The sequence below is a fragment of the Oryzias latipes genome, chromosome 10, assembly GCF_053564925.1.
Source record: "Oryzias latipes strain Hd-rR chromosome 10, Olatipes_Hd-rR_3.1".
Classification (NCBI taxonomy): Eukaryota; Metazoa; Chordata; class Actinopteri; order Beloniformes; family Adrianichthyidae; genus Oryzias; species Oryzias latipes.
Window position 1 is genome coordinate 13,134,267 of NC_136246.1, and position 119,950 is coordinate 13,254,216.

The following is a 119,950-nucleotide window of genomic DNA, read 5'->3' on the forward strand; positions in this document are numbered from 1 at the left end:
AATAAAAATATTATTTTGTAAAGTAGAAAAACCCATGTTCATGAGTAGTGCTTTTCCTCTGGAAGTCTGCCTGTTCATTGTTTGATGCCACGGGCAGTCACTGCAGAGACCTGACTTTGGATTCCAGCTGTGACCAGCAAATTAGAAAAAGACAGACGGCAGAACAAAGGAAGATTTTTTTTTTTATTTCAGTATAAATCTAGTCTACAGCAAGCCAATATGGACAAACATGAGTTTAACAAGTGTATTTCTGGAGCAGTGTGAGACATAGGCCTGTCTTTGTTCCCGTGTTTGTCACGGTCCAAACGGCTGCTTCATGGGATAGTCTTCATAATCCAGCAGAAAGCAGCTGATGTGTGTGCAACACTAACCGTCCTGAGCAGAATCAAGAATCCATTTGGAAAGGGTTAAATACCAGCAAATATGAACACCATGTAGTGTGAAGCAAGTGTGGGCCATGTTTCACCTGTGACAGTAAATCAAACTGTAATCAGATTTAATCTTTTCCCCCAAAGAAGATTCTTCATTTGTTAGAAATTATTATTACCCTTTTCTGATATTGTCGGCTTGCTTTAGAAAGGATTTCTTTAGTTTAAAAAAAGATTTGACTGTTTTATTTACTTTGATGAGGGACATTTAAAAGAAAATCCTCCAAAATTAAATTAAATGAATGACTTTGTTCATTGTTGTTTAATGAAATTGTGTGACACCCTCTGTCAGAATCAGCACTTTGGGATGCACCTTATTTTGATTTAAATGGAATTTTTGCAAAAAAAAAACTAAACCTCATCTGTGATACATACTGGGGACCAGAACACTGCAGCTATAGATGTCAGAATACCCTCTCTACTCCCCAACTACTGAAAAACTATATAGTGTGGTGGGATTATCTATTGCAGTGCTTTTCAACCAGTGTGCCGTGGCACACTAGTGTGCCGTGGGAGATGGTCAAGTGCGCCGTGGGAAATTGCCCTCATTAACTGATCTAAAAACATTTTCCATCTCCAGGAAATCAGCTCTTTGTTCATCCAAACAGGCCCTGATAAAACACTGAGTAGTTAGGAATATAAAAGATCTTAAAATAACTTTTTCTTTGTGTTTATTTAATTCTATAAAATACATTTTGATAAGGTTGACGGTACCGCGATTTAGCTGCAGCTATAATTGTGTAAGGAAAAGTCGCACCCCTTTAACTGTCTCCACCAATCAATCTTGAAGGCTTAATCACATGTCATCAGTCTGACCAATCAGAAGTGGTTGAAGTCTTCACTTCCTTGTTCTTAATTCTGCTGATAAAGTCGCTCAGTTCTCAGTGGTTCATCTCTTAGAAAAAAAACAGCCGCAACTTCCTGCTTTTTCTGCCACAATTATCACAAAAATCCACGTGAGATTGCGGGGGGGGGGGTCGATCAAAACAGACCATGAATTTCTGCTTTTTTTGGGGGGATGCTGGTGTGCCGCGGGATTTTTGACAGGGTTAAAGTGTGCCGTGGCTCAAAAAAGTTTGAAAAACACTGATCTATTGCCCCAAATTTCAAAAGCAATTTGGAAACCATGCTCACTATTTTTTTTTTTTGGTTAATAAAAAATAAATTAAAATACATTTTTTAACATGAAAAATCTTTCAAATGCAATGCATTGTGGTTTTTATTTGCCACTTTTTATGCAGAGACTTCTGAAAAAGTTCTAGAGCACTGGATTTTGGAATTGTAAATTCGGACAGCGCTACAAAACGCTCTATTTAGTACACTAAGCAGTGAGAAGTGTAGGAATTCGGACACAACCCAAGACTCCAATGACAAAAGTTTTAAGCTGCCCATGTTTTAATCTCTTAAACAGGCAATTGATTCATTGTATATAATGTAGAAATACTCTTTAAAGCAGATTTTAGCTTACGTTGAAGAAGTGGAAAAGAAAAACAAGCAAAAAAGGAATTTGGTTAACAATAAGGTTTCACTCATTTACGAAGTGCAGCTTAGTGCATGGCATAATGATGGTCCAAGAGTGAGTCTGTGATCTAACACTTCCTTTCTCACCACACTGCACCAAAGTAATGAAGTACAGCTGTGATGACAAATTGAATGAAATGCTGGTTCTTGCAAATAAAAACAATTATCTTTAGTTTCAAGGGCCAACGGCAGCTGGATGTTGTAAATGAAAGCAGAAGATCTGTTCTGTACTATCCAACTTTTAAGGGATCCCACATTCTTCTGTCCATAATTTATTTCTGTACTTTTATTGTTTTGACGTGGCGTCGTGGTTCCCAAGACAGGAGCTTGTACTCTAGGGAGTCGCGATGGATAAGAGCAGTGCGGATGTGTTTGACTCTGAAGCAGGATTGCAGCGTTTCTTTCAAGCAGACACACATTAAAAAAGTGGGAGATCAGGGAGGCAGATGAGAGGAAGATGTTTATGCTTCAGCTGACAGGAGCGCACAGCTGCTTCACTCATCACAGCGTCTTCAAAATCCCCACGGACACCGTTTCTGTAGATGAAATGACTTCCAGCTGTACAGTAACTTTGAAGGAAACGGACAATCGAGTGATGCTGCCGTACTGCAGTTTTAGCCTAAACTTGACAATCATTCTTGCAAGGACTGCAGATCAAGATCTATTTGCATTTTGGTAAAATACAACTTTTTTTTTAATTGTTTCTTAATATCTGCACTAAAAGCTTCACAAATAAATTAGACAGAAAGAAAGACAGATGCAGTCTTTGAAGATTCTTCTTCTTGAAGACGTTTTCATGCTCATCCAAGTAGCTTTTTTAACTGGTGGTTGGAAGTTCGGGTGCTAAGGGATGCACAGTGGTGTAGTGGTTAGCACTCCTGCCTCACAACAAGAAGGCAAATCCTGGTTGAGACCTTCCTGTGTGGACTTTGCGTGTCCTCCTTGTGCATGTGTGAGTTTGGCTTCCTCCCACAGTCCAAAAGCATGCTTCTCAGGTTTATGGAAGATTCTAAATTGTCTCTAGGTGTGATTGTGTGGCCCTGCGACAGACTGGCGTTCTGATGAGGGTGTACCCCACCTTCGCCCAACATGAGCTAAGATACCTCCACCAACCCCATGACTCTGAAATTTAACAAGTTTGGAAGATAGATGGATGGATGAATGGATATGGACTGACTAGTTCAGAGATGAATAGGTGCATAGATGTTATGTGAGCAAATGCAAGTCAATGATCCAGTGATTATCAGTATGGTCTGCTGACATTCTGTTACGTGGTGGGGATCTTGGTGTGGCTCAGAGGGAGTGGTGTGACAGTGGTAAACTGTTTGTGTGTGGCGGGTGTGAATGGGAGCCTAGTGTCCTGGGCAAAGAATCAAAACAGGATTGATTGTAATAGACAGGAAATGTCTCCAATCCCCATCTCTGTTAAAACAGGGTTTCTCCAGTTCTAACATACATGACTTCCTTGACTCCTCTTTCAAACCGATTGTTAATGTTTGCATCTGCTCACACAACACTCAGTTATCAAAGTTTTTTACCACAAGTCAGAAATGGTAAACAGATAATTTACATGGGTTCCCCATAAGCAGTTTCAACTGAATAAGAGATTAACCTTCAAAGACCTGGTAAAACAGAATCTGTTTTTTAATGTCTTATTGTACACAAACATAAAGGAAGATCATTTTCTTGACTTGGCTCTTTGAAGATTTTTTTTTTACTGAGAATTTTAATAAATCATCCAGAATGTACCACTGTAATGCTATGCTATGACTATGCTGTAAAAAGTCCTCAAAAAGTGTAAAGATAGCTAAAACTTTAATAAATTTTTATTGAATAGGTGGATCTTTTAAACTTTACTGGTATGTCTTTAATGGAAAAACACAAGTTGGTTTTGGTACACTCCTTCTTGAAACATTTTCATTAAAAAAAACCCAGGTGAATAAATCACTCGTCCATTTTCAGCTGTATTCGTTGCAAAATGATGCGAATTTCATGACAAAATTTCAATTAAATATACCATTTCACAAAAGTCAGTAAAGAACGAACACCTAAGAAAACAATGTATTTTCATATTTGCTCTCTTATCCGTCTACACCCTCTTAGCACGAGAGCTATTGCTTTTCTCTCCCACATGGTCTGGAGACAGCTTTATCATCTTTCATTCTATATCTGAAACTCCTTAAAGGTGTTTTTGTGGGAAAATCAATCAATAGGAGAGTTTTTGCTTTTATGAGGGAAAAGGAGCTAAATGAATTTTGATATGGTTGGATGTCTGCCACTTGGAAACTAGAAGCTTGCAGTTTGCCAAGTGAGTCTTGAGACTGTGGACAGGACTTTTACATAGTTACTCAAAGATCTGACACAATTTTAATTACATATCTAAAGGGAAACTGCACGTACACCTAATCAGTTTTCCTGACCAATTGAGTTAACCAGTCTGTCTGTTGTTGGTCAGCCTCTGTCAGTGACAAAAGCATCCTACTTACTTCACATGCATGGCCAACTCCATCACAACAAATCTCAGAGCCTGTCTTACACCGTTTCTGAGTGTGTGTGTGAGTGGGAGACAGAAATGGGGCAAGTCAGACAAGGAAGTGATGGTGACACTTGACCTCCAAAACAACCAAGGATTAATTGCCTCCATAGGAAAGCTTCTCCAGAGGGCTGTGGAAAGGTGATTATGATTTCTACCAACCGCAATGCAGCCATCTATTTGATTTTCCGGATCCACACTTTAATGCAGCTGGAGCTTCCAGATGTGGAGCCACCTGTGGAAAAGGGTGCACAGATTAAGTCAAAGAAGATCCTTCCAGAAAATTAGTTTTGACTCCAAATTCCCTCATGGTTTGTGTGTAGGAAACATCATGCTCTGACCAGGGACAACTTTGGTGGTCCAAGTTGGCGATGACTCTGAGGTGAGAGTGGCTTACGATGGCAGACAGTTTAGATCAGGAGTGTCAAACATACGGCCTGCCAAATGGTTCGACCCGGCCCAGTCATGAAGAGTAAAAATTCCAAGGATGTTTAAAAAAAAAGTGCGTTTCTAGTCCATTCCTGTGGCGAGTTATGATTATTTTTAAAGAAATAACCGAAAAGTGCAATTCCACCACTAGCAGGAGCAAAGGAAAAGCAAAACAAGTGAAACAGCATATCTTTGCATGTGCCAAAAGCAAAACCTAACAGTTCTGCGTTTGGGTTAGATGTAATTTGGTTCCCCGTGAGTCTCACCGCTGTTACATTGCTGTAAGAATGATCAGTAGTGACACCCTCAGGACCAAAATGTTGTCAAAAAGAAAAAAAAGGTTGAAGTGAAGTGCCGAGCTTTCCAGGAAAAATTGACAAAGTTTTGTTTGTTCACGGAGCTGAATGCAAAACCTGCAAGCTTGGTATGTCATCAACAGGTCTCAGTGCTCAACAAATATAACATTCAGCACCACTGTGAGACTCACCATAAAGAAAAGTTTGACCATTTGGAATTCAGAAAAGAGAAGATTTACCAACTATTAGCTGGACTGACGAAATAACCGTCTGCATTTACTGCAGCCATGACGTCAGTGATGGAGCAGTGACACCTAGCTACCTTACTGCAAAAAAGTTGGAGCAAACAGCCAAACCATTTTCGGATAGTGAACTTATTGAAAAATGCTGAAGGCTGCAGAAGGGTTGTAACACAAAAAGTAGTCGACCTTTGCCAACATGAGTCGGTCAAGGATTACGATTATAGATACAATATCTCTGAGGAGACGTGGACGCCAAATGAAGGAATTAAGTCATTTATTGCATTTTCGTCCCTATTGATGAAAGCAACGACATCGCAGATAGATATACAGCTATGGACATGTATTAGAGGTTTTAAAGAGACCGTCACAGCGGAGTTTCTTGAGTTGATGGACACATCAACAGCTGATGACATAGTCAGCTCTCTAGTTACTGTGGCAGACTATGTTGGAATGAACTGGTCATGTGATGTCAGTCTAGTGACTGATGGCGCCCCATTAAAGGTCAGGAATTAAGAGAGCAGGTGTTACCACAAAATTCAGGCAACAAACCAGGAGAAGATTCTTGGACATTTCATTGTGTTTTGCTCACTTGAATGACAGTAAATGTGTTTCTGCACAGGATTTAAATCCTGATATTGATGGATGGGTGAGTTTCAGGAGAGAAAGGAGATTAACTTCAAATTCTTATGTTCACAAATGTATGCAAGTTCAATTTAGATTAATTTTTCACTTAGTTGCACATTTACATTTTAGGAGGGGTGTTTCATTTTTTAACGTAGCCCCTCTTGAGTTTATTATCCGGATTGCTTCAGTGTCAGATGTAAAATATTCAGTCTGTGTAAAATTAAATAAACCCTTTTTTTTCAAGTGAAATGCATTTTATTTGAGATCCATTGGCCTTCTGTTAATCAATCTGTAATAATAAGTGATTAGGCTACCATTTTGGTTGAGGCATTTTTTCCAACTGAGTAAAAAAAAACATAGCTGATTTTAGCTTTTATGTTACTGGTCCACTTGGGATCAGACAGGTTGAATGTGGCCCCTGAACCAAAACGAGTTTGACACCCCTGGTTTAGATGAATGTATCTTCAGTACTTTTGAGATTGAGGTAAATTGGCATTGAATATTTTTTTAACATTTGAGTGTATGACCACCATCTTTATAAATGGCAGCCATTTTTGATATTTCTCAGGAAAAGGGCATTTCTAAAAGTTTAAATCCCACTATCTGTCACACAGGTGTGCGAAATTTGTTCTCCACATTTGAACCATCCCCTGGAGGAGCGGTGAGTTGCAGACACAGCTTGGGAACCATTTGGTGGCTTAACCCCCCAATCCAACCCCTTAATGCTGAGTGTCAAGCAGGGAGGCATTGGGTCCCATTTTTAAAGTCTTTGGTATGACTTGGCCTGGGTTTGAACCCACGACCTTCCAGTTACACTCTAACCACAAGGCCACTGAGCTGGTTAAAAGAGGGGATCCTAGGGTACATGCCAAATTTGTCTGAAATATCAACTTAATCGGCTCGAGTACAGCTGTGACTAAAGCTTTAGGCGTCTGCAGCATTTAGGTGTGGTTGGATTTACATCTAATACTATTTTTTTTAATACTATTAAAAAATAATTTGTTCATTTTTATAACTCCAGATTTAACCCTTTCTTGAAATTCTACAATCACAGCTTTTTTCAAAATTAGTCAAAGAGAGGTTCTGTGGTGTGGTTTTCATCAAATGTAATAAAAAAAGGCGTCTTTTCATTACATTTGCAAACAGAACGTCAGCAAACTCAACATTTAGTTAACTACGCTGAAACCTTGGTGGATTTATTATGTGTAAAAAAGGCTTTTGATGCACCAACAAGGTAAATCCAGCTCTGACCAGAAGACATTTGAAATGCGTCTCTTTTTTAATACTTGTACGTCTCACTATTGTTATTGTAACACAAAAAACACAAAATCCGATCAATGGATGTGTCGTTCTTTGTGAAGTTCTTTGAGGTGAATTCCCAACATTTGGTGTTCAGCTGCTCAGTTTTGAGCAGCTTGACCATTAGCTGACATTTCATTAACCGATGTTGGTGTAGTGAGGCTTAATTCATTTCAAAGTGGAATTGCTGTCAAACATTGTGTACCCATGGTAATCTTTCTCTAATCTAAAGAATTTCAGCATTTCCTATTTAATCCTTAATCTTTAAACCAATTGATCCCTCTTAACTAGTTAATTGTCTAATTGTTTAAATCCAGCCAGAGTAAAGAGACCTCCATCTTCCTCCTCCGGCCCTTGAACAGCTCACATGGGGGTCGGTCATTAGTCCTATTGTCCCAACAACCAAAACAAAATCTGCCGGGCGGACCTGCCTGCACCATCACGACAGCCTCTAGCGTGCAGAGTCATTGTAAAATGGAAGCTTATGTTTGGCTAATGAGGCTCAGCTGTCCAGCCAGTTTCACTCATGTGCATCTCCTAATCTGGTGATGGGTCTTTGAGGATAAGGGGGATTTCAGAGCTGTACACACAGACAGATAGCAAAGTGCATAGCAGAGGACTGGCCCAGGATGTCAGTGTTCAGGGTGGGTGACAGTGTTATTCTCTGCCATCTGTTTCCCAGGCAGCGATCCAGCAGTGCTATGCTGAATGCACAGGCGCGAGGTGGCAGGGAATAGTTCACCATGCATTATGATTGGCATTCTTGCATTGCATATTTAGATTGCATTGCGCCGGTCTCTCATGTTCGCTTCCAGAAAGCGGGTTGGTTCAAGCTACTCACAGATAAAAGAAAGAAAGAAAAACCTCTCCTTCTCTCACACTCCCCATCTATCAATCGTCTGTGTGTTTCATGTTCTGTGGCAGTTTTTTAAAGTTGAAGCAGGGTTGGTCTACTCGCATTTTCTTAAACAACGAAACTCACAAAATGTAAACAGGCAATGCAGAATATTTTTGTCATGCAATAAGTGCTCTGTCCTTCAGCTTAAAGCTGTCAGCATCTTTGCATTTCCAAAGAAACACCACCTGAGTGCTCTCTAAAACAAGCAGGATGGTGATGACACTGCAAATGGCACGGGTGGCATATCATTTTTCTGTTTGGGTATGTTACCCAAACAGCAAAGGAATGTTATGAGAACAGCAGAGGGTCTCATTGCTCAGCCTTTTATGAGAATATGTCACAAAGGCTTGAATCTGTCATTCCTTCTGTCTCTGCTGTCACCCTCAGGAAAAGTGACCATGCTGTATATCACCTTGGCAGCTCTGTGTTTTGAAGCGACACACCACCTGTAGCCAAAGTTTGTTTTTTGTTTCTCTGTTGTACTCCATTTTGCAGAAAAAAGTGCCCTGAAATCACATATGTGGAAGTTTACTTAAAGTGGTAAAACCCAAGTGAGGATGATTAGAAATACAAAAACAAATAGATGACCCAAAGTTCAGAGGGGAACCTCAGTCCAACCTTTGTCCAGGATCTGAACCGAAAGGAATTCTTTTAGTATGGAGAGTGGAAGCTTTATTGCATTCTTTGAGGATGTGAACCTGAACATATGAGCTAACATGCATTAACATGGGCTTTATGTACAAAGAATTGCTTTGTGTGGAGGCTCATGGGGAGGTTTGAGGGGACAACTCGACTGGGTTAGATCTTCCCTGTAGAATCTGACCATTTTTCGAGTGTCAAAGTAATTCTGAAAAAACGTAAGTCATTTGGCATAAAACAGGTTTCTTTTTTAATTTCATTCCCAAACATTCAGTCACACAGGCAACATGCCATAAGTTCATGCATGTTAGCATGCATACATTTACACAAATCTCCAAACAGACTGCTCATAGGCCCCAGAGGGAGAGAACTGGATTATTTCTCCCTGATGCCCTTTGTTTGAAGAAAAAGGTGTTGACTGACAGCTGAGCTCCAAGACCCTACTCAGCCAGGGTTCAGTGCGGATGCTTGGCTAATGAGGTCGACTACAGGGATTATAATCAGGCAGGGAATATTACTGCTCTCATGTGTCAGTCAAGAGGTGGAAACCTCCCAGAGCTGCAGAGCCCAAGTGAGGTTTTTTAGCTTCCGCTTTGTTCATATTTACCATACATCGATGCAGAGCCATGCCACAGCGTCTCCAGGGTGGCTTTAAGAAGTCTCAAGCCAGTGACAGTTAATGGGGGTTGGATTTATGGTGGGAATTCTCGCCATCGCTTCAAATTTAAGCCTTCAGTCGACACAGAGGGAACAGCAAAATGTACAAATTATCTCCTGCTGGCATTTATGGCAGTAAAATGCGGCTGTTTTAACCTTTCAGTCTTTAACCTCGAAATAATCATTCAGCTTGGACTGAATGGCCACTTTTTCAAGAAAAGGTTTTAACACAAGTCAAGTTTGACCCTCTTCAACCTCAGCGGTGCTCACCTCTCCCTCCCATCTCAGGACTTTTTAAAGACCAAAACAGAGAAGGAGATGAGAGATGGAATGAAAACAAAACCAAAAAAAAAAAATCACAAGAGCAATGTGACATATGGAAGCCATCACAAGCATGAACTCCCATCTGTGTCGGCAGTCGTGGCCCGCTGGCATTCTCTAGTCGCAGCACAGTACAAGAATAATCCTAGAGAGAGGATCCGTGGAATTGTCCGGAGAGAAGTCGCATTCCCTTGGGAATGAGATTTGAGTGCTGGGGTAAGGGACGTCCACAAGTGGAAGTGCAAAGACGTGTTTGCATTTGTAGAAAACAGGTGTCCTGAGCGTTCTGTGGGGCTCAGCTGGCTTTCTCACATTTCTGCCTGCAAAAAAAAAAAAAAGAACCCTGAATGTGACTAAAACCACAACACTGAAAAAACAAGCAGCACATATACATAAACAGACTGTTGTCTATTATAGCTCTTTTTCTTCTTTAGCAGTGAAGAAATGACAAATCTCTGGACGAGACACAGGTGGGTTTTAACAAGTTTAACAAAGGAAAATGTTTTTTTTTAAGTTAAGTTCTCACCGGGCATGTGATGCCTAAACATCCTAAACGTGGGTTCTTGAACGCGCATATAGTCCATGGTGTTCGTAATGGAAAAGTAGGGAGGGGCTTCTTCTTTTTCTTTTCCTACTGTTTACTAGTGCATGGCCACCACCTACAGTTGAAAGAGACTTGGTGCAACAGGCTGAAGCGGTGCAAATCTTGTGAATCCTTCTTCAGGCTTTTTGGTTCATAGCTCTATTCCGTGATATGTAGGGACTGGATCCCAATTGGATCCCCTTGACCATCATAAACGTCATGCATGTCTGGGGAGATTAAGGCAGCTCGGTAGTATGTGATTACGCAAAAACAACAGTGAAGAACTTTTGTTTGTGATTTCAAAAATCTTGACCACATGGCTGTCTTTTTAAGCTCTCAAACTCTTGCAGAGGCCAAATTTTGGTGGTAAAAAATTTATTGTGGGGCAATGAATTTTTTATAACTCCATTTCAGAAGACCCCCTGACGGCAGGCTGGAGACCTCTATCAGTACAAGAACAAATGCCCTTTAGCATTTTCATGGCCTTGCATCTCAGCATGCACCAGCAACTGAGTCTTCACACTTTAAAAGATTTAAAGAACTAGAGACATCAGCGCATCTGCTCCTGAATTTTCAAACCTTATATCTTCAGTTTCAAGCTGCAGAGTAAATGCAGCATCTGATGTTGTGTGGTAGTGTGATCAGGTCACTCTGGTTTTCAACCCTGCACAACTCTGTGCTGCCCCGAGGCCACAGAGGGCAGGACCCCTCAGATTTAGCACCTCACAAACACGAACACATGGGGTTTATTAGAGAGTGAGCCCATGGGTTTTGAATTCCGACAAAAGGTCTCAGCCTTTGTCTTGGACAAAATAAGAGAAGTTGTAACACCCAGCCTGTTCCAGCTTGTTTTTCTTTACCTGTATTTCGTCTGCTCCTCCTGCAGCTCGTCCATCTTCTGAGGTCTTGTGGGGAACAGGGAAGTCTATTCAAGCTTGACTAATATAGTTCAGATAGCGTGCAGGATGATGATGGGGGAGCACCTTGATCTGGGCCATACCTAACTTGTTGTGGTGGCATCAATTCACCCGATTCAACTCTCCATTTTTCATTCCTCACTGCTGCTCTACTTCTGAGGTTCTGTCAAATGAAAAAAACAGCTGCATGACCTGCTTTCAACTTGTTTGCAAAGATCTGCAGCTTCAAGCATCCCAAGAAAGAAGTCTCCAACCAGATGTTGGACTCCTATCACAACGGTCAAAGCTGCTTACAACCGGACACTTGCTATAATTAAGCTTTTCTCTTATCGTGAGGAAGTTTTGCCTGTTTGTTGTTTGCAGGTATATGTATTTCCTTCTGTGCAAACAATGAAACTACATCCTTCCACGTGGAAGAGAGTGTGCCGCCGCTTTGTACTGCTGGAGGTGACACAGCATGCTGAGGTACAGTAATGGAGCCATCCATCAAGAAGGTCTATTAAAACTTCCTGACAAGCCAGCTGGGGTCTCTGTAGTGACTATGGTGACAGTTTAGAGGACCATGTTTATTCTTAAATTGCATCAAAGGAAGAAACAAGATAAAAGAAAACAGCTAACTAATTTGCAGGTATGCAAACACATTAGTCATAAGATGTTTTCTTTTTGTTATTTTACACCATTTTATTAGAATCCTTTAATGTGCTATCCTAGGCACTTTACCATTGGAAGTTGGGTCATCTAGACCCACTAGAAAGTGCGCTGAACCTTTTTTCTTCAATGATTTGTGATCTTCACTGGTGTCCATGGATTACATGAAATCTTCCCACCTTTATCCACCTTTGTCATGGTAGGGAGAACACGTCAATGGAAGGGTGGGGTCATCTAAGATACCACAAGGGTTAATCATAATATTAGCTTAATCATTAAGCAAATCTTGACCTTTTTTTTGGAATGTTTGACATCAGAAAGTATATCAATTCATTTTGCTTCCATAAAAAGCTGCATATGAAGTACTTTGGAAATCAGAACTGCAAACTTTGAGTCTTAGGCAATTACTGTCCAAACTAGTGAGTTTAATAATTCATTTACTGAGTAACTTTATAATTTATTTAGCTTAAGAGTGAAAACTCTCAAGTACTGTTGAATATAACAATAGTGGGTAATTCTGACATGTGTCATTTTTGCACTAACACGCATCTGTTACAGTCTTTTCGGTCATTTTTAAGGCTCCCAAACCTTTTAATCATGAAGTGAGAGTCTTCACAGAAATAAGAACAAGACATATTATTATTTATGAACTTTATATTTAAATAAACCCTCAGACTGATATGATACCCACATGACAGGAAGGAGAAACATCCCCCAGTTCTGTATCTCCATCACCAACAATTCTTTAACTCATCCTGCTGAAAGTTAGCACCATGGTTCCTTTAGGTAATCTTTTTGGTTTTGCTTTTCTGTACTTCCTCCCCTGGGATGACATCTCTGTTTATAATAGAGCTTACCAACAAGCTAGTCCCGCCAACGGGACCACTGTCCATCCCTCTGTTGGGTTTGACAAAACATGCACGTGTTCAGAATCTATAAAGAAACATGCAATGGAGCATCTTAATTGTCATCAGACACACATTGGCTTTCATCAGCTTGTGGCTAATGAGAACCAGTCTGTATCAGGATCAGAATCTTTTGCAGCTCTGCATCTCAATAAAGCCCTAATCCAGTCCTGGCTTTGATAATAACCAGGATAAACAAAATGTTTTCCATTGTGGCGCACACTCATCCATCCTGGGTATACATTTCATGCTCCGCTCATTTTAGCCATGATCTGACCCACTTTTCTGACATATAGCCACAATATGGTCCAGCCTGTTTCATTCTTAGCTTACTTCAGCCAGCCTTTCCTGAACACTGAGCTGGGTATGGGAATTATTCAGATCACACCGGTTCCTGCTCTGCATTCTGGATCTCAGACCTTCACTGTGACCCGCTTCTGCTTTTAGCGTCCTGCTCTCCAGTCTCACAACCATTGTAGAGATCTGCAGTTCTGTGGAGACCCATAGTTTAAAGATGCTTGATTTTTTTCTTTATGGCTCTGTGATTAAAAGAAATCACAAAGAAACACAGGATAGAAAAATAGTTGCACAAATGTTGTAGCAAATGTCACAGTAAGGTAGCAAAAAATAAAGTCAAAACAACTTCAAAGGCTAGGAGAGAAAGCGGCAGGGATTCTAGCCTCCATGCCCCGTCTCACTTTTACATGTGCCTAGCTGGACTGGAGGACTGGACAGGGACATTGCACAGGGACAATCCCTAAGTATAAAATCAATCCCAGAAGGAGTCTTTACCAGAAAGGATCTAAGGTGTGCCGGCTGTAAAACAACACAAACAGTGAAATGTGAAGTGCTATAAGAGTGTCATGGTTGAGAGGATGACTTTGTCTGCCAAAACCTCTGTGTAGGATTCAGCTGAACCATCCCAAGATCAAGTATTAAAAGTGTTGTTAAATGAACCCAACAAGAACTGTGTGATTTTCATACATGCTAGCATGTTTTTGATTCTAATGGTAGGAATCGCAGAAAAAAAGCATGGAAAACTTTTAAAAAAAAATCACGAGTTGATGGAGGAGCTGGAAAAGATTTGGCGGGTAAATGTAAAGTTGGTCATTTTGGTAAATGGAGATCTTGTGACTGTAACCCCCTTACTACTTTTCATTTTCCAAATTTCCTCGATCACAACTGACCCTTGTCTAAAGCTGTATGACACTGACACACATTTGTTTGACTGACAAAAAAGCATTAACACACAATGACCTTAGGAACTCCTATAAAAAATGATCAAATATCCTAAGACTGTAACACAGGAGATTTAGCAGGCAAGACCTAAGTAACATACACTGTTAGGCATATTATAAAACTTCAACTGTTGACGCCATCAACATGAATCAGCTGATTCTGACGTGGAAAAAAACAGCTTTTTTTCAGTTCAGCTTTGCGCTGTTATAACAGCACAAAGCAAATCTGTTTCCGTTTATTATTTGATTTAAAACGATCATGTAAACACTTGTTTTCTGTAAAGTGTCTTATATCAGCACAAGGTTGCTTTACTCTGCTTCAGAATCTATTGGCATTATATTAATTGCGTAAACTGTTGAAGAGTTACGGTAGTCAAAAGAATAAAAACACTGGAGCTTAAGCTGGGGTGTAAAAGGCTTGATCATCATTAGTTGTATAACCGTTATGGTTAAGTTCTATTAAATGCAAATTCTTAGACAACAAATAGCATCCATTAAAACACTTTACAATGGCTTAATTATTTTTTTAAAAACCTATTTTTGCATTGAATTATGGAATTGATCATATTTTGTTTAAACTGGATGTGTGACAATTCAGTTCCCAGATGTAGAATTTCTAAACTAAAATTTTCATACCAACAGCAAGATTTGTATAGCTCACCCACTGACCCCTTGACCACTTTGCTTCTACCATCTCTTGGTGTTCTATGTCATAGAAAGGAACATAAAGAACATTATGTTTGACTCCCCAGAGAAAATATTACGTAGCTGTAATGTTTTACCTAAAAGGCAAACTCTTGTCATTTACGGTGCCCTTAAATACACTATTGTGCATCCTAAACAGTAAACTTGAACAGGGAGTTGTTTAGGAAGTATTTTATTAATGTACATAATCAGTATGTGTTGGTCCATTGCAGATAGAAAAAGGGGAAAAACTGTAATGTTTAGACAAAACATAAGCTATTCTCTTTTTTTTTAAATACACTTGACGATGAGGCTTTTTTCCATTTATTTTACTGTCACTTTCAAACTGCACTCTTTGTTGCTGCTGATAGTGCTTCACTTGGTTCTACTCAACAGTTTAGAGAAATACATTTCACCAAAGAATGATTAATATCGCTGCTCGTAAATTGCAAGCAAACAAAATCATTCAATCTGACTTTAATTGTATTAAAGTTACAGATGTGACAGTGAACACTCCAATTTTTGAAGCAAAGGAATAGTATTCGAACAAAGATGGAAAAATATATTCTTGTGTTGTTGTTTTTTTCTCTTTGGAAGAACAAACTTGTATTATGCTGTGAAAAACTTCTGTGTTATGCCCTCACTGCTTTTTAAAAGCTTGGTTCGTTTGTTCCCCGCACTCTAAGCCCTCTAAGGATTCACTCGCGCTGTGACAGAGCAATTATGTGCAATTTCAGCTCTCAAGCCCATCCTCAGAAATCACCATGGCGATATTTAACATGTGGTTAGAGTCAGACAACGGTGGAGCAGTAGGTGGTACTTCCCTATAAACTGCTTCTAGTGTTCATGAATTTATAAAAATCCTTTCTAAAATCAATTAAATTTGATTAAATTAATTTATTTAGTATGTTTTCTCCAACAGCTGAGTAAAATTTCTCAAGCAGATTGCTTTTTTTCTGTTTTTTCTTTTTGGAGGAAGCATTGAATCCCAAAAGCCCTCAGGTGAGGTGTTACCTTTGTAACTTAAAGTTTTGTTATTATTAAGGCCACCTGAAAAAGTCCCACTTACTCCCCAGAGTATAGACTACCTGCAACCACTGATCAGCATCCTATTCAGGGAATCATATCTTTTCCATCTGCGGCATGTCGACAGGCATCCTCCTGCATTCCAGTCCTTTTGTTTACAGCAGAAGGGGAAAGACATTAATGACTCCTCCATTGACTTAACATCCTTGGAAAGTCCGCCTTGGTCTCACACCTGCTGCCTATACCCTGGAATCTCTGCCCTGATGATGCTGAGGATGTGCAGCCGGTAAAAAATGTATGCAGCTCGACAAAGGTAGCTCAGCATGGATTGGGGAAGTCGTGAGGAATGTCAGTCTAGGCATCACGTCCAGGAGGACAGCCAAGAATGCAGCCATTGTTTCATGGAAATGGGCTCTTCATCACTGATATTGAGCACCTGTGGACTCAATATACTTTCATGCCCCATTGTGTTGTTGTTGTCTTTGTTTTAAATGGGATGTGCAGGCAAAGGTCAGACGGTTCTTGTATGATGACAGTTAAATGATTAGTGAATTATTATTGTATGCTTAAACAATGCACAATTTTGTCTTTAAAAACCCAGCCAAAATAAACACACTGTGTCTATGACACCATATGCTCCAAAGAAATACAGCCAGCTTTTCTGGGAGAAATGAAAAGTCTAAACGAGACAAGATTTATGGCTCCCCATTTCGCTTTCATTCCTTATATAAAGATGCTACAATGTGCGATGAAAGCAACTGGTAATTTTCAGCTTTTGATGGTCTTTTCTGAGCTAAACACTCCAGATGGTGTTTAATCTGAGCAGCAAAATCTGCAACTTAAAGAACTACTCCAATGAAAATCGTGTTTTTGGTGTTTTTACCATGTTCTTGTAGCATTCTTATCATGATGGAGGACATATGGAAAGAAAATTAAGAGTACAAATGCTTCTCTAAGTTTTTCTTTATTCAAACCGTTGGGAATAAGGAGCAGATGAAAACATTTTAAAAAGCTTGTGGTAGTTATGTAAAATCGTCACGCCCAAGCTCCCTGCTCCACTGCATCCACTCGCAGATGACTAGATCCATTAATGTATTTCTTTTCCTTGTTCAAGCTGGCATCTGGCTCAAAACTTTACAGCTGGTTAGCTCAACTATTGCTCGCCATGTTTGTTGCACACGTAATTTTAGGTTGGCATTGTGGGAGACTGTAAGCTAGCGGCAGAGCATGTAAACAAAGGGATTATGGAAAGTGCCAACAGTCTCTCTCACAACTCAGAGGTGAATCCCTAATGAACTTCTGCCACTCTGCAGAAACCATGTCCTAGAAAACAACACAGTTTTTTTTTTTTTTATTTAGGCTAAGGACAGAACAATTCAAAGACCACTGTAGACACTTTAAAAATAGATCAAAAAATGATCGCAGTGGCACTTTAAAAAACGTGAAACATCAACTCTGGAGTTGTTAGCACTTTGAATCTGTCTTTAGTTGTTTAGGATGGAGAAATGTCAAAAATATGTTTGTAAGACTCCCATAAAGTTTAAACAGCAGATCCACTACACAAACATCTGGTTCAGTGATGTGTGGCTGCTTCGACCTGTGTCATATACTTTCCCCGTGAAGACTGACAGTTTGACAAAGTTGAAGAAAAAAAGAATAGCTAAAAAGAATGCCCTTCGCTGATCCCACTTGCTTTCAAAATAATTGTCTTTTTGAAGCTTTGGATAATCAACATCTTTGACTGCATGGAGTGTTTTCCTTCTCTTTGAACTGCCAGTCGTTAACATTCTGTCTCTGAGCAAAAAGCCTGTTTCGCGCTGCAGGATGTCACCAAAATTGCTCAAAGGTTACACATACAATCAGGAAGTTATTCATGATGAGTTGCAGCAACTCAGCAGGGAATCTGTTGCCCTGACTATAATGTGTGTCAGGCCTTCCCTTCCTGCCATGGCCTCTGAACCCCAAAAGTGCCACATTGCGCTGCAGCGCAATGATGACCTCAGAGGGGTGTCTGGTAGATTTTGTGGCATTATGTGTTTGTTTACTCAACAAGTCCTGCTTATTTTTACTATGCCGATTGGAACTAGATCAACAAACAGCTCTAAATTCACTGGAGTAACTTATTTGAAAAAAAAAGGAGAAATTACCACAAGACTGACAATGGTTCTCCAAACATCCAATCAAATTTTTTATTTTATCTAGTTATCAGATTTTTTTAAGTAACATACAGACTGGTTTTTATTCAATAGTGTCAGTTTTCTAATAAAGAGGATGAAGATTTTTATCTCCTTGTGAAGTGAAACTTTGATATCTGTGTTATTTTTCAGGTTTGCAGCAGACATGAATATGTGTATCTTTAAAATGTTAAAAATGTTCAAAAGAAAATCATTATATTTTGAGAAACTAAAAAGAATTTGCTTCAAATTCCTGATTGATTTGATATGATTTGATTGATGGATGGATGGATGGATGGACGGACAGACGGGCGGGCGGTTGGATTGATGGACTGACTGACTGACTGACTGACTGACTGACTGACTGACTGACTGACTGACTGACTTGTTGGTTGGCTGTTTGGCTTGTTGGTTGGATGGTTGGTTGGTTGGTTGGTTGGTTGGTTGGTTGGTTGGTTGGTTGGTTGGTTGGTTGGTTGGTTGGTGCTTACAGAACTAACCATGAAAAGCAAATTAAGAAACATAGGTATAAAAAAGTGCCTGACAAAGATCTGACATTATTTGACTGAAACCTTAATGACGTTACCTTGTTGTGATTATAAGAGAAAAAACAAAACGTTAATAGCATATTAAACCTCTGCATCCTTCTTTGACATAAAATTGCTAACCCTCTAACCCAGGGGTGGCAAACACACGGCTCTCGACCAATAAGCATGCGGCTCTTTGCGTTTCATCATATTTTCTATATGCTGTGCCTCATTTCATAGTTTTTCCCTCTTAAATCACACTCAAATCCATCAGAGGGTATTAAAAATAAATAATAAATAACAATAAAAGTAATTTCGCAGAGTTTGTGTTTTGATGCTGCTCCCGACACATAAGTGACAGCCAATCACGCCCAATGCCGGAAAAAATAAATAAACATTTATGTGCGTGCAGACTGTTACCCTCCTGGTCAAAATGGCTTAATTCAGAGCATAAAGATAAACACAGGACCTTTCTGGAAAAATGGGAAGATTCTTACTTTTTTGCTAAACAGAATGGCAAGTCACTATGTTTATCATTATGAGCTTTTGGAAGCAGTAAAATTGTTTATGGCAGAAAAGAACAAAAAGTATCCTGGAGAAAATTAAAAACTCTTCCTGATCTGTTACAAATTGTCTCCTGTATTAACAAGTTGAAGCTTTTCAAAGTGTGCCTTCAAAACGGCAATCATCCCACTTTCCTTTTTTGCAGAGCTCACAGCAGAAGGCTGGAATCAAAATTAATAAAGGGCAGTATGTGACACTGCTTGCTGGATGGAAACTTTACTTAGCGGTTTGAGGACCTGCAGCAGAAACGACCACAGATCACTTTTCTCATCGACCCTTTAATGCAGAGACTGACTGCCTGAGATCCCCGCTTGTCACTGATGAGCAGCGAGCGAACAGCAGATGATTGAGCTGAAATCTCGTTTAAAAGAAGGCCCTGTTACGTTTTGGAGAACGGAAAAATACCCGTGTGTAAAAGAGCTGCTCTCAAGCTGCTGTCGATGTTCTCCTCAATATATGTCTGCGAGTCCCTGTTTATTACCTCGAAACACGTGAAATCAAGACATCGGTCCGTTCTGACTGACACTCACGTAAAGGAACTGCTCAGAAGGGCTACAACTGAAAATAAACCTGATCTGCAGATGATTACTAGAAACAAGAGATGCCAGAAATCCCACTGAGATCATCATCCCATCACTCCAGCAAGGTAAGAAATTCTGAGATGTAGTTTGAAAAACACACCGGACTGAGCATGCTTGTGTGAATAGTGTGGCGACCTGGGGGTTAGCCCCGCCTTCAGCCCCTAAGACTCATGGGAAGTGGGGAATCTTGGATCTAAAAGCATGAGTCAGGGGGCTGTGAGCAGAAGTGAGGTGCTGTTTGGCTGTTTGTGACTGTGTTCAATGAAATGGGCTCTGAAACTGGAAAGGAGGGGAACGGACAGCTCTCCAACGCGTCCAATGAATAGGCAGCTCAGCGCTTGTATCCCCGCTACGGTGATGTACGAGCTGAGTCATTACAATATTTTAAATGCCAGCAATTATCAGCTTTTCATGCAAAGGATCAATCATTAAATTTAAAAAAAAAGTCATAAAAGCAACATTTTTTATAAAGGTTAAAATTAAATTTATGCTACACACATTTGAAATATAATGTATTTTATGTGTTTATTGTGAATATGACTTATTCAGACACCAGAAGGATGCTCTGTCCAGATGTTTGTGTATTTGTTGGTGTAAGGGTCATTAAAAGAGGAATGTTGAGATACAAAGAATTACCAGTTAAATTCTGTTGGATGAATGGTGAAATATTCAGTTCTTTCATTGTAAATCTGACCTGAGAGGAGTTAGTGCCTCACCAGCCATCAACCTCACTGCATGTCACTGAATAGTTGTGTGTGTCAGAGAGAGGCAAAGAAAAGAGTTAGATAATGTGTGTGTGTGTGTGTGTGGAGGGGGGGGGGGTGTGCGTGTGGGTGTGTGTGTGTGGGTGTGTGTGTGTGTGTGTGTGTGTGTGTGTGTGTGTGTGTGTGTGTGTGTGTGTGTGTGTGTGTGTGTGTGTGTGTGTGTGTGTGTGTGTGTGTGTGTGTGTGTGTGTGTGTGTGTGTGTGTGTGTGCATGAGATGAGAGAGGTGCCTCTGTGTATGGGGGGTATCTGACCTCCAGGGTAGTCGCTGTGTTAACTCTGGCTAAGCTGCATTTGATGTGTGTATCGAAGGTGGACACTTTCCTTAAAACAAACACAAGTACAATACTTGCTGTTGTATTGTAGGGAGAGGAGTGTGTTATGGAACATAATATGGCTCTAATTGCGTGTTTGTGGGTCAGTGTGTGGTGTCTCTTTGACTCTCACATTGAAAAAATTCGGCTATTGATGTCAAACTTGTTCGCCACCCCTGCTCTAACCCATGAGATATTAAGACTGAGTTAAATGACTTTTTCAAAGTCTGAAATTAAATTTGTTCACAATAACACAGCCTAGAAATTAAGGTTGCTTGAATCCTTTTGTTGTTTTTTCAATGTAACGTCAAAGGCAAAGTTCAGCCATGAAGCAGCTATTATTAGCGATTCCTATTGGAGGTGTGAGCAGAAGGTGTCTGGGCAAACTGGCAGACTGGATGAAATGTGACCTGAGGTCAGCACGTGTGTGCAGACATCATTTTTCCACTGGTTGTTGCTGACACCCATTAATGACAAGGGTGCAGCCGCAGGGTTTCTTCACACAAGCATGTATTTTTTCCCTCCAAGAGAGCCAATCAGCCGTACACAAACTTCACATCTTTTTTTTTGTTTGTTGCCACAGGCTGAAAGTGTTCAGTTTGAATTTTATTCGTAATACTGTGTAATGGATGTCATTGCATATTAGGTTTTTATAGAATGATTTGGAGCATTGTGCCAAAAAAATCAAAGACATACATTTTTTGTGGTTTTCTGTTTCCATTATATATACTAATAAAGAATAAAATGTTCCAAGAGTAAAGATTTTACGCTGAGGCTTCTTGGCATCCTTTCCAAGTTTGCACATTGTATATTTTATATAGAAGCTTTAAGAAGAATTGTGAGAGCTTAGACTCTCTAGAAAGCTTTAAATCAAAGGCTTTGATTATTTTTTTTTTTTTTTTTTTGCTTTCTTACATAAAAAATGTCTTTCATTTGTATGTAAAACTAAGTCACTTCATGGGTCAAAGCTCCTCTTTACACCAGTTTTGTTTTTCTCATGATTTTCCACCGCTCAGCTCAGCCCCCAAACAATCTTTATTATGGGCTAACTTGACCTTTCTGCTGTATGTGTTGTCCTCCTTTCAATCTGAGTTTAGCATAGTAGTTTGCTGTATCAGAGGAAAAGAAGAACTTGTGTGAACAGGGCAAAATATCTGTAACAGACAGATTTACATATCTTCTTACCTGCTGTGAAATTCTTTGTATCGCAAAGGTTTTTTTTCTGAGGAGACAAGGGGTCAAAGCGATGAGATTTTGGACACAATTGCACCCTACCTGAAGTTATGACAGCTGCTCTAATTCACTGTGGTTCAGCAGGAAGCAGTTTTCACCATAACGATGCTAAAGAGCTGCAGGAGAAGGTTTCAAATACATCACAAACCAAACCTGCTTCTGTTTCTTCATTCCATTTCTTGCATCAGCACATTTGGTAGTGCCAGTGAGGCCAAGGCCTTCTGATTGCCTTGACTTGATTAATGAGACTAAAACTGGACTTCTCACTTGATGCTGGCTGTAACCTACTTTAACAGGCTCCCAGGAGCTAGCTTCTGAATTGACAAAAACCTGTACAGGAAATTTAAGAGAAATGTAAAAAAAAAAATGTTTTTGGGTTGTCCAGGCCCATTGAGGATGGTAGAGAGTAGCATACGTATCTTAAAGGGAGAACAGGTGTGCCTTGCAGATCCCTTGGGGCTTGTACGGCCAAGGATAATATAAGTTATATGCGCTTATGACTTATGATGTCATAATATGGTGCCCCTGCATCACACTCTTGTCATTGGTGACATGTGCATGGTGGTTTCTTACAAACCAAGCGCAAATGCTGCATGCATGGAGTTTGCAGGTGGTACAAAGTGCCCCTACAATGGATGTCTAGCAAAACTGCACTCTGATTGTCTAATTTTCTAACAGTCAGGCTGCAAGCAGAGAGTGTGCCATAGCCGCACACTTGTCACTTGAACGGCACCAACCCTAACCCTTGAACGGGTTTTTTGTTTTTTTTTTTTGGGGGGGGGGGGGGGGGGGGGAATAAAAAAAATCATCCAACATGCCTACATCTCATGTGCTTCACCCTCACTTACCCTTACGTGTTGTTTAAGTGCTGGTTATGACCTGTCGCCCCCAGCATACCTGTGAAATGAGTGTCGATGACCATTTTCAAATTCAAATTAATTTTATTTATATAGCACCTTTCATGACGAGAGTGGTGTTCTTTACACCAGAAAGGAGGGCATTACAGTAATCTATCCTTGATGTAATAAAAGCATGGATTAAGATTTCAGCACTGGCTCTAGAGAGAAAGGGTCTCACTCGGGCGATGTTCCTTAGATGGTAAAATGCAGATTTAATTAGTTGATTCACATGTTGGTCAAAGCTAAGATCTGCATCTAAAATCACACCGAGGTTCCTTACTGTGTCACGTGTAGTCATAGAATTGGTTGACAGATAAGATTGGACCCTATCTCTCTCAGCCTCAGAACCGATTACCAAGACTTCAGTTTTGTCCTGATTGAGCTGCAAAAAGTTCTCTCCCATCCACATTTTAATATCTAAAATACAATTTAAAATTAAAATTTCGCTCTACGGCTCACCAAATTGTTTACTATCTTAAAATTTCATGTGGGTCATGTGTGTCACCCGCACAGGTTCGCCCATTTTTCACCTGCAGACAGCCCATATTCACCTGGAAGGGTAGATTTGACCAACACATTAGGAATATCATGTATTGAAAGATGTGTGACTCCAGGACAGCAGAATCCCAAGTTCCGTGGCTTGGCCACCTAGAGCAATATAGGTTCACAATATTACGTGCAGCCTCTGTTTTTGCATTTTTTGTGTGTGTGTGTGTCTTGGTCTCCTTAATTCGTAGTCAGAAGAAGTTTCTGGTTTGGGAGGAAATACTGTCAAAGAAAAACCAAGGCAGTCCTACAATGAGCCAGAAAACAAAACGCTTTGCAACAATGAACAGCTTCATAGTGTCATCCAAACTGCGAAGTTGAAGGATCTTTCTGTGAATTGATCGGTCTGAGCGATGCTTTCGTGCATTGCATTGCAATTTGACCCACTGTTATTTTAAAAGCATTGATTTGAGCTGACTTGTAACCCATTAGCTTGGACACCAAATGCTTGCAATGATTTCCCATTAGACTCTTCTTCATTTTGTCCTCAACCAGCTGTCTCTAATTTTCTTTAAACTTATTCAAGATAAAATGTCGTTGGGACATATCCAACTTTAATTCCTGAATTAAAGCCAAGCCTGTTTGGACTCCATCAGCAACATCCTATTTAATTAGAAAGGGGTAAATTCCTTAGTGCCATTTATAATATAAGTTCAGATGTTGTCAAACAACCATATTGACACAATAACACACTCACACTTACAGGCAAACCCACACACAGGATGTCCAAAAGTAAGGACACAATGTGTCAATAGGAAATAGCACAGCATGAGCTGGAGTGTGTCCTCCGTCCCTGAAGCACAGTGCGCTTTAGCCAGGTGCTTTCCTCTGTTTATTTTCCTGTTTACTGATTCGACTGCCTGTTTGTTTGGGTGCTTTCTTTAAGTCCATGAAGTCAATATCTTCCTGTCAGCCATACAGCTCCAACCGACTTCCCTGGACTTTTCTGGCCCCCGGATATCATTAAAACTGCCAAGAATATCAGCCAAGGGAAGTCTGATTGAATCGTGTGTGCGGAGCATTGTTTAGAAATAACGCTCGTTTGAGGTTTAGCTATTTCTGGAGCCGTGTCCTGCCCATCAACTGCAACAAATTGCTTATTTTCTTTTGTATTTATGGCCACATTAAACAACAATTTTCCAAGAGTTTTTTTTTACAAGAAATTATTTATTCTTTAGTTTTAAAAGTGTTGCAATTTAAAAAATGTAAAGAAATATAACCTGTACTTCCAGTTTTGCTTAGGCTTTTGTATGAACACTTGAAGTGTTAAAAAGTTAAAATAGAAGTCGAAAAACAACAATTTTGAGGTCTATCAGGGTGTGCCAAAGATCGCAAAACAGTTCTCACTTTCTCCTGTTTAGGGTCACTGAGGTTGCTGGAGCTTATCCTAGCTTTTTCAGAGCAAAGTTGGGCTTTTTTTTACCACAGTTTGCCCACTCATGCATTATCCAGCAGTCCAAACTGTCCAGTTCAATGACTAATGCGTCATCAAACTGCAAGGTTCGCCAGTCCATCCCTGGGCCCCACACATAGACAGACACACTCACATTCATTCCTAAGGGACAATTTCACCCATCAACCTACGAAGCATGTTTTTGGACTGTGTGAGGAAGCCAGAGGCCAGAGGACATGCAAACGCCAACAAAAGGACCCAGATGAACAAACTGACAGATGGGGTTAGACAGGAATCTCTGTGGACAATGATGTTTGCAGACGATGTTGTGATCTGTAGTGAGAGGTGGAGGAACATCTAGAGAGGTGGAAGTTTCATCTAGAAAGGAGAGAAATGGAGGTCAGCTGCAGTAAGAGAGAATATCTGTGTGTGAATAAGAGAAACTCAAATGGAATGGTGAGGTTACATGAAGCAGAGGTGAAGAAGGTGGAGGACTTTAAGTAGTTGGGGTCAATGTCCAGAGCAAAGGAGAGTGAGGGAAAAAGGTAAAGAGGTGTGTGCATGGTGGTTGGAGCAGGTGGAAAATGCTTTAAGGTGTAACAAAAGAGTGTCAGAGAGAATGAAAGAAAAGGTGTAGAAGACTGCTGTGAAAGCAGCCATGGTGTTGGTTTGGAGACTCTGAGAAAGAGACAGGAAGCAGAACTGGGAAAAAAACTGGAAAACAAAACAAAACTGGACAGTTTGTTTGTATCAAACCATTGTTTGATTATGGATAATTCTTTTGTTATGTCTGCAAGAAGCTTGTCCAGATTATCTCCTGATAAATACAAAGTAGTGTCATCAGCATATAAAACACAAATTAACAAATCAGAAACTTTACAAAGGTCATTTACGTATAAAATAAATAATATTCAAGATTCAAGATTCAAGATCAACTTTATTAATCCCCGAAGGGAAATTTAGTAAATAGGACCCAGTAGGGACCCCTGAGGTACTCCACATGTTACAGGACACATTTCGGATCTTTAGTTATTGAAATAAACATACTGACATCTCTTAATAAGATAACTTTCTATCCAGGAATATGCTATTCCTCTGACACCATATTTCTGTAACCTACTAAGTAACATAGTGTGATTTAATGTATCTAAGGCTTTTTAAAGATAAACAAAAACGCCTACAGTAAATTTCTTCTTCTCAATCGAGGAAGAAATGTCATGATTCGAACGTGAGTTCAAAAATGACCCAGATGCTGGAACCCGGAAAGAGGCTTGACACAACGGTAAGATTTCAGTGGTTTAATCAGAACCAGAACTTGACAGGACTTCCTTCCAGGAAGAGAGAGCGTGGCCTGGCTGGAGGAACCTTGAACTGGGATCTCCTTGAGGGGGGACGGCTGGTTGGAGGTTTCTTGATGCGGCGTGACTGCAGCGTTGGAGGACTGCTACCAGGTGAGGATCCAGAAGGTTTACGTCCTGAGGCAGAGCGAGAAATATCATGAGCTTAAGACAACGAGACTTGAGACAAAAACGTGAGCTGACCAGACTATGCACCATAGGAGGAACAACGAACTGGCACCGGCTGATGATCCTGGAGGAGTTATGAAGGCAGGTGTAGATGAGGTAAGTGGATCCAGCTGGTCGCGTCAAACACAGGAAGGAGGGGGGAGGAGGGAGTAGCTGACAGGTCATGACAGTACCCCCCCCTCAACGACCGCCACCAGGCGGTCCATGGCGACAATCAGGATGGGCAGCATAGAAGTCGTCGATGAGGGTATGGTCCAGGATGAGCGAACGCGAGATCCACGAGCGTTCCTCAGGACCATACCCCTCCCAATCCACCAAGAATTGGACCCCACGACCCCGACGCCGGACATCCAAGATTGCAGAGACCGCGAAGGCGGGAGCCCCATCGATGGTACGGGCGGATGGTGGGGAAGTGGCCGGCGGGCAAAAAGGGCTCTCAGATACTGGTTTGATCTGCGACACGTGAAACGTAGGGTGGATCTGTAGAGCAGCCGGGAGACGAAGTCGGACACATGATGGGTTAATGACCCGATCGATGGTGTAAGGCCCAATAAACCTAGGGGATAGTTTACGGGACGAAGCCTGGATGGGGATGTTGCGGGAGGACAACCACACCTTTTGGCCAGGTTGGTATTCTGGACTCACCCCCCTGTGGCGGTTGGCTATCTGGCGGTTACCCTCGGCGGTACGGAGAAGAGCGGCCCTGGTCTGTAGCCAGATGTCCCGACAACGTTGAAGGTGGAGCTGGACCGAGGGCACCGCCAGATCCAATTCCTGGGAAGGAAACAGAGGGGGTGAATAACCCAGAGAGGCCTCAAAAGGGGACACGCCCGTGGCGGTGGAGGAGTGGTTGTTGTGGGCATATTCTGCCCAAACCAGATACTTAGACCAGTCAGATTGATTCTGGGATGCCAGGCAACTGAGAGCGGCCTCCAGCTCTTGATTGGCCCGCTCCGCTTGGCCGTTAGCCTGAGGGTGGTAACCGGAGGTCAAACTGACCGTGGCCCCCAGGGCAGAGCAAAAAGCCTTCCAGACCTGGGACGTGAACTGGGGACCACGATCAGAGACAATGTCACTTGGTATACCATGATGCCTGAAAACGTTATTGACGAGGACGTCGGCTGTCTCGGAAGCGGAGGGCAACTGAGGGAGAGGGATGAACTGGGCGGCCTTGGAGAAGCGATCAATGACTGTGAGTATGACTGAGTGACCTTGAGAAGGTGGTAGCCCTGTAACAAAGTCCACCGCTATGTGGGACCAGGGGCGGCTTGGAACTGGCAGGGGTTGCAGAAGACCAGAGGGAGGTCTGTTGGAGGTCTTGGAGCGGGCACATGTGGTGCAGGCCGCAATGTATTCTTTTACGTCGCGTTCTAAGGAGGGCCAGAAGAAGCGACGCTTGATGAGCCGAATAGTGCGATAAACCCCACCGTGGCAGGCGATACGGGAGGTATGACCCCAGGCGAGGACATCGGACCTGAGGGAGTCTGGAACGTAGAGAGTGCCCGGAGGGCAGGCAACCCCGGCGGGGATCTCATTCTGGGCCTGGTGCACTTTGGTCTCGATCTCCCAAGTGAGATTTCCAACAAAACATGACGTAGGTAATATGGTCGAGTCTGTGCGGTTTTCTGTGATGGAGTGAATCCGGGATAAGGCATCCGGCTTGACGTTACGGCTGCCTGGTCGGTAGGAGATGACGAAGTTGAAGCGGTCAAAAAATAGACACCATCTGGCCTGGCGTGAGTTGAGCCGTCTAGCTCTGCGTAGGTAAGCCAAGTTTTTGTGGTCGGTCCAGATGATAAATTGTTGTTCCGCCCCCTTCAGCCAGTGGCGCCATTCTTCCAACGCGAGTTTGATAGCCAACAATTCACGATTGCCCACATCGTAATTTTGTTCAGTTGGGCTCAACTTGCGCGAAAAGTAGGCGCATGGTTTGAGCTTCCCGGAACCGTCCCCGCGCTGGGATAACACTGCTCCCACTCCAGAGTCCGAGGCGTCAACTTCCACGATAAATTGTTTGGTCACATCGGGTTGAATGAGGATGGGAGCAGATACAAAAAGGGTTTTGAGCCGTTTGAAAGCGGCATCAGCGGCAGAGTCCCAGACGAAGGGGCGGTTGGTGGAAGTAAGCCGTGTGAGGGGAGCAGCAATGGTACTATAGTCCCGAATGAAACGACGGTAGAAATTGGAGAACCCTAGGAACTGTTGAAGCTTTTTACGGGATTGTGGTGTCTCCCACTGTACGACGGCCTCGATTTTGGCTGGGTCGGGGCGAATATTACCCGCCTCAATGATATAACCCAAGAAGGGGACGGAGGAAACATGAAAAGCACACTTTGACGAATAACTGATTGGCGAGAAGACGTTCTAGGACAAGACGGACGTGATGTTCGTGTTGAGTCTCGTCGGCGGAAAAGACCAGAATATCGTCGAGATACACGAATACAAATCGGTTCAGAAAATCCCTGAGAACGTCATTCACCAAACGCTGGAACACCGCAGGAGCGTTGGTGAGGCCAAACGGCATAACGAGATATTCAAAGTGGCCCAACGGGGTGTTGAACGCCGTTTTCCACTCATCACCTTCGCGCATGCGTACCAGGTGATAAGCGTTCCTGAGATCAAGCTTTGTGAAGAACTTAGCTTGCTGAACAGAATTGAAAACCGACTCTAGTAACGGTAGAGAATACTTATCTTTGACGGTGATCTGGTTCAATTCTCTAAAGTCAATACATGGACGCAACGTCTTATCCTTCTTCTCCACAAAAAAGAAACCAGCAGCGACCGGTGAAGAAGAAGGACGTATGTGACCAAGGGATAATGCCTCCTGAATATAAGCCTCCATGGAGCTCTTCTCCGGACCAGAAAGATTGTACAATTTGCTCTTAGGGAGAGGAGCTCCATTAAGCAATTCGATGGCGCAGTCGTAAGGACGATGTGGAGGTAAGGCACTAGCCCTGGATTTGCAGAAAACGGAACGAAGGTCATGGTAACAGGTAGGTATGTTCGAAAGATCGATTTCTTTACTAGACCCAGGGTCAGGTAACTTGGTGTGGGGTACGGCAGACTGCAGGCAATTAGCCATACAGAAGGTGCTCCAGTTGGTAACGCGGGATGACCCCCAATCTAGACAGGGGTTGTGCTTTTGGAGCCAAGAAAACCCGAGAATTAAGGGTGTCTGCGGACATTGTGTGATGAAAAAGTGATGGTACTCCTGATGGTTACCGGAGGTGAAAACGAGAACCGGACCGGTGCGTTTGGTGATGCGTGACAGTTGTTTACCCCCCAGCCCTGCTGCATTAACAGCGTTATCGAGGACTTCGACAGGGAGAGAGAGTTCATGAACGAGACTTTGATCCATTAAACTATGTTCGGCCCCTGAGTCTATAAGTGCTTTAGTTTCCAAAATTTTGCTTTGATTGCAGATTTTGACAGGAACATACAGAAACTTGGGAACATGAGAAGTTTCAGAATTAACCCCCCGTGGCCTGTCACTTAACGGGGGGTTCGGGGGTTTAAACGAACAGCGCACTGTGAGACCTGATGACCCGCCTGCCCGCAGTAAAAACATAATCCCTCATCCCGACGTTTCTTTCTCTCCTCTAAGGAGAGCTTGGAGTGACCAATTTGCATGGGTTCTTCTAGTTTAACCGAAGGCGAAGCAGGGTTAGCAGGAGCAACCAGAGGTAAGTGGCGAACGGGATTGACAAGTGACGACGGAGGCTTACTTTTCTGCTCAATTTGGCGTTCCCGAAGGCGGAGGTCCGACCTTAGGGCGGCCGTGACGAGATCTTCAAATGTGTCCGCTTCTGGCTGGGTGCACAGATGATCTTTAATGCAATCATTCAAAGACTGGTAAAAAATCCCTTTGAGCGCGGGATCCGGCCATCCGGCCTCGACAGCAAAAATTCGAAAGTCTATGAGGTGTTCGCTTACCGGGCGGTTGCCTTGTTTGAGACTTAGCAACCGCCAGGTGGCTTCTTCCTGCTTTCGGGGTTGGTCGAAGACGAGGCGGAATTCTCCCAGGAAGCGTTCGAATGGGAGATGCGTGATGGGATGGGAGGCTAGGAAGGCTTGAGCCCATTGCAGCGCCTTACTGCGGAGAGAATTTACTATTAGTGAAATGCGAGCGTGATCGGCTTGATAATACCTGGGGGCTTGTTGGAAAATCAGGTCACATTGTAGTAGGAACCCTCCACAGGCAGAAACATCACCGAAAAAAGGTTCCGGCTGTAGTCGAACATTTTCCAGGATGAGGGTGGAAGCGGAAGTGGCATTGTTGCCGGAAATAGTAGTGGGAACTGGAGCGGAATGATCCTGGAGTTCCGTTAGCTTGGCGATAGTCTGAGTCGTATTCTTTATCCGGGAAATCAAATCCTCTTGAACTGTCGTTATTCGAGAGATGGCACTGTAGAGGAGTTCCAGAAAAATCCCTTGCTGGGAAACAGTCTGCCGAAGGTCTTCCGGGTCAGCTGGGTCAGGTGTTTGGCCAGTTCGTTCTGTCATGATTCGAACGTGAGTTCAAAAATGACCCAGATGCTGGAACCCGGAAAGAGGCTTGACACAACGGTAAGATTTCAGTGGTTTAATCAGAACCAGAACTTGACAGGACTTCCTTCCAGGAAGAGAGAGCGTGGCCTGGCTGGAGGAACCTTGAACTGGGATCTCCTTGAGGGGGAACAGCGGCGGGGGCGAGGCTTGAACCAAGACGAGGCTAGGCGGCTGGCTGGAGGCTACTAGAGACGGCGTAGGCGAAGCTTGAACCAAGGCGAGGAGAGACGGCTGGCTGGAGGTTTCTTGATGCGGCGTGACTGCAGCGTTGGAGGACTGCGACCAGGTGAGGATCCAGAAGGTTTACGTCCTGAGGCAGAGCAAGAAATATCATGAGCTTAAGACAACGAGACTTGAGACAAAAACGTGAGCTGACCAGACTATGCACCATAGGAGGAACAACAAACTGGCACCGGCTGATGATCCTGGAGGAGTTATGAAGGCAGGTGTAGATGAGGTAAGTGGATCCAGCTGGTCGCGTCAAACACAGGAAGGAGGGGGGAGGAGGGAGTAGCTGACAGGTCATGACAAGAAATATAATCAAATAACTGCATTATCGCCATTGAAGTAGATCTGCCAGCCCTAAAACCATACGCAATAAATTAAACTTATCAATGAAATTATATTATAACCCTCCCACCATCCAAAAACATGCATAACATAGGTCAATTGGCAATTGTAAATTATGCATAGGTGTGAGTGTGATTGTGATACGGTGTGTGATTGTGAACCTGCGACAGACTGGCAACCTGTTCAGGGTGTCCCCTGCCTTCGCCCATTATCGACTGGGATAGGCTCCGGCAGCCCCGTGATCCCAAAAGGGAACAAACCGAAGATGCATAAACAAAAGGTTTTTCCAATATCTTGGAGAATTGAGATAACACTGAAATTGGTCTGTAATTTGTAAATATATGGCGATCTCCATTTTTAAAAATTTTAATAATTTGTGCTATTTCCATGTTATTTGGAAAAATGCCCTCCCTAAAAGACATGTTAAATATACGAGTTGGTGGTTCAAAAATGAAATCAATTGTGTTTTTAATTAATGACATATCAATGTCATTCCAATCTTTGGATCTTCTATTTTGAAATGTTCTTACAATTGCTAGGATTTCATTTGTACTAACCTCAGACACAAAAATTGAAAACTTGTTTGGGTGGATTTTAAGTTCTTTCAACTTCTTTATTGGCTCTTTTATTTCCATTGCAAGTTTATTTCGAACATTAGCAAAACATTCAGTTAATTCATACGCAATAAGCATTGGGTTTCTAATATGAATGTCAACTTTTTTTAAATAAATTGGATACTCTTGTTTATTATTGGTTCTTTTGGTTAATTTGTTTATTATTTTCCAAGTCTCTTGCATGTGTCTAGTCAATATCTTTTTTGAATCTTCTATTTCTACTGTAATACATTCCAGAATATTATCAATAGTGTAAGATAATTCTTCAACAATTATGCTATTTATTGTTTGTTTAATGTATAAAGCCACTCCTCCACCTTTTTTTCTATTTCTATTGGTAGTATAAAGCTTGTACCCCTCAAGGTTGACTTCCACCCTCTTGTTATCATCAAGCCAAGTTTCTGATACAGCAATCACATTAAATATTTTTAAAGATTTAAGAAACAGTTCTATTGAAGAAAAATTCTTACATAAACTTCTGCTGTTGAAGTGAAGAACTGATCAGCCTTCTTGAGTGTCCACATTGTTGTTAAATTGTTCCACAGTATAATAACTAATTTCAAGATCATTGTAGTAGTTTGAGTCCGGGTCAATGTCATTTTCAAAGTCATGCTTCATGTTTTCAGATTGATCATGGATATATGAAACAGACTGAGTTTCTGTACACTGCATTAAGTGATCATTTGTAGCTGTGTTAACTTTGCAGCTTGTTTTATTTTTCGTTGTATTGTCTGTCACGATAATCAGGCATCCAGTCCAGTTTCCAAATTAATGTGGGAATACTTCCTAGGTGTTGTTTGAACAGTCCCAAACCTGTTCCCAGCATACCTGCTTATTTCAGTCATTTGAGGTGGTCCAGTTCTTTCATGTTTCTTATAATTATTGAGCGTGTAGATTCCACTCCGTTGGGTCTGATGTAAACTTTCTCATTCCTTGTCCAAGTTGCTTGAATAAATGGCATCACTAAAGAATCAATGAGAACCAAAGAAACTGTTTTGTTTTAAAGGGTGTGAGAAGTCCGCCCTATGAATAAACACAAAATGGTAAAATACCCCATGCACTTGAAAAGGAACAAGAATTTTCAGTCTTTTCTTTTTTTTCCTGTCAGCTGCCATTCAGCATTCGACCCACAGATAAAGCTGTCAAAGACCCGGTTGAAATGTCGCACATTTAAACTTCAACAGCAACTCAAGAATGCATCTCAAACACAAAAAGAAAAGACATAGAATAACACAAAAAAGGAGGCCAGCCATCATCTGTGACCAAATCTAGTGTGGTAACACTCCAATAAATAAAGTAAAGTCAGCTGGAGCACACTAGTCGCACTTCACATGCTCCCTCTGTGCAAAAGTGTTCTTTAAATCCTTCAGAGTTGACTGGCAGTTTCTTGCCCTTTCTTTGTTTCTTTTACAACTCTCATCTGACTCCTACTTTTGATGTATTTTATTCAACCCCATTGTTCATGAGTTTCTGTTTTGCTGCCTGTTGTGAAAAGTTGCCATGCCTTTTTTAAACACGTCCATAACCATCATAACCCAGGAGATGAAGATTCAGTTTTAAACATTAAGTCATTCAAAAAAACTCCATTAGAGCATTACTCACAATTATAACATATATATAAATTCATGTGTTGGAAATTAATCTTGTAAAAAATATAGAATTTAGAGAGCTTTGTTAAAAAAATTAGGGCAATCCAGTTCTTGTTAAAAATTGTGGTAAAATTGACATGAAATAGTTCACTTAATGTCAACCAATTACAGAACAGCAGTTGTGGGGTCTTTGAAAACATGTTTGATGTTGTTCAAGTGATCAAATGTTCCTGCTGGAATAAACTTCTGCCTTATATTACATCATTTCTGGTATTTCCAATTAGTCAATCAACTGGAGGGATTTCAAAATTTAGCTGAATCATCTGAGTCTGCGCTGTTTAAAATATTGCACACAACAAAACCTTTTCTGTTATCATCAGCTATAGCCAAAAGACTGCCGGATAATGGATTCATGGGTTTTTATTCAATAGTGCCTTTAAGAATGTTCAGAAGGTCATCACAGAGCTTCACAGAAAGTTTTGAGCTAGCACACCAAATCTTGTATGCAAGATTGATAAAAGACATTTGAGTGCAATTTTGATCTAGAACAATAAGTCAGAAGTTAAGGAGCAAAGTCACCTCAAGCACAGCTGTTATTGAAATTCAATTTTAACCAGAACATGTTTAAAACATGCCAATCCGACTGTTGATGAAGGTTCTCATTAACAAGTGACGTTGTCTTGAAGTTGAGTCATAGCATCTGGAAATAAAATCTTTTTTAGTCCAGATGCAGTGACCTAACTTCTAGAAATGTTAATTTAAAAGGTTGTTCCTGTTGCCAAGTTGGGCTGTTTTGCATTAAAGGCTAACAGGCTGTTATAGGATGGGGGTGGCCAGTACATTTTCAAGGATGTTCTTGCCCCAAACCTTCGTACCACCAGAAAAATCTTCTTTAGGGGCTTATAATCGATACAAACAGGGTGATAATTATGCCAGTCTTGTTTTAAAGATCTTTTGTGATAAAATATTTCAATATCACAATTTTAAATAATAAATATTTCTTTGGAACCTCATCCATCACCTGACATCACACATTCCTAGTGCATGACAGATCGCAGTTGAAATCTATCCAACGCCTTTCCTGATGTGTCCACACCCTGCTATCAAATGTAGGATTAAGCTGAATCCCTAAGGACTTTTCTCCTCCTGATTGCTGTTGGCTTTCTTGACCTTAGTTGCTGCAGTCTACAGGATTGGGTCTCTTGATCTAACAATGTCTGGATCACTCATGTGTCCATTACAGAGCTATCTTAGCTATAATATGTTGTGAGATATAATTTAGAGCCTAGACAGTCACATGACCTCACATGAACGCATCTGTCCTGTATCCTGAGGTCTGCTGCTTTTGTGCCAAATCAAGAAAAACACTAAGATAATGAAGGACTAGTCAGCCCTTCGAGGAACCGCTCTGCTGACACTCACCGTATCATGTACTCACCCTGAGCTTTATCAGGCCTTTATCATTTGAAACCTGCTACTCCAGTACTCATCTACTGTACTCTCTGATTATGTGCTTTCTCTCTAGCCTGCACCATGTCAGGTTATGCCCTCAGCAGTTTGGAATTTGACACTGGGAGAGACAAATTGAAGTGTAACAAGTTCCCCTGGTGAGCGTCCAGAGGCTTGCAGCACTGGAACAAGACTCTGGCAGCTCCAGTTGGTCTCACAGTTTTATCACGCTGCTCTCTGAACATGCCACCTCCTCCGTGCTCTAGCTCTCAGATCTGTGCTCTTAATTTTAGCCTCTGAGGATAACATTAGCCTGAGCATTTGACAGACACACTACAGCCACCTTGGCAGCAACCCGTTTTCCCAAAAAAGAATTCTACTGGGACAGAAGTGACCAAAGGTTTCTTTATTTCATCCTTTTCAGGGTCATTGTTTACTGACTTCATTCAGTCAAGGTAATTTCCCAAAAATTGAGTTTGAATTTAGATACAAGTATTGTCAAAAAGACCTCAACTATTGTGTTGTTAGCATAATCCATCCCCAGAGTGAACATGGGCCAAGGCTGGAGGTACACGGTTCTTGTGGTTTGATGTCTTTGACGCTTCATTGTTGGCTCCAAGCTGGGTTTCCCCTTCCTTTCTTTGAGTTCTTCCCCTCTCCTCTCATCTTCACCAAGCAGCACACGTCAAACAAAAGTTGTTTATGATAGATTCGGAACAAAACTCCAGTTTTGCCACAATGTTTCCTCTCCCCCCAAAGTATTTTTAACAGAAAGTGCTCCCTGGGTTTAAGGTGAAGCAAAAACAAACATGTTGCATGCAAAAGACTTGTAAAAGAACCCCCAGAGCTCCACAAACTGTTTTCATCATGCTATCTCCTAAACTAAAAGCTGATTTCATTATTGAAGACAGTCTTGACAAATTACAGACTCTTGCCATTTGTTCCTTAGAGGCACACATGGTGCTGAACTGTAAAATGTGATACCTCTTCATTAATCCTGCTGATTGGAGTACAGCCCAGTAGGATGTATGTAGTTTGGGTGCTGGCAACACACTTCAACAGTGTGTGAGGGCATGCAGACAAGCAAACACATCTGTTTTGTTGCAAGCACATGTGTGCTTGTGTATTTACATGCAAACCCATATGGGTAGTGAAACATTGGTGCCTCTGCTCTCACAGCCCTCCACCTTAGCATGTGTGGAATGGGGTTATTTGAGCATCAGAGCAGAAATCTTGCATCCATCTCATCTGACAGCTCTCGACCTTCCAGTAATCCCAGTATTTCTCACTATCTCACTCCCTGTTACCTCACACATACATACACAGACAGCCAGTACAGCATCAAAGCCACTCGGCTCATTGATCTGCTGCTCCCACTCCTGACTCCAACAGCAGCTACTGGCCAGATTTGCTGTCATTCAATCTGCATTCTTGCTTTAAAGTTTCAGGTCTTGGGATATCATGTCATCAGGCCTGATTAGGAGGAGGAGTATCATTTATCTCAGGTCACTAGAAAAAAGGAGGACTCCACTGTGATTGCCTTTCATCTGATGTAAAAATATTTGTAATGACCAAAACAGAGCCGCTTCAACAACAGCCATGTTTTAGTTCATCTTTCTCTCTTTTCAGTCCATCAGATCGTTAGTACAGTTTTGATGCAAATATGTCATAATAGATTACCCTTTTATTGTATTTTTTTATTCAAATTGTGCAATAATGATAACCAGTGGCAAGAATATGACAACAGTAATAATGAATAAATGCATTAATTAATAAATAAACTTTAAAATAACACAATTTTACATAAGAGTCACAGGAAAATTAAAGTCTAATATTAGAAGCAAAAAAAACTTCAACAATCATTTGATCGGATGGTAAGTCAATTCAACTGAATTAAGCAAGTGCTCTAATCATATTGTTTTGTTTTTTTTTGTCACACTATAAAGCATTTTTGTTGAAGTGTGCTATTCAGAAAACAAATCTACCTTTCTTAGTATCCATTGTGATTTACAGCATCAGACTACTCCACCAGCAGAGACCTCCACTATGTTTGAGGAGATTCCAGTTTGGAACCTGGTTCCCTAAATAAAGGAAATTACTAAATATGAAACTTTGTCCCTCCTGGTTTTACCTGGACTGAAACATGTGAAAACATTCACAATAATAAATTATTAAATATCTTGTATTTGATTTTTCTTTTTTTCTTTTTATTCAAACAAGCTCAGTTGTAAAATTGTTTCCAAGTTGTTCAAAAATAAAAACATGTCCACAGACAGTTGAGGGAAAGCGTGGGTGGGGTTGCTCTGCGCCAACAGACCTGGCCACAACTCAGAGGTGAATTTCTAATGAACTCCTGCCGCTGAAAGCGGCATAATCATATTAAAAAGACCACTGGGAACGCTTTTAAAATAGATGAAAAGATGATCGGCGTGCGAATTTTAGAAAAACTGTTGTTTCTTTAGTTGCAAAGTTCACAACTTTGTTAAGATAAGATAAGATAAAGATACTTTATTGATCCCAGCTTGGTTAATTGGGTTGTTGCCGCGTCCGCTTTAGGCTCAAAGATACAAACACACAAACAATGTTTGACAATAGAAAACAGAACAATCAATCAGGAAAAGAACCATCAGTGAAAAACAATTGGTTTGCATGACAGCTCTGGAGAAAAACAGACAGACCTCAAATGAGTTTATCTATTGCAAATGGATGACGAGTTTTAGAGTCCAATGGAGGGAGATAGGAAGGATCTCCTGTAGCGGTTGGTGTGACAACAAAGCTGCCTGAGCCTCTTGGAGAAGGTGGTCCGCTGACCGTCCAGAACAGGATGGAGAGGATGCTCCGGATTATCCATGATGGATACAAGATTATTTAAAGTCCTCCTCTCCATTGCACCTGTTGTAATAAAACTGTAGAGAAAGATCAAATAATTTGTCTCCTTTATGCATAGATGCAATTAAATGAATTCAGGCATATGGCTCAAGTAATTTCCAAAGAATATGTAATTGTTGTCAATTACATATTCATAAAATATTACAAAATTCCACTGACCTCCTTGCAACTTGTCCAGATTTGCAAATGTATGATTTCAAAGAAGGACCAGCAGAAATGTTATTATAAAACAGAGACAGAAATATGTTGCTCCAGTTTAATACACTGTCTGATTTACTGCCTGCTTTCTTCTGCTTTCTCCATCACTCTAAAAAATCTGGTTTTACTTGGGCTCCCAGCTCTATTTAGGAGTGCTTTGTCAACACAATGAGTGGAGGAGGTTTTGCCAAATCAAAATTATGTATTGTGCTGTAAAGAAAAAAGAATGGGAAAACCTATCGTATATGACTGGTGCTGAAATTTCCAAATTTCTTCAAGATGTGGGGACATTTGTGGAGTAGATGAAAAAAGTAGTTAATTTTTCCCAAATGTTGCGAATACTGCATGTTTGTGATTAGAGCTCATCTCATATGAAATAATGTCAAACATGTTAACAGTTAACCTCCCTGAGGAGAGTGACCCAAACCAGAATCATTAGGGTATAAATTGATTTATCTCTCCTTTTGTTTCTGTTTGTTGTTTGATGAACTCATAAATCCCAACTCCAATGACAATGGTATTTTGGGTGTTTTTAAAATCATCTTGGTGCATTTGTTGATTATGGAGGACAAATATAAGGAGAATTAACATTAAAATGCATTTTTGAATATTTATTTATTCAAATTGTTGGGAATCAGGAGCAGTTGAAAAATTGCTGTTTGAAAAGGAGCGTATTTGTTACATAGAAAATAGGCTGGGCGGGGCCAGAGGCTTCCTGCTCTGCTCCATTCTGATGCATCCACTTGTAGGTGGCTATATCCATGTACATCTTTATGTTTCTCATCTGAGCCGGAATCTGTGTCAAAACTGTACAGCTTGATATTTTCAATCTTTGTCCTAGAAAACATATTTTCTTAAATGTTGGCTAAAACAGCATGATCATAATTGAAAGACCGCTGGGAACACTTTTAAAATAAATATACCCAGCCTGCAAGGCCAATTGGGCCTCGTATGGTTTAAAAGTGGGCAGAAAATGTGGACCCCGAATGGGTTTGTCCGCAGTTTCCGTGGTGGCCCCACCTGTGTTTGTCCACATTGGTTAAAGTGGGCACTCCATTGACTGCCTCACTACTCTAACAAGTTGCATGGTGGACAGCATAACTTGCTTTGCCGGACTCTGGGCCCAGACTTGTCCATCAGATTGCCAGATGGAAATCTGTGATTCATCACTACAGAGAGCACATCTCCACTCCTCCAGAGTCCAGTGACGGTGTGCTTTACACCACTGCATCCGACGCTTTGCATTGCGCTTGGTAATGTGTGGCATGGATGCAGCTGCTCGGCCATAGAAACCCATTCCATGAAGCTCTCTGCGTAATCTACTTGAGCTAATCTGAGGGTCACATGAAGTCTGGAGCTCTGCAGCAATTGTCTGTGCAGTAAGTCGGCGACGTCTTTGCACTCTTTACCTCAGCATCTGCTGACCTCTCTCCATCAGTTTACTTGGGCTACCACTTTGTGGGTGAGTTGCTGTTGTTCCCAAACTATTCCATTATGTTATGATAGAGCTGACAGTTGACTGTGGAATATTTAGGAGTGAGGACATTTCACCACTGGATTTGTTGCACAGGTGGCATCCTATGACAGTTCTACACTGGAATTCATTGAGCTCCTGAAAGCAGCCCATTCTTTAATGAATGTTTATTAAAACAGTCTGCAACACCTGAGTGCTTATTTCTTTACACCTGTGGCCAGGCCAGGTCATTAGGACACCTGATTCTGATCACTTGGATGGGTGAGCTAATACTTTTGGTGTATGTTTAACTTGTGGACATGAATTTGTTAAATTCACTCCTCTAAATGCTTCTGATAGTTATATGTGGTGAAAATCATTCACTTTGCCTATCTGTAAACTTGTTTATTTTTTACAGTTTATTTAATCCTATTAAGCAGTTTTTTATCTGTTTCTTCTCATCAAAATTGACTCATCATCCCAAAGTATTTTTCCAAGACGTTTTATTTTATTTTTTCATTTTATTGAAGCAAAATTGTACCTGTTTATAAGTCATAGTCTCCCAATCAAATTAAAATTCAAATTAATTTTATTTATGCAGCACCTTTCATGTAAAAAAACAGCTCAAGGTGCTGTACTTAAAAACAAACAGGAATGCAGAAAACACCAATCCCTATTCATTCAATAAAATAGTTAAATAAGCCCAGCACAATAAGATACACAAAAACAAACACAAGTAAAAGAGAAATGACTAAAGAAAAAAGCTAAAGAAGAGAGAAGTCAGAAGGCGGCGTCTGCCCTGTCCTCCTATTGGCCGGGATGTCAGCATAGACACAAACATCCCGGCCAAGGGTGAGAAAACACTCGTAAACAGTCTAATTTGACTAAAAGATGTGAAACAAATAAATATGTGTTAAAATATCATACAAAATATAAGAGTAAAAATTCTAGATTAAACAAATATGTATGTGATAAAATATCATAAAATATAAAATTCTATATTAAACAAATAAAATGATAAAATTATGTGTTAAAGCATCATAAAACATAAAAAGAATGAAGAACAAAAAGAAGATATGACATGAATTCTAATTAAGAGCTGCTTTAAAAAGGTGTGTCTTTAATTTTTTTTTGAAAAATTCGACAGTGGATGAGGCCCTCACATCCTCAGGTAGGATGTTCCACAGACGAGGCCCGTAGTATCTAAACGAGGCCTCGGCGTGGTTTTTTGTCCTGACCCTGGGGACCTTTAGCAGGCCTGCATCTGAGGACCTATGGGCTCTGGGAGGTTCATAAGTTAAAAGCAAGTCGGAAATAAAAGAAGGACTAAGACCATGGACACTCTTAAAAACTATTAAAAGAATTTTAAAATCAATCCTGAAGCTGACAGGGAGCCAGTGCAGAGATTTCAAGATTAGTGTAATGTGCTCCCTCTTCCTAGTTCTCGTTCAAAGGCGTGCAGCAGAGTACTAGACTAGCTGCACGCGATTGAGTGTGGTTTTCTTTACACCAGAAAGGAGGGCATTACAATAATCTATCCTTGATGTAATAAAAGCATGGATTAAGATTTCAGCACTTGCTCTAGAGAGAAAGGGTCTCGCTCGGGCGATATTCCTTAGATGGTAAAATGCAGATTTAGTTAGTTGATTCATATGTTGGTCAAAGCTCTGCATCCAGAATCACACCGAGGTTCCTTACTGTGTCACATGTAGTCATAGAATTGGTTGACATATAAAATTGGACCCTATCCCTCTCAGCTTCCGAACTGACTACCAAGACTTCAGCTTTGTCTTGGTTGAGCTGCAAAAAGTTCTCTCCCATCCACATTTTAATATCTAAAATACAATTTAAAAGGTTATCCATGGGTGAAAATAAACCTTTTAAATTTAATGATCACATTCTGCTGTCCACTGATCCTTGGACAACAGAAGATGACAACACAGAGATTACGGAGATTACAACACAAATAAAAAGAAAAGCATAATTTATATTTGTATTTAGTCTATAAACAGATGAAAGCATATTTAATCTGCTGCTTTAATGAAAAAACATGAAACTCTTATGAATGTGTGATCTGTAGGAAGTGGCGTGATTTGTAATCTGCTTCCCCGGCCTCAGCAGTGGTTGAGCAAACAAAAGCAGCTCAAAGATTGGAAGTGAGTGACCCCAAATCCACAGATATTATTTACTCTCACAGGGGCCAAAGGCTTGCATACAGTATAACTCTGCATAGACGAGACTGAGGTCAGAAACCCTTTGACGTTGAACTATACACTTGCTCCCCAAAGTTTCTTCATTGTAGCTTTACCATTTATTGACCTGAAATCGCATCTTTTGCCCCGTTGGCTGAACCCCACTGTCTACAGTTGAACTGATTTATGTCCAGATCATAAACCTGTAGTTACCCACAATCGTTGTGGTTGTTTTTAAAATAACGTCTTTTTTTTAGAATTTTGGTAGAATGCTCATCAAAACCACATCGCAAAAAAATTCAAAGTAAAAAGGAGAACACACATGTTGCATTTCCTCCATTATTTATGTTTCTGAATAACTCAAGCTCCTCATTTTGTTCAAACAATTCAAACTATGCTGCATTCTTTTAAAAGCATTTTTGCTCTGGTTTACAGAGGCTTATAGACAACAGAGGTTGTAACCCCTCTGAGCTAAAACCCCTCGAAGTATTCCAATGCTGTAAGACTGGAAGAGTACTCCACATGAAAAAGTCGTGTAGATTGTGGTGTAATTACTGTCAACTACTGTTGACTCTTGCTCAGCAGAAATGTGGCCACATCTTTAAAGCCATTCCTGAAGTTGGATTTCATTGAGCATCCATGTTTGGCCACAGTTCCCTGCTTTCCCCTCTGCCTCAGCTCCTCTGACTCACACTGAACACTGTTGCCAGGGCTACCATTTATTAAAATTGGTCCACAACTTTGAGCCTCATCTCCAGACTGCAGCGTGGCTGACAGCGGACATTGACCATAAGAGCCCCTGACATAACCAGATCCGTGCACAAACACACACGTGGAAGTGACTTTGTGTCTGACAGATGTAAATTGTGAATGAGAGCATCTATGCAAAAACTAGCTTTTGGAGGAGAGGGGTTGACAGAGGAGGGACTTGGTGGGGCAATTCTTTAAACATTGGTGCCCTCTTGAGGTCACAATTTGTCATTATCAGGTTTCCCTTTTCACCATTTTGTGAGACAAAATAAAGAATCAGGTGGAATAAACCATTTGCTCACTTGTCTTTTAGAAATCATTCACAAAAATCTCCTTGAAAATGGCAGTTATTATTCAAAAAATTAAACGTTGGTGTTCTTCAGCATCTAAATGTAAGCAATGTTACAAGTTGAGCTTTATCACAAAGGTGGTGCGAGTGTTTTTATTTTACTTACTTGTTTGTCTTCCTGAGTCAGCTGCTGTGGACGCATGCAGATCCGGTATATGCAAGTTATGCAGATTATAGATAAAAGATTTTTTTTTTACAGTAGAAAGCATTTGAGAAGATGAGAGTTGTGGTTTTGTATAAAGTGGCTAAAAAGTATTCTGAAGTTGTGCAGGACATGGATGAGAAGTTTAGAACAATAGTGAGGTCTGCTGTAGGTTTGACAGAGAAGTTCAAGAAGGTTTTTTTATTTTTTTTTATTGAAATGCAATCATTACAAAACTCTCGCAGACACAACCACACAATGATGCAAGGCACAGCTCTTCAAAAAAACAAATGAAAAGAAAAAAAAACCAACAAGAACATATACAAACTTTCTGAGAACTTCAAAACGGTGGTGCATCTAAGCTAGAGTCTGAGCTTATTGGTTTTGCTGTCCTGAAAAAAAAATGTAATATATGACGTTTGACAGAATCAGCTTAAAATAGATTTCACTTATCTGTTGTAAGCGTTTACAGCAGCTGGAGGAACAACTAAAGAGGTTTGCCCTGGAAAGGAGAAACATGAAGGTTACCTGCTGCAAGACAGAAGAAATGCCACAAGTCATGAAAAGGTGAGGTAACAGATACTCATCCGGAGAAAGAAGGACGATTTTAAGTTTTTAGGAAAACAGTCCAAAGCATGGAACTTTGGGGAAAAGAAGTAAAAATGTGTGTTCAGTTAGGTTGGAATGTGACAAAAGTCTCTGCAAAAAAACAGGAAAGAGAGCTGCAGCTGGCTGAGATGTGGAAGTTTAGTTGTGTATCTGAATGAAACAAGACAGGAATAAAAAAACAAATGTTGTGTTTTGGGGGCTCATCCGCAGTACAGTGATGAACCCTTTTTAGCCTGTTTTTGACTGTAAAGGAAGAAAATAAAGACTTTGAGCCTGTGGTTTTCTCTTCTTTTTCATGCAAGTCCTTCTCACTCATAACATTTTGTATTTACTAGAAACTAAACCAGGTAAACATGCAGTCTCATAAGGTTGATGCTCCTTATTCATCTCCATGGGAGATGTTTCATCTCTGCATTTCACTCTGAAGTACATGTCTGCCTCCAAGTGGCCATTTAGATTTACTACCATCTGTTAATGAACTACTTGTTCTTATGTGTTTTTCCTATGTAATATTTGTCTATTTATCTTTATAGGTGATGGACTATAATAAAATGGGAAAGATCTTGGGATTGCTGTAACAGTTTTGGTATTTTTCTATTTGTTTTGGTAGTTTTACCAGCTTAGTCACCAAGTGGAAAGGGTCTTCCCTGAGGAGGTCATGGGTTCAGAATATTGGTCAGTTCATACCAAAGACTCTAAAAATGGGGCTGAATATCTCACTGCTTGACATTCAACAATGAGGGGTCAGATTGGTGGGTTTAAGCCAAGAGTGAACCGAGGTCATGACTGTAACTCACTGCTTCCCCAGGGGGTACGGTGAACAAATCTAACCATTCCCCAGTGTTACAAGACTGATGGGATTTTAAATTTTAACCTGTTGCCTTAAAATGATTTTTTTTTCAGTTTGTAGAAGCAATTGTTTAAACTTCAGACCTTTAGAAAAAAAGGTCAAAATAAATCTCCACTAATGCTGCTAGTTGATGATAGACTTGGCCAGCTCAGTTGGCTGGGGGTAGGACTGGCACAGGAATTCAGGGTTTGCTTCCCAGGGGTGCAATGAGCCAAAAAAAATCCAGTGTGGGTCCTTATGCAAAATCTTTCACACTGCTGTCGATCTGGGTTGCGCTGTGCCTTAAATACAGGGTTGTGTCAGGAAGGGCATCTGACATAAAAAATAAAAAAAATCTTTACCAAATCACCTGTGCAAATCAGTGACAGCTGTTTCGCTGTGGCGACCCCCTGATGGGATGTGGTGAAAGATGAACAATAACCAGACTTGATATCAAAACTATTTATGAAATGATACAGAGGTGCAGAAGTGAATGGATTCTATTGTCATCCTATAAAAATGCTCAGTGAAACTTTGTTGTCTTCTCAGGGATGTTGGTTCACAATAATAATCAGTTTAATTTGTTTGCCGTCTTTGTTAGAACCGAAAGTCGCAGACAGTTAAAACAAATGGAAAAACGGCAGTAAAATATACACTGAAACACACTCTTACAATCAGCCAAAGCAGTCAAGTTATGGGGGAGTATGTGAGGCGGAAAAAGTATGTTATTAGCTTCTTGGTGAATTGTGGGAGAGTTTCAGAGGGCAGGGGGAAGGGATGATAATATGCTGATTATAATACCAACATCAAAATAAAATATATGAATAAAAACAATTAACAGCAGTATTGAAGATTGCGTGTGCAACATACCTAAATAAACATTAAAGGTGGACTACAGAAAACGAGAAAGAGGAGGATGAAAGCAGTATTAGCTACAGTTTATGGCCTTGTTTATCTGAGGTGGAAGTGGAGGACAGCTGTTTCTGAGGCTTTTTCTTCAAGCTTTATCAGTCCTACCTAGAGGTACACATGTTTTACTGCAGGGTTTCTTGTCCATGAGGATAGCGCATGTTTTCTCTTAGAGTTCAGATCTGGAATCTCCATCAGAATAAAATGCTTGACTACCTTCACCCACATTGAGTGCTTCGGCTGCTGTGCAGGTTACAAACCAAACTGCCATGCTGTTTGTTACAATGAACACAATAGTGCTTTGGAGATGCAACAGTATTGGAGGTGCCCCAGTTTGTCAAAACATTGGCTCAGTACTCCTTTAACCCTTGTGCTATTCTAGGCACTTTAACGTTGGGAGTTGGGTCATCTAGACCCACTAGACAGTGCTCTGAACATTTTTTTCTTCAATGATTTGTGATCTTCACTGGTGTCCATGGATTACATGAAATCTTTCCACCTTTATCAACCTTTGTCATGGTAGGGAGAACATGACAAGGTAAGGGTGGGGTCATCTAAGATAGCACAAGGGTTAACTGACCCCCCTTGCATCCAATGATTGCTCTATTTGTTTAGTCTTTTTTTTCTTTCTCAAAAGGTCTTGCCTTTTGCCAGGCCACAGTTGAAAGTAAGATTTTCCTTTCTTAATCTTTTCTTAGTTAAGGTTAGATAAACACATCTTGCTTATTATGGTGGCCCTGAAGTTCAAATCGCATCAACAAATAAAATCACTCAATGCAAAATCATTTTAAACATCACAACAACAATTAAAAAAGGAAAACAAGTATTTAAAAAACAACATTACATTTTGTAAAAGAAAACAAAATTTCAGAAGCCAAATCCCTCCACTGCCAATCCTTCACTGCAAAAATTCAATGAGTGCAAAAACACACTTTATAAGCTTCTTCATGAAATATAAAATTCCTCTATTGTGCTTTTAAGCCAGCATAGTACTTATTCATCAAAATTTTACCTTGGAAATGCTGAGAAAACACAAGTTGCTGTGTATTGCACTGTCCCTGTGGCCGGCTTAGCTTATCACGCGAAATTAACTGACATCAGAGGTTCAGGGCATCCTCTAGAAGAAGTCTAGACAAGAAAACAAGGTCATTTTAGAAATATTAGGGGTGAGCAACGGTTGGAAAGCCATCATTCTAGCATCCACTATCACTTCCTATGTCATAGCATCAAGTCAAGAGGGACTCCTCATTACACTAAAAGCTTTTTGAATTCTTTCCAGCGAAAAACACCATTGAAAGTTTGGATGCTGCAGCTCACTTTGTGGAATTAACAAATGTCTGTACCATAAATTAGGCTTTCGGGATTTTATTACAGCACTGCAGCTGAACAATGTAACAAACTGACTAGAGAACTGAAAAATGTCATGAAGAGAAAGATAAGGGCATGTCTTTTCTTCAGTCTTTTGTTTTATTTCAAAATTACTGTTTCACATCTGTAACTGTGTTCAGTAAAATGTATCTCCACTCTGTTGCATGGAGCCTAGCCCACATATTTGTCAAATGACCACAGATGGACACAAGTATGAAAAAACAGAGTTTGTGCAGCTCTCACAGGACTCCAGGATTGTTTGTGGACGCCCAAGTGAGCCTTTATCTTATCACACTGTTGTGTTCAGGCATGCAGAGGCCCATCCTCAGCTGTTCATCCCAACCCCTAAATACCCACCCACAATTTGCTGTGGGATTAACACATTTCTTTCTTGCAACATAAATTGAAGTGATTTGTGAGGGGGTGATGTGTCTAACATGTAACCTCTACAACATTCTTGCTGTAGATAAATGACCCACTGTTGACTCGTCATGCAAATCCTGAACGCAGCATGCTTTCCAGATTTTGTTTTCTTGTTAGGATGAAGCATGCAGGGCTTTGGGATTCTCAACTCACAGTGGAGTTCTTTCTTACTCAATAAAAAAATTCTAATTTGTTGTTTTTGGTTAATCATAGTTATCTTAATTTATGGGCTTACACTAAATCAGATAACAAAACTCTACATATGTGTCACAGAACCCCTAATCACAGTATTTGCAAAAACAAAATAGTTCTAAATTCCTGGTAAACACAAAAGGTTTTTTTCAGATTTAGATGCTTAAGAAATTGGCAACAAAGCCTTATGTTCAAATAAATGTGCTTCTAGAGCAAAGCAATCATTGGATTAAAAAGAAAATCTCTTTCTTTGAAGCCTAAGCCAACTTGATAGTGAACCTTTTATTTTTGCAGTCAGAATTTACAAGGACAATGAGGGAGCACAATTCTTGACTGAAGTGCAGGCAGCTGTGACCTGTTAACCAGGATCCTCTGGTGAAAGGGTGGAGCCACGGCCAGCTTCCACAGAAACCCTGGACAGAAGAAAAACAAATTATTATAACATTTAAACAAGCAAACATGAAACCAGGACCCAATAGCTGGGCAGAATCTGGACTAATGGGGTTCATACTCAAAGGTTCTGAAAATCAAGTACTTGATTGATTCCTGCATGAACCCCAATCCAAAAACAAGAGTCAACAGCAACACTAGATGTTTGGCACTAGAAGAGATAATTGGCAAATTTCCAATGAAAAAAACGGACCAATTTGTTGTTGTTTTTTCCTTTGTTCCCAGGTATTGAGACACACCTTTGACATGGTTCTGTGATCGCTGTTTATTATTTTCCTTGTTTTTTGGCACGGGCTGTGTCCAATCCCAGCATGCTGTGGTATGAAGGTCTGCCAGGCTTTGAAGTCATCTTCAAAGCTATCTGATCTCAATGCATCAGAGTATTTGCCTGATGGTAATATATGTGCATCAGATCCATTAAGGCTGTATGTTCATGTAGTTGGAGCTCAGTAATGTAGCAGCAGTCACAAGGATTTGTGGTAAGCTTTGTTATTTGCATCAGTGATCTTTAAATGTTCTGTTCATTTGTCTTTACATTGGTGAAACCATTTTCACATATAAAGAAATATGAAAAAAACCTCATATATACACACATCATTAATAAAAGTCTGCAGACTTGGATCAAATAGTTTTAGCACAGCTTGAAAGCATTGAACAACTAAAACATCTCAGAAAGATGCATTTAGTGTTTGTACATTTACTGTAAAACCAGTTGCAAAGGCACAAATTGCAACATGTGAATTTTGCAGTTGTTGAAGAATGATTGGCCTTTGAGCTGTCGAGCACAATGATATGTGATGTGGTAATTTGATAGTTTGTTACCTTCTAAAAGAGTCTGACATTTCCTTTACTTCACTTTTTCAGACTGAGTTAAATCAAGCATTTGCTGGCTGTTACTTGGTTTTTGCTAAACAAATTTAAAAGGCAACTTAAATACACTTGCATTATCCAAAAAAATGCAATGATAAATAGCATATCAAGGTAAAGATGCAATGAAACTAGAATTAAAAATTACAGATTTTTTTTTTAAATATGTATATGTTGGGACAGGTTTTTGTGCATTAATGCAACATCAATGACATTCTAACTAGCAATGCTTCTTCAAATAATTTAATTTTGAGTCAAAGTCAAAAATGTATAGAGAAAAGCTGTCAGTTGTAGTAGGAAATCAAAAGCAAGAATGAAAACTCCCTCCTCACACACCTGCATGGTGACAAGGAGGAGGAGGAAGATGAGCAGAAGGTAAAGCAGGAAAGAAGGGAGGGACTCTCTTACCAGCAGTTACAGGCACCCACACAGACTTTTCTGCTAGAAAACCTTGACTCACTCTCCCACAGCCTGCGTGCACTTCAGATCGCCCACCAGTCAGAGTGAATTGTTTTTTAACCAGTATATTATGGCTTCTTCTGCATGGATTCTGGTTCTGTATGTGGCAGCACTGACAGGTAAAGAACTCCTCTGCAATCTTTGTTTTTTCTGCTCTCTGTTAATATGTTACATAGATCAGTGATCTGAGTTTTGAGGTGGTTAAAGATGAGATAGAAACTTTTTCCACGTCTTACATTGCACTGTTTTCCTCTTGTCTTCTCTCTAAACTTCTGATAAAAATGGAAAACCTCTTTGTGCATCACAGAGCATCCAATTAAACTGTTGCTGTTGTCAAACTGCACTCACTTATTCTGTCGCTCTTCCACTCCTTTATCTCTGTGCTCTTCTTCTTTCAGTAACAAGTGTTGGTGCTGCTGCAAACAAACAGGCTGAGAGGAACTGCTCTTTGACTCCCCCGGTAAGATCTTGTTGCTGTTTGTGATTTAACACATCTAGCAACAATACTTTTTATTTCATCACAACTTACAGCTTGTAACTTTGACCTCATCTGTTTCATGCAGTCTTTTCCTGTTATGAGATGCATTTAACAGTTAATGATTGCTGAGGAAGATTAGGAAAAAGATGAGTCAGCAGCATCTTGGCTTTTCATTTAAACCTTTCATATCTGTGTCTCATGTGTTGCAGTATCTCCCCAGCACAACAGTGAATACCTCGCTCCAGCTGCAGCAGTTACGAGAACAAATGCAATCTTTAAGGATCACTGCTTACATTATTCCCGGCACTGATGCCCACTTGGTACACCTCCATCACAGCTAATCCACAGAGGTCTTAAATGTGTGTGAATGAGATTCTAACCTTTCTGTTTCTCTGACAGAGTGAGTACATTGCATCCCGTGATGCCAGGTTGGCCTTCATAACGGGTTTTACGGGCTCTGCAGGTACAAATCTCCCCTTCCTCATGATTCAACTCCACATATGAGTCCTGTGTTCACGAAGATCCTTTGCTTTCTCGCCACATCCTCACAAGCGTCACAGTGTTTTGTCTTTGGCCTTGCCCTCACAGAGTAATTTGGCCAACAAATCACGAAGTCTGTGGCTGTAAACAAAATCAATAGGCATTGTTCCGTGCACAAAATGATGAGAAGATGGAGAATAATGTTCAGGAAGAACTCTCATTTTCTTAGATGCCAAAAAGAATCAGGAGAGGGTTCACCATACTCTGTGTGACAAAAGTGTGTCGAAAGGCCGCAACAACCACATCAAAGTAAATTTTTCAGTCCACAACACACCACCAGCTTGAATATTCTGTGTATTTTTAACAATGTGTCCATACTTACACATTTTAACATCAAGAAACGAGGTCACCCTTCTAGATGTTCTGAACCTAGCTTCACCGCAGCCCACCTAATGACACAGTTGTTGTCCTGCATCCCTCCAGGAACTGCTGTGGTGACACAGAGCAAGGCTGTTTTGTGGACAGACAGTCGTTACTGGGTTCAGGCTGAAAGACAGATGGACTGCAACTGGGAGCTGGAAAAAGATGGTAGGTGTGATTACACTGCTCTGACTTGTTTTGAAAACCAGACACACATGGATCCCATTTAAACACCTGTGAGTTTTTGCTACTTTTTGTTGACAGAAATAGCTTATACAAAAAGCTGTCATCATGCATTAGTACAACGTTTTAACTGTTAAATGTAAATGTAAAATATGTATGACTTAAAAAGTAAAAAAAATGTAAAACATAGACAATAATCACAAAGAAAAGTAATTAAAAATATGTATCAATACAGTATTTCTTGCTTTCCTAAAATATAAATAGTAAAAAATACAGAAATTGACTAATCTTTTCTGCTATGCTCTAAAAACAGGTTTCAAATGAAAAAAGAATTTGAAAAAGATAATATTTCAATTGATAACAAGAGTAAGTAAATTAGACTAAAATAAAGTCAGAAACAGAAAATTGGTCTCAGCTGTTTAAACATTCATAAATTGGTTATGTATAATTTTAGTCAAAGCAAAAAAATTCTACAAACTATAAAACTATGAGTAACTTTCATTGCTATTGCCAGAATTTAACCTTTTCTGTTGTTTTTTTCTTCAAATGTCCATTAGTTCATTTAAATCAGACTAAAGAAATGAAAACTCAACAAGCCAGGGGATGTTTGTTGGATTCTGTCATCAAATAGGAACTTATAGATGGTGGGATCTTAATTGATAGGTGACTTATTCTTCTCAAATGAAAGGATCATTTTCCTCCAACTTTAAAGATGTGGAGAAATGATCTCTTACATTATTTGGTTGTGGAGAGAATTCACTTCTCTGCTATAGAGGTTGTACACAAGATTTTTATTCCACTTGGAATCCCTTCTTAAATTATATAAAGAACTTAATGTCACAGCTGTTAGAATATTTAATGATTGACTTTATTTTAGAAATGTGCAATTGAGAGGTTTATTTCTTTTGTAAATGTATATTTTACAAAATATTTGTAGTTTCAAAGAGTGGTGCAGTAAGGGGATGGAGGGGAGGATGTGTGGGGATATGTAATCAGTTTTGTATACTTTGTCAAACTTGAAAACTTGTACACTCTGTTTAAAGTTCAAATACCAATAAAAACACTTGGTTTAAAAAAATTGGAACTTGTAGCCCCAGTTTTCTGCCCATTTTTAGTCCATTAAAGTGGTGTAAACCTTTGCTGCTGTGATCCATCTGCACCAAAGTTTAGCTTCATGTTTCTCCATGAACAAATGCATCAAACTGCAGGTATACTTTGTTAACACAAAAATTAAAAAAACCGTCTGTGCCGTTTTTGGTTGAGTAGGATTCTAAATTACCATTTTCCCTTTTTTTTGCCCCAAAAATGTGGACACACTTTAAGAACTTCTTAAAAAGCTTTATCACAGGATATTTAAAACCTGTTATATTCAACGTGCAAAAAAGAGAAATTATCTGGGGTTGTTATACAAGAGACATGAATCACAGAAATATAAAGTTTAAAATAAAAACGTCACATTACAAAAGCCTTTTTTAATGTTACACCCTACAATTTCTTTGGCTTTTTTAAGACAGTTATATTCAGAAATGATACCAAGAATCAAAACGTGTCAATCAAATGGTATCAAACGCTATAAAAAGTCCAGGTTGGATTTCAATTCAATTCACTGAATCTGATCCACCCATATGATGTGAAGGTGTTACCACATTTATATGGAATCATTTACAGAGAGGAAAGGTTGCTTTATAAAAGAGAATGAACTGCTAGTCCTCAGCCGACTCTCTGTTCAAGAAGTGATGATTTTAATCAACAGCTAAAAACTGTCTGAGGAATTTTTTTATGTACATTTGATTCCTATATTTCATCAAAGATACAGAAAGGTGGGGAAACCAGCAACGTTGAGGGGTTTAGAAGTACTGGGAAAATGGCAGGAAGCAGAACAGAGAATGATGACATCCTCTTTTAAAGTGATGAAGACAGAAAGATCAGGGATGAGTAGATCAGAAAGACAGATTGTTTTGATCATTTTGTAGGTAAAGACAGGGAAACTGGATGGAGGTGGTTTGGATGTTTTGAGAGGAAGGATAAAGAATGTCTGAGGATGCTGAGGTTAAGAGGAACAGGATCATTCTGGATGTTGTTAAAGAGGCCATGAAGATATATACTGTTAGAGGAGAGGATGCAGAGGATGAGGTGGTGGCTGAAGATCAACTTAGAAACCAGTGCAAGAAACAGCCAAATTAAGCATTTTCTAGTTTGTCTCATGAGGCTTTATGTTTAAAAAATTGTTATGTTTTTCATACACATTGTTTTAAAATGCATCTGGTTTTGATGCTCACAAGTTTAACATTATTGCATAATTCTTAGATGGAAAGTAAGAGACACTTGTCTCCTCTTTTGTTCCAGCATCCATCAGCAGTGTGGCAGAGTGGCTCATGTCTGAGTTGCCACCAGGAAGCCCAGTCAGCTTTGACCCTTTCCTCTTCTCTCTTGGTGAGACGACTCAGCTTAACATCAATAAAATCGTTGCTCAAGTAAATGGAAAAATATTAATGGAGCCACCAGGTGCTCCAGACACTTTGTTTAAGGTTGATTTGTTCTGAGTCTGTGTAATCTTCTGCAATTTCCTCCATTAGAGACGTATCAGCACTACGCCTCCTATCTGGAGTCAAGCAGTCTCCACCTCGAGCCTAAAGCTGTTAACCCAGTGGACGTTGTGTGGGAGGACAGACCTCCCCTCTCATCTGAAAGCATCTTCCGTCTGCCTGACAGAGTTATAAGTATGCTTCTTTTTTTCTTATTTTAATTGTGCACTTGTGCAGTCTGCCAGTCTCCCTATGTGGTGCCATTTATCTGTGTGCTGATAAATACCTGCAAACTTGACCGAGAGCCATAAGCAATGGTCACAAACACAGCCATAAACCATCCGTTCGTGTTTTTACTGCTGATTGGCAGATTATATACTGACTCAGAAAGACTGGTGCAAATGCTGCATGAGGAGACTCTGCACAGACCCTTGCAGGTCTTAGTCTTTAGGACTGGAAAGTACACAAACAACAAACAGAAAGCGCCATAAACCTAATGGTGTGTTCATTTGACTACAATCTAAAAAATAAGACATGGACTTAAGTGAGCCTTGTATCAGATACTGCTGTTTAGTTCCGATATTAGTTCATGTAAATGACAGGAAATCGCAAAAAATAGGGAGCCATAATAGTATATGATGTGCTTTGTGGAGCAAAAAAGCGGAAAATTTACAAAAGCAACGGCCAGTTTAGTTGTTTGATGAGGAATAGAAATCATCTATAATTGTACATTTTTAGAATTCCTTCTTTAACCTTCCTTACTTGTTTAATTAATACAAGTGATCATCTAGTTGAAGCAAAACTCAGTGGACGAAGACTAAGATCAAAAAAACAAAATTAAACATTTTACAATTCAATAATATTCTGAATGAAGGGTTTAGCAGTTTTGTGGTATACTTCCAACTACAATTTTTAAATATATAATCTAAACAATTAGCAGGAAATTAAGTTTCATCATGTCTAAAAAAAATACAATTGTTTCGAAATAAAATGTGATCATAATCTTTTTCTCCTTAGAAAACTACTAATGCCCTGGATCATCACAAATTAAATGACATTATATTTTTACTGAGTCATAGTACAAACTTTCCTCAAGTGTAGCCAGGAAACAAGTAACAGTGAAGAAAAGAACAGTTTAAACTGAAAAAGAATGCAAATGACAAAATTGTTTTATTTAGCAAATTTACTCAGCTGATTGAAGTTCACAAAACCATTAAAAAGAACAGTAAGTATTACTATTATTGCAAAAATGTGTTTTTACATGTTACTGGCCAACAAATACTCCCCACAATCTTTTTTGAATTTAAGTATTCTGAACATGGGATTTGAAATTAAATGATCAAACTAACACATGTTTATGGTCATGTGTTATTTAGGATTCAGAATTATTCAGAATGCAATCTGAATACTCGAGTAGTTCCTGTACAAGGTTCTTCATTAAATCTATGTCATAATAAGAGATGGGACATGAGAAAGTGTTCCATATCACAAATTCAAGATTTCAGTATTAGGAGTTACAATTGGAAAACTGTGTATCTTTCTGTTTTGTTTTGTTTTGTTTTTTCCTTTTTTTCTTTTTTTTGTCCCCTCCCTTACAGCCTGCTTGGTTTTATGTAATTTGACGTGGTTCCAGTGTAGTAACACAGATTAACAAATTATACTCAACTCAATATGTCTTTTAATAATATGTGGTATTATTTAGTTCATTGTCCAGTTGAAAAATACAAAATCAAAGTTTTAGTTGATTCTTAATAATTCAGTCCAGACTTCATTTTCCCCTTTAGAAACAATATGCGCAGAACTGATCATGAAAGAGAAAAATCAAAAATGACCCCTGATTGTTCAGGAGGGCTTGTGAGTTTAAAATGTGAACATGGTTAACAATTGATGCAACATCTTTTTGCTAAAATGACATCAAATAGAACCCAGAAAAATGGCTGTGAGCTGTTTAACTGCAGGGAGCAAAGCGTATTTCAGGCAGTTCAATCAAGTCCATGAAGCTCCTCTGCTGCACATCACATACCAGCCATCTGCTAATTCAAGGTTAAAACCATCTCCGTGTTATGAGAAACCTCTCTTGTGTGTCTGCTTGAACAGACATTTAGTCTGGAGGACCTAAACTAGTGCAATGTTGCGATTACTATTATATTTACCACCAATGTTACAAAACTATTCAAGTTAAAGTGTGTGGCCTCGTTTTCCATTTCTCATTCTCCCTAACACCAGGGATCACAGCAGTCAGTGTCACAGTTTAGGTTTGTTTTGACGCCTTGCTGTGCCAGGGAAATGCGAAAACGGGATCATGAAAATAGGAAACTTTCACAGTAAGTCAAAGAAAATTGGTTAACTTCCAAAAGGAAACACAATGTGTAGATGTGTTGGCAAACAAAAACTTCTCACTAAGTCAGAATTTTACAGATCCTGCTAAAATGGACAAAGTTTGGAGCAGGCATTGGCTGACTAAAAGATGCCCCCTGTTCTCCTGATTCTTTGGTCTGAGGTGGTGGTCTTCACTTAAGATTCGCCCTCTAAGGTTTACAGGAAGGAGTTTTCATACCAAGTAAAAAAAGTGTTTGAGATTTAAGGAAGAAGACACAGAAATTAAAAAAGAAAATCATCATTTTATTTCAGAATTGACAGGAAAAGATATATCCAAAACACATTTAATGATGTCTGAATAAAAGTATTTCATGTCTCTTTGCAGATAGATCCTGGCAGATGAAGGTGCAGGAAATCCGCAATTTGATGATGGAGGACTTAAACAAGCCAACAGCACTTCTGCTTTCAGCTCTGGATGAAACAGCCTGTGAGTATATGCATTCATAATGTTCCAATTCATCTACTAAATTATTGACGGTGACAAAAAGTCTGAGATTAATTTTCTGAGCTCTGTAGAGTTTATTAACTCTGAATGTGTTTACAGAAACCACAGTTATGAGAGTGATCATTTGAATCAGTAACACTTTTATCTGCCCATCTCAAGTAGCGGTAAAGTTTGCTCAAACTATTGACTGTATATGAGAACTGGACTGGGATTAGATACCTCAATAGATAGAAAGATAGAAACCTTTATTTCACCAGGTAAAACATTAAGAACAATTTTTTATTTATAATATTGTCCGGAAAAGGCTAAAAACACTTAAAGGAGAGGGAAGAAAACAACAAACCTGTTTTAGACATATTACTGATTAAAATAACTTTCAAAATGTCCTGTACTCTGCGTATAAAAGCTGAGAGTGGAATCAGAGTTTCCAAATGCAATATGTTTTGATAGACGTTACAATCATTTGGCTGCAAACGAAAAGACAAAAGGCCATAGGAAGACTGTGTTTTTGGAACTTTCAATTTGAGAAGTTGTGAAGAACGAGTCTTGTATTTTGAGGGATACTCTAATTGTAGTAAAAGTATGTGGTCTTGCATCAACTGCTCGAAACGTTTGACCGACGGATTCTCCTGAGCACTCTTACAAATGGTAGGAGAGTGGACTTTAAGCAAACTCACCTCTGATTGGAGAGAGGGGTTGCCATAGAAACGATGAGTCAGACCAACTCAGACCTATAACAGCTTACCGACAATGTCTGTGATTGTGACTGAACTGACTTCATTTCATAGGAGCCGGCAGTAATCCACTTTTAGTGGGTGACGTCTCACTCACTTGATCTAGTTCTTATAAACAGTCAGTGGCTCAAATTTAAGACTGCTCCGGGTTTCAAAAATGAAAAGATGAAGACGTATGAGAAGTGAAACAATGCAGCTGTGCAGACAAGCAGCAAGCTTCCATTCCTGAACATCTGTACACTTAGCAAAAAGTAGTCTATTTAATTGTACTCAAGTAGACTTTTTCTATACTAAAAGTGAGGCAGTATACTTAAATTTACTTAAAAATTTTACATTTTAGATTGAAGAATGATTTAGTCAGTAGACTTCCTGCACTCCATGTACATAGTCTAGACTCTATTCTGTACTCATTTTTGCCAAGAGGAAAATCAGAAATAACCTAGATATATCAGCTTTTTAGAAGATCACCTGAGGCTGGTTTAAGAGGGAAGAAATCTGTCTTTAAATCTCATATTAAAAAGTCTAAATTTACATCTACAAGGGGCTGTATTCTGGTTTCAGAATTCTTTTTGAAATGTATTCCTTTCTTTATAAATAGGTGTGACAATTAATTAATTAATCAATAAATGGATTTCTATTCCTTGGATCAAACCAGATCGATCTGTCTGAGGCAGAATTGAATCGAATGGACTTCATACAACTAAAAAATCATTTTAAAGTTGGATTGATAAAGATTTATTGTAACATTACAACGACCAAATGCATCACAGCGGACAACACACATGTGATGGCATCAAGTTATGATCAGTCCATCATTCCACTCCAGTGTGTGGAAACACTTTGAATTGAGCAAAGACATGTGTCCATACAGTGTGCTAGAATGTTCTAATAATGTTCCCTTTGGATTCTATGGATGTGGAAAAACAACAGTGGGCTAAACTTGATTACACTAAAATGTTAATAGATTTACCATTAATTCTTGTTTACCTGTTTTTTTGTTTGTTTGTTTGTTTGTTTGTTTGTTTGTTTGTTTGTTTACTTACACTTAATTTGACTTAGAATAAGAAAATTAAAAAATAATTTGTATTGAATTGTTAAAAATGATATTTTCTTAGAAATACAAGGAATCTGAAAAACTTCACCTGCTCTGTTCAGTACCCAGGTATTTATCTCTGGGTAACAATTGTTGAATTTTTAGCAAAAGATTAGATCCAATCGTTGCTAACATGAATTGTTCCACCCCTATTTATAACTAATGCTGGGGGAAGAGTTTATCTTCATGGTTTTGGTTTTATTCTATTTTGCAGCACATACTTAACTCCTTGACACCTGAATTTATTTCCAGCTATGGAAGAAAAATTACTTAACTATAAAATGAAGGTAATTTTAGTCGAAGTGGTATGACTAATGGGCGACTCGACAGAGATTCATATGTTAATGTCCTGTACCATTCCCATTTTATTTTTACTGCTGAGTTTGTTGGACCTATTTCTAGTCAGGGGGGTTAAATTAAGCCTGTGTTTTCTTCTAATTTTGGTTTTTAGGGCTCTTTAATCTGCGTGGCAACGACATTCCCTACAACCCCTTCTTCTACTCTTACACTCTCCTCACACTGAATGAAATCTGGTGAGACCAAACTGAAAACATCTGTTTAATTTGTTGTAAACTAAAAATTAAAGATCAATAAAAAGAAAAAATAATCTATATGGTGCATTAAGGCACGTAGTTTTATAAATTCTTTTCATTTATATGAACTCCAGGCTTTTTGTCCATACTGAGCGGGTGACTAAGGATGTGGAGGAATACTTGACCGCCCATTGTAGCGATCCTCTCTGTGTGCAGCTGAAGCCTTATGACTCTGTCCTTCAAGATCTGAGGACATACGTAGGCCAGCCGGGGGTTAAAGTCTGGATCGGTACAGAATATACAAATTATGCACTTTATGAGATCATACCACAGGTATGTAGGCTGAAAACTAACTGTACAGTTTTAGCCCTCTTAATTCTGTTAAATCCATAGATACATCAAAGAAATTAATTGCTAAAAATGTGTTTGTCTTGTATTCCTTGAATTAATAAGGAAAAAATGATCACATCTACATACTCTCCTGTGCTGACATCGAAAGCTGTAAAAGACCAGACAGAAGAGCAAGTACTGAGGGATGCTCACGTATGTCCTCCACTCATTTGAGAGCTTTACTCCTAAAATTGGACATTAAACATTTTCTTATGCAGAGCTATGACACAAGAAAGTCAATAATGACAAATAGGATTTTTAGTGAATTCCTTAACTTTGTCATACATATTTCATGCTCGCGATTGAATATATATGGTTTGGGATATATTTTAGAGAATAAGGTGTGTTTCCATGCAGGTGAGAGATGCAGTTGCTGTAATCCAGCTGCTCATGTGGCTGGAAAAGGCTGTGCCTCAGGGAAATGAGACTGAGCTGAGCGCTGCAGAGTACGTCAATAAATGTCGCAGGTGAGTCATCATGAGCAGAAAAAAAGGGATTTGGATGTGAGAGATGGACTCTAAACTAATTTGGACAGTTTCAGAGAATTTGGTGTCGCAGCTAATCTAAACTTCATTACAGCAAGCAGAAGGACAACAGGGGTCCTAGTTTTGAAACGATCTCTGCTAGTGGAGCCAATGCTGCCCTCGCACATTACAGGTGAGATTATCAAGTTAAAAACACACTCTTTTTACACCTAATCCACATGTGTAATCTCTTTAGACCCTTTTTTAAATGAATCTGCGAAACTGCACATTAGCTAAATATTAATATTAAAGTACATCCAGTTATCCGCCTTTAATCGTTGTTGTTATTTTCTTTTCTCTTTCAAAATAAAATTTTTGAAAAATTCTCTACAGCAGGGGCCAGTATTAGAAAAAAACAACAAACAAAAGTGTTAACTAAATTACCTCAAGTGTGCAATTAAAAAAGAGCTGAAGACGACAAAACGTTGAGGAAATCATGTAAAGTGTCTTTAAACTACTAAAACTACTGCAAAAGGAACCAGACTGAAGTTCATTTAGTGTCTGCAAGCAAACTGCTTAAAAGAGGAAGTTAGGAGTGCAAACAAAGCTTAAATGACCCTAATGAATGCCATAACTATAAATAGCAATAGAAAGTGACAAGAAATGTAAAAAGAGCTGCTTTATGTAACCAGAAATTTCTCTAAATTCCCTCATTAAATTGAGTTAATGTTGAGAAAAAACTTTGAATAAGAAGCAAAACAGCAACTAGCAAAGAATGTGAAAAGGAAGAGAAAAACTAATATGTGAGAAAACAACACCACTATAATTGTCTAAATATTATTACCCAAAAAAATAAAAGAAAGAAAATTATCTTAGTTTTGTTTTTCAACATTTAATGTTTATGCTTTTTTAATTTATAAAACTTAAACATATATGTTTATTTTACGAAAATGTTAGGGGGGGAAACAATTGTTGGACTACCGGTAAATAATTAAATTGGCCAAAAGCATGAAGCAGTTGTAAGTCTCTGAAAGACTTAAAAGTCCCGCTCCAATCATCTTTTGATCGATTGTAAAAGCGTTCCCAGTGGTCGTTCATTTATGGTCATGTCATTTTTAGCCAAAATTTAAAAAAACTGTGTAATTCTCCAGGACATAGTTTCTGCAGAGCAGCTGCAGTTTTTTGGAAATTCACCTCTGAGTTGTCGGCGGGACTGCTGACCCAAAGTAAGCCCCTCCCCATTTCCTGTCATCCATCTGTTTACTCTCTCCCACTAGCCTACAGCCCCTCACAATCCCAACCTAACATTACTGATGCAACAAAAATGGCATCAGCATGACTCCCATCCATCGTCTGAACCCGCTGAATCCCTTTCGGGGTCACAGGGCTGCTGGAGTCAACCCAGCTTCTGTAGGGCAAACGCTGGGTACACCTTGAACAGGTCACCAGTCTGTCACAGGGCTGCACAATCACATGCACACATTGAGACAATTTAGAGACACCAATCAACTCTGACGCATATTTTGAAGCACATGAATACTATGAAGCATTTTTTTTGAGACTGTGGGATGAAGCCGGAGAGCTTGAAGAAAAGCCCATGCATGCACGGGAGGAATATGCAAACTTCACAGAAAACCGGGTCCTTCTACGTCATCCTACGTGACTTTAAAGAGCAAATTGCAGTAATGAACAATTAATAGGTTTAAAAAAAAAACGTTTATAAACCACTGTGCAGTTGTCAAGAAAAATTGTTACAACTTTACAGTTCATGTTTGTTCAAGGAGGTTAAAAACATGAGCATCCAAAAATGTCCTCTGTGTCCCATTGAAGGGGACTTGAACTCGAGACTTCAGTCTAAACTGAGTGCATGTTGGTTACATTAACTAAAGCAACGAAAATACTGTATATTCCATTCCTTTGTGGTGTTTACTTGAAACTGATGACTTTTTTTCCTGAACAAACCTGAAATAATCTTTCAGAAATCGTGTTTCTGTGATTTTCATGTTTCTTTTTTCCAAAAACTGAACCACAACATTTTGCATGTGGGTGCAGTGTTGGTATCATTTCCTGTTTTTCTGTGCTGCAGCCCTTCAGTAGAAACCAACAGGAGGTTGACGGTTGATGAGATGTACCTGGTTGACTCTGGAGGCCAGTACCTGTGAGTAAAATCACTTTCTGTTCTCACACTTCCTGTTTACTGCAGGTAGAACGAGCCACTCTTTTTTTTTATTCATCTATTAACAGAGATGGAACCACTGACATCACTCGGACAGTCCACTGGGGGACACCCACACCAATGCAAAAGGTGCACAGATGGAAGTTTGTCACTTATGCAGTTAAAAAATATTTGCATCCAGTGTTTAAAAAGCATGTTTTCCTCGTGTTCTGCTTCACAGGAGGCCTTTACTCGAGTTCTCATGGGAAACATTGAGATTTCTCGAACTGTTTTTCCTTCAGGGACAAGAGGTGGGTGGAAATACCAAAAACACAAATCAAATAGGATTTTGGTCAGCTCTCTAACGTTCCTTTTTTCACCACTAGAGAGCCATCTCCTTCCAGATTTCTAGAAGTGGTTACACTGATCTCTCTGCAGCAACTTGTTACTTTTTGTGGCTTTTTGTTTCTGTTTTCAGGTGTGAACATAGAGATGCTGGGTCGCAGAGCACTCTGGGAGGTGGGCCTAAACTATGGTCACGGCACCGGTCATGGTGTTGGAAACTATTTTGGAGTTCATGAGTGTATGGTTCGATTGATTTTCTTATTTTTATTTTTGCATTGTTTTGCAGAGTTAAAGAAAATTTCCTTCAAATTAACCTCTGCTATTTACAGTCTGTGTGCAATTCTGGACTGATCATACACAATTAGACAAAGAATTCCAAAAATATTGGAAGAAATTCAAAATAAATCAACCAATGAAAAGATTAGTGAGAATCTGACTTAATTGGAAGATTCTTCTTACGATAAAAAATTCCTGACAAATTTGACACCAATGGAGATAATGTATAACTTTATTTCTGTTGAATAAAGTCATTGTTAATAGTCTAATTAAACAAAAACAAAAAACATTTAGAATCGATTTTATCTTTGCATATTCTGTTTTGTTAACTGATGCATTGTCAAATTTTTTCACAGGGCCAGTTGGCTTTCAGACCAATAATATTCCCTTCAGAGTTGGCATGTTTACATCCATAGGTGAGACATAGTTTTATCTCATCTCTTCCATTAAAACACAACATAAATAATGATTTTAGTACTTTAAGCCCCTCAACATTTGATAAGATACGGTTTTAATATAATTTTTGTTTTGTTTTAAAAGAATGTGTTCTGTAGGATTGTTCCTGTCAAAATTAAACATTTCGACAGGTTTTATCATTAGAACTTCCTCTTTTGCTGTCATGTTGTGTAAATTCCAGGTAATATTAACAAATGTTACAAAATTGAGTTTGTGACGTTTTGCTCTCTTGTAGTTAATCATTGTGACTGACCAAAACCAAAAATATTCAGAAGAAAACAACTTTTTTCATGTTTTTATTTCAGAACCTGGTTATTACAAGGAAAATGATTTTGGGATAAGGATTGAGGACATTGCTGTGACAGTACCAGCTCAAACTAAGGTACAGACAAGAGCTTGTTCTTGTTAGAACATGTTGCATTTGTCTCTTATTTAATTGTGCCATCCTGTTCCCTCAGTATGGCAACAACTACCTAACCTTTGACACAGTGTCGTTGGTTCCGTACGACAGGAAGCTCATAGACATCGCTCTCCTTAGCTCAGAACAGGTGAGAAATAGAACCTGAAATGGGACTTTTCCGAGAAAATAATACTGAAAAGATACAGGTTAAAGAAATGCCCTTAGAGAAAATGTGTGTTGACTTCTCTAAAACTGCAAGCAGGTTCCAATCTTTTTAACTTCTAAGTACTGTCAACTGATGCGTTAGTGTGCAATCAAGCAGGTCTGGTCTCTTCCTGCAATATGAGTTCTGGCTTCCTCTTGAAAGTCCCTTTTTCACAAGAGGTTAAACCTTCTCTGCAGCTCAAGGATTAAAAAAAAAAAAGTTTAAAAGAAAACAAAACCACGTGTGTTAACTCTTTTTTCATGTTTTGGTTCGCTTGGTGTGACTTCTTGTTGCGTAGTTGAACCGTTATTTAATTATTTAATTTAAATATAGCACAATTTAATAAAGTTTCATAGATTTTCAGCTTGAAAAAAAAATATATTTTTCCTAAATGCATTTTTTTCCCAAATGTTTGATGCAGCATTCTTTTCCTTTCAGCTTCAGTGGTTGAACAATTATTACATGACAATTCGACAGCTGGTGGGTCCTGAGCTGGTGAAACAGGGGCTACACGAGGAGAACGACTGGATGTTGAAAAACACGGACCCTTTTCCTGAGTTTGGCTCGTCTGCCTCCATCTGTTCTTCCTCCCTGACCCTCATTGCACTGGCTGTCACTCTTTTCCATAGTGTTGACTGAGCATCTATTTGCACATCCTGCTGCATTTCACTGCAGACTCTCCAAATAAACCTATGCAGTCTTTACTGGGCAGCTATAGGCTGACAGATGCACAGCAGTTTGCAGCTTTTCTAATGTGAGATAGGTGGGAAGATTTGATTGTGTGTAATTATTGTTGAGAGTTTAGATTAATGCTTAATGTGATTTTTGGACGTGATGAGTTTTTAAATTGGACATTTGTATGACAAGCCAACATGATCTCTATTTTATTAAAATAAGATGCTTTTCATGCAGTGGTGTGAGCCCATGTGTTTAGACAGGCTGTATCTTAATTGTGGCATTTGAAAACAATTTTTAAAAATATTAGTTCTGTAAGTTTGATTGCAAATTTACATTCCCAAAAATAGTCGGCAAACATTGTCTAAATTGTAGATTTAATTTTAGGTCGGTGCTGAAAGTTCAATTTTACGAAAACTCACAATGGTAGAGACCCATCAACATGATCAACATATAGATGATATTTCTGTTTTGTGGTAAGAAACTAGTTGCTGGCACAATAGAAGTGGTTGTTAAGCAACGAGTAGTGAATCCTGGATTTATTCTCCGTGCATAATGACTTAAGGCAGATAATTGGTGTACCACACAGGTTATTTCTACTTTGCTTCTTGCTTTTTCCTGTAACATTTACCTGACCTGTATGAGTCAAGCATAGTTTAAAGTTCAGTTCAAAAGACAAAAAGTCATTCCATCTACTTATTGATCCGAGCCTGTGATTCTGACAATGAGAACCACTGATGTAATTGAGATACATTTTACATCATGGATACTCATTGGCATGTGTAAATAGACATGGCTAACTTAGGATGCAGTATCAAGATGTTTAGATAGTAAAAGAGAAGAAGCTTAGGTGGTTCCATCATGTTCTACCAGAAATAAATAGCGTGAGGATAAAAAAAAAACTTGAAAACGTGAGAAAGAAATAAGAATCTAAAAAAACAAAGTTTTCAGCTTATATGCAATCAATTTTTAAAATGGTAAATGGTGTATGCTTATATAGCACTTTACTGCCTTCTTTAAAAGGCCCAAAGCGCACACACTGATAGCATCTCTGCTGCCAAACACTCGCACCAATCTTTAACCAATGTGGCATTCAGTACTTTTCAATTAAAAAAAAGCAGGTTTATCAATTACCGTAAATTCCGGACTACAAAGCGCACCCGATTACAAGCCGCACCCACCCATTTTCACGTGTTTAATTAGTTTTATGCATACACAAGCCGCGTCAGAGTACAAGCCGATTTGTTAGGCGATATTGTCATCCTGACCGATCATGTACAGCATCCCAGAGTGAGTGCAATTCATTGCACGTTGTGGGTGGTGCCAGCTTTGCCTCTGGCTCATGTATTTGAGTGTATCGACATCTGCCAAACAGCATGGAACTCTATTCTGTTCACAAGTTCCTCAGTTATGGTGTTTTTATTTCATTTTTTTTTTACTTATTGACAATCTAGGTATCATACATAAAATTACAAACAGTAACGATATAATCAACATTACATCCCTCAGTTATGATGAGGAAATTTACATCCGCGATTCCACATTTCCCATGAGTCTTAGGGGCTAAAGGCGGGGCCAACGCCCGGCTCGCCATTCTGTTGTACGTGTTTAAGAATGAGCAAGTATCAGCAGTGCATGGAGGGGTGAACGGGTACAGCTCTCCTTCCGCTTGTGTCGCGGCAGCGTTATGGGAGTAACAGGGCTGGTTAAAAAACACACCGGTAAAATACAGCAGCGGCGACTGAAAAGCGCGCGCCTCAGCGCGATACGCGCGCCTCAGTGCGGCGCGTGCGTCAGAATTCAGAAGCCTCTGCACTCCGCAGACGCCTCCGCGCTCCGCTCCCGCCCCGCGCGCTCCTTGTCTCCCCTTCCTATCTACTCCGAAACCTCTGGCCAGGGCGGCTTCAGGGAGGAGCACTTCGTCCCCGTTGCGCCGGTGGATGGAGCAAATCGTTTCTGTGCAAAGCAATCGGACTTAATACTGTACGTTTTGTGTATGAGGGGCGGGTGCGTTGTTACGTGTGGGAGCCTTCAGACTGCCATCGGCCCCGCAGCTCAATCAGCAGGAGATGATGTCTCCAGCTCACACGGAGGCTGTGAGTTTTTCAAAGCAAAATTCCGCTTTTACGGTTTCCTTAGAAACCGTAAATGGAGTGTACATTCACTCCATGCGCTGTTCTCTCCGTCACGCAGCAAACCGGCTTTTCCAAACCCGTTGGTGACGGTGGACTTTTTTACGCTGCTTTTAACGATTGCTTTTAACTTGAAAGCTTCATCATATTGTAGCGGCGATCACGTGCACGTTGGGTCTAATGGCCCCAAAGGATTCTGGGATGCGGCCGGGCATGCGTGTTTCATTTTGTTGAACCATGACTGAAGTGTCTAAGACCTGAAGTCAACTCCATGCTGTTTGGCTGCTAATATAAATGCCTTGCGCTTGGTGTTAGACAAAGAATTCAAACTTTTCACTGAGTTCGAAAGTACGTACATGGCTGCCTGCTAATTAAATCCATAAATTAGCCGCGTCACTGAATAAGCCGCAGGGCTGTAAGCGCAGGAAAAAAGTAGCGGCTTGTAGTCCTGAAATTACGGTACTTCAAAATTACATGTATTTTTAGCAATATATTCTTGAACAATGTACTATTAACTGTAAAAGAAAGAAATCAAAGCAGCCATTTAATATCTTTTTTAGATATCAAGGTTTTGCTGGCTTTATAGCGCAATGGCTGAAGGACTCATGAACCTTTCTAGGGAAAGGAGCAGTAGATTTGACACTGACCAGCAACAGAGAAATTAAAATGTGTGGGTGGCAAAAGGGTTAAAATGCTGAACTTGCAAATACTCCCATGTGTGGACTGAATTGTTGGTACACTGCCTAGTTAACCCTTGTGCTATCTTAGATGACCCCACCCTTATATTGACGTGTTCTTTCTACCATGACAAAGGTGGATAAAGGTGGAAAGATTTCATGTAATCCATGGACACCAGTGAAGATCACAAATCATTGAAGAAAAAAGGTTCAGAGCACTGTATAGTGGGTCTAGATGACCCAACTCCCAATGTTAGTGCCTAGGATAGCACAAGGGTTAGTGAGATTAAAAAAACAGTTGTCTATAAAGTAGTAATTGTCTCGAAAGCAGATATTGTATTTAAAATTCGGTTCAAACAGAATCACTATGAAACAAATTCAATCAACAGTCCTGGAGAAATTTGTATTTGGTTGTAATCAAATGACTTCTGCCAAAGTCAGAGACTTTTCCACCAAACAGCTAGTACTTGTTCACTTCTCAGGGGCGAACTGCTCAGACTGTCTCAGGTTTGATATGTCTTCAATTTGTCCACATGGGTGTCTCGTTAAAAAGTTAAAAGTAAGCTCATTTTCAAAGTTTAGTCTAATACTTTTTCAGCTTCGTGGAAAGTGTAGAATTGCATGTCTTTAGTTTAATTCCTGGCATCTTTAAGTAATTTATCAATAATAGAAAACTGGGGGCAGATTAAAATTCGTTTTGTTTCATTAACCCAGCAGAAAACTGTATGATCACATTAACATTAAATCTATAGCAACAAATGTATTGACAAAATGCTGAAAATAAGGTGGTAGGAGTTATCTGTTGGAGGTTCTCCAAGTAAGATTGATGCAAATATTTTCTAATAGAAACATCAAGCAGACAATGTTTTTCACAATGCTAGTTTCTGTAAGAGGAACTTGCTCTCACAGCCAACACTTTTATTTTGAAGAGAGATGGAAGTGTTTCAATTTCGGTTTTGACTCAGTAACTCAGCTGAGAGTCAAAGCTCAAACAAATCATTTGTTTTAGGGTTTTTTGCATCTTTTTGCGACATGTAAGATAAAAGAGTACATGAGAAAACTTGCGATAAAGAGATCATTTAATGTATCTGAAAAACTTTAAACAACTCACATTTGTGTATGAAACCACTCACCAAGCATGATTTTGCCAGACTGCAGAACAATACACACACACAGATGCAGAAACTTTTCACAACAGGTGAGATCTTGGAAGAGACGAGGCCATCTTTCTGGACTGAAGAACAGAGGAACTGGAAGGATGAGATCACTGCTTTTGCGAACAAAGGTTTCTTCTATTTTTGTGAATTGTGTGGCTGCTGCTGGTTGAGTGATGAAAGTTTTCCTTCCACCACAGCAACTTTAAAATCAGTATTTTGTCCTTGTCCAAGTTTTCTGCTTCAGTCACATTTCTTTAGAGTAAGCTTAAATTAATGAGGCATGTGATTTATTCATTGACCTTTAATTTGCTTTCAGGCAGTTTACAGATAATGCGTCCAATGATGTGCAGAGGCAAACACCAGACAGAAAAATTGATTCCTCTCCAAACTATTTACATCATCTGTTCCCACCTTCTGAATATAGCTCCAGAGCAGCCCTCAGCTAATTGTAGGGTTGGGGGTGAAATTACTGACCTTGGCAGTCAGTAAGTTCTTTGGTTGGGTGAGTAGACAGTCAAACAGAGAGACACTTATTTTCCTTTATTTTCCTTAAAGGAAACTTTATTTTCAGCTGTGCTCATAAAAAAGGTTCCAAATTTCCAATATCAAGTGACAATGTATAAAACACTAAAAATGTAGTCCTCCAACAAGCTATACAACAGGCAGGCAACACTATCAAAAATGTATTTTTCAAATGCAGAAAATAGTTAAAGCCAGGTAAGTGTGCCACGTAACAATTAGGAGGTTACCTTTCATTCATTTTTTCTATTCCGTTTTATCCCTTTCAGGGTCACGGGGCTGCCGGAGCCTATCCCGGCCACTTATGGGTGGAGGCAGGGGGACACCCTGGGCAGTCTGTCGCAGGGTAGAATGTCCACAATCACACATCCATCCACTCTCACAGTCACAGTCACACATATGGATAATTTAGAGTGACCATTAACCTACGAAGCATGTTTTTGGATAGTGGGAGGAAGCTGGAGATCCTGGAGGGAGAACATGCAAACTCCACACAGAAAGGTCCCCCATTGATGTTCTGTTTCAGGTCCCCTAGCCGGGACTTGAACCGGGGGCCTTCTTGCTTCCGTTCAGCCTTAGGAGGTTACCCTAAAAGGTAAATTACCATTAAATGCAACAGAAGTAAACACACTCACTGAAATGCAACATTTACATTTATTTCTTCTTGATGCTCAAAGGTGGTGCAGCGGACAGAACCCTTAGTCTGGCCCAGACTAAGACAATTAGGGATGTTGTTTCATCGTCGATCTGTTGTCCCATAACCCTTGTGCTATCCTATGGGGTCAAGATGAACATTGACGTTTTATCCCTACCATCCCTACCATGACAAAGGTGGATGACGGTGGAGAGGATTTCATGTTATCCATGGAAACCAGTGAAGATCACAAATCATTGAAGAAAAAAGGTTCAGCACACTGTCTTGTGAGGTCTAGATGACCCCACATGACTCCCAACATTAAAGTGGCTAGGATGGCACAAGGGTCAAGACTTGGCTTTAGTTGCCTTTTTGTATCTTGCACCTGTGGTTATAAGGAAAAAATCTGCAGGCCCACATTACAATCTCTAAAAGCATAAAAGAAACGTGTCAGTCACAATGTTTGGACCTGTGTTTACTGAATGCAACAGTAAAAACATTTTTGCACTTATACGGTGTCCATGGTGCCATGCTGTTTTGTTACCAGAAGACAAAAATTGTCTGCACCTTTTTGTCAAACACATGCCTTTGTTATTGGTTCCTTCCATCCTTCTTCAGAACCGTTTGAATCCCTTTTGAGATCACAGGACTGCTGGAGCCCATCCCAGCTACTGTAGGGCAAAGGCGGGGTGCACCCTGAACAGGTCGCCAGTCTGTCACAGGGCCACACACTCAAACACACACATTCACTAGGGACAATGTAGAATCATCAACTAATGAAACATGTTTATGTGGAAGGTGGAAAGAAGCTGAAGAGAGCCCACACGTGCACAGCTAGAACATGCAAACTACACAGAATGAGGTCCCAGATGGAATTAGAACCAAGGCCTTCTTGCTGTGAGGCAAGAGTGGAACCACTACTACCCCCCTCCCCCATCCACCCCAATATTGTGTCCGGAATCTTTAAGTTTTAGTTCCTGATAAGTTTTACAAAAGTTGAATTTTAACAGTTTTTAACAAATGTCAAACTGTAATTTGTGGCTGTTCTATTTTTTTGTTTTGCATTTTGCTTGACTTCTTTATTTTAGTTTTCTTCTAAATTTCCCTGTTGTTGCCTGATATTTACCTTCCTGCATGCTCTCCAGGTCTCACACTCTCATCATGTTGTTGCCAACCTTTATTCAAGTGACAGGAAACTGAAATAGGGCATACACTTGTCATGTGGTTTTCTTTTAAACTACTATTAAAAACTCTACTCTTTTTGCACTTCCATCTTGTCTTGGAATTACATTTGCACATTTTTGTGAATCTGTGTCACCCTTGCGTATGCACTGAACATACATTTTTGATTAAACAGATCTGGCCTGAACGTCTGAGCAAAAGATTTGCTTCTGTTTTGACTGTTGAAAGATGCAGCTGCATAGCCACTGTGGAGTTTCTATATATGTCATCTTTGCTTGTCTTTCGCTTCCAAACTCCAACTGTGCTCACTATGACTATAACTTCACAACATTAAAAACAATTGGAAATCGTTGCAACACAGTCAGAAGACTTTCTAACTTCACAGACATGAACCTTTAAAAAAAAAAAACATCCACAGTTGACTGAATCTGTTTAATTTAAGTAGAGGTTTCCTATTTTATCACATCTTTTTAAAGCTGCTTGAGCACATTTTGTGATTGTGTTCAGGTTTTAGACAGAGAGCTCACAGAACATCATTATGAGTGACATATGTAACCAAGCCGTAGGCCTTCGTGTGGTTGAGTTCCAAAAACAGGGTTTGCCTCCTCTGTTTCTGCATGGTCATGTGACTTCCTGCTTTGTGCGCTTCATTCGGCTGCAGCAGTGTGCACCTCAGCCCTTCTGTGATCTGACTCTGGCTGTGACAGCACAGTGACACTGATACTTGCTCGCAAAAAAAGAGGGCAGCTTTCTCAGCATTTTGTCCGGAAAGGTCTGAGGATCACTGAGGAAGAGGATGCTGAGGCGAAAGCCTTCAAATGCCTCGGAGAAGGAGCAGGTGCAGAAGAAGAAGGTGAGCTTTTATTTTACATCAGAAAGCAGAGTTTATTTAGAAAAAGTCAACTTTTAGCCACTGCAATGGCTGATGTGGTCTTTTATAACTTCCCAGTCAGTTTGTGTTCCAATGTTGTCAACCTGTCATCTTAAGTTAACGCTATGGATAAAAAAAACGTGATAGTTACTCAAGTTATTTTTTACTTTTCTGCAACAACCCGTGCTCTTTGAGTTCCTCTATTCTGGTTGGATGATTCATTGCTGCACATAGGTTTGACTCACATCAGGCTTCGGTTGCCCTCGTCTCCAGCCGGCATGAACCTCCTACACAAAACACCAGAGCCCCCTTTTTTTTCCTTCCACATCTCTTTTTCTGTGGTCTAACTCACGGCTTGTCATCACACTTCTTGCTGGCTTTTTTTTTGTCTTATCTCTGCAAACACAACCGTCACAGAAAGACAGTTGAGTTGGAAGAAAATCAGTTGCTTCTTCATCTGTGAGCTCCAACAGTAAAATAAAGCTAAACATTGACCTGCAGGTGTTGGCACGTTCAAAGGGACAAGCTGATCAGGGAGCACTGATGGTTGAAGCCTCAGCTTTTCACAAAGCGTCAGCCACAGGGGATAGGGATGCTTGCATTGATTGGCTGGCAGAAGTTACTGCAGCTTTGCCCAGCTCCTGTGGTTTCAACAAAAACAGAAGGATGAGCTGCAGTAAGATTTTGCAGGGTGACTTGGTTTAAATGGAAAATTCTCAAAAGCACTTCCTCACAGCACAAAATAGCTGCTTTTGACTGCCTAAGCAAAATGTTAAATAAACTTTATTTGTAAAAGCTGCTAAGTTTTCCCTGCTTTATGGTCTGTGGTGAGGAAATACTAAAAATAAATAAAACATTTTACATCAACTTTAATTTCCTCTATTTTCATGATTACACTAGGCAAATGACTATTCAGTGCTGCCAGAGAGTTCACCTCACATGAGAAAAATGATGCTTTTCTCATCGCTAAAAATTTCTATTCAATAGTTGTTAGATTGAAAGTTAGTTTAAACTTTTAAGAAAATCTAAGTTTTGAGAAACTCTAAGAAAAACTAAGTTTTTCTTCAGAACCCAGTGTAACCCGTTGTAGCTTTTATAAACTTGCAGTCATTGCTTTTGATTTGTCTTTCTCTAAAAAGTAGCTGCAGTTCATTGCAGTTTGTTGAGAACAGTTTTTGAAGAGTCACCCCAACATGTCGGCTGAGATGAGATCTTTGTTTTGAAAGGCCACCACCAAACCCGATTCTTCTCTTTGCCAGTCATTCTGATGCAGCTCCACTGGAAGCAAAAGAAACCCACATCATCCTTCCCACCCCACCATGCTGAGCAGGTGTTTTCAGGCATCCATCATGGCTTGATTTGGGGGGTTGTAAACAAACATCTCTGCTTTGCACTTATTTCAACAAAGGACCATTTTCCAGCATATTGTTCATCTTAGTCTCACATGGTTTGAATGTGAGACTTTCCCAAAAACAATTCAAACACTCTTTCTTCTTCATAAACATTTTCTACACCAAACTTAAGTGTGACCTGCTGGTTTATTGCAATATCAAGAACCTGAAAAGATTAGCAAGTGACTAAAATGTTTTTCCTCACAAGAATAAGCCTGAAGGCTCCAGAAATTACTTTGACCATCATATTAAAAAAAAAATTCCCTGCTGTCAAAACAGATCTAAGTGGTGTGTACCAGCAACAAAACGTCCTCTTTTTTAGAAGTCTGCATGCCCTTTGAAGATACCAAGTTCATCAAGTGCATACGATGAAGTTGTATTTCATTTTACCCTCTTGTGGGTTTCTCACTTGTTGGTTTCCTGCTTCAGTGTTTTTTTTTTTATTCTCAGACTTGCACATGAAAAGGTCTGATCTTATCTGTAATGTGGTCCATCTAAATTCACATTTACAATTAATTCACTCAACTTTTCAAGAGATTAAAAAACACGTTTTTCTTTGTAAGACTTGCATTGTGCAGTCATGGAGGTTTGATAGATGTTTAGTTAAAAACATTGTAAGTTGCTGCTTCTGAGTAAACCGCCTGCAGATTCTTTGTGTTCACACATTTGCAAGAGATAAGTTCTTTATTGGTGTTGCACCAAAAACCACTAAACAACAGACAGACATGTGCTCCACATGCCTCCTGCTGTTTACACCGGTCCTTTCTATTCAAGTTGGACTCATCCATGTTTTTTGTGCTTGCAGCTCACCCTGCAGAGGTCCAGCAGCTTCAAGGACTTCATAAAAAACAAACCCACATCTCCTGTTGCATCAGACAAGGAGTTCACCTTAGACGAGAGTGTGAGTTCCACCCAAACACAGAAAACAACACAGAATGACAACACTTGAAGTAGATGTGTGGCGTCCTAAGTGACGGGTCTTACATATATTATATCATCCAGTTCCTCATTCAATACCGTAAACCGCTCATCCGCCCTGGAGCATGACACCATGCAAGGGAACAGGCAGGATGGTTGTCAGTCACGGTTGCTACAGAAGTGCTAGGCTCCTGCTTCCTAATTTTAACACACTGCTCCAGTTGCCAGCAGATGTTAGGGCTTCAGAGATCACAAAGCATATTTGTCACTCGCCAACAACATTCGGCAAGCTGAGTGGAAGTTAGTGCCGAAATACTGAAACAGAGAGGAAGTAAGAACGAGAAGCGCTGTGCAGAGGACCGATGACTGCAGCGTGCAGACAGGATGTCCTCTGGTGAGAAGTAGTCATGCAGAGAGCCTTTATGCAAGACAGACTGAGCAGAAGTCTGTTGTAGAGGCCCCCCAGGAGAATGGAAGACTCTACGAGCTCTGAAAATGGAGTCTGGCATCAAAATATTTTTTGAGAACTTTAGTTTAAATCCTCTGCTGTCTCTGCTACAGTCTTTGTTGTTAGAATTAGCTTAAAAACGTGTTTTATTCTTACAAATTACTATCACAAAAGTGTATTGTGAAAGGAGATCAGGACCTCTAGTATGGTTTTTCCTTATAGAACTAGACTTTTACTACTTTTAATACTTTTACTCATGAACAGGAACTCAGCTCGTATGCAGTGTTTCGTAACTGTGCTTTTAAGCAGTCGGCCACATTAAAGTGCAGCTGTTTGTGTGTGACTTTGTGGCTCCCTGCACTATGTGTAGAAACCCCTTCACCACAACACTGCCAACCTACAAGTTTATGAGAAGTAAACACCTGAAGGCCCTGATAGATGCTAATTTCTAATTCAGCTTCAGTTCATTGTAATTGTTCATTTTATTTTATTTTAACAACCTGAGTCATCTTCATAAACTTGTTTCCACTTTTCTGTCAGGTGGCAGAAAATGGGACAGCAGAAGAAGCAGTGAAAAGCGGCAGCAAACTGGGAAAGAAATGGCGCAACGTGATCTCACGCACAATGACTCGCAAAACATCCAAGATGGTTCAGAAGGCTCTGGCTGAGGAAGGGGTAAAGGAGCTTCTCATGTGTAAACAAAGCCCGACAAACATGCAAGGGGAATCAAGTGTATGATGCATATACTTTCAAATACCCTCCTGACTAGCAAAAAAGAAAAAACTGTCCTGCCAAATAAATGTTAAATCCACCAAAAACTACAATTCCCAGAGCCCCCCCCCCCCCCCCCCCCTTAACTTCTGGTAGATTCAGGTTTAAAAATATCCTCTATAGACGACACATTGGCATTGTTGGTAGTCAGGAGGGCATACTTCAATTTCTAACTAAAGTAAACAGTAAAAATTACAAAATGTTGCCATCTGGTGGACAAATTCCTGCACTGCACATCAGAACATGAACCTGCAATTTACAGTTGATCTAAAAAATTAAAAAAAACAAAGATACATTTTTTATGTTATATATTATTTCTGTTATGAATAAATATGTTATATAACCAAAGTTTAAAAAAATGAAATTCTATGACTAAATAATTTCTTATGGCATCAAGTAGTATAAGATAATGTAATATTTTTTATGATAATTTAGCTTTTATTTTTTAATCATCAATACCTGCTTTAAAAAAGCTTTTAAACCAACAAAGTGTGTAACCTTTTGTGCAATAACAGTTTTAATACTTTCTGGGCATTGACTACTTGTCCTATAACAATCAGTGTAAAATCTAACAGATTTATAAAATCATAATTAGTAAAAATATTAATATTGTTAAATAATTGTATTCGCAAAGTGAAAAAAGTTTACAAAAATTCTGTCCAGGCTCACTGGTTGGTTTAGAGAGGAAAAGTTCTGTAAAAGACACTGCATGTAGGAAGTGCCAAAAATTTAGAACAATTTAAAATTAAGCATAAAAATACTTACAGATAAGTACAGTTAAAAACAAACCCCAAACATTTTAATCTTGTTCTTTTATGCATTTATTCAACTAGTGTAAATAGTTGGTTGTTGTGGATTTTTTTGTTTTGTATTTCTCTGACCACAAAAATAGAAGCAAGACCAAAAGAGAATAACAATAAGATGTAGGCTTTAAATATGAAGGTCGACCTCGTTGTCCGCAGGGGGAGAGCGGTGAGGAATTGTCCCCCGTCTCTGTTGACTGGCTCCCAGATCTGAGTGCAGGACAGAGGACCTCTGTCTGCTCGACAGGCTCAGAGGACACCACGCCCAGCCCCATCAGCCGCCAGCTCTCTGCCAGTAAGCCCGATGATGGAACCAAACTGCTAATTGAAGCGTCTCCTGTCACATCTGAGTGCAGACATGACATGTAACCCTATTTAAAAAAAAAAAAAAGGCTAAACCTACTTTTAAAAACTGCATTTTCCTGATCTTTTCACCATGTGAACTCTTACCAGGTGTCATCCAGAGGAAATCACTGAATTCCGGACTTACCTGGTTGATTTAACACAATACTTTAGACCCTTTCACACCTAAATTTATTTCCAACTTGAAAAACAATATCGCTTCTGTCTTTGCTTTGAAGTAGATGCTGAAAGGTAATTTCGGAGCTGAAGTGGTTTGATGCATATTTGAATCAATAGATCGCCAGGGGTTTGGAAGTGATTTTTACAGATACCAAGTACAAAAACTGAGTTGGGAGAGGTTTTTCAAGGATCTGGGCCTCATTACCTAAAGAAATCTTCATAACCACTACAAATGAAAAGCATAAAAACTATAACTATAACACAATGTGAATAAAAGTAAAGAAAGTCTCATCCTTTGTTTCACATGTGTCAGAGTGGAGCCATAGAGGGATTATCCCACTAACACCATTCATGCAGAAAGTATTGATCAATGCCTACCTTTTGGAGGATTTCCTCCCACCTGGATCTAAGTCTTCTTCTTTTGTCTTCAGGCAGCGACAGACAGAGTCTGGACAGTGGCTACAGTCAGAGAGACAGCATGAGACTGGAGGAGAACGGCATCTCCTACAATGGCCCGTTCTGTGGCCGTGCTGTGGTCCACACTGATTTCACTCCAAGCCCCTACGACGTGGAGTCTCTGAAACTCCAAGTGAGTGCAGAAGATGGTCTCTCCTGCTGCATGACACGTCTGACATTAGCATCCTCTGAGGACCTTGTGAATCTTTGCAGACAGATTTGAATCTGCATTTCTGGTCGTTCATATTTTAAGTGTTATTCCTGCACTCGGATGGGCTCGGAATTACACAGTGAACGCTTAAAAAGAGGTGGATAAAAAGGATAAGATGTGTCTGCTTTCATACAGAAAGGAGACATCATCCACATCATAGACAAGCCTCCCATGGGCACCTGGACCGGGAAGCTCAACAACAAAATGGGCTCCTTTAAGTTCATCTACGTCACACTCCTCTCAGATGAAAGCCCTCAGGCGAAGAGACGCAGCAACAGCCAGAAATTTAAAAACAAGCCCAAAACCCTGGAGGAGGTCTTGGTCACCATCGGCCTCACGGTGAGGAAATACTCTTCGCCTTTAAGCGAAGACCTCAGCTGTTATAGTTAGATCAGGTCACCTGAACACAGGCTGTAGTTTGATTCATAACATTCTTTAAAAAGTGTCACAGTTTATGATATGGATTTAACAATAATGGAAGGTAACAGCATTTAAAAAATCAAGTACACAAATGTTCTTGCAGAGGAAACCAACAGAATACACTAAATCTTCTATGCTTTTGACACACTCTTCTGTGTTTCAGGAACTGAGTTCGGTCCTGTCCATGCATGGTTTCCAGAGCTTGGAAGACTTTGCCGGACTGAAGGAATCCCACCTGAATGAGCTGAACATCACAGACCCAGACCAGTGCTCCAAGATCCTGAACGCCACTGAGATGCTGAGAGACTGTAGGTCCACACACACCAAAACACATTCACTTCCCTGCTGGTGATTCAACAATGCCATGTAATTTCATATTTAGTTTAGTTTATGCTGTAAATCTTTTTAACAGTCTATTAGGGAACAGCTCAGCCTCAGATTATCACAGCTCTGCTCACTTTTCTGTTTAATTTCTCTCCCTTTTTCTCTAATTTCCATCAATTTTTGGGTTTCCCTTCAACTAAAAAGCATAGAAGCTATTTATTTTCTGGATCTTTGAATAGATTTTGAAGTTTATGAGCAAACTGTCTCTATTTTTGTATAGAAAAACTGTTCTGTTTTTCATTAATATTCATTTTGACCTCCATGTTAGGTAGCCTTTCATGTATTGTGCAGGAACTGATTTAAATCAAAGGGATGAAAATGTTAACACAAAGTTTAAAAAAAAGTTATTGATTGTAAAACTTTGGAAAAATATATGATGTTTACGCTTGTCAGAGTCAAAAAACAATAGAAGAAATCATTTAAAAATGTCCAACTTTTGATAAAAATGTCTTTGTTTCGCACAGCTGAAGAGGAGTCTGAGCCGGACGAAGAGGAGGAGAGCAACAAAGCCAGGGAGGAACCAAGGGATTCAGGCTGCTTCGAGAGCTCTGAGAACTTAGAGGGTGGACGAGAGGATCCAAAAGCAGAGAAGATGGATCAGGAAACTGAAAAACAAGAGCAGGAGTCAGAGGAAAAGGAGCATCAGACTCAGGAGGTAGACGCTGTACAGGAGCAGCTCCAAGAGCTCACAGTGGATGAAGGACCATGAGAGGAACTAGTAGAAGGTTCCTCCTTCTCAGCTTTCAAAGACTGTGGGTTTTATTTCATGAGGCTGAAAGACTGAACAAACATGACGGTTTCCAACAAACAGCCAAACATGCAACTATCACACCTATTGCTTTTTTTTTTCTTTTGAAAGGCACAACTTTAACATTTCAGGATTCTCTCCTGTATGTAGCTCCATCCTGTATTCACTGCTTATCAAAAGAGTGTAAAATATGTTTATGTTTTTGAATAAGTCGTGTTGAGCGGATGTATGTTTGTCCTTATGATGAAGTGTTGTAAATACATGTTAAATAAAAAGAGTTGAGCAAAATATTGAGAATGTAGTCTTTTAATGGTCTGAGGTTCTAATTGACTGGATTTTTCATTAAAGAAAATTCCCAGTAAATATCAAAGGAAAAATAACAACTAAAAAAATAATATAAAAATCGAACTGATTGCATAAGAGAAATAAACAAAATAAAAAAATCCTGTGTTGTCCCAACACTGGAGTCATGTGGGGTTCAATCAGATCTCACCTTTATGAGGAACATAATGATCGGCAAGATTGACTCTTCTGTTTGGCTGCTTTGGACTCCATGTTGATCAACGAACCACCAGCTCTTTTATTCCATGTTCCACTTGCTCATGTTTTAACGGTTTTGTCGAATTTCTGTTTGTATCTCTTCATGTCGTCACTTTGGCTTCTCACTGCAGACTCCTACACTTTTAAATCGTGTCTTTTAACATACATCTATGCTTTTTTAAGTTTTGAAATAATGCACCTTTCTGTTTTATTATAGTAATTTGGAATATTTATATGAGGAATTTGTGATTTTAGTGTGTGACTTTGCCTATTAATCGGCTTTGGCCCATTGGCAAATGTGTATAAATCAATAATTAAGTAAATAAATAAATTTGAAACATTCTTCAAATTTAAAGCAGCTGAATTGTTGTTGAGACTTTTATTTCTTTATTAAAAGTGATAAGTGAGCGGCATTGCAAGACACAAGTGTCACAAGCTTTTCATGCTCTGTTGCTGTTCTCTGGTGGGGATTTTTTTACCCTGAAGGCAGATTGCAGTCTGGGTCTGCACTAGATGAATACCTTGTGTTGCTGGTGTATCTGTTGTGCCAGCAGATGGCAATAAGACTCCAATTTCCTTTACAGCAATTCTGTAGTTCATGTCTTTTCTTTTTTTTTTTTTTTTTTTTTTTAACTTGTCCTGTCCAACAGCTAGGCAAACAGATGAGAGCTGAGGGCCTCTTGTGTTGGACATATTTTATTTTAACAAGAGGGGTTATTCATCTTCAGACAAACCAAACGTATGTCTGAATAAACCCCTTTTGTAATTGAGGCCAACCTTTATTAATTTCAATCATGTTTGAAAATCTTTGGTGTTGGACCGGACGGAAAAGGAAAGAGGGGAAGAAGAGAGAGGGACGTTAGAGAGAGGGGGGGGTAGGAGGGTGATAATAGGAGGGGAAGGGGGGTAAGACCATGAAGCAGCATAGAGCAGACAGGTTTACTGGTTGTTTATCGTTACGGTACGGTTCAAATGTAGTACAAAAAGGGCGGGGCCTGTTCACACACACTCAAATATTATCAACACACCTGCTAGCCGCAAAAATGTCCACATGTCAACATGCACACAAAACAGATAGTGTTCACGAACGCATACCTATGCCTTTAAACCAACTAGTGTGAAATCTTTCATTCATTCAATCATGCAAACTATTAGTGCAAAGGTGAGCTAACACCTGTGCTCAGGTGAGTGTTTATGTTCTTCTAAAATGGATGGTGGAATGTGAAAAGAAGGAGGAGGAGCGCCCAGCCACCCCCACACCCATACCCCCGCCGCAGCAGCAGCGGCAGCCGGAATTCCCCCAACGCCACACGGGAACAGGTAGGGAACAACCGCCCCCCGGGCGACCAAGACCGCCACCCAGGCCAGGGCCAGCAGGACCGCCGCGAGGCCCCCAGAGCCAGAGAGCAGGGAGGCGCAGAGGGAAAGAGAGCGCCGCCCCAGCCCAGCCAGGAAAGCAGCCCCCTGCCGCGCCGGAAGAGCCCAACGCAGGGCCCCACCGGAGAGGGACGCCCACAGCCCCAGACGAGCACCCCACCACCACCCAGGAGTTCCGGGCATCCCCCCGCCCCGACCCCAGGTACGAGCCAGGACCCCCCAAGGGAGACCCGCCTCGCACTCCAGGCAGCCACCCACCCGGCCCACGGTTGGTCCAGGTAGGAGCAAGGCAGGGGCCCGCCGCCCCCGCCCGGGAGGGGGGAACCCCGGGGAAAAAAGGGCGGCCGACAAGGGATGTTATAAATATGGCCCGACCAGGCTCGGCCATGTTGGAAGTTTGGCGGGGCCCAGCGCCCAGGGGCAAGGACCAGGACCCACCCCCCAGGGACACGAACACCCCCGGCTCAGGTGTAATATGAACCCCCCCACCGCGCGGAGAGAGCACCGCCGGGCCCAGGGAGCCGGCACCCAAGGGACACGGCCGCCATCGCCAAGGGGCCCGCACCACCTACCAGGGAAGGGGTAGGGGACAGATGGACCCAGGTCCCACCTTCCTTGTAAAATGTGTGTGCGTGTATGGGTGTTTGAGAGGGTGTTTGTGTGCATGTGTGTGTGTTTATGTTTGAATGTATATATTGAGGGGGGAGGGGTGTGTGTACTAAGGGGGGTGCAGTTAAAATTGGCGAGTAGGACACTAAGGGGACATCTCCTGATTACTCACAGTGATGTCCCCTCACCCTACACACCAAGGGGCCCTAAATGTCTAAGGTCCGGTTAAAATTGGCGGGTAGGGTGCCAGGAGGACATCTGCTGCTTGCTTGCAGTGATGTCCAAGCACCCCCCCTACCAAGGACCCTACATGTCTAAGGTGCAAATAAAACCGAAAGAGGGGGGGCCCACTCCATACGGCAACCATAGGAGGGGGGCCACTCCCAAGTAGCCCCCCCCCAAGGCGCATCGCAGGCTAGACCCCCCACCCCCTCACCCTAATATGAGGTTATATAAGGAAGGGGGTAAGTTGGGGACAGCTGGTAGACTGTCCCCCGGTGGTCAAACAGCCGTCCCCCAGCCCACCCCCAGCAAAGGGGCCAGGGCCACCCAGCCCAGGGGCCCACCCCCGGAGGCGCCGACACCCTAGGCCCGGCACCACCCACCCCACACAGAGAGAGAGGAGCCAGAAAGCGTCGCCCCCCCCCGGAGCAAGCCCAGGCCCCCACCCCCAGACGCCGGCCCTAGAAGAGCTCTGGTCAGGCCTCGACGGGACCGAGGAGGCCAACCGGCCGAGGCAACCACTGATTGCCTCAGCGGAGACCCCTTACACAAATAAGGTAATTTTTCTGAAGAGAAAGGAAGGAGGTTTAGATGTTTTTGAGGCATATTTAACTGACATGTTATGGGTTCCTCAAGCTAGCAGACACATAGATCCATGAATGTCTGTGTTCCTCATCTGAGCTGGAGTCTGAATCAAAACTACAACTGAATAGCTCCAATATTGCTCACCATTTTTGTTATACCTATAATGTAAGGTTGGGGGTGTGAGGGGCTGTAAGCTAGAGGGAGTGCATATAAATGGTGAGGTGACGGGAAATGGGGACAGGCTTACTCCGCCGCCAACAGTCCTACCCACAACTCATAGGCAAATTTCTAATGAACTCCTGCAGAAACTATGTCCTATAAAAAGACACAAGTTTTTCAATTTTGCCTTAAAATGGCATAGTTATAATTAACAGACCACTAGGAACTCTTCTACAATAAATCAAAAGATGATCGGAGTGGGACTGTAAGAAGTTGGACTGAACTATTATAAATAAAAAGGGGAGGCACATAACAAAATAGTGCCACTTTCTTAATAACTCATGTATTTTTCTCATATTACGTTTAATTAGGTGAAAATAGAAACACAACTGATTAGAATAGCAAATAACAAGCAAGCTTTTTTATTTGCTTTGTTTTATATTTAATAAAAAAGCACATTAGGTCATGTTCAATTGGCTAAATTCTACACCTCAGTAACCCATGAAATGTTTCTTAATATAATTTTTAAATGTTTACAGTAATGATTACATCAGTGTTCTTCTGTTTTCATTTCTTGTTTTAAAATGCATTTTGTGGTTTACTTTCTTGAAAAATCCTGGGAGGTAACCCAATCAATCTATAAAACCAATTGCAGCTTACTTTTACAAACAAACAAGGAAGTTTCACTTTATAAGACAACATTGTTTTATTTACCAGACACATTAATCATGTAAAAAGAAGTGAACAAATTAAATGAAGTACATGTAATCACAGTGTTGATACTGAACAAAGCGAACATAAATAAGCATTCCATCAATGTACCGTGTTAGTATACATGATGCAATGTAAAAGGACAATCAGGGCATTCAGATCTGATTGTAGTTTTAACACAGAATTCATAAATACAAGAGCTCTGCAAACTGCCAGAACAAAGTTGAAACGTCGCTTTAACGTGTGCTTTGAAAACACAAACCTCCATCTGATTTAATATTAACAGCATGAGTTCTTGCAAGTCGGTGAGTCGAGTCAAAGTCGGAAAGAAATTCTGTTTTTTTCTTTTAAATGCTCTAAGTCTATTACATCCAACTGGAAATTTTTACTTTTCTCTGAAAGTGTATTAAACAAATTCACACACAGGTAATACTGAATCACAGCTTTATCATCCCCCATTAAACAATTCATATAATAAGAAATTAATATACAACATAAGGGATGGCCATTATCTCTATTACTGGTTATTTCTTCAAAATCTTAGCATTTGCTCAATTTATTTAGTAATTTATATTTGGGGTTTTTACCGAGAATCTGTGGTTATTTACTCAAACACATTGTTTTAATACGAAATCCAATTATTACTAAAAAAACAATGTTTACATTGGAGTTTTTGGTCATCTTTAATTTGTTTGAAAGGTGCCTGATATTGGTCTTGAATGTTATATGCCTTCACACACAAAAATACAGCGTCAAGTGTTGAAATCTTCTGCACCTTCAAATTTTTTACGAGATTTCAGCTCACGTTGGTCAGAGTTGTCAGCTATTATCTACATGGATAAGATTCACAAACACAAACTCGATCTTGAATATGACACAATCACAAATACAAACTCTCCCTATCATCTAACATTATCTAAAAGCTATTTTTAAGTTGGACCTTTTTCTATTTACCACTCTTTGAAGATGCTCAAGCAGACCAAAATAAGAATGGAAAGACAGAATCTCCTTTCTGTGTTGTGATAATAAGCCTGTCAGTCAACTGCACTGCAGTAGCTAGCCTGGTGACAGAGGAGGAAGAGCTGAATTTAGAGGCAAAATACTGCAAGAAGAGAAGGAATAATAGAGGAAATATAACCCATCTCTTGTGCACTTTACACAGTCCTGTCTTCCACTTGTACCTATTTACACCAGCAAAAACTTTATAGAGGAAAAATCCATTTTTGCGGGGGGGGGAAAGAGTTTGTATTTTTGTATGAATTTGTGTGAAGCAGAAATGTTTCTTTTTTTTTTAATGACACTTAAATATTTCAGAATGCATCCCTTCAGATTTGCTTCTTGGTAAGATAAAATGAATGAGTTTAGTGTCATAAATGATAAGAAATGTTAGCTTAGCGTAGCATTGGAAACAGGGAAGACACTTCAGCTTTAAAGGAAAAAGTAAGGAAAACACGCCACAGCGTACAATGATTAATTTGCATATTGTCTTCTTTTGAAAATACGTAACTTAATTTTTTATGGCAATGCATGCTAACGGCTCCCCATTGTTTTCATTATGTCATGCTCGCCATAACAGCTGCTTCAAGCTTTATTTTCAGATTTAGTGAAGGGGCACATACTTGTTTCCAATGAAACGGGTTATGTAAATATCTAATGACTCGGCTGATTCATTTCTTCCTACTTTAACACTGAAGGGCTTTTTAGCTGCTGCTGAGGCAGCTTTTTCAATAAGGCACTGTCACTATGTGTGTCTTTGCTCATCAGGCCTTTTCTGTCTCGCATCCTGCGGCTTAAAGACGCAGAGAACCTGCAAATAATTTTGTCACTGTTTTACATCACACTGCATACTTGATTATACATAACAGGAAGGGTAGACATTGATCTGGTTGCTATCATTTTACAAAAAGTGAAAAGATTAGGTGCACTTAAGTGACACCTGAACTGAATCAGAAGATAGAATAGACTTTGTATGGAAGGAGCCCGCAGTTTTTCTTAGTGTCTTCACTTTCCATCTTCACATCGTGTGAGGTTTGATCTTCATCCACATTCTTCAAAGCTGCTTGTCCAGCCTTCCTGTAGTTTGCATAGGACAGGTAATGTATGCACAAGAGAGATGACTGTCCTGTATTCCACATCTGTTCAAAAGCCATTGATTGCTCTTTTGTCCATCCGATGCATGGCGTATATGACATGACCCGGCCTCTCACATTAATGTTACAGTTTTAGTAAGGATCAAATGTCTCATCAGAGTAAAAGCAGAGGTTTTCTGCAGTCTTTTCTCCCTTTTATGGATTTCCAGTGCAGTTCTTCAGGAGATAGAATGCTGCTGACCTCTTCTTGAATCACTCCTCCTCCTCCGGGACCTAAGCGTCAATCAGACATCTGCAGTGAATGCCGGGAAGATGAGCCAAGAGGCAGCAGAAGATCCGCTCTTCAGGAAATCAGGGACAAGAGTCGGGAATAACTGTGTCACCTGCCTGGTATACAGACATTGATTATTAACAGTCCAGTTTGCAAAGAGAAGGGATGCTAAAGGAGGAGCTCTAGGACAAGCTGCCAACCCCATGCAGCTAATACATCTTATCCTTGGAAATTGACGTCTCTGCATCTGTCTCGGGTGAAGCCAGGGGCGGCACCGTTGGTAATGGAGGCTGCTCCTCTTTAGGGGGAGGGCTCTTGGCTTTGTGGGAGGAGGTTTTCTCTGCTGAGGCAGCGATGTTTGGTTTAGCATCATCAGGGGTGTGTTCATTGGGGATGAGTGGAGCTGTAGTTTTCTGTGAAAAAATCAAAGTACTATCATGATCAACTGTACTGAAAAAGATGAATCACATAAAAACACATACAGCAAGTGTGTACAAGATCAGTCTGTCCTCACATACAAACATGTTAGCTATGAGACTTAGTCTGCCTCTAAAGCCAGGTACATACCAGGCATATGAGGCATGTTCAAGATCAAACTAAATGCAGGTTCAGCCCATGGTGTCCACAATGGACAAGTAGGGAGGGTCTTCTTCTTCCTTTTTTGCTCTTTACCAGTGCATGTCTGCCACAGACAGTCGCAAGAGGCTTGGTGCAACATGTTGAGGCCGTGGAAATCTCGCAATTTGGCATGAAACTGAAACGGTGTGGCTCTTTAGCGCCCTTGCAATGGCAGATATGGATTAGCTTCATGTCAGGAGAATAGCCTTGGTTTATCTTTATTTGAAAAACAAGCGCAGAGTTCAGGCTCATCGCCATGTCTGGGTCACCAGATTGAACCAGCTACATTCTCAGTTGTTTCACCACGTCACTATGTTAATATGACTCTAACCTATGCAGAAATAAAGAGTAGGTGATAATCAACTAACCTCAGTTAATCTATTATAGGTTAATCAGTACTGTAAACATTTGGAACATTATTTTGATTTGGAAACATTAAAAGAAAAAATCCACCACTGAATGAAGGGAAACGTCATTTTTTTGTTTAAGTACTGTTTAATGTTGCTACTCTGTATTACTCAGTCTTGCAGCCCCGAGGAGGAGCATTTGCTTGAGGAGCCTTCCGTGAGTGCTCACCGTGGTTTGTGGTGCTGGGATGCTGGTGGAAGAAGGAGCAAAACTGGTCAGAGCACTGGACGAATCCTCCGGCATCAGTCCTCTTCTGTCCAACACACTAAACAGAGAGACGAGGCGGTCAGCCCACCTCCAAAACCACATCACTTCAGAGACTGCAGAGCAGTGGCCCTTACCTCGGGTATGCTGGCCCACAAAGAACCTCGCAGCAATTTTTGATGATGTTCTTGTGGCTGTAAGGGTTCTGGACTCTGTTCTTTCCTGACCAAGATCCTTTTATCTAAAAATACACATCAGTTTATTTCACAGAGTTAGTTCTAAAAAAGAATCTCTTTATTTATGTCTTATTTAAAAGACAGAATCCTATTTTTAGAAGTTAACCACACTTGTTGAGATTTTACCTCCTAAAATATACCTTCCCAGGATTTAACAAATCCTGCTTAAAGTCGAATTATGATGGCAAGTGAAACCACAAAAAAGTAGTTGTGAAATTATATGGAAATAATCCTGATGTTTTTTTATTATTTACAGCAAAACATTATGTGAAGCTTTAAAAGTATTTTAGACAATAATTTGCAACTGTGGCTTAAAGTAATGCTTCTTTAAATTTCTGTTTTCAGAGATTAGTTATTATTTTGACTTTATGGAGCATGGAAAATAATTTAAAGCCATGTTGCACACATCTGTGCCTCCTTCAGCTTGGTTTGGAGCAGTTAGTGTCCTCGTGTCAGCTTTAAGAGCCAATTCAAAGCCAGGTTTACATCTTACAATAAAATGAAAGCTGTTTTTATGTTTAGGGCCAAATGCTAAAAGACAAAAAACAAAAATGCCCATGTGTCTAGTAAAGGAATGACTTGATGTCAATGCCACAAAGCAATAAAGCAAAGAGCTTCCACATGCTTGGAAATATTAGTGCTAACTATAGGAAAAGTCGCAAAATTATGACCAAGGTTTACTGGCATTAATATTTGAAATAAAGGCTAGGTTTTTCTGCTTGTGACTGTAAACAGTGGAACAAAATGGAATCGTAGTAAGTTTTATGACCTCTGCATTTTTCAGGATCCAGCATGAACTGAGTGAACCTCCTCTGAGACAGAAAGCATCTCTGGATGAGAATGTAGGTCACAAGCTTCCACAAGGCCCCTCAGTGCTGCATCCCTCCATGCATCTGCAGGGTCGAGTGAGTGAGACACAGCTGAAAGAGCATGTGTCATGCATGAGTCCAGAGTAGCTCAAGGTGTCTTCCTTTGCCTCTCCTCACTACTGTCTTTCCCTTCTCTGCTCCTCTAACGCTCTCTTCCTCTCTGCTGGACTGGTACCTTCTGGCTGTGTTCCCAGCCCCTGCAGGTATCAATGCATCTATTATTAGGTCGATCAGACACTGAAATGGCTGGGCGGACAGCCATCATTTCGGTGCCTGCAGCAACTCTGCAGGTGTACGATGCAAGGTTTCATTACCAATAAAATGAAAGAAAAAAATTAGGCCAGCAGTCTCGCTGGAAAAAAAAGGCTTGTATAAATTAATCATTACAACAAAGCACGAGTGCACTACTTCGCTTTTAGTCATCTAGAAGGCACCAACTCCCATCATCATCGGTGTTCTGCTTCTTATCGGGGAACAGTCAGTCAGATCTGGGTTAGCAAGCCCCTACCACACATAGAGAAAGCTCTGCATGCAAACCTGCCACAAACTCCTCCAACAGAAACATCCAGATGATAATTTGGGGGAAAAAAGGGATTTTTTTTCAATTGGAGAACTTCAAACATCTACAGAGCACACAGGAATTCTTGGCTTCAGATAGAAAAAGTATTCCCTAAAGACCAAATGACCATATTTGAGCTATTTTCAAAACATTCCCAATGGACGCAATTATTATGATTGGGCTGTTTTTAGCCAAAGTAAAAATAAAAAAACAGTGTTGTTTTCTAGGACATAGTTTCTGTAGAGTTGGCAGTAGTTCATTAGAGATTCAACTCAGCGTTTTGGGCGGGACTGTAGGCACAGAGTGAGCCCGACCCCATTCCCCCTCACCCATCTGTTTACATGCTCTCCCACTAGCTCACAGCCCCTCACACTTCAGGCGTAATATTACCGGTACCACAAAAATGGTGAGCAATATTGTAGCTTTCCAACCATACAGTTTTGAGCCAGATACCAGCTCAGATGAGGAAAACAAAGACGTACATGGATCTAGTTATCTTCAAGTGGATGCATCAGAACGGAGCGGGGAGGAGTTTGTGGCCCACCCAGGGTATTTTCTACTAAACAACTATAAGCTTTTTTAAACTGGATTTTTTCATCTGCTCCTGATTTTCAACTATTTGAATAAAGAAATAATCAGAAATGCAATTTTAAGCAGAATTTTCTTAATATTTGTCCTCTATCAACAGAAAAATGCCACAAAGACGTATTAAAAACATTGAAATCACTGTTTTCCTCAGGGTGGGTCTTTAAACTAGAAGATGGACCCCAGACAATTGGAAAATCTCCTCAAACAGTTTGTTAGGTTTATTCTCATTCCAGCCTTGTTGTTTTCTCCATTTCATTTACTTTAGTGTACAATAAGCTTGTTTGGTTGATTTACCAGGCCTCAGTCCTTCAGAACTGAGCCAGGGGAGTTGTCACGGTAACAGCTCTCTGCTCCTAGATAGCTGTCTGATTATAAAATTCACACCCTTCTGAAACATTTTTTCCTTATCACATGTAGTTTTAAACATTTTTCTCCAGCCTCTAGATGCATCACAAGTCTTAGGATAAAATCCCACTGATTTTTATCCTAAGAATGCAGAAAAAGTAAAGTAGCGTCTTGCTGTTGAAAGCTAAACAGAGTTTATTCTTCTGGTACTCATTAAACAGCTTTTGGAGAAACATTTCCATGATCTGAGCTGCAGTTTTAGATGTGGCTCCAGAAAACCTGCAGATGATCATATTTCAATTTCAAGACATGTATGTTTACGCCAAGTAAAGCTGAAGGCTGACTGTGGAGTGTCTCACTTCCCATCCGGCAGAAGGTACACATGCACTCAATGAGGCCAGCTCACATCCAAACAAGGAGGTTGTGTAGACACAACACAGGAACACAGTCGTATCATTACAGCTATGCTCCCAGCAAACGATTGTCAAAGTGACATGAAACATGGCTTCCCCTCTAGGCGGGAAAATCCCCTTTACAAGCTTCAGGAGGCGTGCGCTTGGACTAGAAGGAGCAGCTAACAAGCAGAAAAACTGGAAATGTAAGGAGGTGGAGCTCTAAGAGCCCCTGTTATCATCGCTGCATGGCTAATGCAAATTCTGCGTTGGTGTAAAATCATTACTGGCTCAAGTTATTATCCAGGCAAAGTGGGAAATAAAAAAATGACTTTGAGGATCATAATCTCTGTTTAATTTATGTGGAAGTTGAAAAGAAAAGAGAAAGCACACAAGGAAACTATCATATTTCTGGTGTGACGAGAGTGAACTCTCTTTACAAGGACACTCTTTTCACATCAACAGTAACAGTTTCACTATCTTATTTGGGAGCTGCCCAACTCCTCTAGATCCACCTGTGGCTACCAAGCAGCTCCACGGACGTAATTTGGGTCAAGGACAGCACAGTGGTGTCATAAGGGTGAAGCAAACATTGCTGGGCATCTGCTAGATCAAGGTTTAACCCTGTCAGAACTGGAATTTAAGTTCTATGTCAGTAACCATCAAGTTATACTTGTTATACCGGAGCTGAAATGTTTGTGATTTAGCTAATATTCAGGAGTCAGAAGATTTGCCACTGAAAAAAATGAATCTTGAGAAAGTAAAAAGACCCTTGCTTTGAGAAACATGTCTTATTTTCTGTCTTGCAAGAAAAATGATATTATCAAGAAAGTTTTTCAACAGCATATTCTTAGTTTAAGAAAGCATTTCTAAGTGATAGGCGTTTATTCTTAATTTGTGAATTCTTTTTTTCTGCCAATAGGGTCAGAATTTGTGACTCTTTTCTAAGGGGCCCCTTTTTCAGTGGGTGTGGGAAGAGGTATTTCAAACTGGAAAAACAAGCTACATGAGCAGTCAAAATCAGTATGTTGCAATTTTCTTTTGTTTGTTTTTTTGTTTGTTTTTTGTTCAAGTTAAGCTGCTCTTCTGCTTTAAAGCACAAGGCAATGTGACCATAATACACCTGCATTGGTGTCACTGCCCTGCCCGTTTTGGAAACTAGCAAAAATTGTGTATTGCGTATTAAATAGTTCCCATTCCTCTGAACATGTTTCCAACATTTTGACATTTTTATGCTAGTTTTTGTCTTAACAGGTAGAAGTTGCTGATTGGATGATGTCATCCATTTTACATTTGGCTGCTCAAAATAACAATCTTAGTGGCTGTGCAATAATATGCTGTTGCTTAGACCTAAATGACCTGAATGTTTTTTTAATAAAACTCTGACCGAAACACAGAAAATAGAGAGATTTAATGAGCTGAATTAAAAAGTACATTCAACTTCATTTTTTACTCTTGTGATCTATAAGATCATTTAGAAAAATGCTACCTTTCTCATTTTTACAGACTTGACAATGTGCTTTATATTTTTGTGTCGTGATGAGCAGAAATTAATTGCAACACATGGGAATTTTTTTATCAAGGATTAATAGCAAAATGCTTTTATTTCAGCAACTTGGAACTACTTTAAAATCCTTAGCGGGCTGCAAATTTGTTACAAATAAACACAGTCATTAAAGCCTTGAATAACACTCCTTAACCAAAGTGGCTGCTAAAATTAACCTTTTTTTGTGTGCATGTTTATAAATGACAGAAAACTAGAAGTAGAGAGATTTTAACAGAAAACTGAGAGGATTCAGAAGATTAGAAACTATCTGCACTCATGTATGTTTGATGAGATATACTTACATCCTCATTGGTGGTCTGGTTGAGAGAGATCAGGTAAGTGTGGAAGCCAGTCAATCCCACAACAGACCAGAGCGTAAAGAAACACACCAGAACCTCCAGCACAGTGAGATCCAGTTAAGGAAAACAAAAACATGCGTTTCTAAGCAGCTTAGCCTTTTAAAAAGGGGCTGTTTGCATCTCAAATGTTCGTGTTTTTACCCATTTCTGCTTTTATTTTTATAGGAATTGTTTTGAATTTCTTGAAAGCCAGAAGATTAATGTCAAACACAGAGTTTACCACAAAACACGGTGTTCATGGTTGGATTATATAGTGCTTTCATCTATGAACAAAATGTCAACATGAAATCTGCAAAAGATAGATTTAATTTATAAAACTCACTTTTTTTGGTTGTTGTTCCACAGATAATTGCAATTCCCAACCTAAGTCATTTAAACGTTCCATGAAAGGCTTTTTTTTGCAGCTTTCTCTCACAAAAACTAATTTTAATATTAGTTTTAGAATTTTAATTTTGAAAACATAGCATTGAATACTTATAAAACTGATTAATAGAGAATAAATAGCAGAAAACTGATACCAATTACTTTTGATTTCTTCCTTACATGTTTCTGTTATGCAGTCTGCACATTTGTTTCCGTCTCTTTACAGAAGCTTGATTTTTAAATGTTTGCATTTTTTTTTTTTTTTTTTGGTTTGTTTGTTTGCTGTCACTCTGGTGGTTTGACGTTACTATAAGCAAATCAGAGTTAAATTCAATCAATTTTGAAATTACAAGGATAAAAGAGATCTGTGGCTTTTCTGTTCTGCTCACCCATTAAATGTTGTTTTTCCTGCATAACATATTATTCACACAAAAAATAGGTATTATATAACAGAGCTTTCAGTCAAATAAGATACAATCAGAAGTGATTGAGGCATTAGGGGCAGTAAAGAGCAGTTTTCACCTGAAGTGCCACATAAACCAGAAACCTTTGGACCCAAACAACAAAGAAATGAGCCTGAGCTTTGAGCTTCAACTGCACTGAGGTGAGACGACAGCACAGTGCAAACTGTTTAGTGACAGCTGTCAAACACACTCAAAGGATATGTTCCAGGTGTTTCCTGTAAAGTGTTCAGAAAGCCTTTATCCACTGAACCTGTGTGTGAGAGAACACAGACGAGAAGTCACAACTCTGCATTTATAGGTTTGCTGAGGCCACGCAGACTAACACGACAAACTGGAGTCTCTGTTGAGCTTGAGTCACAGTTCGCTCTTCCTGTTTTGCCACATAGTCTGTAATTGTTATTTTCACAGATAAAGGGATACTCACGCATGACCACGTGGACAATGTCAAAGGCGAATATGTAGATGGTGAGCAGGGAGAGGGAAAGTGTGAACAGGTAGAAGTATCTGTAGTTCCTTTTGCCCACGCAGTTTCCAACCCAAGGACAGTGGTGATCAAAACGGTCTGACAAGGAAAACGAACAATTTTAGAACTCCAGTGGATTAAAAATAGACATGTTTTAGAAAGAGGCCGCTTTCTGTGTCAGCTCCTGCACATCTGTGGTATAAATATAGCAAACACTGCCTCTTCATCTGTTCCTGTTTTATTCCTTTGGAGTAAAGCCCGACTTGAGCAGGGCATAGGGGGAAAGGTCAACTCAGATAAATAATGTACAGAACCAACAAATGTAGACACTAACTAAAATACTGAGCACCATCTTAGTCCTTCTCCTGGAGGAATTAACATAAACGTTGGTAATAAATTTGATCATTCCCACAGGAAGAAACCTGAAAAAGGAATAAAATTTTCACTTAACCTTAAGTTCCTGAGTAAATCCTCTAAAACCTCAGGTGTACAAGAGCTTTTTTCTATTTATGGCTTATAAACAAAACAAAAAAGTTGCCAATTAGGAACTATGCAGTACGGTAATATATATTTTTAAATCAAAGCAGAGACAACTATTGAACATTTTAGAAGGTGACTGTCGACATGAAGGTTCACTGTCACCCCACTATAAGCAGGACTTCCATTATAACAATTGATATAAAAAAAAAAAGTAGAAAGTCCCTTTCTTAAAAATCAACCTTTACCTTCCAGGTAAAAAAATGTTTGATAATCTGTGAATTCTTTTAAGATGCTGTCACTTCTTGATGCTTCTTTCCAGCTTCTGATTCTTATCTCTGTGGATATTTTGGTTGCCAATAATCAAAGTGCAGTGAGATTTAACCATCTATCAATGACAAAAAAAGAAAAGCTGTTTTTCTCTCTCTGGATGGGTACAGGACAGATTCTACATTAGAGCAGTAAAAGCATTGATCCTCTGCCCTAACATGATGCACTACAGCCAGCATCAATATGAAACTGTATCCTCTCTTAAGTGGGATAGCTAGTGATCATGATCCTCGATGTCACAAAACCAAGCAAGGCCTCAAAGTCCATGCATACTGAAATTATAATCATAAAGTTGAATTAAAGAAGAGTGTGTGTGCATTCAGGTCTCCTATTTTAACGCTCACTCCAGCTCTTTAATCAGAGTAACAAAGCATATTTTTTAAACAATTTAAGGCAGAAAGGATTTTAAATACTACTTCAAATGTTTGTTTGTTTTTACTACTGACAGACATTATGATACTCTGTATGATGAATATTCATATTTATTGTAAAGTTCCGCATAGCATAAAGTGCTACAGTATCATTATCTTTTCCTCTGTTATGTCTTTATTTAGGCTGAAAGTAACGGATTGATTAGAAACTCAACTCAACTACGGTAAGTCTTTTGTATACATGTATGTGTATTGTTGCATGTTTAAATCTGTACTTTTGAAAGTGCAGTTGGCCTATGTGTAGAGCGCAGGTGGACACAGACGAGGCAGTGTTTATCATGACTGAGCATTTATTCCTCACTGAGGTGCCTCTGTCTGCTCTCATCTCAGCCATGACTCAAACACATTCCTCGGGCATCAGGAACTTCAATCCCTGCAACACTGCAGAGTTCAGAGATGCTTTTTACAAGCCTTCAAAACAAAAAAAAGCTCCTTCAAAGATTTTTTTATTCAGTTTGTGACTTTCAAGCTTACCTTTGGGTCTATTTATAAGAACTATTTGAATAATTGCATAACTTTGACAAAAAGACATAATTCAAGTTATTCTTTTCTGTCAAACCTCACTCCCTTTTCTATTTCTGTGAATCTTTTTTATTTTTAATGTGCAGCAGTTGTTTTGTTGTCTACGGGCAGGGTATCACATTGAAAGTCGTACCAACGCAGTTGTCACAGATGCTGCAGTGAGACGCTCGTGGCGGGCGGAAGATCTTGCACGTGTAACAGTACTTGAGCTTGACGATCTGGTTGTTGATCTGAACATTACGGATCCGAGGTGGGGGTCGCTGTCCAGCAGGGACGTTCCCATTGGCAGCTTCTACAAAAAAAAGCGATATTGAAAACTGGTTATAGATTACAACAAAATATCAAAGGAAGGATGTCCTGTTGAACTAACCTGCACTTTGGTTTTCTTTTTTTATAATTAATATTTGGCCTTGTGCAATATAGTTCATCAAACACTTAATTTTAGATGGCTTAAGAAGCATTAAGACATCTAAAAGCCAATCTTTAAGCACTTCCATCCTTGACAAAGTTAATAACATGGAGTTTATATAATAATGCATTTATGTAAAGTCCCTGCTGTGCCCCATTTTTTTATTTTTTAAAAGTATTTTGCATCATTAATTTTAGATAGATAGATAGATAGATAGATATAAACTTTATTAATATCCCAAAGGAGAAATTCAGGTGTCCGGTAGCAAAACACACAACCACACACAACAAACAACAGTAAAAAGACAGTTCACAAAATAATATCAGTTCATATCAGGCAGGTTCATTAAACAGCCTGATAGCTGTAGGGACAAATTAGTTCTTAAAGCGCTCTGTCCTGCAGCGCAGTGAAAGGAGCCTATTACTCCGTGTGCTTTTAGTTGTATTTGGGTTTTACCTGAATGCCTCAACACAACCATAGTTCAGATTCAATCCTCAAACAACTCATCACGCAGCTTCTGATCTGAGATTTCCTTTGGAAAGTTCAAATTTTCTTCATTTCTTAATTTTTGTCCAGTTCACTGTATTAAGATCACACGATCTGGCAGAATTTCCACACAGAAAAGCCATAGCTGGGAATTCAACTGACACCTTCTTGGTGTAAATCAACAGTTCTAACTACATCATGATGCAACCTCATCTGAGACTTAAGCGATTATGTTACACTATAGGAGCTGGAAAAAATGCTAACGTTCACAGCGTTGCTGGCTGGGATCTCTCAGGGGAGTTACGGCAGTGCAGATTTCCCAATAACATGCTGCAGTGAGCGGGCACTGTTGTGGAGTTAATGGAAAAGAGCAGGCGTGCTCATTTGATTATCTGGGGATGCATTAAGATAAAAAAAAGATGTGGCGTTTGTGGAAATCAGATCAGTTAGGCTGTGGAAAGTGTTCAGAGAGGACAAGAGCAAATTTTAATGTATCTATATAGTGCATTCGTGATTATTATTAAGCTCTTGGCTCTGTAAAATGTATAATTTCAGCACAAATGAAGCTAACAGATTTATGTATTTTTATTGAACAATTTGCAAGAGGAGGTCCAGAAATGTCTTTGCTAAGTGTAAAAAAATGTTAACATTTCGCAGCAACAAAATGTGGGATTAGTGGCCCTCAGGATACACCAGCGGACAATAAATTCATGACTCATCACTCATAGGAAATGATGTCAGTCCCTCAGGTAGAACGGCTTAATCTGTTATAGCTTTTCTGTGTACTCTAAGAGGTTACATCTTTCCATATTAAGTGTCCCTCTCAGGGGTAGTAACTGTAGGAGGTGACCGATTATTGGGGCTACAGCAGCTTCATCAACATGCTCCTCTTCCATGTTTCAGCAAACTCAATCCTCACAGCAATATTAATGTTACCGTATAACACAGGCATGTCCAAAGTCCAGCCCGTGGGCTAAATGCAGCCCACATTCAAATGTCCTGGCTCCTGTCATAAAATCAATAATATGCAGCCTCTAGCACTTTTTAAAACATGTGTTTATGATTTCTTGATTGTGATTGGCAAAATTACGTCACAAATGAGGCACTGGGCCTTCTTGATCTTCAGAACCTTAAGGGCCAAACAAGAAGAACAGATTTATTTTTATTTTTTTCGTGTTCAAAACCACAGTGGTTTGTACTTCTGAATAGATAACTATTTTCTTTCATTTTCCTTTTCAAGTGATTTGAATTTAAAAGTTTACAGTAAGCATTTATTTTTTTCTAGACAGACATTTTCTTTTTTTTTATTTCTAGTCTCCAAATATGCAATTCACAGTAATTTGAGTAAAAATGTATTTAGATGTATTTCTGTGAATTAATAAAAAAGATCCATTCCTATTACATTTTCATTTAATAGTTCATTGCAATCAATGTTATTCTAAGTTTAAAGAATGCAGGCTGATTCATTGGCCCTCACACATTTTCACCTCACCAAATTTGTCCTTCTTTGCAAAAGCTTTATGCACTCCAGTGAAAAAAGCTCTTAAAGAAATAATAGAACAAACATCAAAGGAGTTTAACTAAGTGGAAAAGAATTTGTTTGGACTCCAATCTAATATAGTGGCTGAAATATAATAAAATCTTTTGTGTTTGGGTCATAACAGCATTCTGACTGTGTACTTGGATGGACAAAGAATGTACGACACCCCACTTTGGTTTTATTTACCACATCTGAAGACATTTCTGTTAGCTCACTATAATCCTGGCAGAATATGATCTATATCTATATATATATATATATATCCCAAAATTTACAAAAATGAGCACATATTTTGGTTGGGTAAAACAAGCCCAAAAGTTGTCGGAGCGAGCTCAGAGATGCAGTTTTTAAGCTGAAGATTCAACAGTTTTGTGTAAACAGCCCACTCCTTTATTGGGCGCAATTTTGATCTTAAACATGAATAAAAAATGAATATAAAATATAAATAGGGGCCAACATGCTTGTGTAACGCGCCACCAAGGAGCTGCTTAAAAAAACACAACAGGAAGTCAAAATGTTGCTCTTCTCCTTTTCTTAATTTGCATTCTGTGGTCCATTAGCTTTTCATGATTTAATTACTAACTAGTCTATTTTGTTTTTACTTCACCAAATTTTTGCTTTGTGTACCTATATGTCTTTTTTTTTAATTTTTCTTGCCATTATGCTATGCTCACACCTCTATGGGCAACACGGATTCAAGCAACAACTTACAATGAAAAGTATGTGAACACGCATAAATGCGTGTTCTGGGCTTCTGCATTCAAAACTCTCACCTTCTTGCGTAGCTATATAAGTTTTTAGGTCAGGTTAAAGGCTCAATGTACATTCACTGCCATTAGACACTTTTTGAAAGTTAAACCAGTTGAACTTTGACCAATCAGGGACTTGGATTTGATAGTGATGTATGGATGACATCCCCTTAAATTCACAGAACCGACAAACATATGAAAATTGATCATGGAATCAATAATTAATAATTGCGGTTTGTGTCTGGATGGAATTATATGACAACAAGTCTTTCATTAATCTGAACAGAGCTGTGAAAGAAAAAGCCTGGAGCAAGATTCACCAGATTTGCACCACTTTGACATTTCACACCAAGCCTCTTCCAACTGTGAGTACATGCGCTAATGTTAAAGAATATTTTATTCCTGCTGTGTTGTTGTTTTTTTCTCTGCCATCTTGAGTTGACCTTGGTTATAAAACTGGTGTTTTATTCATAATATTAATTGAATTTAACACACAAAGAAAAAAAAGGTTCTATTGTTGTCTTTTAAAAACTGGACTTTTACAGATAAACAGACTTGTTCATGCACAGATGAAAATGAACAACCTCAAAAGCAAGAAACATAAGCATAAATAAATGAACAGGAATGGTTGTGCAGCCTGATGATTTGAGGTCCAATACACTGAAAAATTTATTCTTTCTAAATACTTAAATCCAAACTGTTTTTCACCTCATTACACATTCATGGAAGTCACTTCATGCAGACATCTCACCAGATGATGCAACAGCTCACAAATCAAGAGCCACCAGTCCAGTCATTGACTTCACATTTGAATAGGTGCAGATAAAAGACTGGTATGAGTGGTTTTATTAGGCTTGGTAGCAAACAGTAGCTCTGCATACCTAAAGAAGAAGCACTCCTACTTTCAAAAAATGACGCCTGGCCTCCTAAAAACCCAGAAGAATCTGTTTAGCGTACCAGCACCTCTTCAACGGTGCTGGACAAGGGAGCCTTTAAGCCAAGCTCAGTTTCAAAAAGATATGCCTGACATTTTTCTACATTATTGAAACAAATAAGAAGCCTGTGCGGCTGTTTACACTTCCAACACTGATGGACCAATCAAACTGATTATTTAGAGACCTCTTTATGCCTACCCGGTAGGTTAAACAGCAGAAGGTCAATTTTTATATATAAATAAAGTCAGCTTTTAACAAAAAATCCAGTCATCAACTGTATCTGTTGCTCTTTACTGAACAGTGAACAACATTTTTTTCCATAATTTGTTTTCGTTACCATCAGCAAAGAACATATCTTAGGTTATTTACAGTTTTTCTAGTTTGTTGATTTCCTTTTGCAAGGAAACAACCACATACTGTAAAAACAATGGAAGAATCGCTGCATTATGTCACCCATAGAAAATGCCTTACCTCCAGCACATGCTAAATTAGGCAAAAGTCCCGCACCATTGCTTCCTGATACGGGCGCTGCCATGTTGAAACCAGTCGACCGTGATTGGTCCCAGTCGCTCCGAGTCATTGTATCTGACAATGACTCGGAGCGACCAGGACCAATTACTGTCGTCTGGTTTCAACATGGCAGCGCCCGTATCAGGAAGCAATAGTACTTTCTATTTGGGAACACGAGAAGGGAGGGGTTGAGCTGTCCATTGTTTTTACAGACAATGGAAACAACATAAAAAAGTCCAATAGGCCTAATATTTCTATGTATTTAGGAAGTATAATTTTCTTTTCTAATCTACTGCTTTATTTAAAAGTCTAGCCTGACAGATGGCTTGACCACCCATTCGGAGATCAACAGTTTTCCAGAAGGTTGCCCAACACAAGAGGCCTTCAGCTCCTATCTGTCTGCTCAGTTGTTGGACAGGACAATAAATAAATAAATAAATAAATAAGTAAACTTTTCCAGAGAGAAATGACTGATACTTCAAAATCAAATGGATCATCTTCCTGCTGCAACCCGAAAGCATAATGAAATATGATCATGGTAAAAAGGTAATAAAATGAAAATAAGCTAAACGCCAGATTCTATCTCATTTTGACATTCATGCAGTTCTCTTTCCTTGTGTCACTGAGCAAAGGTTTCTTTGTACAGTGACCCACATTCTGCAATGGAAAAAAGTTTTGCAATCAACTTTGATTAAACTGCAGCCCCAAGTCAAGATTATTGATAGAAATTGATCTAAATTTGACAAAAATTGTATTTTTTTTATTATACAACATACCTAAAAGATTTGAAGGAAATAAAGACATGAGGAGTCTAGTTACCAATTTCCATTTCGATGAATGCAGCCTCCTCAGGAAGAGCCCTGGGCAGAACCCCGGGATCACTGAAGCTGGTCCTCAGCAGCATGGCCATAACAAACAGGAAGAGCAGCACAGCAAAGACTGGGATGGCAGGGGACAAATGGACAGCCAGGTATGGACATCTGCAAACCAAGAGGTCAAACTTTGGTCAAAGTCATCTCAGAAGCACAGGTTCTGTGTTACAACAAGCAAGGCAGCCAGATGCTTTTTGGTTCTCAATGACTAAGAAGAGACCGTATACAAGATAGAGAGTGATCATGTGACTCATTGGTTTATATTGGGCTGATTTGCAAGCGATTTTCTAGCTCTGTTGCTGTTGCCATACTGACCAGCAAACGTTACCAAAAATGTCATTGATGGGAACCTGTAATGGGAGCCAGAAATTAGACTATTCTAAAGCTGAGGACCAGTTAGTTTTTGAATAAAAGGCTGCATCTTTATTTTATGAAATTTAGATCACAAAAAAAGAAAAATAAGAAAGTAACAAGGTGCAGCTGTCATGGAAACTAATCATTAAGGCAAAAAAGGTATTTGGAACCACAAGTTAAGTGTCATTATTTGTGCTGTGAGGCCAGATTACTTCCTGGCCTTGCTCCAAATACTTTTTTTTTTTTAAATGGCGCATAAAAATGTTGTAAATATGTTGCCTCTTCATCAGTAACTCTAATACTTCTCTATGGCAACGTTTTCATTCATTTTAAATATGTATTCATGATGCATCATCATTATTTTTTCAAACACAAAATGAAAATAAACACAAGAGTTAAAAATAGACAGATAAAACAAGACATTGTGCTTAAAAAGGAGTGGGTAGAAGAAAAATCTTGTGTGATCCCACCCCTTCTTACAACACCTTATGTTGTGCAAATTTCTATTTACTTTCTTTTTCCTCTAAACATTTACATTGCCTTTTGTATAGCACCTCAGACGTGACATTTGCTTATTTGTTTTTATTGATCATTTCTAACCTTGTAAAGTTTCACCAGTGATATCTTGAAGGTTTTTTGGAATACATGTAAACTTTTGCACTTCAAACACTGATGACTGCTTTTAGCAGTGAAACATTTGCAGTAATTCTTTGTTCAGTGTTTATATTACTTTAAAGAGATGTTGGCTTATTTGATTTAAAATAAAAAAGGTAATATTGCATAATTTTGATGTAGGATTAGTTTTTTTTTATAATTATTGAAGGAATAATAAATGTTGGTTGGAGGGCTCCCATCCATAACATTTGTGCCCCAGAACCTGAAAAAACTCCAGCAGTGCCCCGATCACTGATCAGTTTTTTTAAAACCTAAAGAATCTTCTTACACTGGCATCTCCAGTTTGATTTTTCTGTGTCTTTTTGCTTTGTTTTGTTTCATATCACAATGTGATATGACAGTCTGAACCTCTGGTTACAAAATAAGAAATCTGAAACCTCCAGTGAGATTTGAAAAGCTTTAAGTTTCTACATCACAGCAAGGCACAATGACAGAAGACACAGAAATATGAGAGCTCTCTGTGAGTGTGTCTGTGTGTGCAGGGCACTCTATGACAATTCCATAGATCTTTCTCACTGCTGTTTTGAGCATGAGATCATGCACTCTGAGAGCTGCCCTTCCTTTGGAAAACCTAAACAAAACTGGGCCACACTCCCATGGTCCAGAGGATGAATGAAGGGACATTACCAGAGCACTGTATTCCAGCCCGTTGTGCTCAGAACCAGCAGGGCTCCTTCAGAACCGCTTGCTGCTTAGTGACAGATGTGAGCTGCAGTATAAACTGCTGCGGCAGCCTGCAGCAGCAACAAAGCTCACAGCATGCTCCTATTAATACTTAGAGTGTATTCAGACTGGAAAAATCCTTTGTTCCGAATCAAATCTCCTTAATTTGTTCTGGATCAAGTCCCGAAAATGGGGTTTGGTCTGTATTCAGACTTCCATCAAGCAGACCAAAGTTACAGACATAAGCTTGTAAACAAAACCATGTGACTAAAGATCTCTTCAGTCATTGGGCAGGGACTACGAGAGCGGGTCAAAACAACAAGAGAAAGACGCACTTGCTGCGCTTTACAATTCTTATCAGGACAGTTAACTTGTTAAAACTTTATATTTCAATTATCAGTTTTGAAAGTCGGGAACAGCACTTTTTACTTGTTGCTTTGGTACGGCGGAGGCATGCTGCAAAGCGGTTAATGGCAAGGAGACGTGCCATGTGTGCTTTAACTCAGAGGATGCTAGCTGCAGTGATGAGGAGTCACTTATGTTTATGACACAAAGACTGTCTGGAAAACAGTGAAATGGAATGTGTGTCAAGCTAAAAGTTGTTTAATGAGCCTGTATTCCTTCGATCACATTTCAGGAAGTTTCTGTGTATCGTGTTATGGCATGATTTTCAGAATATATGGCTAAGAAAACTACAAGGTAGTTTTTAAGCTTAAGTTACACCTTGCTAATACTGGGTTGGACCTACTTTTGCCCTCAGAACTGTCTTAATCCTTGGTGGCACAGATTCAACAAGGTACTAGAAACATTCCTCAGAGAGTTTGGCCCATATTGTCATGATATCATCACACAGTTGCTGCAGATTTGTCAGCAGCACATCCATGATGCCAATCTCTCGTTCCACCACATCCCAAAGGGGATCTAATGGGTTAGGATCTGGTGACTGTAGAGGTCATTTGAGTCCATTTTCAAGAAACCAGTCTGAGATGATTCCAGCTCGTTATCCTGCTGGAGGTAGTCATCAGAAGATGGTACAATGTGGTCATAATGGGATGGACATGGTCTGCAACAATACTCAGGTAGGCTGTTGCATTGTAACCATTCTCAATTGGTAATAAGGGGCCTATAATGTGCCACAAAAATCCCCCATTTCATGACACTTCCAGCACCAGCCTGAACCATTGATACAAGGCGGGATAGATCCATGCTTTCATGTTGTTGACGCCAAATTTTAACTCTACCATCTGAATGTGGCAGCAGAAATAGAGACTTATTAGACCAGGCAACGGTTTTCCAATTTTCTATTGTCCAATTTCGGTGAGCCTGTGTGAATTGTAGCCTCAGTTTCCTGTTCTTAGCTGACAGGAGTGGCACCCGGTGAGTTGCTGCCATGTGACTGGGTGATTAGAAATGGGCATTCATGAGCAGTTGGACAGGTGTACCCAATACAGTGGCCAGTAAGTAAAGATCCAAGCGTTTCATTAATGCTTTTAGTCATTAACACAGAGCCTATGTCTATCAGGAGAAATTCTTTGGCCAATGGTCTAAAATAAAGTTGCCCCTGTTACGATAAGTGAGAAATTCCTCAATCTTAAGTTTGTGATCAACCTGATTGTGTTTTTTTTTTTTCATTTCTATACCACAGACACTTCCATCTTTTAGCAACAACTGTGCTCAGTCTCGTTATGGCTCACTCTTGTCAAACACACAGCTGAAAGGATGTTTGAAAGAGCAGGCTGAGTAAACAAGTGCCAGTCAGCACGGCATAAAAGAGAACAAAGTCTATCAGGAACAGGTATATCAGCATGCCTGCACAATACTGACATCCAGAAAACAGCAGTGTGCCTGGCTGGAGGAGTTTTTCTGCTCCGTCTACCGTTCTTCTTACTAATGAAAACGAGGCGCAGAGCTCAGATCGATAGGAGTTTCCACTGTAAAGCTGCTGCTTCGGTGGCTGCAGAAACAGCGCAGAGCAGGTCTCAGGCAGAGGAAACGAGGCCCGTCCATGGAAGCAATTCTCATAATCACTGGAAGGTTTTGGAGCCACACTATCATCACTTCCCATCAAACTCCCCCAATGGTCACATCCTTCCTGGGGGTGAACCATTTCCTCTGCTGGTTAAGGAGGGATGCTGTGTTTAAAAATAGCTTTAAAAAATAAAGCTGGATTTAAGCAGTCTCTGTGTTACAAGAAAAAATATTCTCATCCAAAGGGAAATCAGATAAAACTCACTCATGCTTTTCTTTCTGTCTAGCTTTTCTTTGTTTTTAAAGAGCTGTTTGCCTGAATAATCTGCTGGCCTGCACTTGTAAAATTTTCCTCAATAAATGAGTTGTATCTCCTCTTTGTGCCCATTTTAAGATTGGTGGAGAGGTTTGGGCTTAGATCTTGTTAGCTGGGATCATTACACTCATTTCCTGGATTTTTTTTCAGAATCTTTTAAGTTGTTGACTTGCAGATTTTCTGTAGGGCTGAACATTTAACAAAAAAATCATTCTAATTTGATTTTACCATTACCTTAAAATCAATGTTCATTATTTTATAATAAAGCCGCTTATAAACCAATTCTGACATAGTTCACCTAAAACACAATACTCACTTTTAATTTAATAGATAATGAACTTGAATGACCAGGACATAGGTGTGAAGCTACGTTCACACCACCCTTGGCAATGCGCGTTTAAGTGGCAACTTTAATTAAAAGTCTATGTGAATGGACAGAAACACGCATTTCAGGCTTTCACATTCAAAACTCTCGTGTTCACGCATAGCTACACAAGTTTCTACAACTGTTTGCAGGGCTCTAAGTACAAAACGGACGGCCCTTGAACGCATGTTGCCAGTTGAATCAGGTAGAACTTTAATCAATCAGGGACTATGATTTGGTGGTGACATATGGATTGAATCCCCTTTAATTTGATAAAATTGCCAACTGTTTGAAAATTGATCATGAAGTAGAAATTAATAACTGTGGTTTGTGCAGCACTTTCAACATTTCCCACCAAGCCTCTTCCAACTGTAGGTGGCAGACATGCACTAGTAAACAGTAGAATAAGAAAAAAGAAGCCCGTCCCTGCTTGTCCAGTGTGAACACCTGAGGTATACTTGCATTCAGAAACCCGTGTTGAGCGCCTTCTATAACACGCTCACATTGTTATTCCTTCAATGAAAGAAAACAAAAGGTTTAATATTAAATACTGACCATCAGACATTGATGAAAAGGAACACATGTTGGAACATTTAGGCATAAGGGATATCAGCAAAAATAATACAATTATTATAAACTCTTTCAAATCCTCCACTTTTCCTTGTAGCAGAGAACTGACAGCATAGTAAAAGGATATGGAGTTCAATAAGGATGATTTACACTAAACCCAGAAATTTGATGATTCTTCTGTTGTGCAAATTGTGCCCGATCAACCTCACGGTTTAAAATCTGCTGTCCATTTCTGTTTTTCCTTCTTATGCAACATTTAAATGCCATTTGAGAGGCGGAGCATTAAAGCCAGGGGTCACGGACCTTCCGTTGGGATTAAAGCTTTGATCACAGCTGTTGCATCAAAGAATATTCTTGGGGGTAAAAGCAGAACCAGTGTTTTAATAATATGATCAAAGAAACATCAGTCACTTTTTATTTCCTAGAGAGGAGCATCTTTTTCAGATCAGGCAAGCAGAACGTGAACATATGAAGCGCCCATCCCTGCATGGAACAGGATGTGGGTGAACATGCACTCTCCTCCTGGCAGGGAAGCTTCCAGAGAACAAAACACAAGGATTGCTGTTACTGTAAATGGAGCATGTACTCTGCGCTGAGCATAAATCATGTTATTGCTCATTTAGCCTCAGTTGGATACTGCCCCCTGATTGGTTGAGGAGGTAGACAGGGTGGGGTCGGATGCTAATAGATCGGATGTGAGATCTCCTCAGACCGCAGCAGCTCTCTCTCTGCAGGCCCAACTTCTCAATTCTGCAGCATCTTTACAATAGAGGACAAGAGCATGTTTGACTGAACGCATCACCTTCTGCATGGAAGCAGCATAAGCACTGATTAGCATGATCATCCATCTCACAACATGCACATATGCTTTGCCAGGTACCCTGCTGTGGACAGACAGATGACACAATGCCTCTCCAGGTTTTGGTTTCTTTATCCCAACTTTATATCTGGCTTTTAAGATACAAATACAAACATGGTGGGTAAAAAGCATTCCTAACTGATCCAGGTGTCATTAACTAAAAAATAAACCCTTACATATAGAAACATGTGAAAACCGTCTCTATGCCGGTTGACAGAAGGATTAAGGGATCAGTGAAAGCTGCAGGACAACAGCAGGGCTGGGCACACCTACACAGTGACATTGTTTTAAATAGACTTTGCATTCGTCGGCTCCGCACTGCTTGCCCACAGTTTGAAGCTCATAGAGTTTGACTTACATCAGCTACGGACAGCTGGAAATACAGTAGAGATGTGAGCTCTGCTGCTAATGCTGCAATGCATCAAGCAGTACAGCTGCACATGTGAGGACCGAAGTGTGAAGGTCTGCTCAGTGTTAAAGTGCAAAGACAACACTTTTTTATGTATTTTGAAATAAAAATCTTACCATAGTTTTTTTACATGTATATTAAACATGATCTAAAATAAACTCCATATTTTTTTTAAATAATTTGCAATTGAGCCCCCACCCCATCCCAAATGACCTTGTTTTGATTTGACACATTTACTTTGCAGGATGTTATGAAGCCATTATGTCTGGAGGTTACTAGTAACTAATTTTACTGACTTTAGCAAACCAAACACGCTGCAGATGGGAAGACAGCAGCACACAGAAGGGCGGGTTGTTACTCTATTGGCTTGGTGCATTTTCTAAGTGTGTCTATTGTGCTGCTCTGAAAAAGCAAAAAGTCTTAATATGCTCAAGAAGTGTGATTTTTTTTTTATTAATGTGGGGAATAGCAGAAACATCGCAGTAGTACATAAACTCAAAATAAAGCATCATTTTGTATCAAGCTGGTTCCTAAAAGTAGGGAGTGTTTTCAATTGCTAGCAGTCTGCTGAAAAAAAAAGGTGAGTCACTTCTGTATTTTAAACCAAAAAAATGAAAGCATAAAGCTGCGAGTGATAAGGGCATGATACAGGGCTCAGTTTTAAACATAGAATTTTGGCATCCCTATGTCTAAAATTTCTAAAATACTTTAGACAAAAAATCAAAATCATGAAAATGTGTTACGGGAATTGTGTTCATTTCCTGAAACCCTCTTTTCTTGGTAAATCGACAGATCCGTACTTTTACTTTAAGTCTAAAAAAAAGAAACATTCCTGCATACAATACTTTCTGTGCCTTTTTTTGAAATGGAAATATTTTGGAATTTGATATGACTTAATCAACAAGAGGACAACTGACAGAATATTACATTTTTGAGCATTAACTTAAAAAAAAGGAGTACCGGTATGCTTTTACTTTTACAATATAGTGTCTTTCTGTGACGATGTTAAGCATCTAGTTGACATGACTGTTTGTAGCAGCACCTTTAAACTTTCACTTTGCTGTATTACAGACTCCTTTAGCCCCTCAGCTGTGCTCCTCCGCCAAAACTGGACAAAGATGACATTTAAATTTGGGACAATTCAACTCCTGCAAGCCTGGTATATGTTTGACTATCAGCTTTCAGGGAAGATAAAAAATATCTTCTGCACATAAATACGGCTGTAAAAAACACATCTCTGATGACAAACTTTGCATAAATATTGCATCCAGTCGGACGACAACCGTCTGAGTGTTCTGGGGAATCAACATCCAGGCACAATGAACATGTGTCAAAGACCCATTTCATGGAAAAATTGTGTTTTTGCTGTTTTTACCATCATCTCGTGGCCTTTTTCTGATGATGGATGACACATTTAGAAAACGTTCATCTTAAAATTGCATTTCCGAGTATTTCTTCAAAGTGTTGCAAATCAGAAGCAGATGTTTGAAAAAAGAGCTTATTTGTTACGTGTCAAATACACTGGGTGGGCTTTCAAAATGGATGGAAAGATGATCGGAGTGGGACTGTAACACAAATCCACTGTCCTGAGTCAATATTTACTGAGAAAACCCAAACTAAAATGCACAAGTAGGGGGAAAAAAACCTGTACTCTTGGCAGACTTCTTTATTTGAATCAAAGCTGGAGTAAGCAGCCCGGCGCAGCTCATTTCACACACTTGTTAATGATCAATTATTCCAATGCATTTCATTATCCAGGTGCTCATGATTTAATGCCCCTGATTAACTGATCTTCACCAACCACCTCCACAAAAGCGAGTGGTATCTGCTTTGGGCCGTTTAACCCATTCAGGTGTATCTAAAACTGTCCACAGGGAGGCCATTTTGCTCTGATCATGCAGAAACAGCTGCCATTCGAGTCTTTTGTCACAAGTTTTTATAAACAGGAAGCTTTTAAAAACCTCCTCCCCAACTACAAGGTGACTAAGCAAGTTTAGCAGCTTAGCAAAAATACAAAAAAACCTATTAAACCGCATTGCATAAAACAGTTTTAATGTTTTCTCTTGTTTACATCCAGTAGATTTCTGTGTTTTTATGTAAACAAGGTTAAAGGATTCACTAAGGGCGCATACTTTCTCCTGAAACTGCAGACCAAACAACATAACCACACTTTCTGTCTGTTTATAGATGTCCTCTCCATCTGTTCTATGCATTCTCTATGTTTCTATGTATTGAGAAAACGTTGGGTCCAATCCAAAAACAGTGAGCTAATTAGAAGATGGCCAGAACAAAGGAGAGTACTTCCTGTTGTGGTTCAATCCAAACCACATTAAACCTGATCTATATACAGACGGAACATCTCCAAAAATCCTTCATGTTGGAGGAGATATAGAAGTGATCCAAACTAAAACTGAAAGCTACTGCGTGTTATAGTATCCTACATCTTTAAACATCACAATATGTGCTTCCTGAAAAGGTTTACATGCGACAGTGGCAGTGTCGTGGTTAGCACGGTCATCTCACAGCAGTCACAGAAGACTGATCTGGTTTCAAAACCCTGGCCGTTTGAAGTTTACATGTTCTTCTGGTATACTGGTGGGTTTTCTGCAGGCATTCTTGCTTCCAACAATCCAAAAACATGTTATACAGGTTCTTGGGTAACTGTAAGGTTGCTTTGCAAATGGGTGGGGAATGACAATGTGTGCAACATCTTAATCTGGTTAGGTTATAAATGGCGGGATTATTGGAATACAGTATTCCCGCCTCCACTTCCGGTTATCCATCTGTTTATACGCTCTCCAGCTAGCTTACAGCCCCTCACAAACCCCAAGCAAATATTCTCAGTATAACAGAAATGGCGAGCAGTACAGGAGCAATCCAGTCGTACAATTTTGAGCCAGATCCCAGCCCAGACAGGGAAAACACAGACAAACAAATCTTCATTTTAATCCTGACAAAAATGCCACAAAAACATCTTTAAAAAGAACAAAAAATCATTTTCCAATGGAGTGCGCCTTTAAATGGGAGGCTGGGATGGGGCTGTGTTGCCTGACAAAGACAGGGACAAAAAAAAAACATACACACACACAAAAAGGCAACCATTCCTGCTAATTCTCTGACTTTTCCAAGTTAATACAAGCATGTTCACCCGATCGAAGTCTCCATCATCCCTCAGGATAAGGCAGAAAAATGATGTAGTCACACTTTAAAAATAAAAGAAGTTTAAAATGTCCTTTTTTTAGCTAACAAGTCAGGATTTGACCTCCAGCTGGTTTGGCTAGACATGCAGTTGAACAGTTTAGGAGCACAGAGCTGCAGCTTTTTTGCAGGAGTCCAAACTCTGACAAAGATTTCAGACCTATTTACAATGCAATGGTGAGCGTGACAATCATCCCAATGCAGCCTAACAGTCCTATCTTAACTTTAATAACCCTCCGCCTACACACCATAATTAGGTTCCACTGTTTTATGAACATGGTGGCAAACGACTCTCGAGCCATTACCACGAAGCTTTTTCAGAGCTCTTGATGCTCAGCATGAACATTATCGTCTCTCTCTCATTTCCAGTCGGACAACAGCTCCTTCTGTCCGACCTCTAAGGAAAGCAAGAGGCCATTAACATGCAGGACAAATAAATGAGTTGGTCCAGCCCTGTTTTAAGAGCATCTCCCTCGCTGTAATGCTCACAATGTCTTGATGTACACATGAGCAAAATCAAGACAGGAAGCCGTTTCCCGTTTGTGCCAAAGTACAGGACCTGCAGAACTGCACCCAGGAAAAGTACATGAAGAGCAAAAGTAGTATACATTGATCAGTACTTTGCAGTTTAGTGATATAAACCATGGGTTCCCATAATGCATCTGGGCAGGTGGGAAGTGTTAGCTGGAATAATGAGCCAGCCACAACTGCTGATGCAACAAAAAAAGCAGATTTTCAATCTCACAAGTCAGAACGCCCAGATTATTAAATATTGAACCACTCGGTATAGTCATCAGTTATGAGGCATCTTTTACTTTCACAGGGGTGATGTAAAAAAAAAAAGAAGGATCCAAGTTGGCGTGAAGCAAAAATCTTAGTAAATGGTGGCCAAGTAAGAATTTAAGTGAATAAAAAAAAGAAAGGGGTTCAAAAAAGCCTTTCAAAATAAAGTTACTTAAACCACTTTAAATTCCGCATTATGATTTGTTTGAAAAATATCAAGACTTTAACCCAAGTTTCCCAAAAAAAAGTTCTAACACTTGTTCATCCACATGTAAAAGTACTTTTTTTGTTATGAAGATCAGGATTAGGATACTTTTTAGGATAAAAGGGATGTTAGGAAAACCAAATCTTGACCACTTCTGCTGACTGAACAACAACAAAAACTATTTCTGTAATGTTCAATAAATTAGTAGATCCCATAGCAACGTTTTTAAATAACAAGTTACCGAAATCTTGAAGGTTCTCTGAAAGTGACCAGCAACAGGGAGGAGACTGCGGATCGAATTTCTATTGATTAATCGATTGGTTGAGTTCCTGTCAGCCACAGCTATAGCAGACTGGGTTCATGAAGGGGAGCAAAGCTGGATATAGGCATGGCTAAGGAGGGGCAATGCCCCCCCAAGTGTAATGACTTGCCTCCCCCCCCCAAACGTGATGGCGCGCAAAAATCCAAAATTAACGAATAAAATCAAAATGACCAAAAACAAATAAAGAAATAGTTCAGCAAACAAAAGTACAACACGATGTAAAAATGAGAGACAAAAACTGTAAGGATGGACAGACGAACAAATAGACAGAGAGAAAAATAACAATCAATGCAGCCTTAACAGGACACAAACTAGTGACCTGCTTGTGCCTGTCCCAAGCCCGGTAAATGCAGAGGGTAATGTCAGGAGGACGTTCAACATAACCTATAAGACATATCCAATAGGTCAAAGGAGAACAAATGGATAGATGAGCGGAAATGATCACAGCATGGTTTTATAGAAATTTTAGGGGCTTGGAGGGATAGTACACCCCAAACTCAGTATACCAGGACACCCCCCCCCCCCCCCCCCCCCTGTATTCTACCTGCACCCCATGATGGGGCTGGCTAAATCCGGGTCAGGGGTGGGAGCTTTGTGTCTTAAAAGCAAAATACTCACTCGAAAGCAAAGAAGAGGGAGCAGGTCCCCATGATGAGGAACATGGTCAGATAGAAGACCCCCTTTTGGCGGGCCATCATCACGCGCCCGTCGCAGCAGAAGGTGTTCTTCCCCGGGAGCCTCTCCCATTTTCGCACCTTTCTGGTTATCATCACCGCCGACATGGTTCCTGCTGATTCTTGGAGTTTGATTGCTCTAATTGTTCCTCTAACCAGTCACGACAAACAGAGTGATAAACAGCACTTGCGCGCAATCAGACGAGTGGAAATCATTTTTGGAGGTTTAAAGTGTCGCAGTCTCATCATCGGGGCTCTCTAATCCACTCCCCCCGCGTCCGCGCAGCCGCGAGCCCAGCAGCTTTTAATCCACTCACGGTCCGGTCGGAGCCGCAGGTTGTTAGAAATCCAGCCGAACCACTGCGACAGATGTTTCCCGGCGAGATGATCCCGCCGCGGCTCCTCCCGCAGCGGCGCGCACGGCGGCGGACCTTGACCGCCTGACATTCATGTCAGCTGGAGCGCGTCCACGGACTGAGGCTGCAGCAGCTGATCAATCAGGAAATAAAGATGAAGACCTCTGGATTTGCAGCTACGATCCGCGTGTGTGGCTGGGCAGTCTGCTGCTTTTTCCCCCTTCTCCTGCAGATGCCAGCTCTGTTTTAGTCAATGGAAGCAGGAAACACGCCTAGATTGAAATGTCTCATCTTAAAGGGGCAGGACAGGTGGAGGAGCACCGACGAACAAAGGAGGACACGTTCAACACCTCTCAGGAGCAGCTTGTTATGAACATGTGTTCTAAAAAATGAAGGGCAAACATATATGAAACCAAATTAAATGGATTTATAAGGTTTGATGGTCAACACACTTCCATTGTTCTTTTCATTCCCATCTCTGTTCCCTTTTTGCGCATGAACTGAACTGCCTATGTAGGCAATAAATACTATTGTATTGTATTTGTTTGTTTTTAAAGAAAAATTGGAGATATTGTCTTATAAATTGGCTTTAATCAGACAATGGGGGGACTTGTTTTGTTGTGCAACCTATTCATGTCATTTCTAACATGTAAATTAAAGAGAAACCACAAAAGCATGCCAAAACACTTCATTAGATTCATTTGTCTTTTTCGTTTAAGTTTTTTATATATGACCCAAAAATATACTTTACTTCACAGAATTGGGCTTCAATTTATAAATTAAAGAACGACATCATTAAGTTGGAGTTTAATCCATTTTCACTGTGTCTCTTTAAACAGTGGTTGTGGTCATTAGTATATTCATAATTTTAATACTGTACTTTTTTGTGTGTTTGTTTTACTTTTTTGTATAGAGTTAGCTGTAAGAATGAAAACTATAACATGTTTTAAAGCATGATGTGTATGTTTCACAAAGACTTTGTTGCATCAATCTATTATATTGACAACACAGAAAGTGACAAATATACTCTTCTGTAAATGAAAGCCATGAGAGAATGTGTTGTAGTCAGGACCATTCATGTTTCTTTGTTTTCAGTTATTATTACTATAATTATTATTATGTTTTAGTACAAAATTTCAGTAGCACAGTATACCTTGTAACACACAAACATGTCAAAACATTTTCCTCAAACAACTCAAAGAATAAAACTGTATAACATAGTCTTATGACAAAATATTCATCCTAACATAAAACAATGGAATGGAATAAATAAAATAAAATAAAAAATACAGTTAAAATGGGGTTTGCTGAATAGAAGTGGGGGAGCCCGGGGCTGTTTGTGGCAATATCTTTTCTAGACACACTACATGATTCTGTGGTACAACTTTTATATCAACCTGTCTTTAGTCTTTATTCAGCATGCAGACAAAAAAATCCTGAGGTGAGTGCACAATTTTTAATTTTCATGGGTCAAAGTAAATGTTCATGTTTGTGTTGTTTTTGTGTTGAGCCCTTGTGGGTTGTTGGTAAATCAAGCTTTCATTTCATATAATTAATGCTGAAAGAATTTTTAAATATGAGCAATGCATGGAGAAGTAAAAATGGTTACAACCAACCCCGGTCTCCATAATACTTTTAAACACTTTATGGTCTAATTGTTTTCATTGACTTCTGATATTTTTTTCTACAGAGGCCAAATATATTTTCAAATCTGTTTAATCGGGGGACTTCTCCTGACCAGGTCACTTCATGTCTTCTACAGATGTATGTTTTGTTAAGTTTTGTTAATTTTTATTTTTTTTATTTCCTGTCTATCACGTGACAATTTGACGAGTCTATTTTGTAATTCATCGTCATATTTAATATGCTGGGTTAATTTAAGGGAATTTTCAAACTGAGTCTTTCTAATTTGTTCATTTATTTATACAATTTTTTTGAGTCATCGATCTAAATGAATTCTTAAGTTGCTGTCACCCACTTCTGTAACTCTCTGCCTCCTTCTAGTGGTGGATTCAAGTACATTCACAAAGACGAAAAATAATGATCGTAACAATAATTTGAGAATTCGGCTGGGCTAGAAATGTAATATTTATGTGTGTGCTATTTTCTATATATTTGTATACTATTATATACAACTGGCAACACACAATATGCTTTTTATTTGTCTGCAGTAATGCCAATAGAACAATTGGTCCGTTCATCATAATGATCCGACTAGAAACAAGAGTTAAAGCAACTGCTGTATAACTAGGATTAGCCCTTGTCTGTCTATTGTGTTTTATTTTTACTTTTTATGTTTCTATACGGTTGTTGGCTTCGTTTGCCGTTAAATGGACGGGGTTCCTTGTCTTCGTGTGCCGAGTTGTCACGCACAGGAGTTGAAGTAATCATAAAGCTTTATAATTTGTTAGTTAGCACTTAGCACATGAGTATCTATCTGCAGTCAGAAATTTTAAGCATACATTTTTGTCTTCGATTTTATATCTGTTTGAGACTTATTTTAACCCACGTGCCATTGTATTTATCTTAAAGGAGCAGTCTACAGTCCAGAGGATTTCTTGATCGGAACTTGTGCATAGTAAAAGACGTGGATGGGACGGTCCTGTTACCCATTTTACAGTCCAGCCTGGTGCACCTTGACGTCCAGTCCCCTGCAAACTCGAGTATCGGCGAAATAGTCTGGAGAAAGGTAGGACAAGCTGAATAAAGAGCGTTGAATGCAATGCCTGCCGTGTTGCAGTCATTGCATGAATCCTGCTCTCCTGGTTTCACTGCAGGGTCCTGTGCAGCCAAAGAAAGCCAGAGGGAGGACGGGAGGGAAGCTGGAGAAAATCCTGGAGGAGCTTCTGGAGTCCCATGGTGAAGTGTTGACGGAGGAGCTGAGGAGGGACCTTCCTCGGAGCTTCCAGCGGCATGGAGACCTTATCCTTCTAGGGGACAGTTGCTTTACATTACCAGTGTGGAAGAAGATGGGTACAGCTGTCACACTCCCATTTATCTAAGCTCTGTTTTCTTTGACATTTCTACATAAAGGTTTTTGCTTTTTGCTGATTCAGAGGATCAGTTGTGGAGTGCAGTGAGCAGCACACTGGGGGTGAAGCGACTGGCAAAGATGGGCAGAATATCCCAAACTGGATTCAGATCACCTGCTGTGACAATGCTGTTAGGGGAGCACAGCTGGGTCACCCATGTGGACAATGGAATCAGGTGAGTTCGGGTAAAATTTCGCACATGCTGTCTGAATCTCTGATTTAGAGGTGATTCTAATAAACCTGCACTCTCTCACTTTGGTTTCAGGTATGACTTCGATGTCACCAAGTGCATGTTCTCAGCAGGAAACATAACGGAGAAGCTCAGAGTAGCAGCTCTGGACTGCACAGGAGAGACTGTTGTGGACTTGTATGCAGGTCAGGAAGCCACATTTTGCATTTTAAACTTTCATTCTCCTCTCATGCTGATAAACGTGTCGTAAAAGATCACTTTTGTCAAATTATTTCTACAAGTGTGTTTTATTTCTACCAATTTTAAAAGTATTCTGTTCAGCTTTGGTGCTGGGGAAATACATTGTTTGATCACACAAAACAAGCAGAATGTAGCTGCATAGAAATCATTTAAGCCATATTCTCTTGCTCATTGGCTTTTTTTCAATTATAGGTTAAAATATACTCATTTAAAAACATTTATAGATGTTGTAGCTAATATTATTTAAAGGATTTCCAAACAATTTAGAAAACCTGAGACTCTAGAGCAGTGTTTCCCTAACACTCTCTTGGGTGTTTTCCATGTTGCCCTGCTTAAGCACACGTAACTCAGCTCATTATCAAGCTCTGCAAAAGCTTGACAACGGCAGTCATCAAAGGCAGATGTGCCGGTACAGGGTAGGATTAAAAAAAAATGCAGGACAGTGTTCCCAGAGGACCAGAGTTGGGAAACTGCTCTAAAGTGTCCCATTGGATCTCGTTTTAGGCATCGGTTACTTCACTCTTCCGTATCTTGTTCATGCGAAGGCCAGTCACGTTCACGCCTGTGAGTGGAACCCCCATGCCGTGGAAGCTTTACAGAAAAACCTCCAGGCAAACGGAGTGTCTGAACGTTGCACCATTCATCAAGGAGACAATCGCCAAGTAAAGTGACTTTTACTTCCCATTTTTCCTCATTTGTTGTAGGTTTTAGATGTGCTGGCCATCAGCTGACAAGGTTGTGTAAAGCATTAATTGTTCTCTCCTACACGATGGTGTAGCGGTTAGCAGTCTCACCTCACAGCAAGAAGGCCTTGGATTTCTGTGTGGAGTTTGCATGTTCTCCCCCTGCATGCCCGTGCATACAGTCCCCGTGGGTTTTATCCGGGGACTCCGGCTTCCTCCCGTCGTCCAAAAACACACGCTTCATAGTTTAATTGGTCACTCTAAATTGTTCCTATGTGAATGTATGAGTGTGTGGCCCTGCGACAGACAGACGACCAACAGTAGCTGGGATAGGCTCCAGCAACCCTGTAACCCCAAAAGGGATTCAGAAGATGAATGCGCTCTCCTTTTGGTTGAGGAATAGTTCAAGGCTCAGTCCTGATTCTGGAAATCTACCACTGGCTTGGGTGATTTCAGGTTGTCATTGATTGAAAACACATGAAACCAGATAATGGGCAGCAACTAGAAGAGGAAAAACTAAACAACTAGTTTTTAAAATCTGTGTAGTAGATGTTGAGAACCAGGATACCGTATAGATAAATCTAGCTTCAATTAAGTAAACAACACAAATAGAAAAAAATAACACTAACATTGAATTTCAAAATGTATTGAAGTGGCATTTATAACAGAGGAAAAAGGTTCCCCAAACCAAAAGAAATCAAAATGTTGATACCTTTGCTATTTGACTCTGTAATTGAAAAGAAAGAAGAAGAAGAAAAAACATTTTTGGCACTGAAAAGAGTACATAAATGTTAAAGACCCACTCAGATGAAAATTGTTGTTTATTTGGGGTGTTTTTAATATCTTCTTGTGAAATTTTTGATTTTCTTGTAAGAAAATCAGGATTAAATTTGCATTTTTTAGTATTAGTATATTTAAATTGCTGTGAATTAGGGGCAGACAACAAACACTATTTGAAAAAGATTGTAGGTGTGACGTAGAAACTGCCATCGATGGACCACAAACTTCCCGCTCCACTCCATTCTGATGTATCCAATAGCAGACAAATAGATCCGTCTTTGTTTTCCTCATCCGAGCTGGAATCTGACTCAAAACTGTACGTCTGGACAGCTCCAATATTTCTCGCCATTTTAGTTTCAGCTGTAATGTTAGCTTGGGGTTAAAAGAGGGTGTAAGCTAGGAAGAGTATTTAACAGCCTTTGAGTTTCTAATGAAATCCTGCTGCTCTGCAGAAACTATGTCCCAGAAAACAACCGATTTATTTTTCTTATGGCTAAAAACGGCATAACCTTAATTAAAAGACCCCTGGAAGAGGGGTACCAACAATTTTGTCCACCGCTGTAATTCACAGGCTCACCTGTCTGCCTTTGATGCATTTATACTTCTCAACTTTGGGAAGAAAGATTCAGTTGTTGCCTCTGTTTATAGGTTGAAACTACAAAAAAAATAGTGGGATTGAGTTATCCTCTGTTGTCCCAGAAAGGAGGATTTGATGTTTCCTCTGCTAAAAAAAACCTGATGATGGAAGGACGCGGTTACTTCAGAGAGACTTTTCTCAAAACGGCCAGACTTTATATTTTTCTGCTTCTATTTTAGACCTGGAGTTATTGAAAATGTTAATTCATTAGGTCCCAAACCTGTTTTATCTTAGATTGTCTAAAAAAAAAAAAAGACAGTGAAAAAGAAATTCTTGGAATTTTGAAATTACTCTTTGCTCAAAAGTCAGAACTCTGAGATTAAAATGGGAAGTGTCTTTGAAAAAATATAAAAAATATATATATGACTTTCAAAATAATGTTTAAAAAAGAAACAATGGGAGAGAAAAATCTGGGTTTTTTGGGGAAAAAACTCAAAGTTAGAAAGTAAAGTTAGAATTATCCTCTGAAGAATGGGTAAGGTTTGACCAAAAGTTCAAACTCTTATCTTGAAATTAGAAATCTTAAAATTGAAGCCAGAATTTCGAAAGAATGAAAAACAGGATTCCTCATTGTCTGTTATGTCCTGCTTTGCTTCACCATGTTGTGTTCGTGGCTCATGGAAAACGTTGTCCTCCTCTGTGCCCAGCTTCAGTTGAGGGATGTTGCTGACCGGGTCAACCTGGGTCTGATCCCGAGCTCGGAGGAAGCCTGGCCCGTCGCCTGCAGGCTGCTGAAGAAAAAGACCGGCGGCATCTTACACATCCACCACAACGTCACCTCGCCGTCACAGACCGCTGCTGCAGATGAAGCCGTACAGAGGGTTTCTGGGAAGAAAGCTGACAAAGAGGCGTGGCAGGCCTGGGCTAATCATGCAGCAAACCGCATTGCTTCTCTCTTAAGGGACCTCACCAGTGCAGCATGGCTGACAAACATCCAGCACATAGAACACGTGAAGTCGTATGCGCCTCATGTTCATCACATCGTGTTGGACTTGGAGTGCAGGCCATCATGAGCTGTGCAGTTAAAACTACAAAATAAAGTTTTGGAGGGGGCGAATCACAGCACAAGCTGGGCAGGTTGGGAATGCAGCCACATAAAACTGTATTTATTCAGGGCAGGTTGACTGAGCACAAACATGCTCACGCTGTTCTGTCCACATCAGTCCAGGTCAGCCTCCCGTGTTCAACCAGTGAGCATACCGACATGTCTGCGGCAAACAGGAATGTCCCAACTCTTACTGTTCTTCACCCGCAGGATGTAACCGGTTCAGCTACAAATCGAATTCCTGCAGGAAAAAACTTGATAGGAAAAATGTAAATAAAAGAAAAGTATGGCAGTCGTCTGTGTGGTGTAAATGACTTGAGCATGAGGTAGTAGTCCACAGATCTTTGTTTGACTTCTGACTCACACCCTGATGACACATTACAGAGAAAACCTGAATAGTAAGGAGGAGAAGCCGGATGTTGATGCTCGCATGGTGAACGGTTTCATTATGGTGGATATAATATGGCTCACATGATGGGGTTTTTCTCAGCCATCTGGCCTGCACTTGCTTGAGAGGGTTTGAAAGACTGTCAGCCAAATAAGGGAAAACAATCTGGAAGAATGAGGTTCATGTGTCCAGTCAAGTTTAATGCCAAGGAGTAATTAAGCATTTCTTGCAAGCTGTGATAGTCCAACATGTTCCCTTTTCTCTTGATTTGTATCCACTGTGTGTGTTTGTACTGCTTCTGTAAAGACTCATATGTGTTTTAATCAGAACATTTATGTAGTTTTACCTGCAAAGTCTAGATTCAGTTAAAGTATCAAACACGTGGTTTCCCTTGTTTATGATCAAACAACCACAATACTAAGCTATCCTATAGAACCTATATTAATGATAACCGATCAATAATATTTATATATGCTGACACTCACATAGGAATCAAGCCAGTTATTAAACGATTATTGGGCCTTTTTCTACATTACTGCTTCACTTTTGCTGTGTTGTATCCTTTTTGAATTACTAATGTGTGCTTTTATGTGTACTTTGTAGGTTATGTTTAGGGTCATCTGGATTTTAACACCCAAATGTTTTTTAACTTGTTAAAAAAAAACTTAAAATCCCACTCCGATAATCCTTTGATCTAAATTCAAAGCGTTCCCAGTGTTTTTAATTAGGGTGATCCCGTTTTTTGCCTAAATCACAAGTTCTGTTTCCTAGAACATAGTTTCTGCAGGAGTTTTATCGGGAATTCACCTCTAAGTTATAGACTGGACCGTTGGTGCAATGTGAGCCTTCCCACACTCCCATCATCCATCTGTTTACACTCTGTCACAGCCCCTCACACCTCCAACTGCTGTGACCAAAATGGCGAGCAAATTTGGAGCTATCCAGCCACAAACAAAGATGTACATGCATCTAGTCATTTACAAGTGGATGTATCAGAATGGAGCAGGGCCGGGAATTTGCCAACTACCTACATCACTGCTACAAGCTTTTCCAACAAGATTTTTTTCGTCTGCTCCTAATTCACAATTTAACTTTTTTTTAAATACTCAGAATCACAAATTTTAAGCGTAATTTTCTTTATATAGAGTGAAGACCGAAAGTTTGGACACACTTTGTGTGTACAGTCCAAACCTTTGGTCTACATCCTCCATCATGAGAAAAATGCTACCAGAAAATTTTAAAAACACCCAAAATGTAATTTTCATTGAAGTGGGTAATAATTGTTTATATTTTGCGCAAATATACTGGATTCCTTTTATGTTTCACGAAGCTAAATAAACATCAATATGTTACAATAATGAAGAGTGTAATCAGAATAAAATAATCTATTCTGTTATGATTTCAAAATAACATGGCCATGCTTGTTCCTGTATTTTGTTACGTTTCTCAAAGAAGAGCAGCTTATCCTGAACTGTGACTTATTTATAATTTTTGTTCCTTCTTTATCGTCCACTTTTTGGCTGCTGCAGCTTGTACTCCAGAACAATTTGTAGCCTGAAAAATACACTATATTTAAACCAAATTAGAACTGTATTTTTGTACAATAAGCAAAGAGTTTCTTTCTTTGTCAGGAGGTGCTAAGGACTAGTGGTCTTAAAACTCAGCAATTAAAGCACCACATTATTATGCTGCGTCTATTAGCAGGAACAGTCATGTTAATTTTTAATGTGAAATCATGGAAAACATACAAATGAGTGGGGAAGTGATTCACAGGAGCATCACAACCATTCAACACACTTATTTCCAAGCGTTATGTGATGTCTAACAACAATTTAAAACATCTAAAAAGTAAATAAATGACTA

General features: G+C 39.8%; 4 protein-coding genes across 4 annotated transcripts; 3 read left to right on the forward strand and 1 right to left on the reverse strand.

Annotated features, from left to right (window-relative positions):
- Nucleotides 1–49,189: 49,189 nt before the first annotated feature.
- On the forward strand, nucleotides 49,190–64,129 carry xpnpep2 (X-prolyl aminopeptidase (aminopeptidase P) 2, membrane-bound). Its single transcript, XM_004073092.5, has 21 exons — nucleotides 49,190–49,376; nucleotides 49,656–49,717; nucleotides 49,945–50,055; nucleotides 50,135–50,198; nucleotides 50,699–50,803; nucleotides 53,165–53,251; nucleotides 53,395–53,538; nucleotides 56,048–56,149; nucleotides 58,446–58,527; nucleotides 58,662–58,860; nucleotides 58,981–59,070; nucleotides 59,275–59,384; nucleotides 59,497–59,574; nucleotides 61,468–61,539; nucleotides 61,626–61,686; nucleotides 61,778–61,847; nucleotides 62,015–62,119; nucleotides 62,514–62,573; nucleotides 62,919–62,995; nucleotides 63,072–63,161; nucleotides 63,657–64,129. Exons 1-21 carry the CDS (start codon nucleotides 49,328–49,330, stop codon nucleotides 63,855–63,857), a joined length of 2,019 nt encoding a protein of 672 aa, XP_004073140.1. The 5' UTR covers nucleotides 49,190–49,327; the 3' UTR covers nucleotides 63,858–64,129.
- Nucleotides 64,130–70,854: 6,725 nt separating this feature from the next.
- On the forward strand, nucleotides 70,855–78,425 carry sash3 (SAM and SH3 domain containing 3). The gene is made up of 8 exons (XM_004073093.5): nucleotides 70,855–71,047; nucleotides 73,262–73,357; nucleotides 74,363–74,497; nucleotides 75,556–75,691; nucleotides 76,350–76,507; nucleotides 76,721–76,924; nucleotides 77,169–77,313; nucleotides 77,854–78,425. The coding sequence occupies exons 1-8, from the start codon at nucleotides 70,991–70,993 to the stop codon at nucleotides 78,096–78,098; spliced, it is 1,176 nt and encodes a 391-aa protein (XP_004073141.1). The 5' UTR covers nucleotides 70,855–70,990; the 3' UTR covers nucleotides 78,099–78,425.
- Nucleotides 78,426–82,316: 3,891 nt separating this feature from the next.
- zdhhc9 (zDHHC palmitoyltransferase 9) lies at nucleotides 82,317–111,403 on the reverse strand. The gene is made up of 9 exons (XM_023959015.2): nucleotides 110,681–111,403; nucleotides 99,324–99,484; nucleotides 94,009–94,167; nucleotides 92,077–92,214; nucleotides 91,854–91,902; nucleotides 90,769–90,871; nucleotides 86,069–86,172; nucleotides 85,896–85,992; nucleotides 82,317–85,114 (listed from the first exon to the last, which is right to left on the reverse strand). Exons 1-9 carry the CDS (start codon nucleotides 110,842–110,844, stop codon nucleotides 84,911–84,913), a joined length of 1,179 nt encoding a protein of 392 aa, XP_023814783.1. The 5' UTR covers nucleotides 110,845–111,403; the 3' UTR covers nucleotides 82,317–84,910.
- A 1,729-nt stretch (nucleotides 111,404–113,132) lies between these two features.
- On the forward strand, nucleotides 113,133–117,991 carry tyw2 (tRNA wybutosine-synthesizing protein 2). The gene is made up of 7 exons (XM_004073094.4): nucleotides 113,133–113,475; nucleotides 113,625–113,781; nucleotides 113,870–114,065; nucleotides 114,149–114,299; nucleotides 114,390–114,499; nucleotides 115,059–115,216; nucleotides 117,302–117,991. Exons 1-7 carry the CDS (start codon nucleotides 113,423–113,425, stop codon nucleotides 117,665–117,667), a joined length of 1,191 nt encoding a protein of 396 aa, XP_004073142.1. The 5' UTR covers nucleotides 113,133–113,422; the 3' UTR covers nucleotides 117,668–117,991.
- Nucleotides 117,992–119,950: the final 1,959 nt, after the last annotated feature.

Excerpts from the sequence above, each read along its gene's own strand:
- xpnpep2 (XM_004073092.5), top strand. The coding sequence starts at position 49,328 with ATGGCTTCTTCTGCATGGATTCTGGTTCTGTATGTGGCAGCACTGACA. Across the intron at positions 53,252-53,394 it reads CCCTTTCCTCTTCTCTCTTG|AGACGTATCAGCACTACGCC; the intron begins GTGAGACGACTC and ends TTCCTCCATTAG. Across the intron at positions 61,848-62,014 it reads TTTTCCTTCAGGGACAAGAG|GTGTGAACATAGAGATGCTG; the intron begins GTGGGTGGAAAT and ends TTCTGTTTTCAG.
- sash3 (XM_004073093.5), top strand. The coding sequence starts at position 70,991 with ATGCTGAGGCGAAAGCCTTCAAATGCCTCGGAGAAGGAGCAGGTGCAG. Across the intron at positions 75,692-76,349 it reads CAGCCGCCAGCTCTCTGCCA|GCAGCGACAGACAGAGTCTG; the intron begins GTAAGCCCGATG and ends TTTTGTCTTCAG. Across the intron at positions 76,925-77,168 it reads TGGTCACCATCGGCCTCACG|GAACTGAGTTCGGTCCTGTC; the intron begins GTGAGGAAATAC and ends TCTGTGTTTCAG.
- zdhhc9 (XM_023959015.2), bottom strand. The coding sequence starts at position 110,844 with ATGTCGGCGGTGATGATAACCAGAAAGGTGCGAAAATGGGAGAGGCTC. Across the intron at positions 99,485-110,680 it reads TCCCTCTTCTTTGCTTTCGA|ATGTCCATACCTGGCTGTCC; the intron begins GTGAGTATTTTG and ends CTTGGTTTGCAG. Across the intron at positions 92,215-94,008 it reads CATCTGTGACAACTGCGTTG|ACCGTTTTGATCACCACTGT; the intron begins GTACGACTTTCA and ends TTTCCTTGTCAG.
- tyw2 (XM_004073094.4), top strand. The coding sequence starts at position 113,423 with ATGGACGGGGTTCCTTGTCTTCGTGTGCCGAGTTGTCACGCACAGGAG. Across the intron at positions 114,066-114,148 it reads ACCAGTGTGGAAGAAGATGG|AGGATCAGTTGTGGAGTGCA; the intron begins GTACAGCTGTCA and ends TTGCTGATTCAG. Across the intron at positions 114,500-115,058 it reads TGTTGTGGACTTGTATGCAG|GCATCGGTTACTTCACTCTT; the intron begins GTCAGGAAGCCA and ends ATCTCGTTTTAG.